Source organism: Oryctolagus cuniculus, chromosome 3 (assembly GCF_051225735.1).
Source record: "Oryctolagus cuniculus isolate XC-2025 breed Fujian yellow rabbit chromosome 3, ASM5122573v1, whole genome shotgun sequence".
NCBI lineage: Eukaryota > Metazoa > Chordata > Mammalia > Lagomorpha > Leporidae > Oryctolagus > Oryctolagus cuniculus.
Window position 1 is genome coordinate 95,232,850 of NC_142869.1, and position 144,179 is coordinate 95,377,028.

Sequence of the window (144,179 nt, forward strand, 5' to 3'; positions counted from 1 at the left end):
GGTCTTCAAAGAAGGAGGTACCTTTCTCTGAAGGGAGGAGAGAACCTCCACTTTGACTATGACCTTGTCTAAACAAGAAAAGAATCGGAGAACTCAGAGGGCTTCCATAGCCTTGGAAACTCATGACTGGAGCATAGGGAGATTACTGATGCCATAGACAGGAGTGTCAATTGGTAAAGTCAACAACAGGAGTCACTGTGCACTTACTCCTCATGTAGGATATCTGTCCTTAATGTGCTGTGCATTGAGATTTAATGCTATAACGAGTACTCAAACAATATATTTCACTTTGTGTTTCTATGGGGGTGCAAACTGTTGAAATCTTTACTTAATGCATACTAAACTGATCCTCTGTTAATTTCTTTTTTTTTTTTTTTATCAACTCCCAACTTGACTCTCACTGGGATTAAACATGACAATAGGTCTAATCTGATTTCATCATCATTTAAAAAAATCATCTATTATTTTTCACTTTATGTTTCTGTGTGGGAGCAAACTGTTGAAATCCTTACTTAATGTATACTAAGCTGATCTTCTGTATATTAAGATAATTGAAAATGAATCTTGATGTGAATGGAAGGGGATAGGGAGTGGGAAAGGGAAGGGTTGTGGGTGGGAGTGACGGTATGGGGGGGAAGCCATTGTAATCCATAATTCGTACTTTGGAAATTTATATTCATTAAATGAAAGTTAAAAAAAAAAGAAATAAAGACCTTCCATAAAAAACAGAAATTGAAAGAATCTGTCACCACTCATCCAGCCTTATCAATGATTCTTAAGGATGTGCTATAAACAGAAACACTGTCAGCATCATGAAAGAATGTGAAGGCAGAAAATCTAGTAAAACTACAAGGAAAAGCTAAAACAAATAATAGGAGTACTTATGGAAAAGTGGCAGGACCAAATAATTACTTATTAATAATAATCTTAAATGTAAATAGCCTAGGAGCCGGTGCTGTGGCGCAGTGAGTTAACACCCTGGCCTAAAGTGCCGGCATCTCATATGGGCACCAGTTCTAGTTCCAGCTGCTCCTCTTCCAATCCAGCTTTCTGTTATGGCCTGGGAAAATAGTAGAAGATGGCTCAAGTCCTTGGGCCCCTGCACCCAAGTGGGAGACCTGGAAGAAGCTCCTGGCTTTGGATTGGCACAGCTCTGGCCGTTGTGGGAGGAGAATCAGCGGCTGGAAGACCTCTCTCTCTGTCTCTACCTCTCTCTGTAACTCTGTCTTTCAAATAAATAAAATATTAATAATGTAAATGGCCTAAATTCTCCAATTAAAAGACCAAAGATTCACACAATTATTCTTAGGTGTTTAAATTTTAACTGAAAAATGATCCCTGTTAAATATAAGAGTAGGAATAAGAGAGGGAGGAGATGTACAATTTGGGACATGCTCAAGCTGACTTGCCCCAAATGGTGGAGTTAGAATCATGCCAGGGGATCCCAATTTAATCCCATCAAGGTGGCATGTACCAGAGCCATCTCACTAGTCCAAGTAATCAATTTCAGTTCACAATTGATCACACTGATAGGTCTAAGAGTCAAAGGGATCACACAAACAAGTCTAGTGTCTGCTAATACTAACTGATAGAATAAATAAAGGGAGAGAATGATCCAAGATGGGAAGCAGGATACACAGCAGACTCATAGAATGGCAGATGTCCTAAACAGCACTCTGGCCTCAGAATCAGCCCTTAAGTCATGCGGATCTGGCTGAAAAGCCCATGAGAGTATTTCAGGCTTGGAAAGCCAAGACACCCTGGGAGAAAAAAAAGGAAGACCTAAATGGAAGATCTCTGTGAGTGAGATCCCAGTGGAAAGAACAGGGCCAAAGAAGAAGGTACCTTTCTCTGAAGGGAGGAGAGAACCTCCACTTTGACTATGACCCTGTCGGAATAAGATCAAAGTCGGCGAACCCAAAAGGCTTCCATAGCCTTGGCAACTCATGACTAGAGCCTAGGGAGATTACTGACGCCATAAACAAGAGTGTCAAATTGTTAAGTCAACAACAGGAGTCACTGTGCACTTACTCCTCATGTAGGATCTCTGTCCTTAGTGTGTTGTCCAATGTGAAGTAATGCTATAACTAGTACTCAAACAGTATGTTACACTTTGTGTTTCTGTGTGGGTGCAAACTGATGAAATCTTTACTTAATATATACTGAATTGATCTTCGGTATATAAAGATAATTGAAAATGAATCTTGATGTGAATGGGGTAGGAGAGGGAGCGGTAGATGGGAGGGGTGTGAGTGGGAGGGAAATTATGGGGGGGGAAGCCATTGTAATCCATTAACTGTACTTTGAAAATTTATATTTACTAAATAAAAAATTTTAAAAAACAAAACAAAAAAAAATAAGAAAAATACACTGGGCTAACTTCTTTAATTAAATTGAAAGACAAGTACTAGTTTCTTGGTAACCAGTCATGAGATTTGCTTATAAGTGTGACATGTTTAGGTTACAAGCAGCATATTATCAAAACAGCTACATCTTGCTATCTTCTGTAAGGGTTGCTAAAGTTTGCAGACTGTGTAGAAAGAAAAGAGTGGGCATACAATTTGGAATGGTTGCAGTCTCACAGTTGTTCTACTGTATGACTTGAAATAAAACACTTCACCTTTCCAAATTCTACTTTCTCATCTACAAAATGGGTTTCTGGAACATCATGTAGCTACTAAGTTTCCAACAATGTAGTATAAAGCATAAATTTATGGTGAGTAGGAAGATGTAGAAAAATAGCATTTGGAATTAGACATGAACTACCAATCACCTTTAGATATGGTCTGATGAGCCTAAGTCCCTGGTTTTAAGCCACTCTACTGTTTGAAGAGGTTAAAGCCTTTAATATCCCTAGAGAGTGAGTAGAGTTTGCCTAGTCTTTGTTGTCACAGTAGAAAATATTCTGAAGATGTGAATGTGCCCATAGTGAGGTATAACAATGAACAGACAGGGTTCATATTCTGCAGCTCCCTCTGTACTGCCATACAGAGAGACACAGGCTGGTGAGTCTGTGAATAATCATTTTTAACCAATCAACTTAGTATCTAGCAATATTTTTTTCTGGTCATCATAAAGGCTTTTACTTCATTTAGTATAAAGACAAGGGAATAGTATTCCTTTAATATCACCTAGCCTTTATTAACATATTTTTTGAAAAAAAATTATTTACTTGAGAGAGCAAAGCAAGAGTGAGAGTAAAAGAGAGAGGGAGAGATCTTCTGCTCTGCTACTCAAATGACAGCAATAGCCAAGCTTGGTTGGGACTGTTGCCAGGAGCTAGGAAATCAAACCAGATTTCTTATGTGTATGGGTATGTGTGTGTGTTGTGGGTGGGTAGGGCTATTGAGGCCAGACTCCAGATTACTTGAGCCATCACTGCTGCCTACCAGGGTCCACATTAACAGCAAACTAGAGTCAGGAGTTGGAGGCAGGTATCAAACCCAGGCACTGATGTCAGATTCAGGTATCTTAACCACTAAGTCAAATGCTCACTCCTATTAAAAGTCTTTTTAAAAGTTACAAGACTATAATTTTTAAAGTAGGAGAGAAATTCTATGTTTTTTTACTAAATTTATATGATTACATTTCAATTAAAAATGATGCAGTTGAAATTATTTCAGAAATGATATAGTTAGATTTCAATGAGAATATTACAACTTTTCTTCTGCAAAATCAAATTAACAAAAATTGGCTGATCGATCTAAAGACCTTAAAAGCAATTGATTAAAAATTCCACTATTAGACTTGTTTAGGAACTAAAAAGTTCACTGTTTATTTCATTATTAATCTTCCAACCAATTGTTTTTACCTGTGAAGAAATGGAGGCACAGTCAAATCCCTAAGTGGTCATCAATGAGGAGGTGAAGGCCTAGGTTTCTAAGACCTTGGTTTCTTAGATTCCTGATACTGCTGTCTTTCCACCTACCACATTTGGTACATCCATCCTGAACTTGCTTTGGTTTGAAGAAACTTCTTTGGAGGATTTGTATGGTCAGAGTATCGGACCGACAGGGAATGTTCTGGGACAAATGTAGGGTAACAATCAGCAGCACAAGTTATTTATTCTGTCCAAATCTCAGTTTCCTGATTTGTACAACTTCTCAAACAAGAATCCTTACCTCCTGCAGTGTTTATGGGGCTTAAAAGAGAGAAGCTTTAAAGCACTGGGGTCTTAGTTGGACTAACATTCATCAGTTACTCCTTCCTAATGATATTAGCTCCCATTAGTTGCACACATTCTGTGTCATAATTTGTGCTTTAACTTGTTACATGAATCATCTCACTAATTACTCAAAATACGAGGAAGTTGAAGCTACTGGAAATTAAATTAAGTCTCAGGTCACCAGGACTGTGAGTGTCAGAGACAATTCTCTAAATTAGATGTCCCTGATGCTGAAGACCATGTTCTTGATCAGCATGTGTGTTTACATCCTGTTGCTTCTATAACTAATTACCACAGATTTGGTGGCTTCAACACCACATGTTTATTGTCTCACAATTTTAAATTTCAGAAATCTCAAATCAACTTCATGGAGTTCAAATCAAGATGTGGCAGAGCTGGTTCCCTATTGAAGGCTCCTTGGCAGAGTCCCTTCCTCGGCTCACCTGGTTTCCTTTGTTCATAGCCCCTGCCTGCATCCTGAGCCTGTAGTGCACCTCACCTCCAGCTTCACATCTTCTTCTCCAGTGAGAGAAGGTTGTGTCTCCATCTTTTAGGACATCTGTGACTTTAGTTAGGGCCCAACCTGATAATCCAGGTTAATCCCCCCAATTGCAGATCCATAGTTTAATCCCCCTTTTAATGACTGTTGTCATGGAAGGTGGCATCCGCAAGTCCCAGGAATAGGATCTGTATATCCCTAAAGACTATCACTCAGCCCATGACACCAAAACTCCCTTGTCCTCTCTGCTGTGCGGCAACTAAGCTTTAGCTTTATCCCCTAACTGGAATGTCTTATTTTGGTTAAAGTTGATCTGTTAAAAGATTGCCTTGGAGGAAAGTGTCAAGATCCACACGTTTGGAGATTTTAGGTAGGAGTTGTATGAAATTTCTAATTCTGGAGGCGGGCGCTGTGGCATAGCCAGTAAAGCCACCACCTGCAGTGCCGGCATCCCTAATGTGCGCCAGTTCGAGTCCTAGCTACTCTACTTCCGATCCAGCTCTCTGCTAGGGCTTGGGAAAACAGTGGAAGATGGTCCAAGTCCTTGGGCCCCTGCACCAGCATGGGAGACCCAGAAGAAGCTCCTTTCTTCAGATGGGTGCAGCTCCTGCCATTGCAGCCAATTGGGGAGTGAACCAGCAGATGGAAGACAACTCTCTCTCTCTCTCTCTCTCTCTCTCTCTCTGCCTCTCCTTTTCTCTGTGTGTAACTCTGACTTTCAATAAATAAATAAATCTTTTAAAAAAATTTCTAATACTTGAGGCATACAGAAGGCAACACAAATTACCTACATCATTGCTTAAAGTATTTCTCAATATATAATCATCTCACTATTATACTCTTGTCAGTTTTCATCATAAGTAACAACCTGAAAGATTGTTTTAGAACATTATTTTTAAATCACAATTAAAATATTAAAAAAAACATCTGTAGGCCAGGTAATCCAGGACAGAAAGTCCATTCTTCCTACTCTCTTGGCAATTCAGCTAGTGATATCCATTCTCATGTGTTTGTTGTTAAGATCATGTTTCTGTCTTCCAATTGTAGACATTATATAATTATTTTCTTCCAGGTAAGTTCTTCTGAGTAAAACCTTGCACTTTTTGTTGCTCAATTGTTTTCAGGAACTTAGCTGAAAGAAACAAATTTCATGGAGGGAATTCCAAGAGGATTACCAATTCATATATTCCTTCAGTTAGTTTAAAATCATTCCTAAGATTAAGCAGTTTAGTAGAGAGGATTGCACAAATGAACTTCCTTGACCCTTTGCTTTCCTGAAAAATTACTTGAACTGTGTTTTTTTGGATATAATGTCCCTGGCCTACATTGAAGGACAGTGGAAGAAACAGCCCAGGGAAAGTATCCTACATTGAGTGTTGGCATCAGGACCTAGTTAATGATGCATACACTTCTTTTCCTTTGGCCTCGGGGTGCATCAGATCTAAATTCATGTCTTCTCCTTGTTTTGAGAATCCAACCCTCTACTTTAAAGGTACTCTTTCAAGAGTCTCTCTTTGCCATAAAATGACAAAATCCTACTTTTGTTCTCCCCACAACACAGCAGCATGTGTTCTTACAGGTGGTCACGGCATATTCATCACATTTGCAGTCTTCATATCAGCTCTGTGTTATGTTGCCAGGATTGATTCTTGAATTCATTTTACTGGTTTCTTTAAGGCTTTTGGCACTTTGTCCATTTGGCTTAGCTGGTTTTGTCTCTACCACATCTGTTAGTGTGATTGCATTCATTTGCATAGCATCAAATACACATAGTACCTGAAGATCATTCTCAGTTTCAGTTGTTTATAATTTTCTGTCAGTTGGATCAAGAGATCATTGACATTTTCTGAGCCTTATTTTTCATTATTATTCAATTTTTTCTTGAGAGTTTGTCCTGTTTATTTGGAGAGAGAAAGCTACATTTGACTCAGAATGTGGAAATTAGATCTGTGGTTTTCTATTAAAGGATGATACTGAGAATCACCCTATTTTACTGTGTCTTCTGACCTTGTGGACCTCATAACTACTCTGAAGATTAATAATTGCAGATATTTTCTAGCATGCAGGGCTTTGGAAGTAGTGCACGGAATTAATAGTGATATACAAATCTGTACAGAGGTGATAAGTGGACTTTCCAATAAAAGCTATAGAGCCTGAGGTAATTTTAATTGGAAAAATACTCAAGAAAGATGACAAGGGGTTGAGGATTATCCATTCCTGAGAACAGTTACACTTTCTGGTCCAACTCCCTTGAGAAGGAGATAAAATGGGAGGAATTCAGAGTCAGATTGCATCCCAACAACGTTTCTGAGTCCTAGGGTGTGCTGCTGAGAGAGGTCGGTTGAAAACTACCTTTTTTCATAATGTGTTTGAGTCCTATCAGCCTGATACAACATATGCATCTGAAGAGAGGATGGAAATGTTCTGCATCAGTTTCCAAATTTACCAAGTCTAATGATCTTAATTCACTGATGAAAGGACTATATTTCAGCTTGATATCTTTTTTAACTTTTATTTAATAAATATAAATTTCTAAAGTACAGCTTTTGGATTACACTGGCTTTTTTCCCCCATAACCTCCTTCCCACTCGCAACCATCCCATCTTCCTTTCCCTCTCCCATCCCATTCACCTCAAGATTCATTTTCAATTATCTTTATATACAGAAGATGAACTTAGTATATACTAAGTAAAGATTTCAACAGTTTGCAGCCACACAGAAATACAAAGTGTAAAGTACTATTTGAGTACTAGTTACACCGTTAATTCATATAGTACAACACGTTAAGAACAGAGAGCCTACATGGGGAGTAAGTGCACAGTGACTTCTGTTGTTGATTTAACAATTGACACTGTTGTTTATGGCATCAGTAATCACCTGAGGCTCTTGTCTTGAGTTGCCAAGGTTATGGAAGCCTTTTGAGTTCACTGACTCTGATATTTAGACAAGGCCATAGTCAAAGTGGAAGTTCTCTCCTCCCTTCAGAGAAAGGTACCTCCTTCTTTGATGCCCCGTTCTTTCCACTGGGATCTCACTCACAGAGATCTTTTATTTAGGTGTTGTTTTCTTGTTTGTTTTTTGCCAGAGTGACTTGGTTTTCCATGCCTGAAATACTCTCATGGGCTTTTTAGCCGGATCCGAATGCCTTAAGGGCTGATTCTGAGGCCAGAGTTCAGCTTGATATCTTTAAAGCTATGAATAATAATGGCATGGCTATGTGAAAATGGATACTCTTTAAACAACTTGAAGTATGTTTGCTTGGAACAAAGTTCATCCACACTCAATATGATACTGAAATAATGACCTAGCAAGTAATATTTAGCTAGGTAGGTATCCATTTAGCTAACTCTAATGGAAGTTTTAGGGCATCTAAATTTTTTTTTTTTTTTTTTTTTTTTTTTTTTTTTTTTTTTACAGGCAGAGTTAGACAGTGAGAGAGAAAGAGACAGAGAGAAAGGTCTTCCTTCCGTTAGTTTACCCCCCCCCCCCCAAATGGCCGCTACGTCTGGCGCTATGCCAATCCAAAGCCAGAATCCAGTACCCCAACCGGGACTAGAACCCGGGGTACCGGCACTGCAGGCGGAGGCTTAGCCTAGTGAGCTGTGGTGCCGGCCAGGGCATCTAAATTTTCTAGGAGGCATTTATTATCATCTGTTGATTTTTTTCCTTTTTAATTTTAATTTTTATTTATTTGAAAGAGTTAGAGAGAGAGAGAGAGAGAAAGATTTTCCATCCATTGGTTTACTTCCCAATGGCTTCAACAGCCAGGGCTGTTCCAGGCTGAAGTTAGGATCCCAGAGCTTCTGGGTCTCCCATGTGGGTGCAAAAGCCCAAACACTTAGGCAATCTTCTGCTGCTTTCCCAGGTGCAGTAGCAGGAAACTGGTTGGGAAGTGGAACAGCCAAGTCTCTAACAGCTGCCATATGGGAAGCAGGCAATGTAGGCAACAGCTTAACTTACTATGCCACAGTGCCAGCCCCCTCAATTTTTTAATGAATGATGAAACATTTGGGTTTGCATCTTCTTTACAGGAAACAGAGGCAATGGTAGGAGAAGTATAAAAGAAGAAAATGTCTTAGTAATAGTGATCAACAAGATGCTGGCTTGAAGTTTTCTGGCTCAGTAAAACTCTTCCTAACTTGTTTAAACAGCCAGCTTTTAGCTTTTCATTTTTAGTAAAATGTAACATATAATCTGAAAGTTTCTGTCAATAGTGGACAACAACTTAGATTTCTAGTTTTAGACGTTTGCTTAAAGAGAAGCAAACTTGAGCAAAATGAAACATGAAAAAGTTAATAAAACTGGGATAGGGCTGTTTTAGAAAGTCCAGGTTGAAAGAGATGTTGTTAGAAGGGAAATAATCTATGGGGATATCAAAGAACTGAGATATTCTGGAAGAATAGCTAAAGTACTTAAGTTGTCAGGTGAATGAGTTTGTTAAAGAATGAGGAAAAACTATCATACTGAAGACTAATTTCCCAATATTGAAAATGTTTCATCACAGCTTTGGCTTCCCACCCTTCTGCTAATAAATGGATTCAGCTGTAGGACCTGAAAAGGAAAAGATGGTATTCTCAATGTCAAGACAATGGAGTTAGAAGAAGAGTTTTTATTTTTATTAAAGATATTTATTTTACTTGAAATACAGAGTGACAGAGAGGGTGAGGGAGAGACCAAGACAGAGACTTTCCATCTGCTGTTACACTCCTCAAATGACTGCAACAGCTGGAGCTGGGCACACATAGCCAGGAACCAGGAACTCCATCCAGGTCTCCCACATGGATGGCAGGAGACCACACAGTTGAGCCATCATCTGCTGCTTCCCAGGTGCATTCTCCAGAAGCTGGATTGGAAGCATAGAGTAGCTGAGACTTGAACCAGGCTCTCCAATATGGTGTGTGGGCATGTGGAACTGCAGATTAATTCACTGCATCACAACACCTAATCCTGGAGAAGAACTGTCAGAGTCAGAGAGTCCTGACTCTTCCACATTCCCTGAAAAATTGGTTTATGATCTTTGAAACATTTTATTCATCAGTGAAAAAATTTTAATAATATCCACACTATAATATATTTTAAAGGAAGTTTCTAAGGATTAAATTATCTAAAATGTGCAAGTTGCCTGATAGTAAATGCTCAAAATATTATAGTTGCTACTGCATTCATTGCTGTTGTTTCTGAGTATTCAAGTAAAATCATTATTCTGTGAAGTTTCCAAGTGGTATGTGATGATATGAAACACTAAGCGCATTAATAATGCTAAATATCATTAAAGATACAGAGTTTGAACAGAAAGTTCAGGAGAAAAGTGTTTCAGTGACAAGCCTTTTCAGAATGCCGACCAGACAGAAGCACATATTTGGCTGCAACCAGCAAAGTAAACATGCCCGAGATCAAGAGTCCTTCAACACATTTACAGAGCCAAAGATTTGGGAATCAACCATCTCCAGCCCAGGTCATCTAAACGGGTCCTGATTTGTGAGATGCCAGCAGAACAGGTGCTGTCAAAGTCAGGAAATGTGAATCAGAAAGAGGATGTGATCCTGACGGGGAGCATTTTCATTAAAATTATCATTTAGGGTGTTTGTTCTGAACAAGAAGAAGCCTGGTACATGCTTCTAGATGACAATGTATAATCCAAAGCTGTGAGAAAGAATGGTTCTGGACAGGTAGGCAGGAGATCCCAGATCTACCTTGGTTTGCCACTGATGTGACAGAAAAGCATGACAAAATAGGGAAACTCTCACAAACTCTTGGAGCCAGTTCCCTTAGCTGATCAAATGACCAAATAAGATTAGCTTTGAGGTTGCAACTTATTAGCCTCTCTCTCTGACTACCTATTTGCAATTCATACTTTTTAAATATTTATTTTATTTATTTGAAAGAGAGTTACAGGGAGAGGTAGAGACACAGAGAGAGGACTTCCATCCGCTGGTTCACTCCCCAGGTGGCCAAAATGGCCAGAGTTGTGCCGATCCGAAGCCAGGAGCCAGGAGCTTCTTCTGGGTCTCCCACGTGGCACGTGGGTGCAGGGGCCCAATAACTTGGGCCATCTTCTACTGCTATCCCAGGCCATAGCAGAGAACTGGATCAGAAGAGGAGCAGCCAGGACTTGAACCAGCACCCATATGGGATGCCAGCATTTCAGGCCAGGGCTTTAACCTGCTGTGCCATAGCACTGGCCCTTACAATTCATACATTTTTTACTGGAAATGTCTACTTTGCTAAAGGAAAAGAAATTATCCTCCCTCCCTTTTTCTGTTGGTCTTTTTTTCCCCCAAGATTTATTTATTTATTTGAAAGAGTTACACACAGAGGGAAGGAGAGGCAGAGAGAGAGAGAGAGGTCTTCCTTCTGCTGGTTCACTCCTCAATTAGCCACAATGGTCGGAGCCGTGCCAATCCGAAGCCAGGAGCCAGGAGCCAGGAGTTTCCTCTGGGTCTCCCATGAGGGTGCCGGGGCCCAAGGACTTGGGCCATCTTCTACTGCTTTCTCAGGCCATTGCAGAGAGCTGGATCAGAAGTGGAGCAGCCGGGTCTCGAACCAATGGCCATATGGGATACTGGCACTGCAGAAGGCATCTTAATCTGCTATGCCATAGAGTCGGCCCCATTCTGTTGGTCTTCTCCATTGGTTCATTCAGATGAGTGTTTAAAGTATGAATAGAAGAGTCACCATACAGTTTCCCAAATTAACTGAATGTTGCTTAAAAAGTTGATATGAATATAGAGAGTCAAAACCTATACATTTCATTATATTTATATTGGAGATATTTTCCAAGAAGGAAGATATTTGCAATGAGAGAGCCTGAGTGAAAATATCTGTACATGGCTATCTTTGGATAGCTGGAGAATGTTTAAAATTTAGAAACCAGAGGCCACAGTGATAAATTATTTTTGTCCTACATTATTTATTGAGGAAATGAGATTCTTTATTCTTTGATAGAAAATTTTTTTTAAATTGTTTTCATTGAGAGCTGAGAAAATATTTAGAGTGGAAATCTCTGTATATTCAGTCAACTGACTCAATTTAAAACAAAATATACACTGGAAAGTAGGCATAGATATGGCTTATGGGGTGTTCCCAGGTTGGTCCTAGCTGCATTTCTTAGCAAATTCCACCTCAACTAATTTGATAAGCAAAACTATGGAATAATTTACATTCCTACAACACCATTCACAAGTCCTGGGGAGCAAGTAAATGAGACATATATGTCCAGTACTTTATGTTTCATTTATTTCTTCTTTTAAGAATAACAAGTTTACAAAACCTCAAGATAGTTACATTTCTTATCTTCCTCAGTATTGAATGTAACACTTGAGGTTTTTCTTGTTCAAAAATGGGGGAAGCCATAGGTATATATGTACTATTTTGACCCATACCTAAAGGCAGTGACATAATGATAGTCTAGAGATAAAAGATTCTCCTAGATTATAGAAAATTCAGGTAGAAAGATTTTTTTTTTTTACTTATCTTACAGATATTTCATTCTCTCTTAATAAATAAAGCATGGCAATGGACTAATCTCTTGTTCAGATTCTCTTTGGTCATGTGCTATCTACAGAAATAAATAAAAATCTATGTTCTCATCCCCCTGTCTCCCCAATGTCCCCAGACTGTGGAATGTTGGGATTCATACTGTGAATGCTCTGAAAATCAATTATTGTCAGATTCTGTTTTCAGGGCTGCCAGACAATATTTTGGCTCAACTTCAGTCCATTTGGAACACAGCTGTTAAGTTGTTGACAAAAACTAAGGAAATATGAACATGTTCCACCCTTTTAAAAAAAACTCTGTTTGCTGGCAACCAACGAGATGGATTTGAAATTTCCTTATTGGAGAGCAAGTTAGTACCACTCTCTGGCATCCTTTAGAACTGAACTGGTCCTTGATGTGTTCCAACACAAATGGCACCCTTCATTCACCACTTGAGATATTCAGAATTTACTTTTGATCATGAACTTAAGCTTTAAGTTACTCTGTTAATAACAACTCTGTCACTGTATTTTTCTGGGATTTAGGGTCTCATTGGTCTTTCCACTTCTCCAGGTTCATTTTTTAAAAAAAGACTACTGTGAGAAGTCAGCAATTTATTTCTAAACATAATTGATATGCTACAGTTTAAGAAAATAGGGGAATATATATGTGATATGTGGCAAGTATATATTTAGTTATATTAAAAATAAAACCAGTGGGAAAATAAACCATAAAATTTTAAAAAGCTTACATATGGGGCACAGAGGACAGGATAAGAGGATAGAAACAGAAACTCAACTTCCAATGTGTCTTATTTATTGATTTCTTCTTGGAATTTTGTAAGTACTCACCTAACAAAGCAAAATGAAATGCTAATAAATGAAAATTTTTGAAAGATAAAAAAGAAAAGAGTTTATCCATATACCTAATAATCTGTCCTTCCTAGTAGAACTTTTTGTGATGATGAAAGTGTTTTAGTTTCCTGTGGTTGAATATATAGTAGCCGGTAGCCACATACAATTATTGAACCCTTTAAAGCACTGAATTGGGTGAGTTTTGGGGGTGGCAATTAAGATACTCCTTGGGATGCCCACATTCCATATTGGGATACCTAAGTTCCAGTCCTGGTTCAGCTTCTAATTCCAGCTTCTTGCTAATGTGCACCTAGGGAAGCAATAGATGATGGTTTGATTCTAGGGTCTCTGCCACCCACATGGGAGTCCTGGATTGAGTTTCAGTACTTCTAGTTTCAACTTGATCCAGCCCTGCCTGTTGTAGGCATTTGGGGAGTGAACCAGAGGATAGAAGATCTCTCTTTTTCTTTCTGCCTGTCCTTGTCTTGCTGTCTTTCAGATTTTTTTTTTAATTTAAGTGCTAAAAAATTTAAACAACCACTAAATGCAGTTAGAGGGACTGAGAAACTAAGTGTTAAATCATATTTAATTAATTTAAATTAAACTTTCAATAGCCAAATATGGTTAACAGTTGGCAAACCAGACATCATAGAAACAGAACAATCATGTAGAGAAAAAGATGACCACTTTGAAATTGAGCAGTTTGGTTGTATATTTCTAATGGAATAAAACCCTAAAGACAAATATATTATTAAATAACTTAAAATTAATATTATGTATATAATATTTTACTATTATTCTGAGCTATATATAGTGAAATAAATCAAATGAGTAATCATATTGGTATCGTTGAGAACCCAGATTTTTTGCATGATTGGAAGATGATTCAGATTAAGACGGGTAAGGTTAAGTTACAAAATTTTTAAGCATTTACATGAACTCTTCATGCATGTTTTCTTAAGAAAATTGCTCCCAACTCTGTCCACTGAAAAGGCCTAGAAACAATAACCCTCAGGTCATGGTCCCTAAATGCCTTTTCCCACTAAAAGGAACGAAGACTCTTTGGAGAAATGGGCAATTCAAAGGGATGGTTTCAAAATCTAATATGATTGTGTCACAAAGACTGAGCCAATCTGAAAAGATTTCAGTCACCAACAATGGAAATACATGTGCACCAGTGTGAATAGCAATTGAAATGTAGTGAAAAGTTCACATATGTTTCTATCATAGGTTTATATCAGTACCATAAAGGCTCATATTTTTGAAGAATGCTAGAGAATAAACTCAGTATTTTGAAAAGTTGAATAAGCTAGCATTTATTTTTTCTTTTCTGTATGTACTACACTTCAGTTAATAAAAAAAGCTTACCTTTTAACATTCTTTTAAATAATAAATTAAGAAGTCATGGTAAAATTATACCATCTCTAAATTTTAGCCCAAGATGTGGTAATGGATCTAGGCAATGATCATTAGTGGATAATAATATCTCAAAAAGATGACAGAAGTACACTATGTTTTTGGTCTTTTTTTTTTTAATGCAATACCTCCTGATGGAAATCATCTGTATGGATATAGACAAATAGATTCACACACACAGAAATGATACACACACACACGCACACACTCAAACAAGAATCTAATCAAATATCTAGGTCTCACAACAAATTTACAGAAACCAAGAGAACAGAAGAGCTGCTAAAGAATCCATTGGGTGTGCAGTTAATGAAATCAGGCTGTGGAATAACATGGAGGATTAACAAACAATGGCCTGTATGCCAAATTAGATTCCTCTCCTGTTTTTGCTAATGATGTTTGATTGAAACACAGCCTTGCCCATTTATTTGGCTGTAGGTTATGCTGCTTCTGTGTTTGAAGAGCAAAGTTGAATAGTTGCAACAGAGATGACACAGATCTCAAAGCATAAAATATTTACTATCTGGCCTTGTACAGAAAAAGTTTCATAATCTCTGTGTAACAGTGCAAAATTTCCCGATTTGTCAACAATCACAACAAAGAATACTTCAAGGAAAAGGAAAAAAAAAGAGATGTACAGGGTTACAAGGAAACCTATACACCAAATGCCACTCAAAGTCTTGCAAACCCATCTCAGTAAATGGAGTTTATTTGGATCAAAGATTGTAAATCCACTTTTAAGGAAATTAGAGAAGTCAAAATATTGCTTGGACATTAAAGATATTGGGAAATTGTTGTTTTCAAAAGGTATGTTACAACTGTGTCTTTAAAAGCTTTTATCTTTTAGAAGTGTATTATGAAGTGTTTAAAGAAATGACTTGATGTCTAGAATTTCCACTAAAACAATCCAGAGGATAGCAGGTGTAGGCGGAAGTAGAGATGAAATAAGATTGGCTATATATTTGTATTTATTGAACATAGTGACCAGTAAATTGGGTTTATTATACTAGTCTCTCCACTTTTGTGTAAGTTGGAAAATTTTTCATAGTAAGATAAATTTAAACATCTTTTTTTCCCAAGGGACTTAGTTTTAATGGAGGAGAAGGAAACAATAATTAAGTAGCTAGCTAGCTAGCTAGATTACAAAAAGTATAACAGAAGAAAAACAGTACGAGTTTGAGGATAATAGGATAAGAATTTGGAAAAAAGGAGTTAAAAATCCTGAGAGGGCGATATAGTCTATGTTGTATATAAACCATATTTCCTCAATCTGGTCTGGGGATTGAGTTGACTTACTGAACAGTGAGTGGGAAAACAGAAAAGCCTCAAGAGATGCTTGCAAGCAAGCACTCTGGAATGAGACTTCCTGGGTCTGAATCTTAAGTTTGGCATTTATTTGCTGTGTGAGAACTTGGGCATGTTACTTAGCCTCTCTGTGCTACACATTTCATGATATATAGGTATTTGACAAATCTTGGGAAAAAATGCAGACATAGAAACTGATGCAGAATGTTCATAAAAATTAACAGCCTTCTTATCAGGATAGTAAGTGAAGTTTCTTTTTTTTAAGATTTATTTTTATTTATATGAAAGACAGAATTACAGAGGGGGAGGAGAGAGAGAGAGAGAGAGAGAGAGAGAGAGAGAGAGAGAGAGATGGCCACAATGGTCGGAGCTGAGCTGATTCGAAGCCAGGAACCAGGAGCTTCTTCCGGGTTCCCATGTGGGTGCAGGGGCCCAAGGACTTGGGCCATCTTCTACTGCTTTCCCGGGCCACAGCAGAGAGCTGGATTGGAAGAGGAGCAGCAGGGACTAGAAACGGTGCCCATATGGGATGCATTGCTTCTGGCCAGGGATTTAACCCGCTGCACCACAGGGCTGGCATGAAGTTTCAAAATTCTATAGTGATTGTCAAATTTTAATATACTCCAGAATTGCCTAGAGGGCTTACTAAAATACATGCCACTGGGAACTTCCTGCCTACACATCCCAGACTTTTTAATTCAGTAGGCTTTGTTGGAGCCTGAAATTTGTGTCTCTATATGTTCCCAAGTAATGATGACGATGATGGTTTTCCAGCAACCTCACTTTGAGAACCCTTGAATATAAAATTCCCTTATTCTGCTGCTGTCCATTTTGAAGGACAAAAACTAAAACTAAGCACACGTGACTATTTCTAAGGAAATTACCTTCTAGTTCTGTTAGTGGTAGAGCTAGTTAAGCCACCACCTGCAAACAGGGGCATCCCTGTTTGAGTCCTGGCTGCTCTGCTCCAGTACCAGCTCCATGATAACGTGCCTGAGAAGGCAGTGGAGGATGGCCCAAGTTACTTGCATCCCTGCCACCCACAGGGGAGCTCAAATGGAATTCTAGGCTCCTGGCTTCTGAAGGCCCAGCCAAGGCGTGGCAGTCATTTGGGGAGTGAACCAACATATAGATTTGTCTCTTCTTCTCTCTGTCTCTCCCCCTCTCTTTCCCTGTCTCTCTCCTTTTCAAATAAATAAATATTGTTACAAAAAGAAATTACTTTCTATTCCTATAGTAATATAACAGAGCAAATGCATTCTTGGATTTGCCCCAAATTGAGAGTTTGGATTTTCTCCCCTTGGCTTTTGTAATTGAATGAAACAAAACGGTGCCTATGGGGTAAAAATGACATACCAGCTGCAGATTATTTTCCCATTCTTTTTTTTAATTAAAAAAATTCAACATAGCCAGACAATTTCTCACCTATTCATCTCCATCTAAAGCAGGACACCATCTGTTATGTATCCACTTAATCAGTGCCGTGACAAATTGGAGCACACTCAGGTCTCTGATACCATACACCACTCACGGGGAGTTTCTGATGGGATCTTTGGAAGGTCTTGATCAGGGGTTGAGAGGACAGCTGGCCATTAGGCTGCAGCTGCATTCAATCAGAGCAGAGGCTCCCTGAAGACTCCCACCAAATAAGCGGGGTCAAATAGCCTGGCCGGGATGAAGCTGGAAAAATGAGGTACCTGGTGCCTGGGAGGATTCTGAGTTTGATATACTTTTCAAGAAGGTTCAGTTACTTTCAAAAGTGAGTCTCTTTTCTCTTTGTGTCCATCATATCAGAAAAAGGGGATGTGGAGAGTTTTCAGCGTGTACCCAATCTGAGCTTGGGCTGTCACTGGGGTGCTGACTCACAGACAAAATGCCTTCATACGGGGAATGGAGAGTTTCATTTCTCTTCCTGCTGGTCTGAGGTGACCTGTAGACTGAAGGCAGACAATGCACGTCACTTCAGAACTCCTCTCCAGCAGCTAACAAGGTCTCTTATCTCTGTGCTTGCTAACAACCCATTTGATTTCAAGAGCAGAGAAAGCAGGTGGGCATTTGAAATGAGAAGGCAAAAAAATCAGCCAGAGAAAAGGAAACAGATAAAAAGCAATGCTTGAACAAAGGAAGATGGAGTTTGGAGTTGGAATTTGGAGACTGTAGTCAGGGGCAATGAGGTTAGTAACTGAAGTTTCAAGAATATCATATGGGACTTTTTTTGTATTGTTTTAATGTATAGTGGAGGGGACTTAGAATGAATAGAAAGATACAGAAAATGAAAGGCTATGCAGATGATACCCACAGCCCTAAAAATAATTTTATGGGTTAAAATCTCTAAATACTTATTCTTTAAAAAGTGAAAAACAGTATATATTAAATGGCTTTATGGAGGGAGGTTTCCACATTTCCCTTACCAATCTCATGTAATGTTAGAAAAAGAGAAAAATATGTTTAGTTTTGTTATGAGTACAGTACATGAGATAGTATAAATCCATAAAGATATATTTCTAGTATATCAAAGAAAAATTATTTATTTAAGGAATACATAGGAGATAAGATGTATTTGAAATATTTTTAGCTCTTTATTTTTTCATTCAGTCATTCATTTGGCCAATGCAAATATTCATGAAAACCTGCTATGTGTCAGGTATTCTTCAAGAAGCACAGGATTAAGCCATGAACATGAAATAAAAAAAATTTCTTCTGCCAAATTTGAGTAACTATAACAATACCTTTAAGATGTTGATATGTAGATTCTTGAGTACAAATGCAAGATCTGACCCAATAGATTTGTGAAAGAGCTTGGGAATAGGTTCTTTTAAAATATACATTTGAGTGATTCTGATACAAAGATATATTCCCTTCATGTGGTCTCACTCAGTCTCAAAGCATAACTATTCCTAGTAGAAACCCTGACTCTACCTTCCCAGCTTAGCACTTTCTTGGTAGTTCCAGACCTGTACATTCAAACTGTCTCCTGGAATTTTGCAACCGTGCCTTTAGGAAGTCAAATGCCACATGCTAAATAACTGAACTTACTGTGAGTACAAATTTACACCTCTTCTAACTTCCCACTTCCACGGGAGGCATCTCTGTCTAGTTAGCAAATAAGAAATTGGAAAGTCATCCTGAAGTCACCCCCTTTTCCCTCCTTCCTCCCTCCCATGAATCCAGTCAGTCTTACATGCTCGGGTACCACTATCTTACTATTTAGTAAATCCTTCTCTGTTTCTTCCACCTACAGTCAGCCCAATGAGCCACCATCTTGACTATTTCCAGAAGCTCTTCCTAAGTATCCTCCGAATCTCTACATTTTGCTTTTCTAGTCTATTCTTCATGCTGTTTCCAGTGTGGTCTTCCTAAAATGAAGCATCAGTCACGTAATTACCCATGCTTATAGCCCTTCAGTGACTCAAACTTGCCCACTGAGCAAACTCGAAGGGATTATTTAAAAACATTTATTTATATATTTGCAAAGGCTGGGGAGGCAGATAGCAAGCTTTCATCCACTGATTCAGTCACTCAAATGGCAGTAACAGCTGATACTGGGCCAGGCTGAAGGTAGGAGATAGGAATTCCATTCCACTCCGATATCCCAAATGGATAGCAAGATTTTCCAGTGCTTAGGTGCATTAGCAGGGATCTAGATTGGAAGCAGAACAAGAAACCAGGGTAAGCAGCAGCAGCTTAACCTACTATAGTACAATACTGGTCCCAAATCTAATTTGGTGGAAAGGTTCTGATGGTCTCTCAAGCATTTCCCTTTTGCAGAATCTCCTCCAAGCTTTCCACATCCTACAAGTCAGTCATTACTTCAGCATAATTTTCAGTCTGTGCTGACTTTGCTCTTGTTTTCACATGTGCCTGGAGTGGCTTTCTTTATATCCCCGTTAACCTGATGAAAGCCCACTTGTCTTTCAGCATTCACTGCATTACAAGATTTTTGAATACCTCTCCATACCTTGGCACTCCAACAGATTTGATTCTTCTTTGTGGGTCTATGTTTTCATATGCTTCTGATATAGCATATGCAATCTTATAGAACACAAATTTCTTCATTTGTGTGTCTCACTGGTGTCTGTGTACAACCCTCTAAAGCACAGGGAGCTAATCTTTTTTCTATATGGAACTGTTATGTGTATGCCCAGTCCTGAGTGAATGAACAAAAATAGTTATTTTTCAAAAAGTATAAAATCAAGTTTTGTGACATGATTTTTTCATGTCTTATATTTGCTCTAGCAAACTTTTTCTCTGCTTCTTGTGCCATGTCTTAATCCAAGGTAAGTAAAATGTGATGCTTCCTTTAGCTGGATAATAGCTGCACATCCATCTTCTGCAGTTAAGACTCAGACTGCATTCCTTACTAGATACTTGGTCTAAGCGCGGTAGAGCTAAGATTTTAGCTTTGGGGCAGAAAAACATTCTTTAAGCACCTTAGAGTCCCCTGACATATAATTTTGATTAAAATGGTTTTAAGCTTTGTTTATATGTAAGGAAAGAAACTGATTGTTAGCCATATTTTGTAATAGCAGAAACATAACTCAGTTGTATTGATTTTATCTAAACCATTTTCATAATATCTAGATTAAGAAGGAGTAGTGGCTGCTTTATTTTATAGGTGAAGAATTAGAGGGACAGAGACTTCAGATGCCTGAATGGGTCAGTTATTGCTCTCTACATCTCAGATATTATTTTTCGGTACTTCCTGATCCTTATCATGAATTCCAAGTCCTGTGAAATGCAGGGTGGGTCCACAACTGTTCTTGTTCACAAAGTACTATGGAGTTATGGCAATGTATTCCTTATTTGTTGCCATGATTTATTTTTTAAAGATTTATTTATTTATTTATTTGAAAGAGTTATAGAGAAAGAGAGAAAAAGAGGGAGGGAGGGATGGAGGGAGAGAGAAAGAGAGAGAGAATTTTCCATCCCAGATGGGTGCAGTGGCGAGCATTAGCCAGGCTGAAGCCATGAGCCAGGAACTTCTTCAGGGTTTCCCACATGGTTGGCCATGGGCCAAGCGTTTAGGTCATCTTCCACTGCTTTTCCCTGGCCATTAACAGGGAGCTGGATTGGAAGTGGAGCAGCCAGAACTCAAACTGGCTCCCATATGGGATGCTGGCATCACAGGTGGCAGCTTTACCTACTTGCCACAACGCAGGCCCCACCATGATTTATTTTTGAAACTAGAGTATCATTGCTTATTCAGCATCCTAATGCACTTTCAATTGTTCTTCAACCATCAGAGACAGGTTTGTATTTTCCCATCTGTACTCAACCAAACTTCCATAAGACAAATGTGGGGTATTTGGCAGATGATGATAAGTCCTCAAATCTCTGACATCATTTATATTAACAATGCATTTTGCCATGCATAATCATTCTTATTTGATGCCTGGCAGTTTTATGAGAATAGAATGAAAGTTACCAGCCATTAAATGCTAACAGATTTTCTTAGTGCCCTTGGAAGGAGCACTTCTTAACAAACATGGCTAAGTGATACCCTTATACACTCTGATCAAAGACAGTTCCAGAAAAGTATGCAAGAATATGTTTAAAAGAGAAAAAATGGGAATTATTTTCCTTTGCTCCTCTCCTCATACATACTGTCTGTTGTGCCTGAAAAAAATAATGAGAGAAGTAAAGCTTTACCTTCAAGTAAAAGAGTCTTTGAATTAATCTTTCAGAGATTTCAGATGCTTGAATACACTTTTACAGCAGTAGTTAAAAAAATTGGTTTTCAAATAGAACTGTTTGCCCTTGATTTACTGCTCAAAATAATTCTCACACTGAAAAAAAAATAAATTCTGAGCATCACCTGAATAATAAGAGAAATCTGCCTGTAGTTAATTGTCAGTTTAGAGAAATATAATGATATAAATTGCACTTGAAAAAAATATTTGTTTTTTATGTACCTTAAAGTTCAAAATGACTTCTGATTTTTGAAGCACCCATCTTGAGTTGTTTAAATTCAAGGACCTCATCTGTATAGACTGGGAATCAGCAAGTTATTAATACCTGCATTTTTATGACACATTCTAAAGTCAATAGGAAAGAGGTTTCTGAATAAAAGCCTTAAAATTACCTTATGAATTATTAATTGCAGGGCATATTACCTTTGAATTATAAAAGCCCAGAAAAATGGAAAGGAGAATTGAAAAACATCAATCTCAGGTTCTTTAAAAATGTAATACCAATCATTTGAGCAGTGTACAAATCTTTTATTAAAGATAAAAAGGAGGTGATACGTTTTTTATTAACTGGAGGATATGTTCAATCCACATGATTAAAAATCTCATTACTAACTCAAGTCAGGGAAGTGATTTATTACTGAAACAGAATGGGAGGCATTCAGTTGTCCATAGCAGCGTTTATCAGGAGGAGAACTATCAGTTTGTATCTATTTTAGCATGCTTAATATTTTTTAAAGGTGGCCTTGCCATCTGTTCAGAGAATTGGAGATATTTTTCTGAAGTTGGCAAACTACCTTAAAGCAAAAACAGTTGCTGTTTTTCATTTAGCGTAAAGTTTCAAGTTTTGTAAGTAGAGATTGTATCTGTGCTGTAAAAAAGGTAAAGATTATTACAAGGCCTATTATAGTTTTGACCCTCAAAAATTTTTAAAAAGGTTCTCATCCATAAACATTTATTACAGGAAGGCAACTTCTGCTTTTAAAGAGATTAAGTTATGTGTATTTTCAAAGGTAAAGAGTTTTATCCTTTAGATACGTTGGTTTTTGTGATTGTTGCTATTTTATTTTTAAGAATAATTTAATAATTACTTTCTAAATGATCTAATACACCTTCATTTCTTAATTGAGTATCTAAGTTATTATATGTAGGAAAAAATCTCTTGTTATTAACGTATTTGTTTTGTACCTATGCTTATTTTTCTTATCTATAAAACTTACATAGCAAAGTAACCTCTCGATGTCAGGAAGATTAGTAAAAGTTGGTGGTTCTAGGATGTGCCTCATGGACCTCTGCAGGAACTTGGAATTTTGGTGTGACTTGGCTGCATGGAGAGGAGACAGCATTCGGTAAAGGAAAATGGTCCTGTCTTCTGCACCTACTCAGCTGAGGCTATAACTAGTGTGATAGGAAGGTAGTCAGAATGTAGTCTGGAGAGAAACAGTGAGGAATCATCCTGGGTTGCTCATCAAGAGCTCAAAGAGGTGAGTCTGGGTAGCTAAACTGAACGCTGTTATGAATAATACAGTATGCCAAGCTGAAGTTAGAGAAACCAGTGCAAGTTTTAGAACAAAGGAGTGGTGCAAAGAGAAAACGAAAAGCCGTTCTATGGACTATGGAGAGGAGATCATCCAGAATGCATCATAGTTATTCCACGGGCTTTAGGAATTGAAAAGCAAGGTTGGTTAAAAAGAAATCTTGAGAGAAGAATTTACTGGATAATTCTAACTTATTTTCATGTTTTTGGAATTAGACCCTTACAAATGCTTATCATTTCTTACAAAGAATCCTCAGGCTCGTGTTTAAGACTGAGGATTCTTTATTTTTTCCTGCAAATCTCAGTCCTCTGCGCCCTGGAAGGGCATTTTTGGTTTCAGGTGGGTACGTCAGTGCCAGCGTTCAGGAAGCACCTAAGAGATTTCCTAGGGCCCCTTTCTTCAAGTATTCCTTCTTGCAGACTCAGACACCGAACTCATTAAGAGCCTCTGTTCTCCCAACAGAGATCATTTGACTCTTCCCATTCAAGCTAGGGACAGCTGAGGTTGCATCTGTGTGACAATTTACAAGTGATGGCTTCAGGGATTGCTTATTTTAACTATCACTAGGGGCACCCTGCTCCCTGGGCTGCTTTGGAATTTGGCTTTCTAACTGTAAGAAATAAAACTACCATGCTAAAGGTTGCCATTACAGTAGTGGATGAGGAAAATTAAAATTGTATCTCATATTTGTTAAAAATAAATATTTTCCTGATAATGTATGCCCTAGATATGGACACAAGTCTATATTGGCAAAGATATGTGTATATCTCTTCTCTGACTTATGTAGTGCTTTCTGAAAAAGAAAGGTCTGTAAAGTCTCATGTCCATCTATATATATATTTATACAAATCTGAGTGTTTAGACACACTTCAAAAAAGAAAACTATGCTTTGCATTCAAAATGCCTTCAACAATGCATCACAGTTCTTCAAGCTGTTTGCACCCCTTTGAGTATTTGAGTTTAGGCAAATGCCTTTTCCCTGTTCCTTTTTTTTTTTTTTTTTTTTTTTTTTGTAAAGCTGGCACATTCTTTTTCAGTGAAAACAAGGGAGCAAGGGATTATTCTAGCCATTGAAATAGAAATGATGTGTGAATCTGACAGCTGGAGCTTGGGTGTGAGATATTGCAATTTTTGCTGTAGGGAAAGGAGATAAAATGAGGGTTTGAATTTCATAGCATAAGGGGCTACCTAAATAGCAGCTGTTAGGTATGAAATCCCTGCTGGAGATTAGAAAATGGTAGGGGTTAGGTCTTCCTAAACCCAGAGAGTTGGAGGTGGCAATGAGGAATCGTGTTGCTTTATTTGAAGTGGATTTTATTTTTCCTTGTCTAACTAGTGGTGATTGCTTTCTGGGTGTAGAACTGCACATTCATAAATTCCCTTCACTTGCTTAGAATGAAAATACCTGAAGCCTTACAGTTTTCGTTTTCAAGGAGCTGAATAATATCCATCGATTGCAAGAGCAGGTACATATTTTGAAATTGCTGAAATTGTTAAAAACATTTCAGTGGGGTTGATTCTGCATGTCAAGAGGGAATGTTGTACCGAGTCTGACTTCCAGAGTACAAGAAAATGGTCGCTCACTGATTAGAACTTCGGTGATAATGTTTGCATGCACTTGTTACTCTCTCATGTGTCCTCTCTCCAACAACAGGTGTTCTTGGCATATATCTCTTTATTTCTCCTCTGCTACCCAGACATTCTTTTCATGCTCCATTCACATTGTACTCCATTCACTTTTTCAAACATAACTTATATCTCATTTCTGAGGCTTTAAAGCAGTATGAAATATTGGAAATGATTAAGTTTCTTTTCCCAAAGGGATCATTGCAAATAGTTGCTTGTATACATGTAGTTTAATGACAATTATGGAATACTCTCAAATATACCTATTGAATTATTGGCCAAAATCAGTGGTTCTCAAACTTCCTGTCAACAGAATCCTCTTTAAAATTATTGAATTTTCCCAAAGGACTTTTCTTTATCTGACTACATCAACCAATTTTTACCATAATAGGAAATAAAACTGAGAATAAAATGTTAATTAAATGATTTAAAACTAACAGAAATAAATCCATTACATATTAACACAAATAACATATTACGGCAAATAAGTATTCTAATACAAAAATGACCATTTTTTCTCAAATGACAACTTTCCAGATTTCATTCTGCTATTATAGATTGTATCACTCTATTCTCTTTAAGTGGCTTAAAGCACGTTTTACGGCCTTGTTTTTGGTCTATCCTCGAGAATGCTCTGTGTGTGCTTGAATAACTTTGCTGCTGCTGTTGAGTAGATTGTCTATATTACTTCATAGTCGGTTAAGTCTAGCTTGCTAATAGTATTGCTCAAGATTCACTTCCTTATTGATTTTTCTCCCAATATTTATATTAATTATTAAAAGTGAATAATGAATTTCCAGCTATCATCACTGAGTTATCTGTTATTCCCATAATTACTGGCAATTTTGCCTCCAGAATTTTTCTCTCTGTTTTTAAGAGCATATATTGTAGAAATTGTTCTCCTGCTGATGAATTGACCCTTCTATAAATATAAATGTCTCTGGTAATAGTATTTTAAAAGTCTATTTCATATGCTATCACTATAACCACTCTAACTCTGTTGAGTTAGACAATATGATGTATTGCCTTCATGTTTTTACTTTTAATGTGACTTTGTCACTGAATCTAAAGTTTGTCTGTTATAGACAACCTGGAATTATTGTCCTTCAGGTGAACCCATAGCCCATTCCCTCAATTCATTAGGGCTTCTGCACAAATGTCACTTTGCCATTTTGGCCATATCCCTAGTGCCTAGAACAGTGATTGATACAAGATAGTGAGTGGTTCAACACACATTTGTTGAATGAATAAAATTCAGTCTAATATATCAAGGAAAATTTAAATTTCATGGTTAAATGTTAAATAGAGTACAAAAATGTCTACTTCAATTTCTGCAACCACATTCAGCTAGTTATTAGCAAACTACCATTTATCAAGTTTTTGTGACTTTTAGAGAAGAATGTACAGAAAAGAATTTCCAGAATGATGAAGCAAGATATCTAATAAATTTCCTTTTAACAAAAGCAGCAAGAACCACGCATAAATAATCAAAACCAGCTTCTTTTGGAATTCTGGAAATTAATCAAATATACATAAAAATCTAAGGGTTGTTCACTCAAGGAAAGTGGCTGAATCCTGGAAACAGAGAGCTTTATATTTCGCTTGACCTTTTCCAATCTCCCTCTCCCTACATTCATGGCAGAATTGGCAACAAGACCGTGAGGTACGGAGGGAATGGAGTGAGGTGAGGATTCACTGAGACCAGAGTCAAAGCTAGAAGCTGACTTGTGTAGAGTTTCTGGGCCTTGGTAAAGTTAGATTTCATTCTCAGGATGATGGGAAACTTTCTGAAACTGTTTGAGCAAGCGAGTGGCATGATCTGACTTTTTGTATTAATGGGATTACTTTAATCTATGCTCCTTTTTTGAGTGGTTCAAAATCATTATCTTTACCATCTTCTCACCATTTTCTTTTCTGCAAAAAATTTCTTTGCATGTTAAGATACTAAGAGTTGCCAGCTAAGGATCTAACCTAAGTAGCCAGAAAGCCCACATCTGTGTGGGCCATAAAAGGGTTTTAGTTAAGACTTCATTGTGCTTTTCATATTCATTTATGGAAATCCTCCTTTCAAAAAAGAAAACACATAAAACAAACCAGAATACTTAGACTATTTTACAGCACAGAAATACTTATTTACCAAGTGGAAGTTTATTTATGAAAGAAAAGAAGGAAAAGACTAATTCTCCCTCCTGTGTTTATATTTGTAAGAGGAGAGGACCAAACCTAAGACTTTTTCTTGGCAATCAGTAAGTAAACTTAATGTCATTGCTTCTTTCAGTTATAATAATTATAAAAATTTCCTATATATTTTTGTTAAAAATGCATATTGAAAACCATTCTTTTTTTTTTTTTACTTTAAAGTCTCGCATTCTAAAGCAAAGAAACTTGAAAAACCAGAGTTGAACAAGGCTATAAAGAACTTGGCAAACAGACTCCATAATATTAATCCTTAGTGAATTGTGACAAGTACTGCATCTACTTATTCCAACTGAGGATTATTTCATCAGCAGTTTTTTTGGAATGCTTCTAATTAGTTTCTGGAAATATCCAAGTTTTATCTAATCTATAACTATTATCTATTTTCAGTAAAATGTTGGAGGGAAGCCATTGCTATATCTGGTAAGCCTACCTCTTATGGTAGCCCTGGATTTCATATTTGAATACAATTATATTAGAGAACACAGATTAATTTGTTTTACATATTCAGAGCTAGTTTTTTGGGGAAAATGTTATGCAAATTTATGTAAATTGGAATACATGTTTATGTAAAACAACGTGTGATTATGCATCCCTACATTTACAAGAAAAATTCTGCTAGTCTTCTCTTAAAGCAGGGAAAATACAAATATACTCACAATCCCAGTTTGGACCAGGATTCTTGCTAGCATGGTTTGTCTGGCATGTGGAAAGGCTCTCACGTGCCATGGCATTGGTTGAGGATTCTGTGTTAACTTTGCTGAAACTGAGTTTCAGGGGATGTTGCCAATTCTATCTTCCCTTCTATGCTTTTCTTCATTTCTGTGATGAAAGATCTTGATTTCCTCTAAGTAATGCAGAACGATTTTGTGGGTTGTTACCCAATTTTATAAATAAACATATCAGTTGAGGCCACTGCATTTGCCTTTTTGTCGTGAGCTGTCATAAAGGGAAAGGCATGTTCCTAGCTTTCTGACACACTACCTCTGTTTCTCTTTTTGAAATGCATAGGAATAAGATGGCTTCAATCTTTATAGCTAGAGTGACCACATATATAATGTTTTGTCCAAATACTCCTTTAAGAGTAACTGGGATGCAATTGTGCTCCTTTTGAAGTTTGAACCAGGACTGATCCAGGGCAACTATGACGTGTGATTATCCTAACTGTGATAATTCCAATCTTTTTTCCTTCCATTGATAAGTTTACATGACTCGTCCTGGGTTTCTTTTTTATATCAAAGGTTCACAATTTTCATCAGTCAGGTATTCTCTAGAATTTCCAAAAAGAATGTTATTTGTTTGTATCCATTGTTTAATTATTAGTTATCAAGTTGCTTTTTCCAAATAATACTTCTGGATTGTCTGAGTTGAGACAAGGACTGTTTTTGATTCTGATTTATGTGTCTGTTTCTCTGGGAACAAGAGATGGGAAGGAGGCAGGTGGGGGGAGAGAAAGAGAAGGAGGTGGGGGGAGAGAGAAAGAGGAATTGAGATATGCTTTCCCATCCTTAAGCAGCCCCGTGCATTGTTTCTTTTCTCTACTTCTGTCAGTTACTTTCTTTTATCATGTCTGCATGTTGCCAGCCTGGGAAAAAGAATCCTAACTTCCAGGAAAAGCTTAATGCTGCAATAGGCAAAAACACAGACTGCTGTAACAACTACATGGTGAGCTATTTTGCTTCCTGGAGATGATTCCATTCTACCAAATCTGGTGATAGTAGAAAGAGACATCTTGAAAAGGAAGGGGATCATGAGCAATTTATGAAAATGTTCTTGGCAGATGGCAGTGTCCTAGCAACCTGGAAGCGTAGGTGATGGAAAATTGAACACGTATGTAGTGTCTTATTCAATGATCTTTAAATGTTTTTCCACTGTTGATCAAGTATGATAGGATAAATATGTATTCTTATAAAGAAGTCTTACTGAAGAAAGCTAGCAGAGTGGAGTTAATTCCTGTACCTTAGAGAGCAGGTGACAGGGCAATGGGAAGATAACTAGACTGTCAGTCAGGGACTCTGATTTCATGATTTACTCAATGTTATTGAGGCTTGGTTTTTGCTAATGTTATAGAGTATGTATGACCATTTTCCTCAGGTATCCTACTCCATATTTAGAGGAGCAAATGAGATACTGAACGTTAAAATACATTAGGTATCATATTGATGTAAGAAGTATTATAAATTCACCTACTTACATAGCAGGAATTAAATAAATTAACTGGATTATTATTAAATGGTTATGGGAAAATATTAATGTGCAATTCCAATTCCTTCTCCTCATTTTAGCAGATGGACTTCAAAAAAATACTGATCTTCTAAAATACATATTTTTTAAAAATAGAAAAGCAAATTAATCTCAGGACCAGAACTTCCTCTAAGGTAGTTAGTCATGGTATGTTGTTGCCTCAGATCTTTTTAGAGTAAGGTAAATTGTGAATAAATGAATACATGAAAAATCATGGTTGTTGAAGAAACTTCCCATGAATCAATGATTGTATCAACCTAGAGCCAGAAAATTCACAAAAGCTGAACAGAAATTTGGGAACATCCAGATTTTCTAAGCTTTTCACACTGTGTTACCCAGAACTGGTTTTGATTCCTGAAATGTTTATGATGGTCACAAGTTAAAGGCAATGCTTAAAATCCAGTAGGCAATCATATAAGATAACTGTCACTAAATATTCTGGCTGTTTTAGCTTGATTGTCCCTAATTTCTATATATACTTTTTTTAAAAAAATGATGTATTTATTTATTTATGTGAAAGACTGAGTTATAGAGAGGCAGAGGCAGAGAGTGAGAGAGAGAAGTATTCCATCTGCTAGTTCATTTCCCAGATGGCCACAATGTCTGAAGCAAAGCCAGGAGCCAGGAGCTTCTTTCGGGTCTCTCATAGGTGCAGTGGCCTAAGGACATGGGCCAAGTTCTGCTGCTTTCCCAGGCCATAGCAGAGAGCTTGATCAGAAGTGGAGCAGCTGGAACTCGAACTGGCACCGATATGGGATGCCAGCACTGCAGGCAATGGCTTTACCTGCTACACCACAGCCCCGGCCCCTCTATATACTTTTAATATCAGGCACTGTTTAACATAAATTTTGTATGTGTGTGTATGTATGTGTAGTATTTTGTTCTCTTCAAAAAGTTATAGAATATGTATATTCAGAAAAAATATGGATTTTAAAAATTATTTGCACTTATAGAAACACTTCTTTTTATTTTTTATTCTTTTTACCTGGAAACATTTTATTTAAGGTATACAAACTTCATATAATTCATACACAAAGTTTCTTTCCATCTTACCCTCCCTCCCACCTATACTCTTACCCTTCTTCCTCCTCCCACTCCTATTCCCATTCTTACTTTTTACAAAGATCTATTTTCCATTAACTTTATGTATGTGTAGTATTTCTGCAAAGTCTTGCATTCTGTTCATTGTGAATTCGAATCTATCCCATCTCTCATCATATTTTGGAAGGCTTTCTAGACATCATCTGTGTTAAGGGATCATGGTGAACTTTTCCAGCCCCGCAATTTATCCCTTCTTTCTTCCAGAAATTTTTGTAAAGTTAATTCCATAGTCACAGGCTGGTGTTGTGGCTCACTTGGTTAATCCTCTCTGCCTGCGACGCCAGCATCCCATATGGCGCCGGGTTCTAGTCCCGGTTGCTCCTCTTCCAGTCCAGCTCTCTGCTGTGGCCCCGGGAGGGCAGTGAGGATGGTCCAAGTGTTTGGGCCCCTGCGCCCACATAGAAGACCAGGAAGAGGCACCCAGCTCCTGGCTTCGGATTGGCACAGTGCTGGACGTACTGGCCATTTGGGGAGTGAACCAACAGAAGGAAGACCTTTCTCTCTCTGTCTGTCTCTCTCACTGTCTACAACTCTACCTGTCAAATAATAAAAAAAAAAAAAATTCCATAGTCATATGGAAAACATACTAGTGCTTCAGTAATAGCTAGGGAAGTACTTCACCCACTTCCCTTACCCCAACCTTGCTTCCCTGAGAGCAAGACTTTCTGGACTATTTAACATAGTATAGCATGAATGATATTCCAATGGAGATTCTTCCTTACTCTGAGTTTTGGAATTCTATTTAAGAATGCCTATAAAAGAACAAACTATGATTGGGCCCTCTTGAATTCATTTACCCACCAGCTGAATGAAGAAAGAAGAAAACAGATTTCCTGCCTCTAGGACTGCCCACTTGTATGTACTTACTGCTGCCAGTGATACAGGAATTAGACAGAACAAGGGCTGTTACCACTGGGGCCTCAGAAGTCTTACTATAGTGTTAAAAATGTAGGCTGATGAATACCTCAAGTGTCTGCCAATCAGATTATCTGGTATTCCTGTGGTAGAAGCATTCCTGGATAGAAGCATGGCAGATTCTTTACTTAATATGGTTTTTAAATTAATAATAGATTTAGGGGAAAATCTTTGTCATTACTTGCTTTTGTAGATAACTAAGAGTCTTTGAAAATTCTGATGTAATATATAAGCAAAGCCATGGAAATGGGCTGTTCCCAGTGTGATGAACTTAAATTTTACATTGTCAAGCAAAATATTCAAGAAGAATTGACCCCGCTCTTTAGTCTCAAAAGAAGGGATGCCGCCGGCGCCGCGGCTCACTAGGCAATCCTCCGCCTTGCGGCGCTGACACACCGGGTTCTAGCCCAGGTCGGGGCACCGGATTCTGTCCCAGTTGCCCCTCCTCCAGGCCAGCTCTCTGCTGTGGCCCGGGAGTGCAGTGGAGGATGGCCCAAGTGCTTGGGCCCTGCACCCCATGGGAGACCAGGAGAAGCACCTGGCTCCTGCCATCGGATCAGCGCCGTGCGCCGGCCGCAGTGCGCCGGCTGCGGCAGCCATTGGAGGGTGAACCAATGGCAAAAGGAAGACCTTTCTCTTTGTCTCTCTCTCTCTCACTGTCCACTCTGCCTGTCAAAAAAAAAAAAAAAAAAAAAAAGAAAAAAAAAAGAAAAAAAAAAAAGAAAAAGAAAAAGAAAAGGGATGCCCAGGGAAGAGCAGCTGCTCTACTTTACCACTTCCCTTGGATAATAGCCATTTCTCCCACTCCAGTTTTTTTTTTTTTTTCAAAGATTTATTTATTTATTTGAAAATCAGAGTTACACAGAAAGAGAAGAGGCAGAGAGAGAGAGAGAGAAATACAGAGAGAGAGAGAGAGAGAGAGAGTTCTTCCATCCAATGGTTCACTTCCTAATTGGCTGCAACGGCTGGAGCTGTGCTGATCTGAAGCCAGGAGCCAGGAGCTTCTCTCCCCCAAGGGTGCAGGGGCCCAAGCACTTGGGCCATCTTCTGTTGCTTTCCCAGGCCATAGCAGAGAGCTGGATCAGAAGTGGAGCAGCTGGGTCTCGAACCGGTGCGCATATAGGATGCCGGCGCTTCAGGCCAGGGCGTTAACATGCTGCACCACAGTGCTGGCCTCAACCTTAGTCTTTTATATTATTTTTTTCTGCATCTTTTTTAGTACAAGAAACCAACTAAATGGTATGTAGTGCGTCATTAAATATATTAAGCCAATGCTAATTGCCAAACATCATTGCAGGATTCCAGCAGCACACCAAAATCTAAGCATGGGCCTGATTTCCTGTACACCGCCTTTTATATTATTTCTTGGGGTGCATATACATATGTATGTCTGCATGCTTACTCACATATACATGCTCACAAAGCAAAGAAAATAATTTCTATATAAGGCTATTTCTTTTATTCTGTGTGTATTGGGTATGCTAGAAAGCTATCTGAACTGTCAATGTTCATGAAAATTCTCTATCTGCTACCCATGAAACACAGCCTAAAAGAAAAGTAATATTACACTAAAATAGACTTAATAAATATTTATATCGAATAAATATCCCCGTGGTATTTTATGTTTTTATCTTTGACAAAGTGCTTAATTTAGCATTTTCAACAGCAAACCCAAATTGAGTTATAATATTTATTGGGACACTGCTAAAGCTAACATTTATTGAATATTTACTGGTAGTTAGTTCCTTGTTAAGCATTTTGAATTTCTTCATTTAATTTTTATAGTAGCAGTTGGAAGAACTTGCTAGTATCATCCCTATTTTACATCTAAAGAATCTATACAGAAAAGTTAAACACTTATTGTGCATGCCAGAGTTTTCAGAGCTGAAACGCTTAGCAATTATTATTCTTTTTTTAAAGATTTATTTATTTGAAAGGCAGAGTTACAGAGAGGCAGAGGCAGAGATAGAAAGAGAGAGAGAGAGGAGAGAGAGGTCTTTTATCCACTGATTTTCTCCCACAAAGGCCTCAATGGACAGAGCTACACCAATCCGAAGCTAGAAACCAGGAGGTTCTTCTGGGTCTCCCACACGGGTGCAGGGGCCCAAGCACTTGAGCCATCTTCCACTGCTTTCCCATGCCATAGCAGAGAGCTGGATTGGAAGTGGAGCAGCCAGGACTCGAACCCAGGCTCGCATGGGATGCTGGCACTCCAGGCCGCCAGTGGCTTTACCCATTATCTCACAGCGTCAGCCACAATTTGCTATTCTTTTTCCCCTTGTCTGTTTTTTGTTCTCTTGCATTGTTTTTGTTTTGTAAACTACTTGGAAGATATATGGAAACTGGGTATTTCAAAATTTGGTTATCTATCTGTGGGTTGGTCAGATGATTATAACTAAAAAGTAGCATTCATTTGTTCTCATATAATTTTTCACGTGTCTATATATATGTATTCCCAATTTACTCATACTTATTTCAAGATTTGTTTTTTAAGAAACAATGCTGAGGACTGAATGAAACAAATATTGCATTGTTAGATTCCAAGAGAGAACATAATGTTTAACAGTTGCTAGGCACAATGGGACAGTCTTATTCTTTCCCAACTTATTAAAGTAATGCCATTTATTGTTGGACTCTGCCAACTATTTCAGATGGCTTTGAATTCTGACTTGGTAAATGCTTTACTGAAACAGTCATTAAGTTCTCCCACACTTGAGGCAACCAAATTTCTATCTCTCAAGATAAAATGTAAGTGATCTGAATGTTGCACAAATCAGCATCTGAGAGGGAGGAGAAAGGTCACTCATGAATGGAATCAAGTTCTGACTGCTTTGCAAAAAAGGAAGCAAGTCAAATCGTAAGTCATGCACTGCTGATTTAACGTGTGGGAACAAGAAAGACAGGAAGACTCTTAGAATGCTGGAGAAAGCTATGTGTCTGCCAGTGTCATAAAATTCTCTTTGTAATCCAAGAAAAGAGTTATACTGTTGGAAATGATCCAAAAATGGTAGCAATAACTTTCTATTCACACATTTTGAAGAGTTATCTGTGGCTCTTTAAATTTGAATGACTTTACAGTAATTTTTTTTTCCTTTAGGAATCATAGATTAATCACCCCTGAACTAAGCCATTAGGTTAACTTGTTAGTGTGGGTGTCTTTAGCAAAGTAAGATGGGTGTTAGAATATGAGGGTGGTCTGGCCTGGAAGAAAAAATGGTGCCAAGGCAGTTGCCCACAGCTCCCTCCCTCTGTGTCGTTCCTTTTTTGCTCTTCACTGCTACACTTATTTTTAAACAGCTTTCACATAGCCCTAATGATGAAGGGAGATAAAAATCCCCACATAATATCTGAGCTGCTTAGTGTACTTAGAAAAGGCTTGAGTATCAGGCAATCATTCTTGTAAAGTAAGACTGAGGTGTACAGAGTCACTGTCGAAGGAGTGCAGTTCTGGGTTCTCCAAGAGAACTGGTGCCTGCATCCCTGGCCATCAGGAGCTCTCCCTCTGCTTCGCACGCCTCATCTCCAACTTCATGCCTACTAGCTCTGTGACTCTAAGACTATAAGCAATTGTGTGGCTCCAGCTACACTTTGTCATGGTTATTCTCTGACTCCTTATTCACTTGAACTGGTGGTGCTGACCTACTCTTTTTTTTTTTTTTTTTTTTAGTTTTAGCTCTCTTTAATTTTTTTATTTGTTTGTATCTCATAAATGCAATATTAGGAACAAAGTAATTCTTCCCACTGTACCTGCCCTCCCACCCACTCCCCCATCTTCCTCCTCCCTCTCCTGTTTAGTCCAAGAAAGAAAGAAAGAAAGAAAGAAAGAAAGAAAGAAAGAAAGAAGAAAGAAAGAAAGAAATAAAAAAATCTGACATATCTTTAACTTATAAGACATAACAATATCCTCCATTAATACATTAAAAGGAAGTGATTTTTGGGAACAAGTTTTACTATTAGGTCTCATGATTCAAATCTTTGGGGCCAGAGGTTCTGCATGGGAAGTTAGTGCATAGTGACTCTTGTTCATTTAACAAATACCACTCTCACGTATGATATCAGTGATCACACATGGCTTTTTTTTTTTTAAGATTTATTTATTTATTTGAAAGTCAGAGTTAGAGAGAGGTAGAGCCAGAGAGCAAGGTCTTCCATCTGCTGCTTCACTCCCCAGATGGCTACAATGGCTGGAGCTGCGTCAATCCAAAGCCAGGAACCAGATTCTTCCGGGTCTCCCACGTGGGCGCAGGGGCCCAAAGACTTGGGCCATCTTCCACTGCTTTCCTGGGCCACAGCAGAGAGCTGGATCTGAAGAGGAGCAGCTGGAACTAGAACCAGCACCCATATGAAATGCCGGCGCTTAAGGCCAAGGCTTTAACCTGCTGCACCACAGCGCTGGTCCCACCCATGGCTCTTGACATGAGCTGCCTCTTTTACCAGTGTAGCTGACCCCTTGCTCTATTCCTATTTTGGGTTTCTTGGTTATCTTTTACTGCAGAACACTTTTACCCGTTCTATATTTTTACACAGCTATGACAAAAAAAATGATTATATTTCTGGACTCCTTGGAGAATAGTTTACACCTTAATTACAATTTTGTTGGTTAATTAAAACAAAGGGCTTTAAAAATGAAGAAGTAGACAGGTGTTTGGCCTACCAGTTAAGACACCACTTGGGATGCCTACATCTCATAACCAGAGTGCCTGGGTTTCAGCTTTGGCTCCACTCCCAAATCCAGCTTCCTGCTGACACATATCCTTGGGGTGGCAGACATTGTTTTAATATTGGGTTCTTACAACCCATGGAGGAGACATAGATTGAATTTCTGGCTCCCCACTTTGGTGTGGTCCAGCCTCTGCTGCTAGGGGCATTTGGGGAGTGAACTAGTGGATGGGAGAGCTCTCTTTCTCTCTTCCTCTGCCTCCCTGAAGAAATAAAGAGGCAAACAAACAAACAAATTTCAAAATAAGAAAGAATGAATTAGCTTATTATGAAATAAGGTAATACAGGGGCTGGAGTTGTGGCACACAATTTAAACTGCCGTTTGTGACACTGGCATCCCATATTGGAGTGCTGGTTCCAATCACAGCTGTTCCGCTTCCAGTCCAGCTCCCTGTGAGTGTACCTACGAAAGCAGCAAAAGACTGTGCGTGGACCATCCACGTGCTTGGACCCCCGCCACCCACAAGGGAGATGTGGATGGAATTCCTGGCTCCTGGTTTTAACCTTAGCTTGGACCAGCCCAGGCCATTGCAACCACTTGCAGAGTGAACCAGTGGATCAAAGATCTCTTTCTCTGTCTCTCCCTTTCTCTCTGGCACTGACCTTTCAAATAAACAAAATTAATCTTTCGTAAAAATAAGGTAATACTAAAAATATTTTGTTTTCTTTTGTTATGTTTTATGTGGAGACAAAGCAAGAATAAATGGGCTTTTTGTTCATTCATCCATTCATGCATATCTTTACTGGTCATCCACTAGGCTTATGTTTTAGGCATTGTTTTAATAATATTTTTAATCTTTAAACAAGGAAAAATTTCAGCTGCTATCAATGTAATAAAACATTAGAATTAAGATGACAAAGGAAAAAGTACTGAATTTATAGGGATTTGCAAGAAAGGATGAAAAACTAGAAACAATGCATGAATTTAGTTGACTATATTTTGGGCAGCCCTATATTGGAATATTATATATTATCATTATACTAAAAAAGCACTATTACATGGGGATCAAGAGAAAGCCAGTTACCCCATTCCTTGGATGAAATCCAGGAGAGGTGCATGATTTCTCTGGTCACATTTGAATAATTAAAGCCCTCTTGTTAGTTTTAGTAGCAATCTAATTTTGATTACCAAGATGACCACTTACACAGTCAAAACTCAGTCTAGAAACGTCTGCTGGGAAACAGGCTTTGGTCCTTCCTGCCTCACCATTGGTATCCTTTTCTCCCAGCTACTTGGTCAAACTTCTTAGTTTCTTCCAGAAAAGTGGGGAGGTAAGACGCGAGTAGGAAGTTGTAAACTTATGGATATTTTTATGACTTGGCATTGGCATGTTCTGGAGTAAGTGTATATACAGAATAGCCTCTTTCTTGGAACTATTTGCTGCTCTTGGGATGTTCACCATGGGTATTGCTGGGCAGTGTAGAGTGACATTGGGCACAGCACTCTCCCCCATCTCTTGCCCTTAATGATCCAACCCCTAGCCTTTTTTTACTGAGGTGCCTTCAAGAGATCTCAAAGAGCAATGTCCACGTGGGCTACAGTGGCCCCCATGCATCCTCAACATATTAAATGGAGGAGTGCAGCTCTCCCACCACTATCCTATTGTCTGTTGCTGCTGACTTCTGCATTTAGTTTTCTCAGGTGAGTTTCAAGCCTCAATCCCTGTGTGCTCTTCCATTCCAGAAAAATGTGTATCAAATGCTACCTGGTCCTCTCAAAGACCCTTCGCTCGTTACAGAGGGAAGTATTTCTTTTGCTTTAACCCAAAAGGAAACTAGAATTCAGCATTCTTTCTTCCTTCCTTTCTTCCTTTCTTTCTTTCTTCCTTTCTTCCTTCCTTCCTTTCTTTCTTTCTTTGACAGGCAGAGTGGACAGTGAGAGAGAGAGAGAGAGAGAGAGAAAGGTCTTCCTTTGCCGTTGGTTCACTCTCCAATGGCCCCCGCAGCTGGCGCACCGCGCTGATCCGAAAGCAGGAACCAGGTGCTTCTCCTGGTCTCCCATGGGGTGCAGGGCCCAAGCACTTGGGCCATCCTCCACTGCACTCCCGGGCCACAGCAGAGAGCTGGCCTGGAAGAGGGGCAACCGGGACAGAATCCGGCGCCCCGACTGGGACTAGAACCCGGTGTGCTGGCGCCGCAAGGTGGAGGATTAGCCTATATATATATATATATTTTTTTTTTTTTTGACAGCAACTTTGTTTCATGAAATATTCTCCTCTGGTCTCTTTTACCTATTATTCTTTCATATTTGTGTAAACTGAATATCTGAATGCAGATTCTGAAGATAATTTATATTTTTCCTTCCTGTGACTTTCCATATTTTCCAAGTTTTCTCAAATAAATCACCTATTTTTAAATGTTCCCAAAATAAATATTGATTAAACATTCATCTGCACAAATGTAGATAACAGGAGCCTGCACTGTGGTGCACCGGTTAAACTCTGCCTGTGGTACTGGCATCCCAAATGGGCACCGGTTCAAGTCCTACCTACTCCACTTCTGATCCAGCTCTCTGCTATGGCCTGGGAAAGCAGTAGAAGATGGCACAAGTCCTTGGGCCCATGCACCCATGTGGGATATCCTAAGGAAGCTCCTGGCTCCTGGCTTTGGATCAGCATAGCTCCAGCAGTTTGCGGCCAGTTGGGAGTGAACCAGCAGGTAGAAGACCTCTCCCTCTCTCTGCTTCTCCTTCTCTCTCTCTGTAACTCTGACTTTCAAATAAATAAATGAATCTTAAAAAAAAAAGCAGATAACAGTAATTACTCATTTACATGATATGTGATCATCTCACCTGTTCATCCACCACAATTATGTGAATTTTGCAGTGCTGTTGTTTTGAATGTTTTAACATAATCCCAACTTGGTAAGTTATTTGATCAATGATATTTTAAAAAGTGTTAGTATTAGTAGCCAGGCAATAGAATAAGACTTCTCCTTCATTTATTTATGGCAGAATAAAAGGTATTATAGAAATCTTTGCAAGTGACTACTATCATCAGAGTTTAAAGTATTTGTAGTCTCATTCTATTTTTGGGTTTGAGGAAGGGAGGAGCCTTATGAGGTCTTAGGATTGCATTTGGGAGGCATGATATGAATACTGGTATAAACATTTTATAAACCATCAAGAAGGGATTCAATTGATAAGTATAAGGCAGAACTGTCTTTTGAGAGATGCATGACAGGGAAATGCCCAGGTTATACAGTTTCAGAGTAGGGTGGGGGTATGCATAGATGAGTAACCAGTTGCCCATTTGCCTTTGGTCTCTTTCCCTTTTAGGGGCCTGTGTTATCTTAAGAGTATTATAGCTGACAGCTAAGATGAAAACAAGTCATCATTTCCAAATGATTTCACAATCACCCTTACAACCAGAATCCTTTATAATGGAAAAGAGAGGCTTATGTTGGCAAATTCAAATAGAACACAAGGCATTTGAAACACACATTATTCACCTTACAGAGGGTACCCTATGAAGAAATATCCGGTGATTTACCTGTGAGATTGTGTACTTAGATCTAAGACTATCCAGAAAAATGTATAATTTCAGTTAGCAATGACATACAAATCTTTTATGTGGTTTATATTTGTCAGTCATTAAATTACTAAGCTTATGCAAAACTTAACATGGTTGATATTCGAATTTACACATACCAAGTAGACTATCAATTATTTAATTGTTCTCAATTGCTTTTAGCTTTTATTGGATCAGCATCATCCCTATCTGGGAGCTTGCTAAAATTATAAATTCTGGGATCCCACCTCAGACTTGCTGAAGCAGAAACTATGGAAATAAGCATCAGCAATCTAGGTTCTAGCAAGCTCTGTGGGTGATTCTGTTGGCCACTAAACCATTGAACTAAGGAAGCTAGAGTTTAAAGTACCTGTAGAAATTTAAAAGTCTTTGCTAAAAAATGATGTCTGAAATGAGTAAATTGTGTTTCAAATTTATTCTAATGGAACAATACAATAAGTAGTTATTCTTGCTACAAGATGGGAAAATTTTCTGGAAAACAATAAAAAAAAACTCCAATATGTGCCAGTTATATATTAGAGTAGTGAGTAGTAGATTCTTGTGTATTCCGGAGTCCTAAGAAGCAACTTAATCACACCTTTTTGTAGTGCTCTATCCATCTATAGTAGAAGTAACTGATTTGAAGTGATTATTTTAAAGACAACCTTTGTTGAGGTCTTTTTTGTTGTTGGAGACAGGTATATTTTAACTACATTAAGGCATTTTTAGGTGGGAAAAATATGTTGGAGGGATAAGTTGGTGTATTGACCTGGTGATCACAACATGAGAATGGAATATTATCAGTATCACAGGTAAATATTGAATGGAGCAGAGAAAAATCTAGAACATTTTTTGTCAGGTTCTCTTTCTGTTTCTGGAGAAGGACATCTATCTGACTGGTAGCTTAGTCATGAGCAATACAAGGAGACATAGAGGAGGTGACTATTCTGTAATGCATGATCCCTATGCTATTCTGTGTCTCTCCACCTAAATTGAAAACAGTATTAAACATCAGGAAAGGGGGAGAAAGGGAGAACTGAAACAATATCAAAGAAGGAATATAAAAGAACAGGAAGCCCATTAGGTAAACGTGCAACATTTTGGTTTTCCTGTGGCAGTGTGAAACTGCAAATTTACTAAACTCAGCACTTCAAAATGGACTATGAAGGCAATTTCATGGAGAAATCACATCAGGATAGCTCATATTCTGCCAGCATGTTCTTTTTTTCTCTATCTCTGCCAATGACTTCTGTCATTCCATGTTCAAACCTGTGACATGTGAAATGTGCAGTGCCTGATGGAGGCCGGTTCACATTACCCACAGTAGGCTGGGCAGCATGAGTGGGGGGAGGTGCTGAAGGATGCTGGGAACAGTGGATCATCTCTAGGCCCCTGGGCGCTTCTAAGTCAAAGATAAAGGGGTGCAGTTTTGAGGTGGTCTTAGGTTTTGTCCTTCCCATGGCCCTTTATGGTGCTATTTGACAAGGTAGAATTGTGGGAAATGATCAGATTGGCTCAAATCAAACTGGGTTTCTTAGTATCTTTCCAATGAGGGAACACATTTAGGACAAAGAACACAGATAATTTGGTAGGCTTCTCAAAAGACGGGTGCCTGGGGAAGTTATGGTTTTCATCCACAGTTCTGTAGCACCGTTTGTTAGATACTTTCCAGCTTATTTGTTCAACTTTAAAAGTTCTTGGCCTATGGGACAATATTGTATTGTTTTGCAATGAAAAGGAGAGGATTTGACAATACAGAAATTCTGCATATAAGACTGTTTGGAGCATAGCAGAACAGCATAAAGTTTATTTGTAAGCAATAGATCAGGTCAGAAGAAGCACTGGAGGGTATAAAGTTCATGGAAATGCATTTTATGAAAAAGTTACGCACAGATACTAGAAATTTTTGCACCAAAGCAAACACCATTTTTATTTTTAAAAAACCTTTTGAAAACCCCTCACATATAACAGCTCACAGAAAAAAGCCAGAAGCTGGGTAAGGAAATAAGGTATATTTAATCCATAGTGAACCATATTGTGGAATTTGAAACTCTAATCTGGTCTGGAGAAGGGGATACGTGTGCTCCAGTAACTGGGTGAATTCTGCCACCTGCACAAGTAGTGAGTTTTCCTCAGTGTATTCTAAAGCTGCTGCTTGGCACAGTTATCCTGTGGAGTCAGGAGGGAAAGAACCCAGAAAACAAAAATTAAAACTCTTTTCTTCATATGACTTTTGCTTTCCCACATAGAATCAACTTGTTGTGGATTGCATAAACCACAATATGCAATTCCACTATTTCATCCAGAAACTTTCCCATCTGACCAAAGACAATTGCAAATATGCTAAACTTGCTTTAATGAAAAGTCATTCTTTACATAGCTTACATCGACATAAGATGACAAGCCACTCACCAGATAAAGGGTTCTTTGTCTGAATTAAACAATAAGCCAGCTCTTCCACAGAACACGCCATTCTATTCTTAACTGAATGCATTTTCAACTAAGGCTGCATTCAGGACCAATCCTAAAGGAGGCCCATCTGGTAGGAAGGCCAAAAGTCCATTGTGTGGCCTATGGTCCAGGCTGTCATAAAAATGGTCACTTTAAAACTGTTGGCAATCTACAAGTGTATAGCGAGAATTATGTTAACCTCTATTGACTGACTTCTGTTAAATATGCTATTAAGAATCCAATTTACCTTAGTTTTCTCTCAGCTTGACTCTGGGCTCTCACATGGGCACATTATGATAGTCAACTGTCACAAGCTAAACACTGGTCTCTCATCAACACAAATACACTGAGCATTTGTTCCTAGTTTTAACAGGGGCTCTCTTGCCCTGGGATTAAGGGGGCACTGATGGAATATAACCTTATATGATGATTTGAGTGGTGTCAGGGTAGGTCCAGGGTAAATGCTGATTGAACAAGGCTGAGAAGCCCTAGAGTGTGAACTGTGACATCACTCTGCAAATCTGGCTGTGCCACTTCTGCTTAGAGTGAAAATTTACTGAGGTTAGGACCTGGGTGTCAAGTCAAAATGAGGTGATGAATTAGGTCAATTACTACATGGTAGACACGCAAGTCATGCTGATCCTTAGTAAATGTAGCACACTTTTAAATATGATTACTGACACACTCATTCTCTTTTTCCATTTAAATCACCAGAAGATTGTTCATAGGTATGCACTCATGGATTGACTAAAATTTGATTTTTCATCTTTATATATACTTTTTACCATATAATTGAAAAATTATCTAAAAGCACCTTTATCTACTGTTCTCGTGTCCTTTCCCCAGCTTTATCTTGTTCATGTTTATAGCAACAAGATGAAAGTTGCTTCTTGATGGTGTTCATTAGGCTAATTTCAATTAATTCACTTTAGAAAAAGGATATTTTAAAAACTCTTCAGTACAGATCTACATAAACCAAAATATATTATAGTAACTTACCATTTTCTGTGAATTCAAATTTTCAGTTGAACTGCTGAATTCAACTTAAGTCAAATATACTGATCGGATCCATCCTGCTGTGTAACCAGAACCACTGTGAAAACTTACCTCCTGATTTTCTTTCTTCTTGTTCAAAACAAAATTGGAAGGTGTTGATCATCACCTCAAGTGCTTCTCTTCCACAGAGGCAATTACAATTTATGTTACCATTTCTAATAGACCTTATTTTGGAAAAAAATTTCAACATTTTCGTTTCTTTTAAGTGGCAGTAATAATGTGAGAGCAAATGAGGCTCCTACAAATAGTACTAACTTGAAAATACACAATTTTGGTTTGAATTTTAACTCTGACTCTAATTAGCTTTGGCATTTCTAGAAGGCATTAAGTCTTGGTATTTCTATTTGGGAAGGTGGTACTAATAATGTTCTCATGTAAAAATATTTTGAATCCCCTAAACAGCAACTCAATTGGATATTGATTATCTGGTATTTGTAAACCTAGAAGAAGGCAGGCAAATAAACTTGATGGAACATCTCAGATCATGTAGATAGGGGAATTGAGCTCTGTCATGGGGTCCATTCTTTGGAAATTGGTTGCATATTGTGCCACACCAGGTAGCTCAGGCTACATTAATTCATCAAGTCCTAGCCATCAATGAGGAAAAAAGAAATCTCTGAAATAAAAAAAGATCACTTTTTATAGATTTGATCATTACACAGATAATAAAATTATTCCTGGTTTTGGTATGAAAGCATAGAAGGGAAACATCTGATTAGGATAGGGATATAAATATGCCAGATTTTAATATGCTGTCTCTTAATCTGAAACTCCCCTTCTTTGCCTGCTGTGTGATAATGGAAGTAGACTTTCTTAATATTTCTCTTTTGCCAGCTGGGATGATATTAAGGCTTGTCAATCTGAGGGACTTGGGAGGCACTGGAGGAGAAAGGCATCCTTTTCTTCCTGGTTTCAGTGTTCTTTGCTGGGCAGCATCCTGCAGTGTGTGACTTTATCCAATGTTCTGCCTTTTAGACCACAGTGGTTCTGGAAATGGAGTCCTGCAATGTGTGGTTTTCTCTAATATTCAGCCCATGTAGGGCACCGTGTCTGTGGTTCTGGTCCCTGCAATGTAATGTGATCCACAAAACCCAGAGGCCAGCAGCTAACTCCAGTACATCTTCCAGTGCCTTCTTGAAGGATGTTGCTGTACCTCCCTGGAGTGACCTCTCCTGGCACCTCTGATGTCCCTTACAAACAAGTTCTCACAATACCACCCCCCACCCTGTGTGCCCCCAAAGTGTGACTTTGACCATCACTCAGAGGGCAGATTCCCACCAGCAGGGCTCTTCATCAAGTTCCCCAGTATCCAGAGAGCCCTGGCTCTGCCCATTAAATGGGATCCCAATCTTAATTTGGTTGGATAAGCATGTGTGATTGACACTTGGGCGTTCTATCTCAGCTCTAAAGGGTAGAATCAATTCCCTATATCTGTGATTCCTCTGCTCCTTGATTTTCTTCCTAATTAATTCTTTATTTTTCTAGTCTCCTGTTAATAATTATTTACATTAAATTTTTCTGTCCAGGCTCAGACTTATGTAGTAAACCTCATGCTTTTCCTTGTTTTTTATTCTAACCAGTACTGGATACCAGCAGATTTCCTGAAATCTTAGGATGATCATGAAATACGAAAAAGAAGCCCATAAAATTTTAGGTTTTTGTTTACTGATAATTATTAAAACAGTTTAGAGCTAATTTGGGCACCCTTGCAGAAAAGGCGTCTAAATCTTAAGAGGTAGCATAGACATTAAAGTTATTATTTTCCAGAGCTTTTATATTACTCTACAGATCCTCTTTCAAAGTGCTTAGGGTGATTAAATGAATTAATCTGTTGTGTTTTTAAGAGCTGCAGTTTACCTATAATCATAAATCACCACTAATTGTAGAAAACAATTATATGGATTTAAAAAATCTGTGTCCTCTTACGTGAGTTTCAAAGTATGAGCTGCTTAGTAAACAAAATGAGTCATAAAATGTATCATGTTATTCACTTATTCTACTTTTCTAGAGAAAACTATTCTATGTTTGGTCCATACTTTTTCTTTTTTTAAAAGATTTATTTATTTATTTGAAAGTCAGATGCAGAGGCAGAATGAATCTGCTGGTTTACTCCTCAGGTGGCCATAACAGCCCGAGCTGAGCTGATCCGAAGCCAGGACCAGTAACTTCTGGGTCTCCCACATGGGTACAGGGGCCTAAGGACTTGGGCCATCTTCCACTGCTTTCCTAGGATATAGCAGAGAACTGGATCAGAAGTGGAGCAGCCGGGATCGAACCGGTGCCCATATGGGATGCCAGCACAGCAGGTGGTGGCTTTACCCACTACACCACAGCACCGGCCCCTGGTCCACACTTTTAACAAAGTAATTTTAGTTTATTAGTGTGTAGCTCCACAATATTGTGGCTAGATTTAATCACTTCTGTTGGTGCTTTAATTCATTTTTGTTTTTTATTTGTCTATTTACTTTTGGACTAGAGACAATTTCTTTGACCTTGTTACACTTCAATTTGTTTATCTTTGAAACATCAATAATGATGATAAATTGAAAGCATATGGTTAACTCATGAATAATACTGGCCAGTGAATATAGGAGTGAAAAATCTTTAAATGACAAAAGGAAAGAGGTAAATATTTGTCTATCTGAAATGTTGTTAACAGTAACAAAAATCATCTGTTCTAAATATTATCAATGTATACAATGAACCTACTGAGCCAGTGAAAGTTTTGACAATTTGACATTTTTAATATAGGCTTAGTACTTCTGTTCATTTTGCTTCTACTTTTTAAAGATAATCAACATGGTATATAGTAAACATTTGTTAAAATACCATTTGATTCCTGTAATTGCTTCCATAGCATTTCATTCTTTAGCTAAACAACTAGCCTAATCTTACTCCATGAGATATTTTAAACTAAATATTTTGTCTCTTGAAATAGCTCTTGTGTGCCATCATCTTCTGATACACACACAAAAAAGAAATGGTGGAATTATATATTTTCTGCTTAAATCACTAAATAGGACTTTCCTTATAGCACAAATAAAACCATCAGCTACAGTAATGTAAAGCTTAAATTTCTGATGATCTTATCTCCAATACCATTCTTTTTTTTAAAAACTTTTATTTAATGAATATAAATTTACAAAGTACAGCTTATGGATTAGAATGGCTTCCCCCCCATAACGTCCCTCCCACCCGCAACCCTCCCCTTTCCCACTCCCTCTCCCCTTCCATTCACATCAAGATTCATTTTCGTTTCTCTTTATACAGAAGATCAGTTTAGCATACATTAAGTAACGATTTCAACAGTTTGCTCCCACACAGAAACATAAAGTGAAAAATACTGTTTGAGTACTAGTTATAGCATTAAATCTCAATGTACAGCACACTAAGGACAAAGATCCTACATGAGGAGTAAGTGCACAGTGACACCTGTTGTTGACTTAACAAATTGACACTCTTGTTTATGGCATCAGCAATCACCCTAGGCTCTTGTCATGAGCTGCCAAGGCTATGGAAGCCCCCTGAGTTCACTGACTCTGATAATTTTTAGACAAGGCCATGGTCAAAGTGGAAGTTCCTTCCTCCCTTCAGAGAATGGTACCTCCTTCTTTGATGACCCGTTCTTTCCACTGGGATCTCACTCACAGAGATCTTTCATTTAGGTCCTTTTTTTTTTTTTTTCCAGAGTGTCTTGGCTTTCCATGCCTGAAATACTCTCATGGGCTTTTCAGCCAGATCCACATGCCTTGAGGGCTGATTCTGAGGCCAGAGTGCTGTTTAGGACATCTGCCATTCTATGGGTCTGCTGTGTATCTCACTTCCCATGTTGGATCGTTCTCTCCCTTTTTGATTCTATCAGCTAGTATTTGCAGACACTATTCTTGTTTATGTAATCCGTTTGGTTCTTAGTCCTATCATTATGATCAATTGTGAACAGAAATTGATCACCGGGACTAGTGAGATGGCATTGGTACATGCCACCTTGATGGGATTGAATTGGAATCCCCTGGTATGTTTCTAACTCTACCGTTTGAGGTAAGTCAGCTTGAGCATGTCCCGAATTGCACATCTCTTCCCTCTCTTATTCCCACTCCTATATTTAACAGTGATCACTTTTCAGTTAAGTTTCAGCACTTAAGAAGAATTGTGTATTGATTACAGTATTCAACCAAAAGTATTAAGTAGAACAAACAAACAAAAAATACTAAGAGGGATAACATATCAAGTTGCTCATCAACAGTCAGGGTGAGGGCTGATCAAGTCACCGTTTCTCATAGTGTTCATTTCACTTTAACAGGTTTCCTTTTTGGTGCTCAGTTAGTTGTCACCTATCAAGGAGAACAAGTGGTCAATACCATTCTTGTACAATGTGAATTCCTCCACAGTTGTTAGGCGGGGAAAATCCCAGGTCATTAACACAGTAATAAGAGACAATGAGAGGTACCTTTTCTATGCTACATATTTATGATATCACTCAATGTATAAAAGGAATTTTGTCTACTTTTTTTTTAATGAAATTGTTTTGGTAAAGTATCCCAAGGAATTACTTTGTCTAAGCATCGCTTTCCAACAACTGAGAAGTAAGATCAGTGTTTGTTGGAGCCTTGAGATAATGGAAGTCACACTTATGTGACAGTTGTGGCTGTTGCACTTAAGCAATATTCTGTGTGTGGCAAATCTTTACTTAATGTATACTAAACTGATCTTCTGTAAAAAAAAAAAAAAAAAGAAGAAGAAATTATCAATTCCCAACTTGACTCTCACTGGGATTAAACATGACAATAGGTCTGATCTGATTTCATCATCATTTAAAAAATCATCTATTATTTTTCACTTTATGTTTGTGTGGGAGCAAACTGTTGAAATCTTTACTTAATGTGTGCTAAACTGATCTTCTGTATATAAAGAGAATCGAAAATGAATCCTCATGTGAATGGAAGGGGAGAGGGAGTGGGAAAGGGGAGGGATGCGAGTGGGAGAGACGATATGGGGGGGGGAAGCCATTGTAATCCATAAGCCATACTTTGGAAATTTATATTCATTAAATAAAAGTTAAAAAAAAAAGAGGGATAACAAAAAAATATTCTGTGTGTGTAGGAAGTACACAGAACAGTGTGCTAAGGGAATCTCACACTTCTGTAATCTATTTTCTAAATCTTCGCTTGTTTTAACCTCTATTATGGTGCTTCTGCAATTCTGCTTTCACTTGCTGTTGTGTACATCATTTCAGAAACAATGCGATGCTCAATTCACTGTAACTCAGCTTCTTACTCCTACTGTGCCATGAAAATTTCTGTGATTAAAGCTTTGGAAGTCAATGATGTCAGCTTTAAAGGAAACATCTTATCCTTACCTCAATTATGCCTTTTCTCTCTTAAGATTAGCTGTCGATTATTTTAATCATTTTTCCTCGTATGTAATTTTCATGTTTTTAACACTGGATTTCAGAAATTGAAATATTATATACCTAGAAGATCTTCTTCAAATTTATCCAATTTGTCTTTAGAATATGTAAGTTTTACTTTTGCACAAAATTTGGGTAATGTATTGCTTTTATTTTTTTGAAATGCTTTTCTGCTTCATTTTCTTTCCCATCATTTTCAGGGTGCCAGTTATCTATAAGTCAGGTCTTTGATTTTGTACCATAGATTCCAAGCTCTTGTGCATTTTTTAAAATTTTATATTTTCCTCTTTCTTCAGGTCTGATATCTATTGATCTGTCTTCAAGTTTACTGACTACCCTCGATTATCGTCAATCTGTAATTGTCTGATTCTGTTTGGTGTTGCTATAACAGAATACTGGAGTTTGGATAATTTATAAAGAATGAAAATGTTTTCTTACAATTATGGGGACCGAAAATCCAAGTTCAAGGGACCTGCATCTCACAAGGGACTTCATGCTTGATCATCACATAGTAGAAAGCAGAGGGCAAAAGAACACATATGTGGGAGAAGAAGAGGTTAAACTCACAGCTGCAAACTATTTTATAACTGGCATTAATAGATTGATAACCTAATAACCTTTCAAATGTCTGACTGCTTAACACTGTTGAATTGTGAATAAGTTTCCAACCTAAACTTTTCATAGGAGGCATTCAAATAATAGCAATTACTAGGTCTATTGACTGAATTTTTTTTATTTCTGGTTTTGTATTTCTCAGCTCTACATTTTTTATTTGGCTCCTCTTTTTCATATTTTCTAGTTCTTTATGGAGATTTCCTATTTGTTTAACCATTACACAAATCTTTTTCTTCATTTCATTGAGTATCATTGTAATTGCTTCATAGTAGGGTTAACACAATTGTTTTAGTCTTCAGGAAGCATTCCTTAAGCCCAGATGGACTTGCTTAGGTTCCCCTTTGCTCTATAAGAGTTCAGGACATACCTCTTTTGTATTACTAATTGCATTCAATAAAAATAATCTACTTACACTTTTCAATGCGGTGAAGAACCAAATCTCTTTAGTCTAGGTTCCTTCCCATGCCCAGCATTGTAAATATTTTATAAAGTAATATACATTCAGTATAACTTGGTTAATTATCCTGAGTTCAGAAAGACATTCATTTTTTATACTATAGCTTACAGAAATACAAGAACGGGTGTTTGAGTCTTAGTCTTATAGGGCAGAAGCAAAATTTGGTTAGTAGAGCTTAAGTTGGTAGGTAAATTTTAGGAATTGATTTATGTTGTCCAAAAGAAAGTGAAATTGAGTATTCAGTTGTTATTGATTAAGTAACTGTTAAATATTCCTTTTTAATTATTAATACAGAGCCCATTTTCAGGACATAATATTTTTAGTGTTATAGGTTCTGGAAAATAAACTCAGTAATCAAAATATTGTTTAGTATTATAAAGTAAATGTGGTTTTATTAAAGAACAACCCATTTAAGTTGAAGAGCCTTGTAAACCATCCTTACTCCTTGATAGGATGTGGCTTGAACACAGTCTGCTCTCATTCCAAAAACTTTTCCTTTGACAATTCTGGATAAATGCAGATGTACTTTTTAATATGTACTCATATTTTCACCCTAAAACCCTTGGGGACCATCTTTCTCATGTATATTCATTCTTTCCTCAGATAGTTCACATATTTGAAAAAGGTCTACATTGTATTTTTAAAATATTTCTGTGTTTATACCATAGTTACTTTCTTGGCTCTACAGAGTTTCCCTTTCCCTAGATTTGTTTCAAGATAGTTAATTATCTAGATACATTTGTACTTAATTCATTACAATTAGTTTAGTCCTAAAATTGACATTATTTGATAGTTCTGGGAATATTTCCATTCAGCTCTCAAGTAACTACACACAAGTTCTTAACTAAGTGATAATAACATAAGGGTATGTTCATTCATCCATCTATCCATCCATTTGCCCAAAACAGTTTTGATTGAGATCCAGGCAAACTTTCAAGAAAATGGAAAACTGCAGTCCCTCCTGTCAAAGTTTATGTTCTACTTGAAAATTACACCATTAAACAGAGTAAGAAAGAAATGAGGTGACATAACAAGAAAAAAAGTTTTCAGGGACTTTGGAAACATATATTAGACAAACCATCTAAACTGGAAACATGGAGGGTATTTCTGCAACAATGGTGGTAAGTTGAAAATTAGAGGGTGAGTTGCAGAAAACTGAAGTAGGGATTGATAGGTGGTAGATACATTTTAGGAATTAAAAACGAGTACAAGTTTATTTTTTTGAAGTAGAATACACGAAAGAAAGTGGTAAGAAACAAAGTAGAGAGAACACCAAATGGAGAAGCAGAATACTACAGATTTTTTTCCCACTTTACCATCGAGTTTAAATAGTAATTATCAATTTTAATGCAGTTATGGGATATGTACTCTATAGAATACTATACAGCAGTAAAAAAAACAATGAAATCCGGTCATTTGCAACAAAATGGAGGAATCTGGAAAACATCATGCTGAGTGAAATAAGCCAGTCTCAAAGGGACAAATATCATATGTTCTCCCTGATAGGTGACAACTAACCAAGCACCTAAAAGGAAACCTGTTGAAGTGAAATGGACACTATGAGAAACAGTGACTTGATTAGCCCTTGTCCTGATTGTCTATGAACAACTTAATACTTTATCCCTTTTAGTATTTTTTTTTTGTTCCACTTAATACTATTGATTGAACTCTTTAATTAACACACAATTATTCTTAGGTGTTTAAATTTAACTGAAAAGTGATCCCTGTTAAATATAAGAGTGGGAAAAAGAGAGGGAGGAGATGTACAGTTTAGGACATGCTCAATCAGATTTGCCCTAATGGTAGAGCTACAAACGTGCCAGGGGATTCCAAATCAATCCCATCAAGGTGGCATGTACCAATACCATCCCACTAGTCAAAGTGATCAATTTCTGTTCACAATTGATCATAATGATAGGATTAAGAGTCAAAGGCATCACATAAATAAGACTAGTGTCTGATAATACTAACTGAAAGAATTAAAAAGGAGAGAGCAATCCAACATGGAAAGCGGGATACACAGCAGACTCATAGAATGGCAGATGTCCTAAACAGCACTCTGGCCTCAGAATCAGCCCTTAAGGCATTCAGATATGGCTGAAGAGCCCATGTGAGTATTTTAGGCATGGGAAGCCAAGGTACTCTGGCAAAAACAAAACAAAACAAAACAAAAACCAAACCAAACAAACAAAAACAACCTAAATGAAAGATCTCTGCTAGTGAGATCCCATTGGAAAGAACAGGTCATCAAAGAAGGAGGTACCTTTCTCTGAAGGGAGGAGAGAACTTCCACTTTGACTATGCCTTGTCTAAATAAGATCAAAGTCGGCGAACTCTAAAGGCTTCCATAGCCTTGGCAACTCATGACAAGAGCCTAGGGTGATTACTGACACCATAAGCAAGAATGTCAATTGCTAAGTTAACAACAGGAGTCACTGTGCACTTATTCTCCATGTAGGATCTCTGTCCTTAACATGTTGTACAATGTGAATTAATGCTATAACTAATACTCAAACAGTACTTTACACTTTGTGTTTCGGTGTGGTGCAAACTGTTGAAATCTTTACTTAATATATACTAAATCGATCTTCTGTATATAAAGATAATTTATTTATTTATTTATTTATTTTGACAAGCAGAGTGGACAGTGAGAGAGACAGAGAGAAAGCTCTTCCTTTGCCGTTGGTTCACCCTCCAATGGCCGCCGCAGCCGGCGTGCTGCGGCACGCACACCGCGCTGATCCGAAGGCAGGAGCCAGGTGCTTCTCCTGGTCTCCCATGGGGTGCAGGGCCCAAGCACTTGGGCCATCCTCCACTGCATTCCCTGGCCACAGCAGAGAGCTGGCCTGGAAGAGGGGCAACCGGGACAGGATCCGGCGCCCTGACTGGGACTAGAACCCGGTGTGCTGGCGCCGCAAGGTGGAGGATTAGCCTATTGAGCCGCGGCGCCGGCTATAAAGATAATTTAAAATGAGTCTTGATGTGAATGGGATGGGAGAGGGAGCAGGAGATGGGAGGGTTGTAGATGGGAGGGAAGTTATGGGAGTGGGGGAGAAGCCACTGTAATCCAAAAGCTGTACTTCGGAAATTTATATTTATTAAATAAAACTTATAAAAAAATAAGTGAAAAAAATTTTAATGCAGTTGATTAATCAAAAGGGATATAACTCAACAATCCAAATAACATATGTTGATAATAAAATATAAGAACAAAGCTACATGTAAAAATATAGAAATTTTTACCTGATGCTGGGAAGGATCAAATGGATTGAACGTTTCTATCAATCAATATAATCAAACTGCTTAAATTTAACCATCATTTTAAACTATGCTGTTTCTTCCAAAGTAGGATATTGGAATATTTACCAGTTTAAATTTTATTTATTTACTATTTATTTACTTCTAGGTATTATTCTACTCTATTAAAGAGTATTCTGCATCTAGATTTTATACATCATACTATAGTTTGGGTATTGTTTATATGAAAATATAGGAATCTTGTAACTTGACCAGTATCAGCCAAGAAGCTCCTCTTCAGAGCTTTGAGCCTCAACTTCATGGGCGCCCTTCTTTGAAATTGTTTTAGTAATTCAACCTCTGTTAGCAGGTGTGCTATTTTCTGAGGCTTCTCTTCTTGTATTACAGATAGTGACCTTCTTGCTGTGTCCTCAGATGGTCACCCCCTTCTGTTGTCTGAGTGCTAATTTCTGCTTTTTATGAGGACTCCAGTAATATTGCATTAGGGCTCATGCTAATTACTTCGTTTTAACCGAAGCACATTTTTGAAGGTAATACTCATACTGGTGAGTTAAAACTTTAATGTGTGAATTGGGGGTGAAGATGTGGAATACAATGAAGCCCCCAATCTAGAGGAATTGCCAACACTTATTTAGAATATTATAAATACATACTTTCAGCATTTTCACCTTAAACTTTTATAAACATGTTTTAATGAACATTTTTTAACATGTATGTGAATTCCTATATCTCAATGACACATTATTTATTAGGAGTGAGGTTTCAGGGTACCTTCATTTATAATTTATAATTTTCATTGGTTTTGCCTACTTGCACTCCTGAATGTTAACTTGTTATCCGCAGTCTCAGGTTAGAAATGATTCTAACATACATTCTTTTGAGATCATTCTCACCAAAAAGCTGGATCAACAACACTTGATTGCAGAGACCTTGTTTTTTTTTTGTTTTTTTTTTTTGTTTGTTTTTTTTAATTAAAGAAGCCCAGGTGATTAATTAAGTCTAACATTGAAAGGTACCCCATATAAGTTTTTAATTTGGCTACATGAATGAAGGAGGGAAAAAGAAAAGGTTTACAATGAATCATATGCCTTAAGGTTTTTGTGACAATTATTATTTATTTATTTTTTATTCATTTGAAAGTCAGAGACAGAAGCAGAGAAAGAGAAAGACAGATAACTCCCATTCAATGATTCACTTTTCAAATGTCTGCAACAACCAGGATCTGGAATTAAATCCTGGCAACAGGAATCAGGACATTAATCCAGGTCTCCCACCTGGGTTGCAGGTATCCAAGTATTTGAGCCATCCTCTGCCTCTGCTTCGTTGGCTGTGCAATAGGAGGAAGTTGGAATTGAGAATGGAGCCAGGACTCAAACCTATGCCCTTTAGTATGGGATGTGATCATCCAAACTGTTAAGCCAAATGCCCAACCCCCTTAAGGTTTTGAGTTTGAAAATCACTGATTAAAACATATTTGAAGATCTAATTGGTTAGCATACTTCATATGTATTTCTCTTAAGATTTGAATTTAGCTAATGAAATAAATACTGGCTTGAGCAAAATGTAGCATTTACCCTAACATCAGAGGTAGTTTTCATTTTTCAAATTTAAAAATTAATTTAGGTGGAGATCATCTACATTGCTCAGAGATGATTCATAATAGAAACTTGTGTACCTTTTCTTTCCAGCAGAGATAAATCTGTGTAGCCATTCGGAGTATGGCTTGGAAACTCCTGAATTTGAATCTTAGTTCTACCACTTCTAGCATTGTGACTTTCTCCACATTACTAAAATGACCTGATCCCTGTCTCTCCACGTGTAAAATAAGGGTGATGATAATATTACCTACCTCATAGTTGTTGAGAGGATTATAAGAGATAATGTCTGTTAAATACTTAGCACAGTGCAATTAGAACACCAAGCTGTCATCATGTTTAACACCATCCTCTTTTTTAAGTGTTTGAGCTTCTTTAGTATGGTAAATTGGAATAGTTTTGCTGACTTCTCACTTTCAGGGATGAGGAAGTGATATGTACTTATTAGATTGCTGTGGAAATTAAACTAACATTGACTACAACAGGCAGTGACAGTGTGAAAAAGAGGCTAGCCTGTCCACATGTTCCTGCACTTATAAATTTGCATGCATCCTTCTTTTTCAAAGATTTATTTTATTTATTTTAAAGGAAAAGTTGACAGAGAAAATGGGAGAGACAGAAGGAGAACTAGATCTTCCATTCACTGGTCCATTCCCCGAACGACCATAATGGTTGGGCCTGGGTCAGGTTGATGCTGAAGCCAGCAATTCAATCCGTGTTTCCCATGTGGGTTGCAGGGACACAAGTATTTGGACTTCTGCTGCCTTCCCCGGTACAGTAGGAGGGAACTAGAGTAGAAACAGAGCAGCTGGGACTAGAGCCTGTGCTCTGATAGGGGTACATGTGCCACATTGCCAGGCCCATCTGCAAGTACTTTTATATGCATACCTGCCACACTCCAGCTATAAACTTTCTCATTAGGAAATCATGATAGTTTGGATGATTGCTCACCTCCTAGGTACTACTATGCTATTTTTAAGAAACATCATTTTTTTTCCCCTTCTGGGATACCTCTGATATGCATCTCAATATTATTTAACCTATAAAAGAGATTTGTGAAATGCTTATACACTTAATTGTGCCTTGGGCCACCAAAGGGTTGATTCTGGGCATGTATAAAGAGGAATGCAGGATTCTTAATTGGTTCTAGTGATGCCAGATTATTCTGGGGCCTGTCTGGAATGGAATGCATGCTTTTGTGGGCAGTTTTGTGGTTGAAAGAAGATGCAACTGTTTAAATGATGAGATTTTAGAAGGTTCCAGAAACACCCTGTTTCTCAATAGCTCCTTATCACACCTGGAATTAGAAAACCATTTTGGATGAGTAGCCAGAAAACAGGAAGCTTCAGAAAGTCTTGAGCATAGCAGGGAAATTAGTTATAGCATTAGTTCATGGTTTGATAAATCCCTTCTGCCTGCACCTGTCCCTGAGTTTATTCTTGGGGCTTCTCCTCAGAAGTTGTCTCTACTCCCACATGACCCAGAAACAATCTCATGGATAAATAAAGAATTAATATGAGAGACTGTTAGACAACAAAAATGTGGAATTAAGAGAAAAATATTTTTGATATATCAAACCTGTTGTGATTTCCAAAAATCACTGAACTCTAGGTTGAACCACCCTGAGTGTCTTTCTATTCTCAGAAATTACTAAGTCCAATTTTTCTTATTCATAAATAAAGAATTTTCTCCTTTCTTAACTTGAGCACAAACTTGTCTTAGGGATCAGAAAGTTATGTTACTAAGTAGTCCAGGATTTTAGTCTGAAAAAGATCTTGAGAAAATGAGCCAAACTGATGAAATGAAAGAGCGTAACATCGTACTAAGGACTCTGTTTTCTACTTCTTTCCTGAGAATTTGTGTTTGTGTGTTTGATATATCCATCCCACAACATCGCACCAAATCTTGATTTTCTTCCCATCCAGTATTTCCCTGTTGTTACTCAGGTTTCCCAAGATGGAGATTTGCTTAGAGAAGCTTTGCTGCGCTGTGCTCTTGAATACAACCTCTGTAAGGAAATGACTGATCAGAAAGGAGGAGCAGACTGAAGGAGAAGTGCAGTGTAGTTGCAATAGAAGTCTAAGTTTATTTACAGTCTCTACAATCATTACTTGCCTGAGGCATTTGGAGTTTCTCACCAAGTAGTTCATCCACTTTGCACTGGTATTCCATCCTAATTCAGCAACTTGTGAAGGTTTTAACAATGGCACCAGTACAGTATGTCACCAGCTGCCTGTATTCCACAAAGCATCTGTGGTAGGGTTCTCATACTAGATGGCCAGAAGATTCTCTGGTGTCTAAATCTCATTTTAGTGTCCTCCTGTGGGCCACTACTGATATCAGTGCTGGGAAACAGATCATTTTAAACAAAGGTGGTTTGCAAAGAGTCTGCCTGAGAACAAAACCTGTAAGGTCGTCAATTTCCACTTCACACTGAATTGCTGTTGAATTATTTCAACTTTATATCTGGTGGTTTCTAAGAGACCCCAGACTCCTGGCTTTGACCTGAGCTGGAATCTGCTGTTGTGGGCTTTTGGGGAGTGAACCAGCAGATAAGAAACCTCTTTCTGTCTTTCTCTTTCTGTCTTTCAAGTAAATAAATATAATAATTTTTAAGCTTTTCAAGCATTGTGCTCCTCTTTTCATTATAAGAGATGCAGGAATTGTTTTTGGAGAAGGCATCTCAGCATACCTCAGATCACTAGACTCCTAAAATTTCAATCTTTCCGTAGTTAATTCCCTCTAGCTGAAGCTTATGTGTCTTAGAAAGGCTGCTGACATACTTGCTACTTCTTGTTCACCTAGTTCAATGAACATATCAGCAATATAGTATACTTAGTATATGCTGCAAATGAACCAGAATTCTACTTCCTCTCTGTCCCCCAGGTTTTTACTTTGGGAGTGAGGTGGAGAGCATGGTGATGCTGTGCAGTCCTAGGTGTTAATGTCAGTTTGCATTCTATATCCAAATATCCTTGAAATATCTAGGCACTCTCATTTTCCCACTGAAGAGTTACCAAAACAAACGAGCGTAATCCCTTCCGGTAGGGACTTGCTACTCGTAAATGTTGATTGGGGATCTATTTCTTATTCCTGGGTTCTGAGTCTGAGAAACTGGCCCAGGTCAGTTTCAATTGGACCTGGAAACATGACTCTATTATAGTGACCTTCTTATTATTCATCCTCGATGAATATTCTTGGCAGGTGCCCATCTATATAGTCAATAGGACATGTCTTGTTGATTATTTCTTTATCTCTTTGCACATTCCATTCCTGGCTTCTTGCTTATGACCCTCTATTATTTTATGCTGTCACCCCCAGTGCTATCACTGTTTCATGATAGTAGCTCCTTTTGTCAGTGCTGATTGAGAACAACCGTAAATGTGATTCTCAAAATTCTGAGCCCATGTTACCAACACATTCTGCATTACTTTGATATAGAAGATTCCTATTGGTCCTGTTACAGAATAAAGTCAGCTGGGATTTTTCAGTTTTATATAGCAAGAAAATACTTCAAAACATTTATGAGAAAAATGAATTAAAATATGTTTTTTGGTGTAAAAATTTTGAAATCCAGGTATAGTCTCCGGAAAGAGATATGCAAAACTATAGACCTGAATTTCAAACATTTGAGCTAATGGACCAAATAACTTATTTCCTTCTACTAATATTGTATCCTGGTTCACCAACAATGATAGTTTTAACAATGGACCCACCTATGGCATGCTGTCAGTGTCTGTGAAGGGGTTCCTATTACTAGCTTGCCAGCAGGTGATCCATTTATAAAAATCCCCTTTTAGATTCAGAGTGTGAGGGCCACAACTAACATTAGTTATCTAGGTTGGACACCATGAATAAAGATTACAATTTGTGTCAGTGAAGTTATTGGGAAGGCTTTTGAGAACAATCACAATATGCAAGTAGGAAATAAGAATGAATAGACACGGAACCTGAGCTCTGTTCTCCAACAAAGGCCTCAAATGCCTCTCTGAGGAATTCCAGGGCTGGGGCTGCATTTACAATGGTTCTGAATTCTGCCTACATTTTAATGGGCTGATCCTTTTAGTTCATTATTGACCAGTCTCTGTATAAAGGCTGTCTTGCAGGAAGATGTCCAACTTTGGACAAGGCAGTGACTTTCAGCCAAGAGTGATTGATAGGGGGAGACTTGCCAATGAGCCATCAGCAGCCAACCCTCCCAGAGGTTGGGGAATGAGTGCATCTTTCCTCAACAGGGGAAGAAACCATTTTCAACACTACACCAACTTCCCTCCAAATCCTCAGGTTCAAAATCCGGATTCTACTTTCTCTCACATCCCACATCCAGTTCAGCAAATTGTGCTTGATGAGCTCTCCAAAATATAACCTGCATTTGTTTATCTGTCATCACCTCCTCTGTAAAAAATCTCCATGCTTGCTATGTATTTCCTTCACCTGAAGAACAGTCTTCCAAAAATTTTCCCTGCATTAGCTTCACCCCTTTCAATACCTCATTTTCTTCATAACAGAATGATTGGAAAGCATCAAGCATGTATCAGATTTTAAAACCTTTCAATTGTTTCCCATTGCAGGCAGCATGAAATTGTTCTTCTTTATCATGACCTACTTTAATAATAACACTTCTACTTTTGAATGTAAGACCTGCTAAGAATATTGCATTCACTATCTCATATATTCCTTTCAATAACCTTCTCAAGATACTAATATTGTTATGATTTTTATGAAGAGACTTCAAAAAGTTCATGGAAATGGAATTAAAAGGCAAGCTTGTTTTGGTATAAAACATTTTTGAAATCCATGCATATATTTTTCATAATGCATGTTTACCATGAACTTTTTGAAAGTTTTGCATACATAAAGAAACTATGTCTTAGGGAGGTTAAGCAACTAGCACAAGGTCATGTTGCTGGGAAGTAGCGGAACCAGAATTTGAACCCAGCAGTATCTGATTCCAAAGACCTATACAGTGCTACCATGCCTGCTATTAAGAAGTATATTTATACAAAAATTCCAAAATGTTGTCCTCACTTTAGGCAAATATTGTCTTGACTTCTCAGACAATTTCTCACCTATAAAATCGTAATATTTATTAGCAACTCATATTTTTCTTGGTACATAAATTATTCAATAAATGTGCTTTCGTTTGCATTTTATCCTCATAGAATATTGGGGAAATGATTGGGTATAGAGGTGGAAAAAGAAAGATGCAAGGTGGTCAATGAATCACCAAGGCAAGTATGTTAGTTCGTTCTGGGACCAGGAAAGACATTGTCACCAGCTTACGGCCAAGGATATTTTCTACCAAGGTCTCCATGTATACATTGTGTAATGTCCAATCAGTGTAAATGTATCTATCATCTCAAATATTTAACATTCCTTCATGGCAAAAATATCCAAAATTCTAGCTTCTAGTTTTTTTTTAATAAAAAATACACAGTACCTTTAGCGTTACCCATAACCACCCCGCTGTGCAATGGAACCCCAGAATTTCTTGATCCTATAGAGCTATAACTTAATAGCCATTGATTGACCTTCTCCCTTGTAGCTTACCTCCCCAGACTGTGGTAACAATCAATATATTTTTAACTTCTATGAGATTACCTTATTTTGTAAGGACTTGATATATACATAGGAGTGATTTTTGTATTTTAGTATTTGGCTTATTTCACTTAACATGATGATGACCTTCAGATCAGTGTCAATTCACTGATGCTTGACAGTTCTTAATTCTAGTGCAGCTTTGAAGAGCTAGGCACCTAAGAGCACTAAAACTTGATGCTTCGTTGCAAAGGCTTGATCTGGGAGTGAGAATTCATTCACACATTTCACTGGGGGCTGATGTCTAAACTGGAGTCATTACAAGCACTGAGAGAAAGGAATTGATATCCGTCAGCATTTTTGCTTGTCTGCTCAGCAAAATTGTCCCAGTTTTGCATGTAAATAATTATAAATAAAACAGAAAGTCAGAAGAGTTCCTAGTTAATAATGAATGACTAGTTTCTTGTAGTGCACATCACGAAGTTTTCTCAACTGGTGTGTGATCACTGCTCTAAACTCCAGCAGGCCCGTTTTGTTCCAAGCTGAGGGTATACCCCAAGAGTTAAAATTTCCTTTCCCTGAGAGATTTGAATGTGATCTAAAAGAACATAGCCAGGAATGTATTAGCTCATGATTAATATTGTGGGTGGTGTCAGCCTAGAGAAATTAACAGCAAACACTACTACCTTCTTGTTTATTAATGAATAGATTATGGGGATAATCATTCTTGTGAGCTTCATCAAAGAAGATAAAATATTTCAAAAGAGGTCAAGTCATTTTTAAAACTGGATATGCAAACTTTTTGTTTCTGGAAAATTAGGAAAAAAACTTGATCTTAAAGGAAATGAGAAAGTTCAACAGAAAAAATTTCTAAAATATAACATCCTGACTTAATATTTCTGTTAAAAACAGGGATACATAAATATGTTAAATAAACAACAACCAACATTTTGTAGATGTTAGTATAAACATTCTCTGCATTAGCTATGTGATTTGGCTATGTTAAGTTTTAGATAATTCATAAGATACTCTAGTAACAAGAAGTACCACTCTGAGTGTAACAGGAAGTGTGAAGCGTTGGTTCTTGTATTGAGTAGTTAAACCACTGAATATTTTCAAAAAGAATTTCCTGGTATTGCATCCTTGGAGCAACGGAGCTCACTAAAGGATTTTTTCTTTTTAACTTCATCAAATTGAGTTTGGTCAGGGCTACCTATTTCTAAATGAACATATCAGATGTACATAAAAATACACAGTGTACTTTTGGTTAGTAGCTAGCGTAAGGAAATCTAAAAAATCTGGCTTCTGGGAAAAACATAGGGTCTCGAATCAAGAGAAGAGAGTGATACTGAGAGTCATAACAATAGCAGCCTGTAATTATTTAGTGTTTAGCTTGTATCCAGAGCTGTTGTAGGTGTTTCTCTATACACTATTTATTCCTTGTAACCATCCCATGGAGAAGATACTGTTGTTATTCCTGTTATACAGATGAGAATATGGACAGTAGAGAAGGTACACAAGGTACTCAAGAATGCTGAATTCCTAAGTGGAAGAGCTAGGACACCCGATCTAGAAAACGTGCCATGGTGCCCCTGCTGTTAATGGCTCTGCTGAACTATCTTCTGATTTTGCCACTCTCCCTTGCTAACTGAACATGGACAATGTCTTTATATTTTAAAGTCTATCCCAATGGTCTGATAACTGCCATGACTACTCCCATGAAGTTGTTACCAGGATTAACTGAAATAATATATTTAAAAGACTTTAAAAGATAATGTGCTCTCCAAATGTGAGGTGATACTATTACATTGGATATGATGGTTAGTTACTCAGTGCAATGGACCATTAAATGGTCAGCAATGAGTGTATTTGGTATTCTAATACACTGAGCCCAAGTAATAGGCTTCTTCTAGAGGTTCTCACATTAGTTCTTCCCAGCATTCACAAGGAAGTCAAGGCTCAGCCTGCCTCTGAATGCAGTTATTTGGAGACGCACAGGCATATTTTGGGAAACAGGGAGGAACTGCAGTAATTGTTTGCACATGCAGACATTGTCTCAAATATGATTTTGCTAATTCAGAGATTCCCTTGTCGTAACTATGAAAATGACACAAGCAGTACTTTTTTGTAATCTCCATATTTGACGCATGAAAGAAGACTTAATTCCTGTTTGAATAAACAACATAATAAGGTTATTGAGATTAGAGACCATTACTATATAAAATTATGTCTAAGTGGCAGATATAATTAACATTGGATTGTAATTACACTAATTACAAGTCACATTAAGACACTCCAGTAATGACAAAGTGAGAACCCTATAATTGAATGGAATAAGTAGGGAAACATGCTGCTCACACTAATTACCTAAATGAGCTAATATGTCTTCAGAATGACAGTCACGCTCAATGTTATTACGCAGACAAGGCAGTTGAGTGAGGTATTTAAAAAAATTTTTTTTGGCTAATTTTCTTTCTTTATCTGCTCTAGGACTTATTTCGAGTCATCAGCAGCTTCAGAACTTCTCTTCTGAGCCAAAGGGGAAAAAAACCTGCAATTAGAGCTTCCTGTAAGGAGAAAACATATAGCAATGACGAGTAAAACAGGTAAAATTCCAGTGTTGTGTGGAAGGTTCTGAACACCAGCTGGATCCTTGGGCTGGTGACTACTCTCCAGTCTTCCAGCTTACCGAATCAAGCGAACCCAGCTCACCGTGTAGTGGGCAGCCATGAGAATCATCACCTTTCCAGGCCTGAGGTTCCAAAGATGGCTTCCAGCAGCTTGGCTCCAAAAAGGAGTCTTTCTGTATGTGTTTTTTGTTTGTTTGATTATATTAATAGGCACAATTTATTTTAAAATCAGTACCAAAGAAAAAAAATACTTTGAGAAGCAGCCCTGTCCCTCAGACATCAAATTCTAGTGCTGATCAAATACCAGATTGGCTAAATGTGCGTGCGTGCTAGGCCCTTTTTGAAAATGAGATGTCAGTCATAGTTTCTGGACAGGAGAGCCCGTGAAAAGCTTGCAAGAAGACAGAGTCAGCTTTCCAGGCAGAGTGTGACACAGGAATTGGTTTCATATTAACCATGTATGTACTATATTCAATGGATTGGTTCATCAGAAGGTTGGGGGGCTATTTTTTTGTAAGCATATATTGAACTATCCTGTGAGGCTTTAATTCCTTCTGAGGGATCTGACATTTCTGAGGGTACAAATGCTATGAACATCATTGCAGGAACTACGTCAAGTTCAGATTGCTCAGGATAATTTCTATGGAATGAGAGTGATAAAGCCCGAATTATTCCAGGCAATTAGTATGAGCATTGTACTGGAACTCATATTTCATCCCAAGCTGTTAAGTGAGAATATAAACTAATAGCAAAATATGAATTCATCACAATGTGAAAATCGTTCATGTTTTGTTTCTTTCCCCTCTCACGTTACCTTTCTTTCCTATGCCTTCAACTGTCTGAAGCACTGCTTGAGTGAGAAGAGAAAGGAAAAAGAACAGAAAACAGCTTCTTAAAACCCTTTATTTGAAAAGAGATATGTCATGGCAGAGAAATTGCAAAATGGAGAAACCCAATTGATGAACTTAAATTGATAAACAACGCCCAGCCAGCTTAGCTTTTCTTTCTCTTGTATTGGTGAAGAAATTGTGACGGGCATGCCTTTGTTATCTCAGCTTTGGAATGATTTATGTACAGTCCAGTTTTCCTTGCATGAACATAAATGGGATTTCCTTATCTTTATCCAGAGATTATAATTTTGCCTCTAAGAAACCAGGCCTATGGGTTTTCAAAACAAAGCAGTAAATTAAATATGCAATATTTATTAGCAAATGGATGCTATATTACTCCAAAGGTGACAATTTGATTCTCCAACTCTGTTTTTATTTGGTATATAACTCAGAAATTACTGCTTCCTTGAAGTATTCCAGTTGGCAGGTTATGCAATTCTTGCAATCAATCACATTTTAGTTAAAAATAAACAATGTTGAGTTGGAGTTATACTTAATTAATTCTGTAGTGCACCAATTCCTATAATTCCTATAACCAAGCATTAAGAGTTTACATAAGAGAATATTGATTGAAACAAATAGTATTGGGGGCCAGATTTCTGCTAATGGCCATAAAAAATCAGACATAAATGGAGCCTGGCATGCTTAATCTATTATAAGGAATGGAGTAACTTAGATTTTGTCCTCAACATTATCCTGTTCTCACTGATGATTTTGCAAATTACTCAATATTTTTGTTCTGATATAGTAGCAATGTCAATGCTTACTAGTAACTTTTTAGTCTTTGAGGCTTAAGATAGCTCTGAAACTTATTTCATTTTTTATCATTACCTCCTGGGAATGAGTTGGTTAAGTTAGCAGAGCAGTCGGATACCCCCAAGCAAAGCTGTCAAACTTAGAGATGGATAGTAAAAACTCAAGTTGTTTTAAGTCATGATTTTTACAACTCTAAAAAATGTACAAATGATTTTTAGCTTGTATATACCAACAATTTCTCTTTCTCTCTCTCTCTCTCTCTCTCTCTCTCTGTGTGTGTGTGTGTGTGTGCATGTGTGTGAGTATAGTTAGTATTCAGATCTTTGTACTACCAATCCCCAGGCAGGTTTTGATCCACAAGTGGTTGCTTGTCAGGCATTACACTAGATAAATGTGATTGAACCATATCACAATGAAGATTTTTTTTATTAAAAAATGGAAAGAAAATTAAATTTTATTTCTAAAGATTTACCTACTCAAAAAGTAGAGTGGGGCAAAGGGGTGGGGGAGAGAGAGAGAGAGACTTTTATCTGCTTGTTTACTCACCAAACATCTGCAAAAGCCAGAGCTGGGCTAGGCTGAAGTCAGGAGCCTAGAACACCATCTGGTTCTCCCACATTTAGTGGCAGGGGCTCAAGGACTCGGGTCATCCATTGCTTTGCAAAACTCAATAGGAGGAAGCTGGTTTGGAAGCAGAGCAGCCAGATTTGATCCAGGGCTCCAATATGAGATATTGGTGTCACAAGCTGCAGCTTCACCCATTATGCCACAGCAGAGGCCTCAGTGACTTCCTAGTATTATTCCCCACTGAAGGAAACTAAGGCTCCTTAGAGAAATGGTTCACTCTGGAACTGTGGCAGGTAACATAGAACTTTTTTTTTTAAAGAAGCAAACAAAATAGTCACAGAATGATTGGACCATATGAAAAAGATCAAGAAACCAATTTGAAAGGTCACCCATTGAAAAAAAAATCAGGGATAATTTCAGCTGGTTGCCCTGAGTTGCTGTTGGATAATCATAAGTCTTTATGGAAAAGAAGTGGCAAACAAGAGGGTGGGGAGAGAACAGTGGTGTGGATGGAATACATCTTCCCCATCAAAGGTAATTTAATGCCTCTAAAGAATTCTTGATATTTCCTTCCTGGGCTTCTACTGTCTTTCTAAACATGATAGAAACAGATGGTTCCACTCCTGGCTCCCCAGCCCCACTCTGGAGCACACAGATATGTAATTTTTGCTGTTCTGTACGCGCTCCTATTTCCCATAGCTGGTTCTTCGTTTTAGAGTATTACAAATTTGAAAAGATGGATCAATGCTAAAGTCAATTGACTACTTTGGAGTTTCATAATAGGTTAGTGCAGGATTCTCTCTATTCTTGCCATTATTGATGTTCTAGTATAATTCTAATATCTAAATTATCAACACCAAAGATAGATTTCTATTCCTGAGAACTTCTTACCTAGGGTATCAGCACTAACATAGAGTATCTCATATTTTCTCTAAAGTATATTTTGTCGTGCCACAGGAGATTTACTTTCAGTCAATTGACTTGTGACTTGTGTATAGTATTAAGCCAAAAGACCTTTCAAGAAATCTTCTGCCTACTTAGTGCTAGATCAACTGAGAGACCGTGGAGTCCAGATGCCAGGTTGAAATTTCATTTGTAAGTGTCTATACCTAGGCTGAGTAGGTGGAGATCTAATTTAGGTCACATTTCCCCCATTGTCTGCATCACCCCTGAGTATTCTTAGCAACTTCTTTTGAAATGGCCTCAAGCTCCTACTATTCCTGAAATAATTTTGACTAAATCAGGAAATAAACCAAATGTCTCTGTCCCTCCATCTGATGGAGCTTGAAATTAAGACTCTCAGGCAAATGATTGATGTAGACATGACTGCTGAGCTTCTGCATTGCTTCCCCAACACCTTTGCTAGCAATAACCTTCTGACCAAAGCTGCAGGGACATTCCCTGGGGGGCTGTGCATCCTTGTTTCCCTTCTCTTCTGTTCTGTTCCAGCACTTATGTTGGCTCCACCCAAAGGCTTGAATTTTGGCTGAAGTTTTGGCACTTTGCTCCTGTTTGGATCTTAATCTCATAGTGTGAGCACTATAATTTTCTATCTAGTGCCATCCTTTCCACCCAAGAAAAGATTTCTGATCTATATTTAATCTAGATTGGTAGCTAGGGCAATGCCATCTCTGGACAAATCTTTTCAAATAAAACTTTGACATTATGAAAGAGTAAAATGTTTTGTTTTGCTTTTTGCATGAAGTTCCTGCACTGGTGTTTGGCACATACATGTACTCTTTGGGATCTTGTGTAGTAGATTCCTTTCAACAATCCTTAGTGTGCTGGGTTGCACTTTCCTTACTCTTTTTTGCTCTCCCACCATCCCTCAAACCTAGTCTTGCATTTGTAGACAAGTCAACACTCCCAATTCCACTCAGCCATGTTTCTGGATGTTTAGTCACATTCTGGCACCACTTAAGATTCCATCTGCCAAGTGCTACTTTAAATGGACTTGCACCTGAGTTGCTGCTCATGGGATTAGCATTTTAGGTTAATATTCTACATCAAATTCCCTTGTAGTGCTCCAAACGTGATTAAGAACAAAGTTTTGGAGTTAAAGCCTCGTCTTGATTCTAATTCAGCACAATTTATTTAACCTTCCTAAGCACAGTTGGCATAATATGCAGATAATGTATAGACAAAATGAGGATTATAATTCACATATCTGAAGGCTGCATGAACTAATAATAACTATTTATCATGTGCTACTGTATAAGGACACTGTGATAAGTGCTATGGATATTAAATATTTTAAAATTTTGTCTTATTATAAGACAACTTATAAGTATACATATTTATGGGGCAGAGAATGATGTCATGATTTATGTCTATGATTCTGAGCACTTAATTGACATATACTACATCTCAAATACCTAATTTTGTGTATAAATACTATCTCTAACTCTTAGAGATTATTGCAAGATATATTGCAATCATTTTATAGATAAGTAAATTAAAGCTCAATATAGTCAAATAATTTATTGTAGTCACCACAGTAAGCAAGGGGCAGAGCTGGAATTTAATTCCATGGTTTGGCTGACTCTTACACTCTGGAATATTTCACTGCATTCTGCTGGGCACCTCTGATTGGAAAGGTTTTCCTCCAAAGAAACAAAGAGGCACATTTCTCTGTGGCATTTCCTGTTTTCCTATTTCAAACATCTTTTTAGTGCTGAAGAGTTGCCAAGATCAAAGGCATAATTTATGTATTGAACTGCTGCAAGCTGGAAGAAAATACATTTTATCATGTTTAATTCTTTAACTCATTCAGTACGTGTTTTGAAGCAGTTTGGGTGAGGTGAATAGATATTTATTAAGTAGATATTGATGGGGTGAGGGGTGTGTCGGAGAGGGATGACAAAGACTTAGGGATTTTACTCTGTAAGGTATTATGTACTTCAGAAAATAGCGATAAGGCAAATGTAATTCTTTAAAGATTCTGGGAAAAGGAAATCTCCCTAATATGCAGAAAATTTCAGGGAAGCGTTTTCTGACTGTCCTCTTCATATTTGGTTCACCAAATATTATTTACCTCAACTTCTTTTTTTTCGATTCCTTAATAGAATGTTTTATATTTATAAATAATATATTTGTCTGTTTTATTACTAAATTTATCTCCTAAAGACTCCCTGAAAACTAGGATCATGTCACATAATGACCTGTGCATAACTGCCAATAAATAGTTTTTGAATGAATATGACAGAAGTCCAAAGAAGATCGCTACCCTATGTGAGGAGACTGACCTCAAACACTGCCATATTTAAATCCACATCCCCATATAGGTGTCGATAGGCAAGATAAAAACCTGCATGAACACTTTTCATCATGAAGATGGCTTGGAAGTAAGGTATGCTGGCATCCCACACACAAATGAGCAGGGAGGAAGGCTGGATTAGGTGTGGCTGTGGAAACAAAGGTGGAAGTTGACTTTCTGGCTCAATGGCCAGACATCCAAGGTGTATTTCAAAGGTCGTGGATAGTTCAGCAGATGTTTCTTTTTTTCTAGAGCTGTTGATGAGCATAACTGTGTGATGCTCAAAGTCTGATGGGTGGCGTTGTAATAGTGGTGACTCAGCCAAGCAAAGAGCCAAGACTGAGAGAGATCTAGCATTCAGTGGAGGGGCATGGTAAGAATCGGACAGTCTTACGGCTTTTGAGTTCCTCTGGGTTAACAGAATCAATAGGTAACATATCGTCCACTCTACTTGACCTCGTGTCCTTTGCATCACGGTACAGAATTTGGGTGACTCAGAAAACAGTCACAACCATCCAGCGAGTGATAAAAGGGTTACACAACCATACGCAGCATATGAGGCAAAAACAGCTCTCTATATTTTTATCTACAATGATATATGCAGAGGAAAAGACAGATTGGGAAGCAATATATGAAAATGTTATTAGTGATTATCTCCAGGTGGTAAAAATTTCAGGTGATGTATGGTTTCATCTGCATGTTTTCCAAGTCTTCTCTAGTTAGCATGAATTACTCACAAAAAGAAAAAGTAAATATTAAACACATGCACACACACACACACACAAAGAGAAAAAGACTCCACTGGGCAGAATAAATCAAAGTAGATCATGTTATTAACTTTTGTCACGTTTCTGTTTCTTGTCCACTGGAGTGAACTTCCTGGGTCTGTCTGTACTACAAACTGTGGTGCCTCTCCCAGCTGGCTCTTGTCATCTCATTTTCCTCTGCTCTGTCAAAACACTGACACTCCACTTGCAGGTCTAACCTCTTTCTTCTCAGAATATATGATGTTGACGATATTCCTCTCTTGTTTTCCTCTTTACTCACAATTAAGTTGCGGTGGAAATGACAGACCTGGGTTTCAATGAAAGAGCTCCAAGCAGGTCAGCCGAGGCAGGTACTACACTTTGGAAATGTCCTCTTAAGCTATGCCACTGCAAGTGTTAGAGACCTTATAGTAGAAACCCTAAAACTAATAGACCCTATGGCAGCTCCATTGGTCCTACATGTGTGGTAGAAAGGATGCTAGGACTTGGTAAAAATGTGAGAAACCAAATACTGACTCTGTTGATTTATTCCAAAAATTGCAATGACTACTATGTAAGGATGGGTTTATTCCTGCAGTTTTAGACAGAGTAGCCCATTTCTCCCATGGTTTAACCTCTTGGCTTTCACTCTCATTTTCCCGATTATACCTACTGTTCCTACCTCACTAGAAAATGTAACTGTAACACTTTCCCCTCCAATAAAATCTACAAATGTTCTCCACAGAGAAATAAACATTTGAAAGGATATAAATGCTTTCATAATACCATGTAAACATGGATTGAAGCATCACATGATGCTTCATAAGTATGCAACTTTTATGTTTTGATTAAACATTTTTAAATATTATAAAGATACAATTCCTACAGTTTATTTCCTGGCAGATAGCTGATTGGACTCTTTTGTTGTATGCATCCCAGTTGGGGTGTTGACATGTGAGAGGTGGAGGTGTTAATGTGTATGTAGGTAACATTGACATTCTTCAGCGACCTTCTGAATCTCAGGTTTAGTAGATATTAAATACACCACAGCGGGCAACAAGACAAAAAATAGTGAGAGCAAAAGGGGCTTTAGCATCCGCAGAAAACAGACAACTATCTAATAGAGCTTACCATTTGGCCAGTTCTTTTAAGAGTAAATACTCTAGAATCAATATTGTTTGCCTCTAATTCTTGTGAAATAACTAATATTCAAAATTTAAATTAAAATGTAACTAGGTATTTCAGAGGATATTTGATGTTGAATTTCAAAAAATGGCAATTTGAATTTTTTGAATACTTCCATTAAGATGAATATCACATGCTCTTTTGCTCAAAGGACGACGGAAGTATAAATGGTGTTTGTAACAAGGGATATTTTATGCTGTTTCCTTCTGCAGGTTAGGATAGCAAATTTAAGTTGGATGGAAATAAAATAACCATAATACTCAGTGACAAAACCTCTGGTAATTTCTAAAAGGTCAATTGAAATGGGCTGATTATAGTTTGTGATTAAGTGGTACTTAACCTATACTGTACTGCTCTTAACTTCTTTGTGTGGATTTGTTTTGGTGAAATTCACATTTAGAGTTCTGATTAGATTTTTCTATTTTTACATATTAGGAAGACAGAAAGACAGTCATTTCTTTTCCCAATTATGCTTTTGTTTGTCTTTGCTTTGCCTTTACTTCAACTGATTGCCTGTGTTGTTTTAATGTACATATCTGTTTTTGCTTTTTTGTCTTCATAAGCTCTATTACAGCTAAGAGTTTTGCTTTTTATTTCACTCTCTGTAATTCAAAGGACACATGTGTTTATGTTTTTCTGTGAGTTTGAAAAATTAGGAAATAAAAGGCCAGGATCAATTTTAATGCTGATAATCAATTAACTTTTACATATATCTTCTTATCTAAGTATTAAGAAAAACAATATATGTCTTTTGGAATCTCAAAACAAAGTTGTAAATTTCACAATAAGATGATACAAGTGAAAGTGTTTTGAAAAGTATAAAACCCTCTTTATTTATTTGAGAGAGAAAGAAAGAGGTAGAATGAATCTTCCATCTACTGATTTGCTTTCAACTAGGACTCCAACCAGCTTTCTGATATGAGCCATCAATGACCTGCTGTATCCCAGGGTGTACATTAATAGGAAGCTGGATCAGAAGCAGAGCCAGGACTGGAGCCCAAGTGTTCTCATACAGAATGCAAACATCCCAAATATCATCCTTTTAAAAAAAAAAAAAAAGATTTTTATTTCTTTATTTGAGAGGTAGAGTTACAGACAGTAAGAGGGAGAGACCGAGAGAAAAAGGTAGTCCATCTGTGGTTCACTCACCAAATGGCCACAACAGCTGGAGCAGGGCCCATCTGAAGCCAGGAGCCAGGAGCTTCTTTGTGTCTCCCATGTGGGTGCAGGGACCCCAGAACTTGGGCCATCTTCTACTGCTTTCCCAGGCCATAGTAGAGAACTAGATCAGAAGAGCAGCTGGAATTCGAACCAGCGCCTGCTGAAAGATTGCTGAAAGTAAATGTTTGAATGAGATGCCAGCACCATAGGTGGAGGATTAACCTATTGCACCACAGCGTCAGCCCTCCAAGTATCATAACTTCCAAGCCAAACATTAGCTCACAGAATTTATTTAAATCAAGAAATGTTTACTTATGTTGCTTGATTTTTCAAATTTCTACTTTTTAATTGCACATTTTAAAAGTAGGTATGTTATTCAAAATGTCCACTCTCCTTTATTTTCATTGACACAATATATAAAGATTAATTATCTACCTATAGTGATACACACATACAGATATTTTTCCTTAGTATTTTTTCACTTACTATAAGATTTTCATTTTGCTTCTCAGTGGATAATAATTCCAAATTTAGCAATCTGATTAGCATACATGCACTCTGTGTTTATAAAATTATGGCAAAGAATTTAAGTTGTAGCTTATTAAAATGAAATAATACTAGCAACTATTCTGTTTTACCATATGGTTAGACGATGACAGAACTTATACTTTAGGGAGCTAAATTAGTAAAACAAATTATTCTGCCTCTAGACAAAAGTCTCTGTTAAAACCTGACCTTTCTTGAAAATACTGGGAAAATATGCAACATGAATGTGCAGTCAACAATTGTAAGAGATATTTTGCTTGTGACTTTCTGCTTCAGTTGATCTATTATGCTAGTCAGGTTGGCATCTGGTTTCCTTAAGTATAACATCCTGGGATAGATAATCTCTATGCAGTTTTTAGGCCATTTAAAATGAATGAATAGGTAAAGAATTTGCAATCTATGGAATTCTAGAAAGTGTCTGAGCAATTTTATGCCACAACAATAGAAGAATGCATGTGGCAGATACTACATTAATGTAAAAAGGCATTCATATTTTTCAAGATACTTAAAGTAATTAAATGATCTCTTTGGCTAATGCTTGTCCCTATAATAAATCTTTTATTTTCCCCTGGAACTATGCAGTCACATGGAATTTTTACAGTCTCTGCAAACGCAACCTCATTTGGACAGATACTTTTAATGTTTGCCAGAAAGTAAACAGGAAGCAAGTCTGAAAGTAATTTGGAAAAGTCAGAAAGATACTCTCCTTCCAAGAATCTGACTCATTTACTGCCATTCTCTCTGCCCCTGTTTAATGCTCACACAGGATTTTGTTTGTAGAACCAACCAGGTGACAGCTATAAATTATATGGATTTCAGCACCTGCTGGATACCTCAAAACAGAACTACCCAGATCTTTGTCTTCCTCCTGCCACGTGCCCCTGTTCCTGTTAAGTGGAGAGCTGTATATGTTGCAAGAGACTATTTGATCATTGAAGGGAGACAAAATGTTCTGCTTTTCAGCACATTTTAATCCACAGCTGGTGCACAGATTGGCAGAGAGTATATGTTAGTTTTAGCTGTGAATTCTTTCAAGTTGAGATTGCCTATATTTAGATCTCTGGAGTTTTAGGACTGCTGAAAGTAAATGTTTGAATGAGAAAAATATTGACTAGAGGAAAATACTGTTTAATAGAGGTGTTGATTTTGACCAACCTACAATATGCTCATGTTGGATGAGCATTTGTAATAGAAGAGATAAAATTGTGGTGATTACTGGGAAGGAATGTTTATTAGATTATCATGCATTAAAAATAAACCATGATATTTAATTTGGTGTTTAGATTCCTTTGGAGAAAAACTGCTTATACAGGTTCGATTTAGAAAATGAGGTGTAGCACTTTAAAATAGAGAAGTCAAAGAATAACCTAAATTAGACTTCTAAATTTTGTTTTCAAATTCATCAGAAATCATAAAGTAATATGTTACTGTTGATTCCTGGACTGCCTCACAGAATAGGTTCTCCATCCACAGAAGAAAATGTGATGTTGCTATATGTTATCTCCTCCTGAATTGAGTTTTAATTCATTCCAAAATATTTACTGAGAGTCCACCAATTGCCAGGCAATGTGTTAAGCAACAAGAGTACTTCAATAAATGATTTTATTGTTCTATGAGGTTTAAATATAAATGATAGATATTTTACCCAGATTATATTCCATATTATATGCTTTCTAGCCATAATGTTATTTGAATAGCTTTAATCGTATGTTTACCTAGAGCTCAGTAATGCAGAATATATACACTTTATTTGGAGTTCACCTTCATTCAGCAAGGTGTGCATAGACTATGGATTCAATTAAAGTGATGGAAACAAAGGGATTTAAATGGTTATTTTTCTCCCAAACTGAACAGACCTGGTTCTATTCCAGTATATGCAAGGATAAATGTACTGTTAAGATTTTTTATTTGAAAGGCATATATATATATATATACATACATACATGCATATATATGTGTATATATATGAATACATACAGAGAGAGAGAATATCTTCCATCTGCTGGTTCACTCCCCAGATGGCTGCAGTGGTCAGGGTTAGGAGAGGCTGAATTCAGGAGGAGCCAGGAACTTCTTGCAGTACTTGGGCCATCTTCTGCTGCTTTCCCAGGCACATTGGTAGGGAGCTGGATAGGAAGTGGAGCAGCTGATGCTCGAACTGGAATCCATATGTGATGCCTATGTCGAAGGCGATGGCTTTACATTCTGTGGCACAGTGCTGGCCTCATGGATAAATGTTTTAAATAGGAATTATGGCCTCAGTATAAGAGTAGAGAAATGAGTTAGGTTGGTTAGATGTTGGAGACCTTTCCTTTAACTTAAAATTAAAGATACATATTTTTTGTTCATTCATATATTATCTCTAAATCAATAACTAGAATACACTCTAAATTAACCTGCAGGAAGAGGAAATTTAGAAGTAAATATTCAAAATATTTACAGTGTTTATGATCTGTAATTTAAAAATATCTCAACTAGTATCATGGTTATAACCTTACATGCACAAGGAGGTTGACAATGATGTTATTTGTACTTGTGAAAAGATGGGTTTGAATTAGATACATACTGCAAAGTATTTCTTAAATAAAATGACATAACATAGATTGAACATCATGGCAAGCTAAGCGACTGTCAAAATATTTTTTAGCTATATATCTTGGTATTTTTTTTGAAGATTTATTTTATTTATTTGAAAGAGTTACAGAGAGAGGTAGAGACAGAGAGAGACATCTTCCATCCATTGGTTCATTCCCCAGATGGCCGTAATGGCCGGAGCTGTGCTGATCCGAAGCCAGGAGCCAGGAGCTTCTTCCGGGTCTCCCATGCAGGTGCCGGGGCCCAAGCACTTGGGCCATCTTGTACTGATTTCTCAGGCCATAGCAGAGAGCTGGATTGGAAGTGGAGCAGCTGGGACTCCAACCGGCGCCCATATGGGATGCCAGTGCTTTAGGCCAGGGTGTTAACCTGCTGCGCCACAGTGCCAGCCTCATCTTGGTATGTTTTTATTGAGGTCCATTGAGATGGCCTATATCAATATCACCCTTGAGCTTCACAGCTAAATGCAGGGATCTCAATTTTCCATATATCTCTTACTTGATCTTTGTGTAGTAACTTTGTATATAACTGGCTGACCCTGCTTTCTTTTGAAATGCCTTGTTGGGCTTGTGACCCCACATTTTTCTCTCCTATGTGTTTTGGAGTGCTTTAGACCTCTCTCTTTTTCACCCAGTCCTTTGACCTAAGTAACTAAATACAGCCATTGATATTATATGGTAATTATATGTCAGTGAGTCACAAATATGAATTTTTAGAGTTGACCTTTGCTTAAAAATTCACTCATATTAAACATCCTATTTTTTTTACCTCTACCTAGATATCTGAAAGGAATTTCAAACCTGACTTTGATTTGATTTTTCTACCTTTCCAACTTATTATCCCTGAAATTTCTGAAAGCTCATACATTCTGATATTATCCACTAATTTCACTAATTTTCTCAAGTCAAGGCCTAAGGAATATCCTTAACTCTTCTCTTTCCTTCCATCTTCTCCTGTCATTGTCTACTCCATCAGTAGTCTTGCTCACATATTATACAAAATCACAAAAAGAAACTAGAAATACTGCCCATCCAGCTATCCAGTGAACATGTGTTTTTAGGATCTTCCTAAAATCTAGACTATGCCTTTTTCTTTTCTAAAAAAATTCTACTGATTATTACAAATGCAAAAAGTTTCCATCAGACAAATATCAGTTAGTGGATTTTTCTCTTTTTTTAGATTTATTTATTTATTTGAAAGGCAGAGTTACAGAGAGGCAGAGGAAGAGAGAGAGGTCGGTCTTCCATCTGCTGGTTCACTCCCCAGATAACCACAACAGCTGGAGCTGCACAGATTGGAAGCCAGGAGCCAGGAGTTTCCTCCCAGTCTCCCAAGTGGGTGCAGGGGCCCAAGGGCTTGGGCCATCTTCCACTGCTTTCCCAGGCCACAGCAGACAGCTGGATTGGAAATAGAGCAGCTGGAACATGAACAGGTGCCTATATGGGATTCCAGCACTGCAGGCAGTGGCTTTACCCGCTGTACCACAGCGCCAACCCCAGTTAGTGGATTTTTGTGCTATCATTATATTCTCTTCATTATACACTACTTAACATGTTTTGATATATCTAAAATGCTTTTCAGTTCTTTCGTGATGGGTCTTCAGGTGCCTCCCACCTCCAAAAAGAAAAGATTCTAGTATCCTGAATCCCTCAAGATAAAGTGTGGAAAATAAAGCATTCTGATTTATATTGGAGACATTTTGTTAGGGGAAAGGATTTCCTTCTATTTTCTTTTTTTTAATGCTGAATACTTCTTTTATTCTTTTTGTTAGTTTTTGAGATAATTTATTTTAAATTTACATTATGGTAAAAAGGCTAAGAATAAGAAATTTAACAAGTAAAAAGCAAAAAGATCCGAGTTCTAATAGACACACTTAACAGAAAGCAAGCACATTTTCTGCATGAGGATAATGTTCTCATAAAAATTTTGGAAACTACATCATTGACCATTATGTGACCCTACACATACACACAATCACAATACCATCTTTTAAAATTCCATGAAAATTGTTATTATGGAAAAATGATGGTGTATTACAAAGGACTTTTTTGCACTGAATAAACTAAATATTAATTAATTGCTCCACAAAATTTTTGAGTTCCTGCGCGTGTGTGTGTGCGTATTTTATTTTGATAAACAAAAGTCTTTGTTGAACCTCAGTAATTCTAACTTATTGTTACATTTTTTCCCAGGACAGACAGAGATTTAAAGAATTATTAAAGAAGGCAAACGTTTGAAAGATTTTAGTGGTCTACTGGAAATATATATCTTTCGTTCTTTCTGTCTCATCTTTCCTCTTTTTTATATACACATGGTCATGAGCTTTCACTCTCAATGCTTCTCATTTGCTCATTTTCTCTTGCTTTCTAGTCTTCCCTCCCTGCCATTCCTTATTTTTTTCTTTCATTCTGTCTCTCTGAAATTCCCTCTGTCGTCTTTGCTGTTCTTGCCCTCATTGTCCTTTGTCTAAGTCTTTCTCACCTCTCTCATTCATCTAAATTAATGGAGACAATTAATAGAGACATTTTCCTTTGTCAGTGTTGACATGAAGCAGGCAGGGGTGTGTGTGGGTGTTTTGTGTGTGTGTGTGTGTGTGTGTGTGTGTGGGTGGACCAGGGAGCAGGAGTGGTATTGGAGATAAAGGAAGATGAAGAAGATTGGTATCTGGAATTTGGGGGAGAGAAAGAAATGAGAAAGTAATAGAGATTATTACAACTTAAATTATCACTTTTCTCAAGAGATCATTTTTAAAACATTAAAAAAGAGGGGGGGGGTAAGTAGAAACCAACTGGGCATATTGAATCTAGGGTATTCTGATTCTTGAGGGACATATGGATCTTTACTGGGCCATGGAACAATGTTTTAGCAGAGATGAGCAATTGACAATTTTCTCAACTCTGCAACAGATCAGTGGGAATTTCTGGCGAATTGAAGGCACAAGAAAGACACTGATAGAAGAACTCTGTACTTCACAAGAATCACAGGGTTTGCTATAGCAAAATAAAGCAAAGTAGAAAGCTAGCTACCAACTAGTTTTAATGTATCCCAGCAGCCACTGAAGACAATATGAAGCTTAAATCTTGCATGGAGAAGGTAAGGACCATCAGAATTCAAATATCGTATTTACGTAATCTTAATTGTGCCTAGAAGGCTTTTGTCTGGAAAACTACAGATAATCATTTTTTATACATTTTTGTATTTTCCAAATTTTATGTAGTAGACATGTAATGCCTTTATGATCAGATTAAGATTATTGGTTTTAGTGTGTGTGTGTGTGCGTGTGTGTGTGTGCATTTGCTTTATGTGAAATTATTTGATCTTAATTTTCCAATTCTATTTTGGGAAATTTACTTTACCTCTTCTTTCCTTTTTTCAACATCACCAAAATCGAGACAAGAGTGAAACTTTAAAAATTGAGTGTCTGTAAAGCATTTGATACTGTGTATGATACATGATGCTATGTGTTTGTCAATATTAATATTTGTTCCAACTCACAATGTGAATTCCTTAGTTTTGCTAAGAATACAATTAGTTAGACTAAAAACAATGTTCTTCACTTTATTCCTGTTTAAATCTACATTGCTTTGATTAGAGTTTCCAGAGACAAGTTAATCATGTTAATTATAGACATCCTTAACTTTAATTAAAATGATTTTTCTTTATGTCTATTAGGTATGAAGTTGACTTGTGACTTTTTAATCATTTTAAGAATGTATTTTTCCATTTATTTATTTGATTTTTCTTATGAAATAGTTTTCTCAACACAGAGAATTGGCTGGTGTATGGCAGCAACTTTAGGTAACTGAACAACATAAGATGAAACCTGTGATTATCCAGGTTAATTTCTTGAAAGAGTTTCTCAGCAGTGGTGCAGAAAGGGGGAACCTATATAAGGCACTTGTGAAACTCCCAGAGTTGATGAGATGCAGAAAAAAGTCTGGGGAGATCAAGATAGTTAGCCAGCAGGGTGAAATATCTCAGTGGGGAGATATGCTTAGAAAAATAACCCTGCATTCTGTATAGTACCTCTCGTGATTATTCAACAGTGTGCTGATGAATGCATGAGTGTAAAGAAACTCCTCAAGATCAGAGAAACACACACACACACACACACACACACACACTAGAAGCAGTAATGTCCAATGTTCCTATGAGCAAGGAAAGATTCCCATACTACCATCTAGACTGGAGAATCTCAAAACTTCTGGGCATTGGTGATACTATATAATGGATCAGTTTTGCCTCAGTAGTGAAATAATTATACCTGACATAAATCCTGCCCTGGTTTTCCCTGACAAATCTCAAAGGCATGATCAAAAAGAATCAAAATTATTTCTAGTAACTTAACTGTTTCAGAACAAAGTCAAAGAACATTTTTAGGAATACGAAATATCCAGCACACAGTAGGATTGGTACCCAGCACAAAAATACAAAAATGTAAGCCTACCTATAGAAGAGATTAAATGTATTAAAATGAACCCAGCACTGACATAGTTATTAGAAAGAGCAAATAAGGACATTAAATATTTGTTTTAATTATATTCTGTATATTTAAAAAGTGGGATACAAATAAAGAAGGTATAAAGAAAGTTTCAAATAAGACCTCTACCAATGGAATAATATAACATATAAGATGTAAGATATGTTGAACAATATTAACAGTTGATTAGACTTTGCAGAAGAATGGATGAGTGAAGTTGGAGTCATGGTAACAGAAACCATCCAAAAAGGAATACAGAGACTTAAAGAATATGACAACAGTAAAAACATGAATACAGTATCAGTGAGTGCTGGACAACTTCAAGTGGCCTAATACACATGTGATCAGAGTCTCTGAAGAAGGAGAATAAAATAGGAGAGGGTTTCAAGAGTTCATAGCAAATAGAATTAAAATGTAAATTTCGCAAAAAAATTTTAAAATCCACACATAATTGTTTCATTTTCCATGAACATTTTGAAGTCTCTTTTTTTTTTAAGATTTATTTATTTGTTTGAGAGGTAGAGTTACAGACAGAGAAGGAGAAACAGAGAGAGAGGTCTTCCATCTGATGGCTCACTCCCCAAATGGTTGCAATAGCCAGAACTGGGCCTATCTGAAGCCAGGAGCCAGGAGCTTCCTCCAGGTCTTCCAAGCAGGTGCAGAGGCCTAAGGACTTGGACCATCTTCTATTGATTTTCCAGGCCATAGCAGAGAGCTGGATAGAAAGTAGAGCAGCGAGGTCTCGAACTGGCGCCTGTATCAGATGACAACACTACAGGCAGCAACTTTACCTGCTACACTATAGTGCTGGCCTCTCCAGTGTTTTCAACACATTTGTTGAAGAGATTTTCCTTTGTCCACTGCATATTAATGTGTCCTTATCAAATATTATTTAAGCATATATACATAGGTTTATTCCTGGATTGTGTATTCTATTCCATTTATCTTTGTGTCTGTTTAATGTCAGACCATATTGTTTTTATTACTATAGATTTGTAATGTAGTTTGAAATTAAGGAATGTGATACTTCCAGCTTTATGCTTTATCAAAAGGAATTTTATTATTTCATGTATATCAACATAATGAGTAACAGATTGGTATGTCTTCATGAGGACAGTTAACCTATTGGTTACTGCATCAAAGACAATCATCTAGGTATTTATATATAATTAAGCCTGTTATTAACCAGAAAAGATACACTGAGACCTAAGCAATGAAAGTTAAGATAAAATTACAGCAGCTCAGCACTTCCTATGTTAAAGGATGTAAAGAACAGTTAAAAGAAAAAATTTTAATCTAATAGCAAATGCTATTTTAAGTTAAAAAAGTAGAACACCTAACTTTTTAGTGTGATAATAGTCACTGACCTCAGTTCTTTGTCAACAGACATATTATAATAATTACATCAAAAAGGATTGACTATGGGAGATGGTACTTAGGATTTAGGAAGATGACAAATGTGTTTAAGCTTTGTTTAGAACACTTGGTTTTTCCAGTAAAGTAACTCCAACAGATTTATTTTAATTTTTGTAATTTAGACTCTGTTGTTTAGTTTTACAACAATGTGACTTTTTAAATATAAGTAAGTAGTCATTGAAAGTAATTAATGACTAATTTATGGACTACTGGCATAAATTTTTATTGTTTTTTATGTGCCATTATTTAAAAATCAAAGCAAATCACATATCCATCTCATCCAAAAATCATATGTGAGGGAGCCTGAAGCTAAGAAACACATCTAAATTAGGTTTTTCTTGGATTCCTGGGGAAACAACACCATTATATCAAGCTCTATAGTTGCTGAATTATGTAACTTTATGACTCACTTTTCTCTCCAGACTCTGGAATGTTTATAATTATATCCAGATACTCTTATTCAGGCTTTCTTCTACCTGGTAGATCATGATTCTTTCTTCAAGATACAAAGTTAGCTCCTCAGTGAAGATTATCCTTTCAACTCAAACAGAGTTAACAGATGTCCCTTGTGAATTCTGCAGCACTGTGTGCATTCTGCAGTTTCCATTACAGTTCCCACCCCATGGAATGGTAGCATTGTTAACAAGGCAGGATTATACCCAAGTTTCCCCATAATAATTAACATAATCTCCAGCATAACAGTAAATAATTTAAAAATACTTTTTGAGTAGTCATTTTTGAAAAATATTTATTGGGGCAGGCATTTTGGTTTAGTGGGTTGAGTTACTCCTGAGGATGCTGCTTCCCACATCTGAGCACCAATTGGAGAGTGCTACTCTGTTTCTTGCTAATGTGCCTGGAAGGACAATAGATGATGGTTGAAGTACTTATCTCTGCCTTCCACATGGGAAACCCCTATCAGCCTATAGCTCCTGGCTTCTGTCTGGCCCAGCCTATTTGGAGAGTGAACCAGCCAATAGAAAATTCCTTCTCTATCTCCATGCCACCCCTACACCTCTATTTTTTCCCGAAGAAACACTTTATTTAAGGAATACAAACTTTATGCATTTCATAAGTTCAACTTTAGGGATACAGTGATTATTTCAACTATACCCACCCTCCTACTTATACTCCCACTCCTCCTCCTCCTCCCTCTCCATTCTCATTCCCATTCTCCACTAAGATCATTTTTAATTAACTTTATACATAGAAGACCAACTCTATACTAAGTAGGGAGCTCAACAATTTGCATTAAAAAATGTTTCTCAACATTTGAGATGGGCTGTTCAAAGTCATTGCATTTTGAAGTTAATGCCACTTTTTTTTTTTTTTTTTTTTAGAAACAATTAACTTTAAAGAAGCATCCACAAATGATAACATCTTTTGGGAGCACTTTGACATAACTACAACTTATGAGACATAAGAATATCCTCCACTTAATACATTAAAAGAAAGTAAGTCCTTGAGAATGAGTTTTATCATTAATTAAGGAAGCACCTAAGAAAACAAGCAATGGAATTGTACTCTTAGGTATAACTAAAACTTATGAAACTTAAGAATATCCTCCACTTAATGCACTAAAAGAAAATAAATCTTTGATAACAAGTTTTACTGTTAACTCTCATAATAAAACTCTTTGAATACAGAGGTCCTGCATGGGAAGTTAGTGCACAGTGACTCCTATTATTAATTTAACAATTAACACTCTTATGTATGACATCAATGATCACCTGAGGCTCTTGACATGAGCTGCTTAGGCTATGGAAGCCTTGTCAATCCACAGACTCTATCAGTATTTAGACAAGGCCATAATTGAAGTAGAAGTTCTCCCCTCCCTTCAGAGAAAAGTACCTCTTTCTCTGATGACCACTTTTTTTCACTTGGACCTCACTCACAGAGATCTTTCATGTAGGACATTTTTTGCCACAGTGCCTTGGCTTTCCATACCTGAAATGCTCTCGTGGGCTTTTAAGGGCTGATTCTGAGGTCAGAGTGCTAATTGCAGTGATTTTCATTCTATAAGTCTGCTGTGTGGACTGCTTCCTATGTTGGAGCATTCACCCCTTTTTAATTCTATTATTTTTAATTCTATTATTTTAAATAGATAATTATATTATTTTTAATTCTATTATTTTTAATTTTATTATTACCAAACACTTAATCTGATTAAATGATAACTTTAACACTTAATCCTATCTATATTATCCCCACACCTCTTAGAGAGCTGAAAAAACAATCCTGGTTTTCCATGTCACTGGCGGGGTCCTGACTACCTGAACTATGACCTGCTGCCCCCAAGGGTGCACATTAGCAGAAAGAGGAATGGAGAACAGAGCCAGGACATGAGTCCAGACTCTCCAATATGGGATGTGGCCATCCCAAGCAAAATCTTAATTGCTACACTAAACATTTCCCCAATAGTCATTTTTAAAGAAATCAACATGAGACTAACATAACCTTAATTATCATGAAGTTTTAAAATAACTAAACCTACCTCATTCTTCATTACTAGCATTCTTCTCATTCTTTCAATAAGGATGCAGAGGAACAGACAATGATTTTCTTTCAAAAATATTTTATGACTAGAATACAAGAATTATATATTTATTAGTTTTTCTATAATAGTTAAAATTAGCTGGTTTCTTTTTTCCCTCAAAATATATTTTTTCACAGTTCAAATCATATTTGTAGATGAATATCAATTTAGGTAATAACAATGAAAGTACTTTAAATCATAGGATGTTATGCAGAGATGAGGCATTAATAGAAATAATCAAATCATATTCTCATTATTTACATTATTTTGAGAGGGGAGTCCTATAAGGTAAGAACTGTAAGCATGATATCATTGTTGACTTTCATGCATCAGTTTTATAAAGGCTTGCTATGTAAGAAAAATGGGCCAATAGAATATTGAATTTCATCAGATGGTTATTGAAAACAAAATAGGAAATGTTAGCAAAAGATGTCCCCATTGACAAAGACACACTGAGACACAGAATATGTTTATTGGTTAAATTATGGGTTTTCATGGAAGAGATAGGGATGTGTCAGTGAGAAGGCCGAAGGGCTTAGATCAGGAAACTCAGCCTCTGGGTCTCACTTCAATCATACACTGAAACCAATGAAGTACCCAAAGCATAAAGCACCAGAGTCAAAGGGATAGTTATTATTTAATCAAGTTTCTTTCACTTTATTAGGTATTTCTTTTTTATATCATACTATATAGATTTTGTTTTGCTGACATACAGTTAGTTTGCAGCTCCCTTTTTCAGTATGAGTTTTCCAGTGCAGTCTTTCAAGTGTGATAAATTGTAATTATAGTGAGTATGATTTTTCCCATTCAATCTTGCATGCAATTTGCTCACATACTCTGAGAGGGAAATGACTGAGAGTATGGAATATCAACAAACCCAATTAGAAGAGAGAAGCCCCGTGTTTGGATTTGTTAAAACTTCTGTATGGAAGTCCTGCATTGTTTATTATTTTTCTCCTGTGCTCAGCTATTTGTTTTAATACTAACTTTAGAAAAGTCATGTTTACATTAGCTTACATGTCAGAGTCATCAACCACCAATTATAATTGCCAATTTGAGTCCTAGTTATATTTTTGTCATGAATGATATTCTTTTATAGACTGAATTGTAAACTTTACCTTTACATCGTTGGAATGTGAAGGGTTTATTTCTGTTTTATAACACCATAAGGTTGTTAGGAAGAACTGGGGAGAAAGTGATTTGTAATTTTTAAGAAACAATCCAACTGCTAGATATTAATTTTATTTATTAGAGTACAGAGTGTGTGCTGGGTACTGATAAACCTTCCAATCAGCGTGATTTAAACTGACACTAGAAGAATCTTAAATGACATTACAGGTTTATTGTTTTATGCATTCAACTCTGTGCACTTTAGAAATGGAAAAGCTGTTTTTATTCACTGAGAAAAATTCATTAATTTGGTGAAGGAAAAACAATTTAAGTTCAACATATTTTATCATTTACTATTACCCAATAGAGGCATTAGTCTCTCTTTAGTCTTTAGCCACAGTGCTTTTTTAATGTTATTCTTTAATTTAGCTCATGTGACTGTGAGAATAAGTAATAATAATAAAATTTTGTGTCGGTAACATACGTCATTTTAACATTAATTGTGAATGCTTACAGTTTACTTTTATGGCCAGGCTCCATATTATTACACTAATATGCAGACAAGCACATTTCTTCATAGATACCTTGCTTTGCTACTACCTTTCTTTGTTCATACCTTTCTTTGTCAGTCCTTCCTTTGTCAGCAATACATTATGAGTACATTGAATAATTTTCTGATAATATCATTACATTACAAGTCGAAGAGTTTCCCTTGAGCACTTTGTAACCAAAGGATAGTTTTTACAAGCGGTGGTTCTGCTTGCCTGATTTTCAGACTAGATATACTCTGATTCCAATTGCCAAAACTATCTCCAACTATGCACCACGATTTTTATGAAAATTTTCACATGAATTTTTGCATGCCTTCTTTTTCTTTTTTACTTTCCACAGGCAAAATACCAGTAAGTTAAGAACCCTTCAGTCTTTTCACACAACCACAAATAGGATTACTCCAATACAACATCTGCCTGTTAGAGAAGAACTATGTGGATCAAGAAGGAAATTGTTCCTGTAAGTGCTTTTGTTCCTAGGAATCCCAGATTTTTAAAAGGAATTTTCTTCTGTGTGAATTTTTGTAGGCATGAATGTTGGCAGCCCTTAGTGAAGCAATTCCTGCTGAAGGCTAAGGAGAGTCAACGCTGTCCTTTAGGCTCCGACAGTGTCCCAATACCAAGGCCTGACTGAGTGGATGGATGGCTTCAGCTCACACTGCTGCTGAGTACTCTCCTTGGCCTGTGTCTCCCCCTTCTGGTTATAGCTTGGGTGGTATTTCAACATCCACTCGCTCATCCTGCCCACTGTGTAAGTGACCTGTTTGGTGGGATCCTCAAGCCCGCGTGTGAGTTCTTATACTACATAGAAACCAAGGGCAGCTCAGCAGAGCTAAATCTCGGGAGCATCCTGATCCCACAGGCCCACCCAGCAGATGATGATGTACTTGTGCCGGGCTACTACAGGACAACCTGCAATTAGGCCTCTTCCCAGGGTGGAAAGGCCAAAAAACAATGGAGTAGGAGGCTCCACTTGTTGCTAATACTCATCTCTAGTCTGGACCAAAGCCAGGAAATGAAAATGTTAACAGAAGAGTGCTTTAACTTGTTTTTCTTTTTAAAAAGATTTATTTATTTATTTGAAAGGCAGAATTACAGACAGGCAGAGGCAGAGAGAGAGAGAGGTCCTCCGTCCTCTGGTCCAATCTCCAAATGGCCGCAATGGCCGTAGCTGGGCTGATTCGAAGCCAGGAGCCAGGAGCTTCCTCTGGTGTCCCATGCGGGTGCAGGGACCCAAACCCAGGCCATAGCAGAGAGCTGGATCAGAAGTGGAGCAGCTGGAACCAAACTGGCGCCCATATGGGGTGCCGGCACTGCAGGTGAGGGCTTCACCAGCCATGCCATAGCGCCACCCAGGGTGCCTTTATTTTGACCCTGATTTCTTTTTCTTGATTGGAGACTGCATAGCTGTTTTTTTTCCTCTAATTCAATTTTTCTGATTCAAACAAAACCTTAATTATATAGAGAAAGAAATTCTATTGTTTTGGGTGAATCCTATCAACTAATTTTTCCAAACTCAATTGTTAAATTTTGAAGAACTCAAAACCTTTATTAGAATCAAGGAAGATACAATGAAATGATGCATGCTCTTGACAATTCATGCTCTTGTCTGTCTTGCCTGTTATTAATCTCTTTCTGCTTGTTTGATTGAAGATTGAAATACATTAGGCCGCTATTATTGCTGTAATTGTTAACTGCTTTGACTCTTGCTTTGCTTGTTTCCTTCCTATTCATCTTTTCCTTCTTCTCCTTCCATTTCTTCTTTTGCCCCCTTTCCTTTTGATTTCTTTCCTCTTCCTTGTTCTCTCCATTCACTTTTTTTTTTTTTTTTTTGACAGGCAGAGTGGACAGTGAGAGAGAGAGACAGAGAGAAGGGTTTTCCTTTGCCGTTGGTTCACCCTCCAATGGCCGCCGCAGCCGGCGCACCGGACTGATCCGATGGCAGGAGCCAGGTACTTATCCTGGTCTCCCATGGGGTGCAGGGCCCAAGCACTTGGGCCGTCCTCCACTGCACTCCCTGGCCACAGCAGAGAGCTGGCCTGGAAGAGGGGCAACCGGGACAGAATCCGGCATCCTGACCGGGACTAGAACCTGGTGTGCCGGCGCCACAGGCGGAGGATTAGCCTAGTGAGCCGTGGCGCCGGCCTCCATTCACTTTTTGTGTTATTCTTCTTTTATTTTGTATGCTTTCACAGTCTGTTTTTTTTTTTTTTTTTTTTTTTTTTGCTATTTGCACATAACACTGTTACTACTTTCTTTGCATTTGATGACAATTTTTTCCTGTATTTATATACTTGTTTCCATTCATTAATTGAATTATGCCTTTATATGTACTTTTATACTTTGTTTTCTTTTTGTTTGGATATCTTTGGCTTTTTTAGATAATCTGAACTAGATATTAGTATATCATATATGGATAAAATTTAGTTGAATTTTTAAAGTCACTGTGAAATTTTGCTTTGTGTTGAGATTACTCTCCATATCACACACACACACATATTTGATTTCTGCTTTTTAGTTTATGTGTTCATTTTTAAGTTTTTAATTGGCATATTAAATTATATATATTTATGGTATACAACATGAAGTTTTGAGATATATATATATACAATACATTATGGAATGGCTAAATCAAGCTAATTAACACATGTATTGCTTCATTTATCACTTTTGTGATGAGAACATTTAAAAACTACTCTGTTAGCAATTTTTAAGTATATAATAATTGTTAACTGTAGTCACTATGGTATATAATACATCTCTTGAACTTATTTTTCTTGTCTAACTGAAATTTTGTGTGCTTTGACCAACATCTCCCCAGCCACTGTTAGCTACCATTTTACTTTTTCTATGAGACCAATTGTTAAAAACTCCTATATATATGTGAGATCATGCAGGGCTTATATGTTGGAACATGCTTTGCTTTACTTACCATACACTTTCATGGCTTTTATGTTTTCTTCCTAGTATTCTAGTTTCTAGTTTCCATTTCTAGTTTTCTACCCTATATTATTCATGCATTCTTTGATTTTTCTTTTTCTCTGTATAAAAACTGTGAGAGCTTTATTGTAATTGCATTCACACTTATATTTTCTAAGAACACACTTGAAACAGTGCTTATTTTTAGACATAAAATTTAAAAATCAAACTCTCATGGTCAGTTGTTTTTGTAGGATACCCTCAACCAAGATTTTAATGCCTTCTTTTTCTAATTAGATGGGGTTCTTTGGGAAATGAGAGAGACTGTCAGTTATCTTTTGAAGAGATATACACCACAAGGTACAAATTGCATCTGTTGATTCAAGAAGATGCTGTGTCTATTGCTCCTGCTTCCTTTGCAGAAATCCTTTTTCCCATGTGCATCATTTTATTTATGCCCAGAGATTTCCTGTAGCATTTCTTGTAGTGCAGGACTACTGGTGATGAATTCTTCCAGCTTCTGTATACGGGTAAGTCCCTATTTTACCTTTTGGTGGGAAAGATCCTTTCTCTGGTTATATTCATAGAATGAATCCAGTCTTTTTTTTTTTTTTTCTTCTTTTTTTCCCCACTTTGCTTTCTGCCTTTAAAAATACTGCTCCACATCTCCTCACTTGTATTATTTCTGACATTAAAATCTCCCTCACTCTTTTTTTAATGATTTATTCATTTACCTGAAAGTCAGAGTCACAGAGAGAGAAGGGGGAGGGGGAGGGAGAGAGAGGGAGAGAGAGAGAGAAATCTTTTATCCAATGGTTTACTCCCCAAATGCTCACAATGACTGGGGCTGAGCCAGGCAGAAGACAAGAACCAGGAGCTCCTTCTGGGTCTCCCACATGGGTGCAGGGGCCCAAGGATTTTGCTCATCTTCCTCTGCCTTCCCAGGCACATCAGCAGGGAGCTGGTATCAGAAGAGGAGCAGCCAGGACAGGAACTGGCACCCACATGGGATGCCAGAGCTGCAGAAATTTGCCTGACCTGCTGTGCTGCAGTGCCAGCTCCAATCTTCCTTGCTCTTTCTTCATTCATTTGTCTTTTTCTCCAGCTGCTTTTAAGATTTTTTAATTACTGTTTTTGAGTATTTTGACTATTGATGCACCTAGGTGTCTTTATCATCATGTTTCTCATTTAGGGATATTTTTGAGCTTCTTGGTTCTGAGGGTTTATATTTTATTATCACATTTGGAAATTTGGAGGCATTAATACCTCAAATATTGCTTTCTGTCCCTCTCCTCATATTTTTTGAAGTAAACTATATGTGTGTGTGCATCTGTCTGTATCTAAATCTAGTTACATATGTACATGAAGCCATTTGTATTTTCTTACAGGTAACTTACTCTGTTATTTTTCTTAATGTTATTTTTCTCTATGTTTCATTTGGGCTCATTTCTATTTCTATCTACATTCATAAATCTTTCCTTTGGTAAAATCTTCTCCACTGTTAGTCTATCCAGTATATTTTTGATTTCTCATTTTATAGTTTTTAAGCTTCAAACTTGCATTTTTGGTGTGTGTGTGTGTGTGTGTGTGTGTGACTTCTAGGCCTCTGTTTCATTTTTGATTATACAAAATATAATTATAATAGCTTTACAAATATCTTTGCTAATTTTAATAACTATGCCACTTCTGGTTGCTCTCAGTTGATGTTTTTTCTTCACGTGAACTTTGTTTTCCTACTACTTGTTTTGTGTCAAAATATTTTTTAGGGGTAGACATTGTGAATTTATTCTTTTGTATTGCCATAAATATTTATTTTTAAATATACTTTTTTATTTATTTGAGAAACAGAGTGTCACAGAGGGGGAGACAGAGAGAGAGAGCAAGAGCTGTCATCTATGAGTTCACTCCACAAATGTGGATTGGAGTGAAGAAAGTAACAAACAGCTCAGTTCAGGTCTCCCACTGGGTGACAGGAACCCAACTGCTTGAGTCGTGGTCTACTGCCTCCCAGGGTACATATTAACATGATCCTGGAGTCAGTAGCTTGAGCTGGGATCAAGCCACTCAAGTACAGCATGTGGGCATTTTAATCAGTATCTTAACTGCTAAGCCAAATACCCACACCACCCCTATGAATATTTCCAAACTCTGGTTTGTAGACACAGTTAAACTACATAAGAGATTTTAATCCTTTTGAAACGTCTTTTGCTATATTTTAGGTAGCATGAGACCAATATTATTTCAGGGCTGGTCCTCACTATTGAGATAAGACCCTTCTGAGCACACCATCAAATATCCCACAGATTATGAACATTTTTTATTTTTTTGTTTTATTTGACAGGCAGAGTTAGTGAGAGAGAGAGAGAGAGAGAGAGAGAGAGAGAGAGAGGTCTTCCTTCCATTGGTTCACCCCCTTAATGGCCGCTACTGCCAGTGCGCTGCGCTGATCTGAAGCCAGGAGCCAGGTGCTTCCTCCTGGTCTCCCATGCAGGTGCAGGGCCCAAGCACTTGGGCCATCCTCCACTGCACTCCAGGGCCACAGCAGAGAGCTGGCCTGGAAGAGGAGCAACTGGGACAGAATCTGGCGCCCCCAGCCTGGACTAGAACCCGGGGTGCTGGCGCTGCAGGCGGAGAATTAGCCTAGTGAGCCACATGGCGCCGACCATAGATCATGAACTTTTACACATCAATTGGTACTAGGTTAAATTCCCTGCCAGGTACTTCTAATTATTTCAAAAGGTTCCCTCCCAACCTTTGGGTAGTTTTCTCATATGCTTGTAGGACTAAATACTTGAGGCAAGTATTTCACAGGTCTCCAGAGTTTTCTCTATCAGTGTTTTCCTTTTTTCAATTCTCTGCCTCATGAACCCAACCTATCTTGGATTCTCAGGTTCCATCTCCTCAATTTAGGAAATCAGTGGGCTCTGCTTAATTTTCCCTTCCTTGTGCTATTGTCTGAATGCTTTCTGAGGACAATAAGCTAAGTAATTGTGGGTAATACAGCCATTCCTTGGTAGCCAGGGAGTACTGGTCCCAAATCCCCTACCAATACCAAAATTGGTAGATGCTCAAGTCTTATAAAATGACATGATATTTGCATATAATCTGTTCACACTCTGGTATGCTTTAATCAGGTCTAAATTGCTTATAATAGCTAATATACAGTAAACACTATGCAAATAGCTATGATGTTGTATTGTTTAAGGAATAATGGAAATATTCTGTACATGTTAGCTACAGAAAATAAATCTGTACATGTTCACTACAGACATACAAAAAGGTAAATCTGTTTCTTTTTGTTCCATCTTACCCAGAAACATAACTCATCTCTATTATTTTTTAAATTTCTAGTGCCTTTGCATTTTGTGAAAGTCTTCAAATGGATTTGATTTAGTCCTGATAAAATAAAATTTTATGCAAGTTTGTGCTTCAGTTTAGTGTACTTTAGAGGGACTTTATCCCTTCATCTAATTTCTGTGTTTGGATGTCTGTGCTCAGGTTTGAGTTTCTAAGTTCAATCATATTGTTCTTATCTTTACTCACCTGAAGAATTTTTCTTTTTCTTTTTTTTTTTTTTTAAGATTTATTCATTTATTTGTAAGGCAGAGTTGGGAGAGAGAGAGAGACAGAGAGAGAGAGAGAGAACCTCATTGGCTGGTTTACTTCTCAGATGGCTGCAAAGGCTGGAGCTGGGCCAAAACAAGGAGCCAGGGGCTTCTTCAGGGTCTTCATGTGGGTGCACGCCCTAAGGACCTGGGCTATCCTCAGCTGCTTTCCCAGGTGCATTACTAGGGAACTGCATCTGAAGTGGAGCAGTTGGGTCTCAAGCCAGTTGCCATGTGGCATACCGGCTCCACAGGAGGCAGCTTTACCACTAAGCCACAGCCTCGACTCCTGAGCAGCTCTTCTGACGCTACAGACCAATGGGTTCCCATCATACTCGAGATAAGTCCCTAGGCATTGGCACCGTTCTGCATATGGAATTTAAAATGCTTCATTGTACATCTTTTTGTATTGATTCCTAGGAAACATGACTACTTGCCAAGACTTATGGACATGTTTAAAACATATTTTCCAATTGCTTGCTTTCTGGGAATCCTGGACCCTTTTTGCTCCTGCTATTTATTGTATGAGAGAGCTAGTTCATCCCTATATCACTTTTTTAGGTAAAGTGTATTTTCTCCTTATTTTAATTTTGCCTTTCTGTGTTTACTAGTGAGGATAAATTTTTCTCTGTGTCATTGTGCATTCCTGCCATGTAGAGTACATTATATGTTCAGATCTTTCATTTAGTTTTCTCTAGGAATTTTAATTATTCTGTCAAAATTTCTGTTATGTCATATACATATAATTTATTAACATTTTCATATATTTACTAACATTTTCTCATTCATAATTTATGAATAAATTAGTATTAAATTTTATGTAGATAGCTATATATATATACATCAATATGCTTTAATAATTTTAATTTGACCCAATTAATTGATATTTTATTTTAAATTGTTTCCATTTCTCTCACTTGGAAAACTTTCTCCGGGGCTGGTGCTGTGGTATACCAGGTAAAGGTGCCACTTTTGATGCTGGCATCCCTATAGGAGCCAGTTCGAGACCCAGCTACTCCACTTTTGATCCAGCTGATATGCCTGAGAAAGCAGTGGAGGATGTCCTACACCTTGGGCCCCAGCACCCATGTGGGATATCTGGAAGAAGCTCCTGAGTCTTGGCTTTGTCTGTACACGTTCTGAATCACTGCTGCCATTTGGGGAGTGAACCAACGGATGGAAGATATCACTTTCTCTTTCAGTAACTTTGACTTTCAAATAAATAAATCTTTAAAAAACACTATTTCATATGAAGTAATCAGATTTAAAAAGATAACTAAGTTTATTTTCTTGCTTCTCTTAGTTGAATGCTTTTTAAGTGAATGAACAGATAAATACAGATAAAATTATAGTTTCCTCCCACCTCTCCACCCACTCTGCATTACTTGCACTGTTTCCAAGATCTCATTTTGTTAACATTATTATATTTTATAACTCAAGAGGCAATCTCACTCTTTCTAATGCCCAACATCACACCATTTTGCAAATTTAGTCACCCCCATCTCTGGTATCTCCGGAGATGGAGAAGAGTTAGCCAAAGGGTTGATGGACTAGAACAGAATGAAATTAAATGTTGTTCAAATTGAGGTACTGTGTCCTACCAAAACTTTACCTTTATTATACCTATGGATCCTCTGGTTCAGGACTATGGACAAGACAGAACCAAGAAGTCTTGTCTGTTCTCTTGTGTCTGGGTTGTCGATGGTTTCCCTGTGTAGGGCTGGCACTATCTGCAGACTTGTCTACACACATGGCTGGAGGTTGATGCTGGTTGTCAACTAAGTCCTGAGATGGAGATATCAGCTGAAACCTTTATCCACTGCCTCTATGCATAGTCTGGACTTCCACTTACTGGAATGGCTGGATTCTTTTAAGAAGAGTTTTAAAAGAAAACTGCATTGCCCCTTTAATGATCTACTCTTGAGGGTGAGATTAAATCATTTTGCCACATTATATTTGCTTGAAATTAATCATAAGTTTGGCCCATGATAAAATAAAAGGGATAGAGGCCTATGAGAAATGCCAATGTCACACTGTAAAAAGAACATTTGAGATAGGATATGTTGGTGCAGCCATCTTTGGAAAACACAATATGACAGATTGTTTTTTTTTTTTTTTTTTTTGACAGGCAGAGTGGACAGTGAGAGAGAGAGACAGAGAGAAAGGTCTTCCTTTGCCGTTGGTTCACCCTCCAATGGCCGCCGCGGCCGGCGCGCTGCGGCCGGCGCACCGCGCTGATCCGATGGCAGGAGCCAGGAGCCAGGTGCTTCTCCTGGTCTCCCATGGGGTGCAGGGCCCAAGCACCTGGGCCATCCTCCACTGCACTCCCTGGCCACAGCAGAGGGCTGGCCTGGAAGAGGGGCAACCGGGACAGAATCCGGCGCCCCGACCGGGACTAGAACCCGGTGTGCCGGCGCCGCTAGGCGGAGGATTAGCCTAGTGAGCCGCGGCGCCGGCCAGATTGTTTTTGAGACTGAGGAAAAGATACCTTTATGAAGACTTCTAATTTCTAAGTTGCATATAATTTTACAACCAAATCTATTAGAACTTTCTTGTCCTGTTAAATTTTTAATCTTACTTCCTGTTTGCTTCCAGTGCCAGCTCTTTTCTTCATGCCAATTAATATGTGAAATATTGATGCTTTCCCTTAATTTTTTTCAAAGATTTTCCATACAAGATATTTCTACACATGGTAACTTTTACTGGAAGTGCAATATGTATGTCAACGGGGGATAAGAATGGCAGAGTTAGAAGGAATCATAGCCACCATGGAGAAAACAATTTAAAATTTAAATATCAACAAACCTTATATTAAAGACCTCCCTGGATATCTCTAAGAAACTCTGATCTTTATATATTTATCAGGCATACATCTCTTGCATATGACATGGTTTTCTTCTACTCTATTGCTACTTTCTTTTTGTTTCTCTGCTTTTTCATATGCCCACTTTCTTTTCTTTTCCCATAGAAATCTTTTATTTATTGAGTACAAATTTCATAGGTACAACTTTAGGAATATAGTGATTCTTACCAACATACTTGCCCTCCTACCCTCACTCCCACTCCACCTCCTACTCTCTCTCCCATTCCCAGTCTCATCTCCATTATGATTCATTTTCAATTGACTTTATACACAGAAGACCAACTCTATACTAAGTAAAGGTTTCAATAATTTGCAAACACACACACACACACACACACATTGTTTGAGAACAAGTTTTACAGTTAATTCTCATAGTACAACTCATTGAGAATAGAAGTCCTACATGGGAAGTAAGTGCATAGTGACTCTTGTTGTTAATTCAACAATTAACACTCTTGTGTATGATGTCAGTGATCACTCGAGGCTCTTGACGTGAGCTACCTAGGCTATAGAAACCTTCTGATTCCACAAAATCTGTCAGTATTTATACAAGGCCATAAGCAAAGTGGAAGGTCTCTCCTCCCTTTAGAGAAAAGTACCTCCTTCTTTGATGGCCACTTCTTTTCACTTGGACCTCACTCACAGAGATCTTTCATGTAGGACATTTTTATCCACAGTGGCTTCGCTTTCCATGCCTGAAATGCTCTCATGGGCTTTTCAGCCAGACCAGAATCATATGCCTATTTTCTACATATGCCATACCTAGAGATGTTTAGGTATACCAGTATTTCCCCATATTTTCTGAATGCCTCAATTTTCATACCAAGACAGGAGGAGCAGTATGATGGATTGTAAGCTGCAGGTCAATGATGCCAGTGCTAGTTTTCTTCAAAAAGTTTGTAAGAAATGCACATTACCTTTTCATTCCATTTTCCACTTATTTGTTGACATACTCTCAGAGTTTAAGATAAGCATCTGTACTTACTAGTAATTTTTAAAACAAATTTGCCTCACTAGCACAGAAATCAAATGAATAAACATATAAGTAAAAACAAAATTTCTTCAAGCAGTTTGATAATACAGTTTCTAGTATTGTAAATACCCTTTATAAAAGTGATCATCAGAAGAAAAGCTTGATATTTATCTTCTTTTTATATTTCTCCTTAGTCCCTAGATCTTGACAATTTCCCCATAAAATCATATTAATTAAAAAATGAATGCACAACATTTGGAAAAGTTTACATGAGGGGTGAGTTAATTGCTTTATGTGTAAATGAGATTTATAACAGGGCTGAGATAGAATATTTGAAACAACTTTTCTCCAAGTAATGTTCTTCAAAGGAAATGTTTCTTTAGGACTTAAAAATACCTCTGTTCATTACAGTATAAGATAAAATACTCCCAGTTCCTTACCAAGCTTCTAATTTTCTATAACTTGAGTCCAAGATAACATTTTGCATGTTTTGCCTTCATAGAAATAAGAAGTTAAATTTACAAAAACAATATTGAGTTAGGAAGATGATATTTAGCACTAAGTATTCTGTATCAACAGTACATGAGAGGTTTTCTTTTAGTTGAGAAATCAATCAGCTAGATTTCAAAACAATATGCTTGGAAATAAAGACCACCTTGGCTATCATGGAATAGAATCAGAAAATTAATGCCCTAAGTTTCGGTACACTGGAAAAGCAGTATACGAAACAACAGTGAACAATGTAAGACTGTTTCTCAAGCTCATACACGATAAATCAGGTCATGCAGGCTGAGTGCCATGGGTTTTGAGGAGGGTCAGTCAAGGAGAAATACCGGCCTAGAGTAAGCTCATGGAGCAGTAGTCGACTTCTACAGGTAGAATTTGGATAAAACCTTTCTGAATAATAATATGTAGTAAGGATTTCTAGTTATTTGGAAGCAGTGGCAGGTTTCTTATTAAGGATAGTGAGGATGGAGCTTCAGGGCCCCACTTACCATGGCCCTTTATGTGCAAGCATTTGTAGTATATTCCAGATGCATACCAAAATGTAGCTATGTAAGCATTTCTGATGTTTTACCTAGAGACAGTGAAAAACCTCCAGTTAATCACTGTGCTTTCTCTTCTTCATTCAGTATAAACTTTCACTCTCACACCTTTCTATATGTATAATTTTATATTCTTTGTCTTAAAAAGCACTCCAACTTAAATAAAGCAGACCCCTCCAAATTTTGGCCCAACTCTGGGAGCTAATCATCGGATCTACAAACTAGAGATGGATTCTGTGTAATTCCCTTGGATCACAAAGAGGCAACTGACACATAGCTTGTTAGTAGCCTAGCTGAAAAAAAAATGGATCTCTTGATTTCTAACTGCATGCACTTTTCTTTGAAGAATAGATCTTGTCCAGGAATCACCTTCAAGCGTTCTTCATTTGGCTTATCAAAGTTTTCCACCTATGATCTAATAAAATGTGAAAATGAATTATGTCATTGGTAAAGCACAATGCTTAAATTCTGCTATAGAAAATGGCTCTGGCAGCATCTACCTTTCCTCTGTAGATATTATAGTTTCTTAATTACTACACAGCTGAAATGCCTAGTGTTTAGAAATTGGAATGAGTTCATATAAGTACTTACATTATCCGGAAATATAAATAGCTCGTTTATTCATAGTACCATTACTGTGTTCCTAATATAGTTTTTATTGATGGACACTTGAACTGTATCAATCCACTTAAAATTCAGAATGGTTCTTTTGTGCATAGCTTTATGACAAGAGCAGTATAATTTAATTTAATATAATCTTTTAAAAACAATGATGTTTGTTTCATAAATGAATATTTTATATGTTGTGTTTAATTAAAATAAAACTATGCTGCTGATGTAGAAAACACCAAACAGACTTGAGTTCATATTTACGAAGTGTGGCAATTTTGGCAAGGCACAACTTATCTTGTTTATGAGACATGCTTGCTATTACTTGTACAGATTGCAGTCATTTTATTGCTGAGCTTTACATGGTTTACAACCCAACAAATGCAATGAAACTGTCATGAGGAAAATAAGCCTATAAAAATTTTTTTAAAGAAGGTGGCACTCACAGATCAAAATGCAGTTTTGCTGAAGCATTTGTAGGTTTTGAACTGTTGCATGCTTTTAGGCTGTAGGTTTTCTAGATATATGGCTAAATGAAAGGAAGAAGGCTGAGATAAGACACCAGGTTATTTTTAGCGCCTCTGCTTTGAGTACAATTCCTCAGAGACCTTGTTTCTGCTTTTACCCTATTGATAGGTCCCAGAATCCCAGGTAAACACAGAAATGTTTCTGACAAAGGAACTGTTTTCGAAGCCAGGAAATAGCATTTATATGTGAGAGGAAAGGAGGTGTGCATGAAAAGGATCACATCTCTTTTTTTAAAGTGTTCAAACTAAACAGTGACTTGATTCATATTTTTGTAAATTATTGATGTTTAACTGGAACGAGAAAGTATGGCATGGTAAAAATGTTTGCAAGCTGTGGTGGTCAATGTGCATCTCACATCCCATCTGTTCTCATCTGCAGATTCATTTCATGGGGTTTTGTCTCCTCTAATCCCCTTTGCAGGAATTATGAATGCCGTCTACTACTCTGGATACAGGCCCACTGCAATTTTTCTTGTCTGTGTGGCTGTTCATTGTATACTTCTCTGGGAAACAATCTTAACAGAAGGTAGCAAGGGACCTGCAATGCTGCTTGTTGCCATTAGAGGGCAGCTCTGGTGGATCCAGGTGCCTGTGTTGCCTCAGCTACTTTGACAAGCTTCACTGTCATTGGTAGCTGTTATGTTAATATCCAGACAGAAGGTCACTGTGCTTGATTCTGGAACCCTGTTCTCTACTTTGTACGTGTCACCCTTCTTACTCCGGGGAAACCTTTTTTGTTATAACTGTCCACTCTCACACTTGTTCTACACCCCTGAACTGTCTAAAGTCTGCTACCAACTGGTGTCCTATCTCAGATGGATGGTTTTTCTTGGACTATGCTATAGCTACCATCTTCCACACTTGATATATCTATTCCAATGTCCCTCTTTACTTATCTTACCTCTGACTACTACATGACAATACTGACACATTGAGCTCTACTTGAAACAGAATAAGGCACAGGTGAAAAATGTGCATTTTACCACCAAGGTCTGCTCAAAATGGTCTGGTTGACGAGTAGATTCATTTATATGGTCTCATGACCAGTTGTCAACTTCAGCCTCCTTATCCAGAAGCTTGTATTTCTGAGGCCTGCATTTCTCTTATTAAAACTTTGTGAATTAAAATTGATCATGACTTCATTTGATCCCTTTTTTCTTTCACTATGTACTTAAAAATAAATCCACATATAGACCCTGCAGTTAAAACTCAATTTTAGTTATTTTGTTAATAGATAACACCTTTACATATAACAAAATTTAGAGTTTCCAAAATAAAGTTAGTCATTGTTCACTGATGACACCTCCCACCTCAGCCCAGCTACTCAGTTTACTGCACAGATATAACCATGGTAAATAGTCTGTTTATCGCCCTTTCTGAGCTAACATGTGCATGTGTAGTATAGACAAAAAAAGTGCCTATAGTGAATTGGTGGATGTGTATATCTATTTATATGTGTATAATAAATACAAAATCACCATGCATATACATTACACAAATGGAACCATATTAGTACAGTCTTCTAAACTTTTCTTTCTTTTAAAAATACTTTTAAATTTATTTTATTTACTGAGAGGCAGAGAGACAAAGAGAAAGATAACTAGACAGACAAAGCTCTCATCTGCTGGTTCATTCCACAAATGCCTGCAATGGACACAAGGTGTTGGCTTACATGATTATGGAGGATAAGGTGATTCCTGATCTTCTGTGTGTAGATGGAGGTCTGAGAAAGCTGCTTGTGTAGTTCAAGTATTACCGTGGATTCAAACCCTGGGAACTTGTTCCATCAATGACAAAGAATGTGGCTGATGAACAAGCAGAAGAGAAGGCAATTTCAGCATAGTTTGCTGGAAAGGGTGAAGACAGAAATTCCTACACCCAGACGAGGTGATTTAGGTAGACCAAGTGGATGCTTCAGTAAGGACTGACAACCCAGCCTGCATTCAGACTGGGGTTCTTATGGACATGAGTATGGTACTTTGTTTCCTCTCCCCTCTTCCCTCTTCTGGGAAAGTCTGGGTGGGGAATTTTTGGATGTGGAATTCCCCTAAACAAGCCATTCTGGACAATACTGGCCATCAGGGTTCTTATCTATTGGAGAAGCAAATGACTCCTTCAGCCTAGTACGGCCAGCTGTCTCACTCCCTCAGTTCACTGAATTCCTTTTGATAACAGACAGACGAGGACTCCTGGAGCTTGAGGAGACAGACAAGAGACTGGGACCCACTTTCAGGACTTGTTTCCTCATTTTATTGCATGTAAATATATTTTTTTAAAAAATTTTTATTTTATTCAGCCCTTCTTATACACATAGGCTCACATCTATCCAGCTGTCTTAACACAAGGCCTCAAGAACAAGAGGATCAATGGTTAGCTTTCAATCCGAGTGTAAAGGGCTGAGCTATGGGAGCACCAAGAACAGTGATGAACACCCAGCTCAAGCTGTCAGACAAAGGAAGAGTAAATCCAAATTTTTGCCATCATTTTCTTTTTTCCTGGTCCTTGATAGTTAGGATGGTTCCTACTCGCATGGGGAAATGCTATCTGTTTACTCCAACGATGTGGATACTAATTACTGATGATGATAATAATCAAAGCAGTAACATTACAGAAAATGTGAAATGTCGTTGCGTGAGTGACATAGTTTTCTCTAGATTTCTCCATTGTAAGGCTTTTTAATAAGGTTTTGTGCTCATTAATTAATAAACAAGTAAATATCTTATGGGGAAATACCCGGAGTGTCTCACTGAGGCAGTTCTTCCTGCCTTCTTTTTACCTTTCCTTCATGTACTTGCATCAGTTGAGGTTTGAACACAGAAGTAAGACTAAGAAACACATTGAGTATACAATGAATTATTTACTAAGGGATATTACCTAATGCAACAGTGGAAACTGATTACACATTCCTCTGAACCTTTTGTTTTTGTGTCTCGAGCTAGACTCTATATCCCACAGTACAGGCAGTCAGGAAGGGCCAAGGGGAAAAAGGTGAGGGAAACAAAGATAGGCTAGGACCCATGACTGAGTGTAGAATGGAGCCTACTTGGTATTTCATCACCTCCAGGTGTCTGACTTAGATTGTAAGTGTCCTGCAGAAGTTGGTGCCCTTTATGATGGAGATACATATGTACTTGCCCAGGCACTAGAGAGACTGAAGCCAAAGAGATCTTTGTAGGGATCTAGTAGGGATTGGTGACTTGCAGCCCTGGCTCTTGCCCTCCTGACAACAAGATGAATCACAGTAATTGGGCAGCTATAGCATCTTCTTCCTTGCACTAACCTTCTCAGCATTAAGGAATACTATTGCCTATTCAATTCTGTTTCCAAATCTTGTGAAAAATATCAATTCTGGGCCATGCTAACTGTATTAGTCAGCTTTTTGTCAACACAACTAAAATATCTGAGAGGAACTATGTAGGAAGGAATAAAGTTTATTTTGACTTATGGTTTTTGAGGTTCATAATCTAAGATTAAGCTGCCTCACTAGTTTTGCATTTGAGAAGGGTGATTGGTAGAATATGTATGGAGGGAGGATCAGATAGTATGCTAGAAGAGGGAGAGGGAGAGGGAGAGGGAGAGGGAGAGGGAGAGGGAGAGGGAGAGGGAGAGGGAGAGGGAGAGGGAGAGGGAGAGGGAGAGGGAGAGGGAGAGGGAGAGGGAGAGGGAGAGGAGCTGGGCCAACTGAGCTTTTATAGCCAACCTTTTCTTGAGAATTGCCTTTCAGGTGCACATCCATAAATGATGGAAAGACAGCAGGACCATCTCCTAGAAGCCATAATTAGATAAAGTCACCACTTTTATTCTATTAGCCACTGACATAAGACTTTGAGGACCAAGTTCCCAAAACATGGGCTCATTGGCTTAACCAAACTATCAAACAAACTGTAAGACTGACAGAGAATTGTATGTTCTGGGAAAAGTAGTTATAGATTAGCCAAGTTGGAATACTACAAATCCCCTTTGTATTTATTATAGAATGAATTAATGAATTTTTATTTTCTTGAAAGTGATCTATTACAATTAGTATTTCTTTTGATACTCAAATTATTCCATACTTGCCCAGTAGAAGCCTCTCGTACTGACTACTGTATTCTTTTGACTTTTGTCATCAATCTTAGTAATTTACCTATTTTCTGGCACAAAAAGATGCTATGTACTCAGTGTCATAACCCCAGAATCAGGTCTTTGTCCAATGTTTTGAAGCACAGAATGGCACTTAGAAACAAAGATGTAGAAGTTACCCATTCTCATTAAAAACATACTTTTTTTTTCAGTTGATTGTCATGAAGGATCAACTGAAGATGTTTAGAGTTATTTTTAGTGGCTATTCTGCTAACTATTCAGAAAAGTGTTCCATTTTTTTCCCTTAATTTGGATATTAATTTCTGTCCATGAATCTCTTGGTTCATTAATTTGCTCTATTGATAGTTACTTCTTAATTTTAAATTCATTCATTCTTTTGTCAACTAGATTCCTATCATAGATACAGAACTCATCTAGCTTTTGGAAATACTACAAAAGTGACTGAAACTATGGTTTTGTCTTCAAGACTTCTTATTGACTTTGGACAACCAAAATAATATCATACAGATAACGAGGAAGTAATAGTCTAGCATCATAAACAAGCATAAAATATCTAAGGCAGACTGAATTCCCACTTGATATGAAATACTACATTTATTAATTCAAGAAAATCTCTTTTTTTAGTATATCTAAGGCCTATTTACAAATATTTTTAATGTGAAGTTTGTGATGTTTGTGCCTCAAAATTTAGGATAGAAAAAAGAAAGTAAATATAATGTTTAGTAATAGTTTGAGAACTGAAACCAGAAGCTACAGAAAGTTAGATGTTGAGTAAATGAAAGATTCTTTGAATTTTGTTCCTTATTTTTGTTTTGTATCTCCTGACATTTGCTGTCATGGCTTGCTCCATATCATCCAAAGACTGAGCACTCCTCCCTTGTCAAGACTCAACAGGAAATCTATGCAAATCCTATCACTAGCCCATTATTAATAATCATTCTCTCCATTATGCAAATCTCTCCTTTTTCCCCATAAAATCCTTTCTGTGGGACTATATTTCACTTAGGCATTTTTGTATTAGTATCCTTTACAAGACTAATTTACTAGAGAACAGGGATTGCGTTTTATTCATGTTTATGCGTTCAGAGCCAAGCAAATACTAAGTTCTCAATGAATGTTTGTAAAGCGAATAAACATGCTGGTTAACCATCTTCATTTCATTGACCTTGAATAGTAAAAGGGAACACTCTTCCAGTTTAACCCCTTAATCTAAATTCATCTCCTCTTCCTAGCTATTAATATAGTGATGGGACTGATCATTTTGGTCTTGTCAATTTATTTCATCTGCTGGCATGGAAAAGATCGAGAGATGAGTTTCAGATGCTGTGTTCATGCTGTCCATCCGACTTCTCCTCTCCTATGCCGTGTACAGACACATTCTGCTCACCAGCTGCTGATTTCTGTTTGTTCTCATCATGTTTCTTGGGCCAATGGTTGTGGTGCTCCTACTGGTTTCTTTTTTTGCTAGAATATTCCCTAATCACATTATACAGATACAAATTGTGTTGATTATACTATTTTCTATCCTTCTAGGTTTTTATTTTCTGTAAGAGATAACTGGAAAGAGAAATATGCTTGCCAATGTATGTTTTGCAAGCATTCCCAAACCTTGTGATCTAAGCCCTACCCCTCTTTTGAGGGGATTAGCTGCACCTCAAAGATGCCACCAGAATTTGGAATTGTAGCTAGCCCTTGCAGTAGATCAAAAAGGCACTCTGGGATTTCATTTGCATAAATTTGAATTCTAGGGTCACAAGATTGTACCTCTAGGCCTGTAAAGTTGAAAGCACTTAATATTTAATTATTACAGCTACTATATTCACATTCAAAGTTGCTACAAAGAGGCAAAAATAGTATGAAGCTTAGAAATTTCACCTGTCACTTCTGCTATGTTCTCCTTAATTCTCTCCAGAAACAGCCATGGTAGGCAAAATCATCTACTATACCTATTTTTCAAGATTGGAAATGCATCTCAGAGTAGTTTAGCAACTTATGAAAATTTAAGTATTTGGAAAAACCAGGATTTGCATCTAGAACTTTGATATGATAATTAATTTTTAAAAGTTAAATTTGTGTATTTGTGAGGCAAAGAGACACGGGGTAGGGGGAGTAGAGGAAGAGAGGAAGAAGAGTGTGGGAAGACAGAGAGAGACTCCCACTGGTTCACTCCCAAAGGCTTGCAATGGCTTGGGAACTGAAGCCAGGAGCCAGGAACTCAATCCAGGCTTCCCACATTGTGGCAGGAAGCCAATTACTTGAGACATCACTATTTCCTTTCCGTGTCTGCATTAGCAGGAATCTGGAGTCAGAGAGCTAGAATTGGGTATTGAACCTAGGCACTACAGTGTGGACTGTGATCATGACCACTGGGCTATATGCCCACTCCAAATAACAGATTTTTCAGTATGACAGATATGTTAGGCAAAAGTGAGGGCTAGAGATGTAGAGAGACGAAGTAAACAAGGAAGGCAGTTACCTTATCATGAAGTGTTTTGTGAGCCAGATTTACTTAGTATATACTAAGTTGATCTTCTATATATAAAGATAATTGAAAATGAATCTTGATGAAGAATGGGATGGGAGAGGGAGTGGGAGATAGTATGGTTGCAGGTGGGAGGGAGGTTATGCGGTAAAAGCCGTTATAATCCAAAAGTTGTACTTTGGAAATTTATATTTATTAAATAAAAGTTAAAAAAAAGAATTTTGGCTTCTACACTGACAGTGATAAAGTGCCTCTGGAAGGCTTTAAGGCAGACAGTGGTATGATCAAATTTGCATTTAGAAAGATGTCTCTGGCTACAAGGTTTAGGAGGGCCATGATTATGGCAAGAAGACCTGTTGTTGAATAGTTGACTTGATCCAGTTGAGACTCGACAGATGAGTTTACACAGCTCATTAGTAGCAGATGAGCAACACCAAAAAGTCATCTGCTTTTATAATCATCTCAGTCTTACTTCCTCTTCAGGGCTTTGGTATCAGCTGGTTCCTCTAATTCCACCCCAAGCTGTTCCTCTCCGTTTTTAATTGATTTCCTTCCAACTTGCTGAACAGATCTTGGTTCTGGAGCCTTGCATTGAACTTCCTGTTAATTTGGCATTGCCAAAAGAGCAGTTGTCATTTTGCTAATTTAATATTCACCTGACTTAAGTGACCTAACATTTGTGATCTGGTTTAAATTTATTACTTAGAGTTTAAAATACATATTGGTAATAGCTTTGAAAACCATGCTTGCATAATTCATCTTGTAAAGAGACACACTGCTTATCTTTATCTATTTGGAGATGCATACCTGCTTAGTCCAGAGAATTTTTACATATGATCAACTTATTATTTTCAAGAGAATGATAACTCTCATTTTGAACATTTGAAGTAAAGGAAGTTGTCACACAGCATAGTGTATTAAATATAAGATCTAGAAGTGTGAGTGGAAGGAGCCTGGTAGTCAGTGAATGAGTCAGGCTTCATTCACTCAGCTCTGTGAAGGACATGGTGGTTATAGGAGACTGGGCAGGAAATAAATCCAACCCAAGAATCATGTGGTGGTTGTTATGTTTGGGAACAATTTGTTATATTATCCAATCAGGTCAGCTGTCAAAAGTAGACCTAGACCTTCAAACGAAGAGGACAGGTGACTTTATTTCCTCATCAGTGTTGCCTGTTAGGTATGAGTTGCTCAGAGCCCATTGCTATGTTCTCTGGCCAGGACACTGAGTTTTCTCAGAGTAATCAGATCCTCATTGAATAAGTTGAGCTCTTGCGTGGTTGGTCAGGAGCCGCCTGTCTCTCTTCCCATTGAGAAGACTGCTAAGCTTATTTCCATGTGCAAGGCCAAAATGAATGTCCTGTTCTGAATGCAAGCCACAGTCAGGCAGAAAACTGTACAAGAGGTCAAGGCCTTGTCATGGAAATTTGCGCTTTGCAAAACTCTTTGTAGACATGATCTCATTTGATTCTTATATCGCACCTGTGAAAAGTATCTTTAATATTAATGCCATTGTTTCAAAGACATGGACTAAGATCCTTTAAGTGCAAATTATGCCTTTCCTTGATTAAGCCCATGGTGGTAGGGGAGGTGTGGAAAAGTTGGTGATTATCCCTGTATCCATGGAATGAGTATTTGGGGACGCATTCCATCTGACTCTTTATTTTACCTATCTCTGTCTATCCCATCACTTACTGCAGCTAAGAGAGGCTTATTTCATGTATTAACTACTATACATGACCTAACAAACTTCTGTCTAGGAGTGACTACTCTCTTCTTTGGCCTTCATAGTATATGTCTTTATATGTTTCTGTAGCAGTTATCCTGTTATATATCATTGATTTTGTATGACATGTCTACCCACAAAATCCCCTTTCCCCATATACCAGACTTAGTAACATGTTTAATATAATGAACATACACTATATGTAATAAAAATAAATATATGTATCAGAAAATTTCAGCTGTTCTTGATTCTTCTAGTATTGAATTTGGGGATTGAAATGCCAACAATCATTAAAAAAAGTGAAAATTTATTTACCAAGATAGAATTAAAGATGTGTTGATAAAAAGTGTCTATCTTTTCAGTTCCCATGCTTGAGGAGTTTGATACATTGTCGTGCAAAATTTAATATGCTTAGAGCATGCCAGCACATGTAGACTTCATTTACACTTAGGAGGATTTTTAATGAAAGTCTCATAACATCAATAGTGTTGTAATTTTATTTAGGTTGGCAAAGGGGAAGTCAAGAGAAATGGGTATAAAAAGAGAGACAAAAGTAGTGTTTAGTGACAAATGAGAAAGGTTCACAGGAGAAATCAGCACTGAGAAGTGGGCCTGGGCACTGCAGGAGAAAAGCTACACCCCTGAACATGGCCTTTCTACCTGCGACCCTGTGCTGTTTGTAGGAAGTGATCGCATTGGCCAAGGTTGCAAAAAAACAGCAGATTCCGTGCTCCAGTTGCCAACATGGAAGCCTCAGGAATTGCTTCACTGTTAAGTCAGGAATTTCTGTCCTGTCTGTGAGCTTGATAGTATTTATCAATAATTATCAAACTGTGGTATCTGAACTAACTGCTTTGGCATCACCTATGACTTGTTAGAAATATAAATTCTCAGGCCTTATCCTAGATATTTTAAATTAAAAATATAGGTTGGGCCTTAGCAATCTGTGTTTATCCTTCAGTGATGATGCTAAGATTGACTGAAATTTGAAAACTACTAAACAAACAAAAAAAAAAGAATTAGATGAATAGATTGGGGGTGATGTTGGGAGAGGAGAGGGGAATTTAATTACAGATTCACTGGGAAAGAATTTAAAACTGGAGAGAATGTATTAATTCGAAGCAGATAGCTATGCCACTTGAACCTCTTGGAAAATTTGATAATGAGAAAGCAAGAATTAAATACTTCTGTATATTGCCTCACCCTGCTTCAAGAATCAAAAATCTTGAGGCTTCTTAATGAAGCCAATATGGAAACCCTGGTTAGATTAATTTTCTTACTCCTGGTCCTGGTGTTACCATAGGCCAGCAGGTCATTTTGCATTTACACTGATATAATTAAAATTAAATTTTTGATGAGTAAACTTTTTCATAATATGATCCAATACTGATACATATAAAAGGCATCCTTCTTGGCATGGACTTCTAGAGACCAGATCTGCTCACTCACTGGATAAGGCTGTCATAAAGAAGTGACTTTCCCTGGGTACTAGGGAAAAATTTGATGTACAGAGAAAATCCTCTCTCTCTTCATATGGAAATAGAACAGTGACAAAAATGTTGGAAGTGCTTTTAAATTTTATTCTGATGGACTGTCAGGCAGAGCTGCATAGGTTCACAAATGTTTGCATTTGAGAACCAGAAAGTGATTGGAACAGAAACACCTCTGCCCCCCTCCCACCTTTTCCGCCAGCTGCTCAGTCATTTCCAAGTGGTCTGAAATTTCTGTACAGACAATCATCTTGCTAATGACTGTAATTCATCAAAAGAGGTGTTTAGTTTTGAAAATGAAATATGGCTATATATTTTGGAGATTGATAGTGAGTGCTTGTTTATTGATTACACTTCTAGGATAAAAAAATAAAAAAGAAATACAGCAGAGAAAAATGCATTTTTCAAGGTCCATCATGATTGTTAAACTAACTTGATATATAAAACTTCTTAAAAAATCCTACTGATAACTGTATGCAAAAGATAAAAGTGACTTTTGACTTTATGTATGCATTTTTTTTAAAATAATTTTGAGAAGACTTAAAAATATATTTGGTGGTGCCAGTGCTATGGTACAGCAGGTTAAGTCACTTCCTGTGACACCAGCAACCATTTGAGCTCGGGGTCCAGTCCCAGCCACATCACTTCCAATCCAGCTCTCTATGAATGCACTTGGAAAAGATGGTCCAGGTTCTTGGGGCCCTGCTGCCCATGTGGGAGACCTGATGGAATTTCAAGCTCCTGAGAGGCCTGGCTTAGTCCTGGCCATAGCAGCAATTTGGAGAATGAACCAATAGATCTTTCTTCATCTCTCGAATTGTCTCTGCAAATATATATATATATTTGCAAAGGTAAGTAAACTCTAGGGATAGCATACATTCATACGTTTTCCTCAAGAAAAGTTTGGATTTTATAAAGGACTTTATGGGACTGGTATTTAGCAGAATAGATTAAGCCACGTTTTGCAGCATCAGCATCCCATCACATATCAGAGTGCCAGTTCTGCTCTGCTTTCCAAATAAGTAAATGAGTAAGGAAATAAAGAAATAAACAAATCATTTTTAAAAAGTACTTTAACCATGAAGTATACAAAATGAAACTTTATCCAAAATAACTTTCTAAGCAATGCTTCCCACTTCTCAATAGAAAAATCAAGAGTTTAGGGGTCAGGCGTTGTGGCGCAATGAGTTAACCTGCCACTTGTGACAACTCTATCCAATACTGGTTTGCCTAAGAATGACTCCTGCCTCTGCTTTTGGTCCAACTCCATGCTATTGTGTCTGGGAGCAGCAGATTTTGGCTCAGGTATTTGGGTCCCTGATTCCCTATGAGAGACCTTCCTGGAGTACATGGCTCCTGGCACTGGCCTGGCCCAGCCTTGGTGTTTGGGGTGTGAACTAGCAGATAGTAGATTTTCTCTCTGTTTCTCTGTCTGCCCCTATCTCTTTCTTTTTCTGTGTCTTTCTCTGTCATTCTGCCTTTGAAATAAATAAATCAATCTTAAATCAAAAGTTGATTTTCACATAAATGACACCATGCAATTTATTAGAGTTTTTGCTAAGTCAGTGTCACTCACTTGGGAAAGTAAGAGAAACAAACATAAATGGATGAATTTGGGGACTTCCTGAGAAACTGAATCTTAGGTTAGTCAAAACTAATTCAACTCCTCTTTGACTTTTAAATTCTTTAAGAATTTCACATTCCCTTCATAAGAGCAGCTTCTCCACCAAAGCCTTTCTCTTCCCCAGGCATTGAAAAGCAAGAGAATGTACTAGGCCATTTAAGGAATTGTCAGCAGAATTCTTAACTTACTAATTAATGATACTTAAAAAAAAACTGACTGAAATGTTTTGTCCTGATGATTGGAATGTTCACATTTAGTTTGCCAAAAAAACTTTAAAAATATATAGTTAAAAATGCTGCAGGCTTTGTGATGTGGCTTTCCACTGGCTGAATGTTAGAGCAGAACCAAATGTTTATTAATATTCTGCCACAAAGCTAATAGAACTGTTCTTTTAATTCAACAAACAGAAGCCTGTGTTCTTTGGATGGTTATTTTATTTCCCATGGAGTCTGCATGGTGTTGGCTGACAATCACAATGGCGATGTATCTATTTGGCTCCAGATCACTCTACTGATATAAAAAGCAATCTTTTAATTTGTTTTTGTAAAAGTTCTGAAAATATATATTCAAACATTCTTGAAAAAGTTTCTGGAATAGTTGTTTCCTTGGAATATTTTTTGAATTATAGAATTGCTAAACTCATAAGATAAAGACCAATTGATTGATAAATGAGTTTTCACATAATCCAAAGGCTCTTATAGTTGAAATTTAAGGTACCTCACTGCTCTTTAAAAACTGTTCTTTTAAAAAACCAGAGAGGGGATGTGGGTATTTGATGAAGCAGTTAAGACCCCAATTGGGACACCCTCATCCCATACTGGAGTGCCTGGGTTCATGTGTGAACTCCACTATCAATTGTGTCTTTGTGCTAATGAACACCCTGGAATATCAGGTGATGGCTCAAGTTCTTAGGTCTCTGCTGCCCAAGTGGGAGACCTGGATGGAGTTCCCAGCTCTTAGTTCCCAACTCCCAGGGTGCTGTGACCATTCCCAGCTTTGGCCTGGCCTAGTCTGGGCCAACAAGGGCATTTCAGATGTGAAGAGGATTGGAAATCTCTGTCTTTCTCTGTCTACCTCCCAATCACGTAAAAAGAAATACATTTAAACAAAGAAAAAAATAGGAAAATACTAACCTATTCCTTCCCACTCCTACTCCCCTCCAATTAGCACCCTAGGAAGATGAGAGTAGCTAATAGGAAATCTAGCAGAAAGAACAGGTATCCAAATGGTCCAGTACATAGACTGCAGATCAAGGTTCAAATATCCTCTTTTCTCTTTTAGCCAAGTAATCTTAGGCAAGTTGCATAATCTCTCCATGCTTTATTTTCCTAATCTATAAAATGAGCAGAAAGATAATTGCTGCTTTTCTGTAGGAGTAATATGAGCATTAAATTAAGCTAGTTCATGGAAGAGTGCCAGAACAGTGCCTGACAGATAGTAAATGAGTCCAATGAGTTGTGGTTATCGTCCTCGCCCTGGAGCAACTCTCATCGTCATGCATTTCCATCCTGCTGCTTAACCTCACCTCCATGCACCTGTTTTTATTAGCGACTCGGTGTTACTTCGGGGTAGTCAAATGTAAGTGTAAAGTTCTTCACCTTTTAAATTCTCTTTGCTTCTTATCATTTTTTTTCTCTCTACCTGTAAACTACAAGCTGTCACTTATTGCTTTCTTTACCAGTTGCTTATTCTGCAGTTTTCAAATGAGCTATCAATTGAGAAATCCGATTATCAACCTCTTAGAATTGTAAATAAATTAAGAGTCATTTGACTCAGAACACGAATGTACAGTGTGTTGTCATCTGAGGAAAGCAAACTCTCTTGACGGCATGAATTTCGTACTTGGAATTAAGTGTTTTGCTTTCCAGGAAGCTTTTGCTTTAAAAATGAAGGTGTTAGGCCGGCGCCGCCGCTCACTAGGCTAATCCTCCGCCTTGTGGCGCCAGCACACCGGGTTCTAGTCCCGGTCAGGGCGCTGGATTCTGTCCTGGTTGCCCCTCTTCCAGGCCAGCTATATGCTGTGGCCAGGGAAGTGCAGTGGAGGATTGCCCAAATCCTTGGGCCCTGCGCCCCATGGGAGACCAAGATAAGCACCTGGCTCCTGCCATCGGATCAGCGTGGTGTGCCGGCCGCAGCACGCTGGCCGCGGCGGCCATTGGAGGGTGACCCAAGGGCAAAGGAAGACCTTTCTCTCTGTCTCTCTCTCTCACTGTCCACTCTGCCTGTCCAAAAAAAAAAATAAAAAATAAATTAAAAAAATGAAGGTTTTAGATAAGTCACCTTGGAGATAGTTAGGTGTAATGAAAGTAAATCAAATTCGCTTTTGATGTCATAGTTTGCCATGTTCATAGAAAGCCTAGCTAAACAGTCAGACATAGCAGAGGTAATGAAGCATAGGTAACAAGGTTTTCTGGGGAGTGAAGGAGGAACCTATCACATGAATGAACTTAAATACCACCTCAACTGCATTTCCAATCCTCTGAAAATAGGTTCACTCCCTCCTGCTGTGCTTCAAGGGAATAGAATTGATACCTGTTTCCAAATCAGCAGCAAGGAAAAATTTAGATGATCTGCCCCAACCTACACCTGTTAATTAACAAAGTCTGTGAACAGGCCTGTGTAGCAACAGTCCCTGCTGTTGACAAATGAAACAGGCTGAGGTTTCTAGCCCACTGACCAAGGAGCCGTACACAAGCCTGATTATATTATTAGAATCACCTGAAGAACTCCCAGTCCCCAAATTTCAGTTACTTCATAGTAAAAACTCCTCGGGTGGTTGCAGTATGAACAATGGCTGAGACCTATCTCTCTAGACTTTGCTTACAAGCAATAAAGTAAAGCACATCACTGTTTTCTTGAATGCTGTCATTTGAAAAGGCTTCTGCTATAGACTGAATGTTTGTGCCCCACCTCCCAAAACTGAATCAATGAAATCCCAATCCCCAGTATGATAGGAATAAGAGGTGGAGACTTCAGGAGGTCTTTAGAATATAAGGGTGGCACCCTTTTAAATAGAATTATTTCCCTTATAAAAGAGACCCCAGGGAACTTGATGGGTCCCTTTTGCCAAGTGAAGCTAGACTGTAAAGAAAGCCATCTGAAAGCCAGGAAGGGATCAGTCACCAGACAGGGAATCTGCCTGTGCCTCATCTCTGACTTTCAACTTCCAGAACCTTGAAAAATAAATTTTTGTTGTTCATAAGCTAATACATGGTATTTCTGTTAAAGCAGCCTGCAGTAACTCAGACTGGTTCCATGAGGCAACATAGCTTCTTGCAAGCATCTGTGTTCTCTAAACTCCTCACGCTCTATTTTATGGTGTTTGTTCCAGCATCTATTAAAATACAAATATTACCTGTGACAACTGATATCCGAACCTAATGCATATTAATGTATTTCCTCCTCCTAATTTATCAGTGTTTCCCAAGTACCACTGTGCTTCAGAATGCTTTGAAGGGCTCCTTTAAGCACAGCTTGCAGTGCCCTGCCTCCGCAATTTCTCATTTAGAAGGTCTGGAGAGGGGCTCCAGAATTTGCATTTTTAGCAAGTTCCAGGTGTGATAGTCGTCGGTGGTCCTGGGGCTACAAAACCAATCCATTGAGGAAAGAAGGACTTCGAGGAATGGAATTCAGAACAAATAAGGTTTGCGGGGAGAGGAAAATGTCATCATGCTCTTCACCCTCTGAGAGACCTGGGCAACTGGAAGGCCTCCCTAAGTAAAGAAACAGGACAACTATCACAGAAAATCCTAGTGAATGTAAGATCATGTGACAATGACTAAAATAGTTTAGTGGATAGCATTGCTTTCTGGCTTGCAAAACTGTATTCAATTTTCTAGAGTACACTGTGCATCCAGATGGCAAAGGGAGCTTGTTAAAAATGAGGATACCTGGGCCTCATCTTAGAACCTCTGTTCAGTAAATCAGAGATAAAACCCCAAATGAGCAGTCCAAGTGATGTTTCTGCCCGTGTTTTTTCCCTCTCCTTTCTATTTTGGTGGAATGCTTTATGGAGGGAAATTCATGGCCATCATTATTACACTTATTAGTATTGTTAAACATCTCTAGAGATTTAAGAGTAGAATAGAAATACTTTTCTTTCAGAGAGTAGTTGAAGTACATATTTGCATTTTCACAAGATGGTCTCTTGAAACCCCTTCTCATAATTGAGGTTTCTATTTGAAAGTTGTTTAATCTGCTACTTGAAAATCTGAAGATCAAATTTTTATATTGGGCATTTTTTAATAATGTAATTATCAAGCCCATCAAAATTTAAAAAAAAAACACAAGATAGCTTTCAATGGTCCACTACTCCCAGATGCAAACATTATTTTCTATGTGGAGGAGAATGCATGGGAGCAGTGCCTGGAGCTCTGAAGCTTTGGCTTTCCATGTGATGATGGCAACCACGTCCTGCTGTATTGGCAGTCTGATCCACAGAGAGGGCCATTGTCAACAGACTATTTTCATCTTAAAACATACAGCACTTCTGAAATAAAAACCAATGAATAGTCAGGCTACTTTTATTTCTTTATCCTTTTGTAAACCCCAGCTTAGGACACAGGGAATTTTTAATCATGTTGTCTGCAAATAGGGATAGTTTGATTTTTTTCCTTCCCAATTTGTGTTCCCTTGATTCCCTCTTCTTGCCTAATGGCTCTGGCCAAAACCTCCAGGACTATATTGAATAGCAATGGTGATAATGGGCATCCCTGTCTGGTACTGGATCTTAGTGGAAATGCTTCCTTCTTTTCTCCATTCAGTAGGATGCTGGCCGTGGGTTTGTCATAAATTGCCTTGATTGTGTGGAGGAAGGTTCCTCTTTCCTAGCTATCTTCAACTAATAGCTTGGTGCAGTTATTCTGAATGTCACGAACAAGGAATGGTCCCCCAAGAATTGTAGCTGGCATTTTGAAGTCTTTAAGTAAGTTATGAAATCCCTTGTAGAATGCATCCATTGGGAAGGAAGGAAGGATTCTAGTCCTTTGAGAACATTTTGCTCTGCTAAAAATGAATATATCTATTACAAAAGAACACAGCCAGAGAAAGTCCTTCTTTCTAGAATTTAATGTTGCTCATCAAAGAATCATGGGTGCATAATCTGAGAATATTTAAGCAAGAATGGGAAGGAAAATTTGAAGTTTTAAAATACATTCACCCAGTGTTAAACTCAGAATTTTTATCTACAAAAGATATTGTTTCACCAATGTATATTAATATGCCTACAGAATGACCTTTCTTGTTCTGACAGGTGTTCTGGAAGATTTTTCTTTAAAATTTTCTTCATTCAATCTGTCTGTGAATTGTATTAAAAGTCAGTGTACTGGGGCTGGAGCTGTGGTGTAGCAGGTAAAGCCGCCACCTACAGTGCCGACATCCTACATGGGCACCGGTTGGTGTCCTGGCTGCTCCACTTCCTATCCAGCTCTCTGTTACGGCCTGAGAAAGCAGTGGAATATGGTCCAAGTCCTGGAGCCCCTACACCCACATGGGAGATCCAGAAGGAGCTCTTGGCTCCCATCTTCAAATGGGCACAGCTCTGGCCTTTGCAGCCAATTGGGGAGTGAACCAGTGGAGGGAAGACCTCTCTCTCTCTCTCTCTCTTTGCTTCTCCTTCTCTCTCTCTGTGTAGCTCTGACTTTCAAATAAATAAATAAATCTTTTTTTAGCCAATTTTCTACTAAAATAGATGTGTCATAGGTTTCCTGCAAAAGACTTTTGTTACAGTAGCTTTTTAGACTATACATCAGTCTGAACAAGGCTGGCTCATGTGGTTCTTGGCAATACGGGAATAGTTTTTTTTTTCTTTTTCTGATAAACAAATGAGCCATTTACTCAGTATTCAACCTTGTCCTCATGCTTGATTCCTGTCTTCAGCATAGAGGCAGCATGGGAAAAGAAGTAGCTGCCTATCAGAGAAAGTTGCCAAGTTTCAAGGTCCCCAGGGAAATGTCTTGTGTGGCACACTCTAGAATATTTCCTAATTTTGATGCTGTAAAACAGTTAGTATTCAGCTCAGGCTGAGAGGCAATTCCTGTATTCACGCCATACTAGGTGTTATACTATAGAAGGCATAAAAATGTTTCAAGCTGTATGTTTTCCTTCCTGGCATTTAAGAGAAACTAAATGTGGGGAATTGCGAATGTCACCCAGGATTTGCTTATTTTCTGTAGTGGAGGGTTATTTGTTAAGATCATAGAGATACTTTGTGAATGGCATCTTATAAGACAAAAGAATACTACCTCTTAATTCTGTTACTGTTCTTCTCTTTCAGCAATAATGTACTTCTGATCTTGGTGTAAATGTCATATTGTGTGAATATGCAAACATCGCATCCGCCTACATATGTTCTGTTGCTTAGTAATTCTTGGCACTAGAGCACAGTGAATCTGTGCTTAATAAATGAGATATCCATCAGAATGAAAAATGAACTATGTTAGTATCTTGAATAAAATAGTGTGATTTCAGATTATGGTTTTGAAAGTAGGTTGCATTCTTGTGCATGGTAGTAAAGAAATTTGGAAGGGTTCTGAATTTAGAGCTAATATTTATTTACTTAGCATTGAGTAAGGCACACCATTTTACAAAACATGGGCCAATGTTTCAAAGTGTTCACTTAAAGATATACAGATTTTTAGATATATACAATTTTGTTTGAAAAAAACAAACCAGTTTACCTTTTAAGAATCTATAAACATGGGCCAACGCTGTGTTCAGCAGGCTGAGTCTCTGCCCGAGGTGATGGAATCTCATATGGGCACTGGTTCAAGCCTCAGCTGTTCCTCCTCTTCTGATCCAGTCTTCTGCTGTGGCCTGGGAAAGCAGTTGAAGATGGCCCAAGTCTTTGGGCCGCTGCACCCACATGTGGGAGACCTGAAAGAAGCTCCTGGCTCCTGGCTTCGGATCAGCACAGCTCTGGCTGTTGTGGCTATCTGGGGACTGAACAAGGGGAGGGAAAACCTTTCTCTCTCTCTCTCTCTCTCTCTCTCTCTCCCTCTCCTCTGTCTGTAACTCTGCCTCTCAAATAAATAAATCTTTTGAAAATAGAATCTATAAACATTTCTTCATAGTAAAACTATATTGATGAATGCATTCTGGATTTATGCCTTGGAGATAAATTAACTATCTTCATTTTTAAAGTATCATTGCCTTCATTTAATATCACCCCTCTGAAAACTGAGTTCACATTCCTTTTTGGAAAGCCCATTTACAAACCTCTTCTCTATGATATTTTTTTAACAGAAATCTATTATCAATTTCAAAACACTGAGTTAAAATATGCATCTCTATTAACAATTCCTTCCTTGAATTACAGAGACACTGTCTCTGCCAAAGTTAAGTGAACATACCTTTCTTCAACTGTGACTTCAATTCACCTAGCAGGGTACCAGATGTCATATTCTACAGTGCCCGCCTTACCTCCTAATTTTTACCTGGTGCTAAGACTGCAGACAAAAAGATAATCAAAAATATTACCCCTGTCATTAAGAAATTTATAGTCTTGCAAAAGTGATAAACATACCCTTTGATGTTATAGTGGCAATTTTGCAGAAGAACCAGGAAACAATAGATATCACATAACAAAGGGAATACAGGGGGCCGGCAGCATGGCTCACTTGGTTAATGCTCTGCCTGTGGTACCATCATCCCATATGAGCGCTGGGTCCTAGTCCCGGTTGCTCCTCTTCCAGTCCAGCTCTCGCTGTGGCCTGGGAAGGCAGTGGAGGATGGCCCAGGTGCTTGGGCCCCTGCACCAGCATGGGAGACCAGGAAGAAGCACCTGGCTCTTGGCTTTGGATTGGTGCAGCACCAGCCGTAGCAGCCATTTGGAGGGTGAACCAACGGAAGGAAGACCTTTCTCTCTGTCTGTCTCTCTCTCTCTCTCACTATCTATATCTTTACCTGTCAAATAAAAAAGGGGGGGATACAGAATCATTTCCAAAGGAAGACAAGAATCAATTAGATGACATGAAAAGCTCTTACCCATCTATAAAAGAAGCTTTAAGCCTGCGCTGCGGCTTACTAGGCTAATCCTCTGCCTTGCGGCGCCAGCACACCAGGTTCTAGTCCCTGTCGGGGCACCGGGTTCTGTCCTGGTTGCCCCTCTTCCAGGCCAGCTCTCTGCTGTGGCCAGGGAGTGCAGTGGAGGATGGCCCAAGTGCTTGGGCCCTGCACCCCATGGGAGACCAGGAGAAGCACCTGGCTCCTGCCATCAGATCAGCTCGGTGCACCAGCCGTGGCGGCCATTGGAGGGTGAACCAACGGCAAAGGAAGACCTTTCTCTCTGTCTCTCTCTCTCTCACTGTCCACTTTGCCTGTTAAAAAATAAAAAAATAAAAAAGAAGCTTTAAAAACGTTAACTGAGATAATATTTAATAAATGTTTTGAGAGAGTTATTAAAATGCTTTCAGTCACAAACTCTCCCAAGGGAAAGAAGATAAGGTACTCCCCACTCTTCCTCAAATCGGGGAGGGGGCATTATGAGATCATTTAGAACTCAAGATATAGATTTTGCAATTTTACAGATGGATATACAGTACCCAGCCTGGAAAACTGAACGAATAAGAGACAGACCTCAACTTCCTGAGTTTGCAAAGTCACCAGTAGATTAGCCATCTATCACCTCATGAGGTAAAACCGACATAGAGTCAGTTAAGTACATAGTTTATATCCTTTACCTCAAGACAGTATAGAATAAAAATATGATGCTTTAAAGCCAAGTGATTTTTATTCCAGCAGAATCGTTGTATTTCTGTGCACTTGCTGGAGATCTAAATGCTAATATCATACTGTTTCTCTTCATATATTTTCTCTTGTTTATTTTTTTATCCCATCTCACAGTTTCAGCTGCCTACTAGGGGTTAGTGGTTTTCAAGTTTCATCAATTATGTCTATGTCTTTATCTAATGACATGTGGCTGTTGAATTGCTGTTCTACGATAATTTCAGATTTGCAGATAAGCAATTCTGAATTAATAGCATGCTAACCACCATTCAATTTGTTTTTTCCTTTTATCTTCTTTGTCTTAAATAAATGATACAGTTATAAACATATTTGCCACAAAATCTTGAATAGTAGTAACATTCCTTAACACTTGTTACCCTTCCTCTCGCTCTGCAATTATTACATAGCGTTGTTTACAGTCATTCCCTGCCCTCTATATTACAATTAGCCTTGTTCACTTTTAATTACTTGCTGAGATTCTTATGTCACTTTCCTGTCCCCATTCTTGTTCCACTAAACTTTGTCTTCAGTAGCATATGTATAAGTAAGATTTTCCAAAACAAAAGTATAAGCATGACATTCCAGTGATTAAAATCCATTCAGTAACTAGTTAAAATCCAGACTCTAACGTGTAGGGAACCATTGCATCCTTGAACTTTCCTGTACTTGCTCTGTGGCCAGATATCCTATTACCTGCTACTTTTTGCTTTATGATTGTGTATTACAATGTCTGCAGCTCCCATTGGTATCATACTTATGTCCCTTCTCTGTCCTTTTTCTTATGCTATTTTCTCTGAATGCCACTTCCATGGCTACTGAAGATTAAGCATAGTTGTTAGTGCTATGACACTTTCATTGGATGCCCAGTCTATAGTGGTAAACTCGAATTCTTTTTTGTCTGTACACAATCATAATTTTTGTATTTTCTTGTTTGGATCTCCTGCCAGACTGTGTTACTTTTAGAGCTCCAATAAATAACAATGAACTTGGTACATTGGAAGTATAGTCTGAAAGGGTAAGTGAATAAGAGAATGGCCATTAGCCCTCCTTGGTATTTTATGTTCCACATGTACACTCTCAGTGAAGGGACAGACAGGTGGTATTTGAACTAGTAAGTTGCAAAGACACTCTGAATTGTTGGTCAGGTTGAATGTGCCAGTGCCATGATGGAAGTGGTATTTGAAGAATTATATTTTTGCAGTTATTTGTGATATGGAGGAACAGAAAGAGATCTGAAATAAGAGCAACAGTTATGAGGTCTTGGCAGTTGTCCAAGATGAGTATATTTAAACTGAGAATGGAAAAGGAAATGAGTAGGTTTGGAAAATGCCATCAAGAAATAATCAGCCAGAAAAATAAATTTTATTATCTGTAGTGATAGTGAGGAAACAAAGTCTTAAATGCTGACATAGCTTAGCCATATAATTTGTGACTTCTAAGGCAGGAAGAGTAATTGAGTAAAGATGTATAATCTCCCAGAACTGAAAGGATCCTAATTTACATAGAATTAATGTTATTATACATACTGAAATGTATATAGTTCTACATCTGCCATGTTGTAGTAACTAGTAGGACTTCCATCCAATTGCTGCAGACAATTAGAAAAATGGACCCAAGCCAAATCAACCGATTACAGATATCGGACATCAGATGACACAGAACTCTGAACCCTAAGAAAGAAAGAGACCAACTGAGGTGAGCTCCATGATACCACTGACTTTCTTTGTGGAGTCACTTAGCATAAAGGAAACCCAGCAGAGGGAAATCAGAATTTTGGGCATAGGACTTGGAGTGAGGCAGTTTGAATTTGCAAGACAGAGTAACAGAGAGAGCATACTCTGGTTTCTCTTCAGATGCTATAAATCCGCCTTTTACAAAGAGCAAGAAAGCAGGAAGAAAAAGAATTTCTGAAATATGCACAGGGCTTGCCTTCAACCTGTTACTGAACCATAATGAATGCATGTGCAAGATTAAAATTCATGAAGGTAGACAAGGAATAGCTATTAAGGATCGCTAAATGGAACAATTCCCAGAGCTTAGACAAAGCCGGGCATTTCCGACCTGCAGAATGAGAGACCTCATTGGTGGCTGAGACATTCTGTAGTATACCAGAAAGATGCAGCCAACCACACTTGAGTAAAGGTTGCTCTAAAGGCTAAATAAATGTTAAAATCATGACTTAAATATATCAGCTGATCCATGAGGAATAAAATGAAAAATACATAGGAAATGAGAAACTCTTTAAAAGGCAAAACTGACTCCAAGAAATAAAAACAAATGAACAAGAAAATCCAAAAATCAGCAAATACTAAAAAAGAAAATAAAACAAATTTAAAATTTGTTTAATAAATTCAAAATAGAGACCAATGTTGTCGTATAGTAGGTTAAGCCACCTCTTTGAATGCTGGCATCACATACCTGAGTGCTGATTTGCCTCGTGGATCTTCTGCTTCTGATGCAGCTTCTTTGTAATGCACCTGAGCAGAAAGTGGAGGATGGCTTAAGTACTTGAGTACCTGCCACCCAGGTGGGAGAATAATATGGAGTTTGAGGATCCTGCCTTTGTCCTGGCCCAGCCATGGCTGTTGCAGGCATTCGAGGAATGACTCAGTGGAAAACTGAAATTAAATATTTAAAAATTAAAATGTAGCAAATAAAGCAAAAGACAAAACTGACTCAAAGAGAAACATATAAAAATGAATGGCTTTATGTCTAATCATGTATTTAAATTTGTAATTGTGAGCACTTTCAGGAAGAAATTCAGTTTAAAATGGCAGCATTGACAAATTCTATTAAGGGTTTAAGGAAGAGGTAATAACAGCCTTATATATTTATTTTTCTAAAAATAATAAAGAAATAAATACTCTCCAAATTATTTTATGAAGGCAGAATCAATCTCATGCCAAAATTTGGCAAAGATGTTACACAAAGCAAAGAAAGTTAGAAAATTTAGAAACTTAAAGTCACAGATATTCCCATGAACTTAGATTAGATGCAAAAATGTTTAAACATTAGAAAATCAGATGCAATATTATATTCAAAAGATAATAAAACATAGTCAACTGGGATTTATCATAGTAAGGCAAATTTGGGTCAATCATTGAAGATCTAATAATGTAGCATACTATATTAACAGAATAAAAGATGAAAACACACAGGATCACAGGGCAAGGGTCAGGAAACTCCTTGCAGTCCAGTTACTCAGTTTTATAAATCACACTTAATTAGAATCATTCACATCAAGTTTTTTTTTTATTATTTAATGTTGTTTTTGATTTACAGTGATGGTGTTGACTCCTTGCAACAGATATCACAAAACTTGTTAGCTTAAAATACAATCTGTCCTCTTAAAACAAGTTTAATAACATTCAAAGTGAGTAGTTCGGAGAGAGGAAGAGAGTAAGAGATTATACAGAGATTGAAAAGACAAATTAACTGTGTCTATTTCAGACAACATAATTATGCACAAAGAAAATCTTAGTTACTCTATAAAAAGCTTCTGAAGATAGTAAGTGCAAGCATAAGTCACAAGGTATAATTTTAAAACTCATTTTCTTTTCAATATATCAGCCACAACACTTACACAAAAGACTTAGATATATATTATTTAACAAAATATTTGCAATAGTAAAAGTAACTAGACAATGATAGCATAAATTAAATAAAATATAAACAAATGAAGAGATATACAATCTTCATGGATTGGAAGACTCAGAATTCTTTATTTTTTAAACTTTTATTTAGTAAATATAAATTTCCAAAGTATAGTTTATGGAGTACAATGACTTTTCCCCCCCATAACTTCCCTCCCACTCAAAACCCTCCTATCTCCCACTCCCTCTCCCATTCCATTCACTTCAAGATACATTTTCTTTTCTTTTCTTTTCTTTTTTGACAGGCAGAGTGGACAGTGAGAGAGAGAGACAGAAAGAAAGGTCTTCCTTTGCTGTGGTTCACCCTCCAATGGCCACTGCGGCCAGTGCACTGCGGCCGGCGCACTGCGCTGATCCAATGGCAGGAGCCAGGTACTTATCCTGGTCTCCCATGGGGTGCAGGGCCCAAGCACTTGGGCCATCCTCCACTGCACTCCCTGGCCACAGCAGAGAGCTGGCCTGGAAGAAGGGCAACCGGGACAGAATCCGGTGCCCCAACTGGGACTAGAACCTGGTGTGCTGGCGCCGCAAGGCAGAGGATTAGCCTTGAGCCGCAGCGCCAGCCTTCAAGATACATTTTCAATTCTCTTTATATACAGAAGATCAATTTAGTATATATTAAGTAAAGATTTCAACTGTTTGCACCCACACCAAAACACAAAGTGTAAAATACTGTTTCAGTACTAGTTATAGCATTAATTCACATTGTATAACACGTAAGGACAGAGATCCCACGTGAGGAGTAAGTACACAGTGACTCCTGTTGTTGACTTAACAATTTGACACTCTTGTTTATGGCATTAGTAATTTCCCTTGGCTCTTGTCATGAGTTGCCAAGGGTATGGAAGCCTTTTGAGTTTGCCGACTTCGACCTTATTCAGACAAGTTAATAGTCAAAGTGGAAGTTCTCTCCTCCCTTCAGAGAAAGGTACCTCCTTCTTTGATGACCTATTGTTTCCACTGGGATTTCACTCACAGAGATCTTTCATTTAGGTGTTTGTTTGTTTGTTTGTTTGTTTGTTTTTCAGAGTGTCTTGGCTTTCCATGCCTGAAACACTCTCATGGGCTTTTTAGCCAGATCCGAATGCCTTAAGGGCTGATTCTGAGGCCAGAGTGCTGTTTAGGACATCTGCTACTCTATGAGTCTGCTGTGTATACCACTTATCATGTTGGATTATTCTCTTCCTTCTCTTCCTTTTTAATTCTATCAGTTAGTGTTAGCAGGTACTAGACTTGTTTATGTGCTCCCTTTGACTCTTAGTCCTTTCATTATGATCAATTGTGAACTGAAATTGATCACTTGGACTAGAGAGATGGCATTGGTACATGCCACCTTGATGGGATTGTATTGGAATCCCCGGGTATGTTTCTAGCTCCACCATTTGGGGCAAGTCCGATTGAGTATGTCCCAAATTGTACATCTCCTCCCTCTCTTATTCTTACTCTTATATTTAACAGGGATCAATTTTCAGTTAAATTTAAACACCTAAGAATAATTGTGCACTAACTACAGAATTCAAGCAATAGTATTAACTAGAACAAAAAATTATAAAATGGATAAAGCATTAAATTGTACATTAACAGTTAGGACAGGGGCTGATCGAGTCATTGTTTCTCATAGTGTCCCTTTCACTTCAATATGTTTCCTTTTTTGTGCTTGGTTAGTTGTCACCGATCAAGGAGAACATATGATATTTGTCTTTCTGGGACTGGATTAATTCACTCAGCATGATGTTTTCCAGATTCCTCCATTGTGTTACAAATGACCGGATTTCATTGTTTTTGACTGCTGTGCAGTATTCTATAGAGTACATGTCCCATAATTTCTTTATCCAGTCTACTGTTGATGGGCATTTGGCTTGATTCCAGGTCTTAGCTATTGTGAATTGAGCTACAGTAAACATTAAGGTGCAGACAGCTTGTTTGTTTGCCAAATTAATTTCCTTTGGGTAAATTCCAAAGAGTGGGATGGCTGGGTTGAATGGTAGGGTTATATTCAGGTTTCTGAGGAATCTCCAAACTGACTTCCATAGTAGCTTGACCAGTTTGCATTCCCACCAACAGTGGGTTAGTGTCCCTTTTTCCCCACATCCTCTCCAGCATCTATTGTTGATAGATTTCTGCATGTGAGCCATTCTAACCGGGGTGAGGTGAAACCTCATTGTGGTTTTGATTTGCATTTCCCTGATGGCTAGTGATCTTGAACATTTTTTCATGTGACTGTTGGCGCTTTGGATTTCCTCTTTTGAAAAATGTCTATTGAGGTCCTTGGCCCATCTCTTAAGTGGGTTGTTTGTTTTGATGTTGTGGAGTTTCTTGATCTCTTTGTTGATTCTGGTTATTAACCCTTTATGTGTAGCATAGTTTGAAATATTTTTTCCCATTCTGTCAGTGCCTCTTCACTTTCCTTACTGTTTCTTTTGCAGTACAGAAACTTCTCAATTTGATACAATCTCAATAGTTAATTTTGGCTTTGACTGCCTGTGCTTCTGGGGTCTTTTCCAAGAAGTCTTTGCCAGTACCTATATCTTGCAGGGTTTCTTCAATGTTCTCTAATAATTTGATGGTGTCGGGTTGTAGATTTATGTCTTTAATCCATGTTGAGTGGATTTTTGTGTAAGATGAAAGGTAGGGGTCTTGCTTCATGCTTCTGCACGTGGAAATCCAGTTTTCCCAGCACCATTTATTGAATAGACTGTCCTTGCTCCAGTGATTGGTTTTGGATCCTTGATCAAATATAAGCTGGCTTAGATGTTTGGATTGATTTCTGGTATTTCTATTCTGTTCCATTGGTCTATCCATTTGTTTCTCTAACAGTACCATGCTGTTTTGATAACAACTGCCCTGTAGTATGTCCTGAAATCTGGTATTGTGATACCTCCAGCTTTGTTTTTGTTGTATGAGATTGCTTTAGCTATTCGAGGTCTCCTGTGTCTCCATATGAATTTCAGCATCATTTTTTCCAGATCTGAGAAGAATGTCTTTGGTATTTTAATTTGTATCGCATTGAATCTGTAAATTGCTTTTGGGAGAATGGGCATTTTGATTATATTGATTCTTCCAATCCATGAGCATGGAAGATTTTTTCCATTTTTTGGTATCCTCTTCTATTTCTTTCTTTAAGATTTTGTAATTTTCATCATAGAGATCTTTAACATCCTTGGTTAAGTTTATTCCAAGGTATTTGACTGTTTTTGTAGCTATTGTGAATGGGATTGATCTTAGAAGTTCTTTCTCAGCCGTGGCATTGCCTGTGTATACAAAGGGTGTTGATTTTTGTGCATTGATATTATATCCTGCTACTTTGCCAAACGCTTCTATGAGTTCCCAGAGTCTCTTAGTAGAGTTCTTTGGATCCCCTAAATAAAGAATCATATCATCTGCAAAGAGGGATAGTTTGACTTCTTCCTTCCCAATTTGTATCCCTTTAACTTCTTTTTCTTGCCTAATAGACCTCCAAAAATGTTGAATAACATTTTTATTAAGACTGAGTTTGATTTTATCAAACATATTTTCTTCATGTATTGAAATGACAGTATGATTTTCCACTTATTTCACAATTACTGTGTTGAATCATGTGGGTTGGTTTACAAATATTAAGCCAACCTAGAATTAACAGATGGAAAGCACCAAATATGGTTTATTGAAACTACCTAAATCTAGTTACTTAGATTTCATTTACTATTTTATTAACGATTTTTACATTTTGTTCCTGAGAGAGATTGGAATCTAGTTTTTTCCTTTCTAAAACGTCCTTGTCAGTTTTGATATCTAAGTTGTCTTTGCTTCATAAAACAGAAGGGGGTTCTCTTTTTTTTTCTGTTATCAGAGGTATTTAGATAATATTAAGTGTTTTCCCACTAAAGTTGGAATAATTCACTGTTGAAACTATTTCACCTAAGGTGTTTACTTATAAGTATTTAATAATTGACTCCATTTATTTGATTGACATAGAATAATCAGTGTTACTGTTGAACATTTACAAGTCACTGAAATAGTTCAACTTTTTTGCATGTTTTATCATAAAATATTTATTTTAAAGTATAAAAAGAACAGATTTCATGTAGTTCATACATACAATGTCTGTAGGATCTCTAGAGATGTCCAGTTTTTCATTCCTTATAATGATTTGTTTTGTCACTCTTTTTTCCTTATTATTCATGCTAGATAGTTATCAATTTTATTAATGTATGGAAAGAAACAACTTTTTTGATTTTTCTCTACTGGAGATTTGTTTTGCAAATGTTAATTTATTATTTCTTCCCTTCTTTGTTGTGTTTAATTTACTGCTTTTAGATTTTAGTCACTTTTATTCTTCTCTGGTTCTTTCATTGAAAACTCTATTTTCTTCTGTTTATTCACATGTCTTGGTATTTGTAAAGATTGCTTAATTTTCACTTATTGAAAATATTTTTAATCATCAATGCAATTTTACTGTTATACAAGTAGTAATTTAGAAGCACATTATTTAATTTCTAGACTTAATTTCCAATTTGGCAGTGACAGAAAGTTTATATCTGAGCTCTGCACTACAGTAGCTGTTAGACACTTGTGACTATTGAACTTGTGATATATGGCTCATGCAATAGAAGGACTGAGTTTTTAATGTTTAAAAAAAGTTTTAATTAGTTTAAATATAAATCGTCCCAAAGCAAATGATCAATGTGTTTGGCAGCATATCCTGGTCCTTCAACAATCTAATTTCTACACTGATATATCAAAGTGTACATTATTATATGAATAAAAAAAGAATAATTCCGGTGTTTTGAAATTTCTTATTCTGGAGTAAAATGCACAATTTCCCCTGGGGGAAAATACCCAGGGACTAAGAGGTGACCTTAATTTTGGAACCTCACTGGTTAAGCTTGACTATTCTCTTGAGTATGAATTTCATGATCTTATAACCATTAATAATATATTAAAATTATATTCATTGTATTAGAGAGCTCTGATTACCTGATTTATAAAACATAAGTATGACAATTTGGATAAATAGAAGAATGTGAGTCAAGTCTAGTATGGCTCCAAACTGACCACTGAAAAATACTTCAAACCTTTTCTTGCATTTGTGCCTTTCCTTCTTATGTTTTAAACCCAACATTTAGGACAGATCTTATTTCTGTCTACTCCAGGGTAGAAATTTCCATAGTAATATCTAGAGGGAAAAATGGAATGTAAAGAGACAGAGCGGGGCAAAGGAGAATGAAAGACTGAATTCAGTAAATAATCTAATAAATAATATACTTAGAAACAATGATGTCAGGATTACATAAAATTAGAATTAAATTATTTCATTGAGGAAAATATGATTACAATCTTCACACTTTATAATTATCATCATATGTTTCCTTATTCTTTGTTAAATATTTAAGTGACTTATCTCAAAGTTTCTGTAAAGTTGAGTAAATAAAAAGCATGCACTGATGTGGACTTTAACTGAGAATATATTATCTCTCACAGAATCAAAGGTGATTTTAATTGTTTCCAAGGAAAACTCAAATTACCACCTTCTTGAAAAGGAACTCTAGCAAGGCTTGAGTTTTACAGAATAGAATCATATCCCCCAGTTATAAAAAATAAAATGCTCAAGGGTGCTGTGAACAATACCTTCCAAAAATAAAGCTGGTCTTTTGGTAACACATCAAAATTGCACTATAGAGTTGGTAACACAGTGTAGAGAAAAGAATGAAATAGCTTGAAGAATATGTTAGAGCTTGGAGAACTTTCAGGATAAAAGTCCTTTAGGATATTGTCACATTGGTAAAATACCAACAGTACAGTTTCTTTATGAAAGGTCACCATCAGAGAGATTAATTTTAGAAGTAAAGGATCAGAGATATTTCCATTGATGTAGGCTACTTTGTTGAACTCCAAAAATGTGTCAAGAGTAACAAATCGATCTGACATGTCCAGTCAGGATCTCTTTTAAGCAAAAACCATGGCTTGTAGGACACCATTACATTTTAATTTTGTTTTCCAACCACAAAAAGGAGTCTTTGTTGGCAGTCGGGATGAACACCTGTGTAATCCTTAAACGTTTACAGACATGCCTTTAAAAGCTCTATGGTAGAGTTAAGATTTAATCTATCAAAGCAATATAAATAATGTAGACATAGCCTTAGGTGCCAATCTTTTCCACAGCAGATAGAAGAAAGCAAAATACTAAGAACTTTATTGCTCATTCTGATGCAGCTCAAACAGCACTGCCAAGAAGGACAGAGGGGAGCAGTATAATTCTGGAGATGCAGCCTTGGCATTATTAATAATGTGCTGAATTCTAGAAATTGCAAATAGAGTTCCAGAAACTCTAAAATTATACAGAAGAAATAAAATTCAGATGGTTATGTGCTTGAAACCATGGAACTTATTTTGAAAATAAAATGGTGATGAGAATGGTCAAGTAATTCTGTGCCTAATCATTGACCTTCCATAGCATAGCCTTTTAATCTAATCTGAGTGTGTTTCAACATTTATGCAAGACATAAAAGCATCTCTGTTTTATGAATGTGGAGATTCAGCTTAAATTCAAACCAACCAGTTATTAAATGTGACATAGGATGTGCGAAGTACCGAAACAATTACAATCACCTTTGATTCTGTGAGAGATAATATATTCGCAGCTATGATAATGGACAGTGGGAAGTGTAATATGTAGCTCAAATCCTAACAGTGACTAAGAAGTGGTAGGAAAGGGGCTAACATTGATGTGTAATGGGAAAATTTGCCAACTGTGATGCCAGCATTTCATACGGGTGCTGGGTCTGGGTTGTGCTCTGGCCACTCCCCTTCCCATCCAGTTACCTTTTATAATGGTCTGAGAAAGGCAGTCAAGAGTGGCCCAAGTGTTTGAACCCCTTCCACCCACGTATAAGATTTGGATGGAGCTCCTGGTTCCTAGATTTGGCCTGGCCATTATGTCCATCTGGAGAGTAGACCAGTGGATGGATGATCTCTCTCTCTCTCTCTCTCCTCCCCTGCTTCTATCTATAACTCTTTAAAAATAAATATATATTAACAAAAAGAACTAGTAGGAAATATAATGAAAAAATATTTGAACAGTAACTTATATTCAGGCATTATATTTGGAAGGAAAATTTGTTTGGAGTTTGTTTTGGAAAAATCTCATTGATGGAAGAGAAGGTGAGATTTGGTGCAGAAAAAGCTTGATGCAGTAGGTGAAAGAATAAAACACATTCTTGACAAAGGATTGAGATACCCCTGGAGAAATTAAATGGCAAAAAGTCACTAGTTCTAGCTTGAAGAATAAATTTATTAGAGAAATAAAGAATTTACCTGGCACTTCCACTCTTCACCCTCCAAGAGTGTAGAAGGATTAGGAATTCTAAAGAATTGTGGCTGGTTTTGAGGAAAACTGATCTTCGTAAAGATTGCCTTTATGAATAAAAAAGTGTAGTTGTTCAATAAATATTTGCTGAATGGATGAACTGGAAGATTCATTATTTTATATTACCCTTACAGATAAAAATAGACAATCCAAATAGATACCTTAGTGAAGAGGTATTAGGACAGATTCAGAGTTAAGATGAGACAGCAAATGTGGTTGTTCTTTATGTGGCTGCCCGCAGGAGAAAGAGAACAACCCGGTAATTTATTTCTCTTCTCAAAATATGAAAAATTTGAGTTTTTTCCTTCTCCCAGTGCCTCTCTGCCCTGGCACATGATCTCCTCTTCTGGAAGAAAGCTTACATTTCCTCCTTTCTTCTCTTTCTGGTCAGATACCTATGTTACAGGTTACCTTCCAGGAAAGCATCCTTTGATGCCTCTCAGAGAGTGGTTGTTATCTCCTCTTTTGTACAATGAGAGTAAGCCCTACTTTTATTGTATTATGTTTACATACTTTTATATATTATATTATGCATTGCAAAGAACAATTCATTTCTCCAGATGTTTATGTCCCATGCTTAACTCTTTGTTTATTTAATGCTCTAAATACCTGGCATGGTGTATGCTCACTGAGTATCTGTTGAATTCAATATTTTCCAGTATATGGTGCCAACAATATAATGGAAAAAATTGATAAAACAGATTATTCCTAAAATTTTTTTAAAAAATGGTTGGTGGGGGGAGGTTTCCAAGTTGGTGGAATAGTGACAAGTGGTCTGATTTATTCTGGGCAAAAATTAATATTTAAAAAGTGGGGAAAGTACACTCTTAGGGTAAAGCTGCTGGGAGCTATGGTGGGAGATCCTGTGAAAGCAGTAGAAATGGCCTGGACCTGTGCAGAAAGAGCAGACACTCAACTACAGACCCAGCAGCTTGGATCTGGGAAGGAAAGCACCTGCACTGGCCTAACAGGTGAGATCTGACTTCAGGAGCCCATGACGCTGTCGATACAGTGGGAGGGAGAGTAGTGAACTGCACCTTTTGAATCCAATGGGGATCCCTCAGAACAGTGGGTGACTGCTTACTCAGAGCAGTGCATCTCTCTCCTTCCCCTCTTCTGCTACAATGGAGACCTGCAGCCAATAGTGGGAGGGCTGGTGCCATTTTTGGACATAAGCAGTTAGTGGCCACCCCAGCTTGTGTGTGTACCCAGAAATTATTGGGGTTACCCTTCACCCAACTGGCAGGTGCAACCACAGAAATTCAAGTACAACTGAAGGAGATGGTCTCCACAGTGCCAGCTGAATCTGCCCAGCAATGGGAGGGGAGGGAGATCCATCCCAATGGAAGGTAAGTACCACCTGCATGACTCCCCTATACACCAAGCACAATTGTGAAGCAAGCAGGGTTGCAGCTTGTAGGTATTTTTCCCGCTTGTAAACCACAGATCTTACCAGAGAGGAAAAACACGTGTTCCCCACTGACATTGAATCTGGTTGGGAGGACTGGACTCCAGTGGGTTAGAACACACATGACAAGCAGCTTTGGGAACACTTTAGTTTCCTTGTGGGCAGGATAGGCTAGCAGGGTGGAGTGGTCCCACTGGCCCTCCTTGACACTGACAGCCCTGGGAGCTGAGACAGAAAATACTGTAACTGCATGAGAGGAGTCAGGGTGTAGCTGGGTTCTGGGCAAGCACAGAGTGCTTCTTCACACTCTCAGAGCTCTTTGGTTGCTTAGAGCAGCTCATAGCAGAGGGAACCATGCTCATAGGAAATACTCTGCAGATCATATGTGCATATGTACAGTTCATATGGTGGTGCAGAGAAGTGTTGAACCACTGGTGCTAACACCTAGGGATTCCTCAGCTTGGAGGAGAAGGGGTGGTCACACCAACAGAGGTGTCCATTCCTCTCCACCCAGTTAACCAGAGGAGAGCTACCATGCTCAACTTGGATGTTACCCTGGATACTCACCACATCCTGGAGCACTGAACAGAACTCTGTCCACACTCACTATACCTCTTGGTATTCACTAAAAGTGTAGAAGTTTCATTAAGCCACAGAGACAGATGAAAGATAAAAGCCATCAGACCCCCTCCCCCCCAATCTACAAATTCCTAAAAATAAGTGCAGAAATTCAAGAAATAAGAATATGAGAGACATTATGAGCTCCTCAAAGGAACACTACAACATTTCAATATTAGAATGTGAAGGGGAAGAGATTAAGGAAATGCTGGAAATTGAATTAAAAAAATTAATCATAGGATTTCTCAAAAGCAATCAGAAGCAAAACTATAAGCTAAAGAAAACCATATATGATGTGAATGATTATTTTGCCCATGAAATTGAGATCTTAAAGAGAAATAAAATTGAAATACTAGAAATGAAGAATTCAATAGATCAAATAAAAATGCAGTGGAAAGCTTAAACAACAGAGTAGGTAAGGCAGAGGAAAGAATATCTGAACTAGAAGACAAATCTCAAAATTTTACAGTCAGACAAAAAATAAGAACGGTGTTGGAGATATATGGGATACTATCAAATGACCAAACATATGTATCTGAGGAGTTCCTGAATATATGGAAAGAGAGAAGGCACTAGAAGGCCTACTTGGTGAAATAATTACAGAAAATTTCCCTAATTTGGAGAAAGAAAAGAATGTCCAAGTACTGGAAGCACATACAACAAAGCCCTCATTTATAAATGAAGGTGGAATAAAGACTTTCCAAAACAAACAGAAATTGTAAGAATTTGCCACCACTTGTCCAGCCTTATAAAAGATGCTTAAGGATGTGCTATACACAGAAACACAGAAAGAAAGCTATCATCGTGAAAGAATGCAAAGACAGAAAATTCCCTAGTAAAATTTCAAAAGAGATATGTAGCAAATGATACAAACATTCACAGAAAAAAATGTTATTTTTCATTAGTTAGCTTGAATGTAAATGGCCTCAACTCTCCAGTTAAAAGATACAGACTAGCCAAAAATATGAAGAAACAAAACCCATCTTTTTGCTGCCTACAAGTAATATACCTCACCAACAAAGATACATGCAGACTGAAAGTAAAAGGATAGGAAATGATATTCCATGCTAATGGAAAAAAAAAGAGCTGGTGTAGTCATCCTAATACCAGACAAAATAGACATTAACACAAAAACTGTTAAAAGAGACAAAGAAGTGGCTGGCGCTGCGGCTCACTAGGCTAATCCTCTGCCTTATGGCGCTGACACACCAGGTTCTAGTCCTGGTCGGGGCGCTGGATTCTGTCCCGGTTGCCCCTCTTCCAGGCCAGCTCTCTGCTGTGGCCAGGGAGTGCAGTGGAGGATATCCCAAGTACTTGGGCCCTGCACCCCATGGGAGACCAGGATAAGTACTTGGCTCCTGCCATCAGATCAGCGCAGTGCACTGGCCGCAGCGCGCCAGCCGCGGCGGCCAGTGGAAGGTGAACCAACGGCAAAGGAAGACCTTTCTCTCTGTCTCTCTCTCTCACTGTCCACTCTGCCTGTTAAATAAATAAATAAATAAATAAATAAATAAATAAGACAAAGAAGGACACTATGTAATGATTAAGAGATCAATTCAACAGGAAGACACAACTATAATAAATGCATATGCACCCAACTACAGGGTGCCTGGCTATGTAAAAGTACTGTTAATAGATCTAAAGTGAGGCATAGACTCCAGTACAATAGTAATGGGGAATTTCAACACCCCACGTTCATCACTGGATAGATCAATGAGACAGCAAATCAAAATTTAACAGAGCTAATTGACATTATAGTCCAAATGGTCCTAACTGATATCTACAGAACTTTTCACCAGACAGTAACAGAGTACACATTCTTTTCAGCAGTGCACAAAAGTCTCTTTAGGGTAGACCACATACTAGGCCATAAAGCAACTCTCAGCAAATTCAAAATCACACCATGCACCTTCTCTGATTACAATAGCTTTAACCTTGAAACCAACAACCGAAGAATCTGAAGGATATATACAAAAACATGGAGACGGAACAATATGCTCATAAATGAACAGTGGGTCTTGGTATTTTGTTAAGTATCAGATGAGGATATTGATTCTTGTAATCCATGAACATGAAAGATTTTTCCATTTTTTGTGTCTTCTTCTATTTCTTTCTTTAATGTTTTATAATTGTAATCATAGAGATCTTTGATTTCCTTGGTTAAATTTATTCCTAGGTATTTGATTTTTTTGTAGGTATTGTGAATGGAATTGATCTTAGAATTTCTTTCTCAGCCATGGCATTGTCCGTGCATACAAAGGCTATAGATTTTTGTGTGTTAATTTGATATTCTGCCACTTTACCAAACTTTTATGAGTTCCAGTAGTTTCTTAGTGGAGTCTTTTTGATCCCCTATGTTTAGAATCATGCCATTGGCAAATAGGGATAGTTTGACTTCCTCCCTCCCAATTTGTATCACTTTGGTTTCTTTTTCTTGCCTAATTGTCTTTTTAAAACTTCCAGGTCTATATTGAACTTCAGTGTTGAGAGTTGGCCTCCTTGTCTGGTTCCAGATCTTAGTGGGAATGTTTCCAAACTTTCGCCATTCAATAGGAGCCTGGACGTGGGTTTGTCATAAATTACCTTGATTGTGTTGAGGAATGCTTCTTGTATACCCAATTTGCTTAAAGTTTTCAAATACTTTCTCTGTATCTATTGAGATAATCATGGTTTTTGTTCCCCAGTTTGTTAATGTGATGTATCACATTGATTGATTTGGAAATGATGAATCATTCCTGCATGAGAGGGATAAATCACATTTGGTATTGATGAATGAACTTTCTGATGTGTTGCTGGATGCAATTGGCTAGTTTTTTCTTGGGGATTTTTGCTTCTATGTTCAACAGGGAAATCAGTCTGTAGTTTTCTTTCTCTGTTGTATTATTTTTAGGTTTAGGAGTTAAGGTGATACTGGCTTCATAGAAGTAGTTTGGGAGGATTCCCTCCCTTTCTATTTTTTTTTTTTTTTGACAGGCAGAGTGGACAGTGAGAGAGAAAGACAGAGAGAAAGGTCTTCCTTTGCCGTTGGTTCACCCTCCAATGGCTGCCGTGGCTGACGCATTGCGGCCGGTGCACTGTGCTGATCTGATGGCAGGAGCCAGGTACTTATCCTGGTCTCCCATGGGGTGCAGGGCCCAAGTACTTGGGATATCCTCCACTGCACTCCCTGGCCACAGCAGAGAGCTGGCCTGGAAGAGGGGCAACTGGAACAGAATCCGGTGCCCCAACTGGGACTAGAACCTGGTGTGCTGACGCCGCAAGGCGGAGGATTAGCCTAGTGAGCCGCAAGGTGGAGGATTAGCCTAGTGAGCCGCGGCGCTGGCCCTCAATTGTTTTGAATAGCTTGAGAAGAATTGGAGTTAGTTCTTCTTTCAATGTCTGGTAGAATTCAGCAGTGAAGCCATGTAGCCCTGTGCTTTTCTTTGTGGGGAGGGTCTTTATTACTGACTCAGTTTCCATCTTGATTATCGGTCTGTTTAGGTTTTTTCTGTCTTCATGGCTGAATTTAGGTAGCTTGTATGTGTCCAAGAATCTATACTTTTCTTCTAGATTTCCTGATCTGTTGGCATAGAGCTCTTTGTAGTAATTCCTGATGATTTTTGTTATTTCTGGTGTATCTGTTGTTTTATTTGATTTTTTTTCATCTCCAATTTATCCCCTTTTTTTTTTGGTTATTGGGCCAATGGTGTGTCTATTTTTGTTTTTTTTTTTTTCACAAAAACAGATCTTCATTTCATTGAATTTTTGTATTTTTAATTTAAATTTTGTTTATTTCTTCCTTAATTTTAAGTATTTCTTTTCTCCTATTTTGGGTTTGATTTCCACTATGACCCACTGTTCAATTCAGGAGCATGTTGTTCAGTCTCCATGTGTTTGCATAAGTTCTGGAGATTCTTGAGTTGTTGATGACCAGCTTTATTCCATTGTGGTCAGAGAGATGGATGGTATGATTTTGATTTTTGTGAATTTGCTGAGACTTGCTTTATGTCCTACCGTGTGGTTTAACCTAGAGAGAGTTCCATGAATTTGTGAGGAGATGTGTATTCTGCAACTGTATGATGAAAAGTTTGATAGATATCCATTCAATCCATTTGGTCCATAGTGTCAATTAACTCTGTTGTTTCTTTGCTGATTATCTGTCTGTTGATTTGTCCATTGCTGAATGTGGGATATTGAAGTCCTTATTACTATTGTAGTGAAGACTATATGTCTCCCTTTCTCCCTTAAGACACATCAACATTGCTTTTAAATAACCAGGTTCCTTGCTATTGGGTGCATATACATTTACTATAGTCACATCTTCCTGTTGAGTTTATCTCTTAGTCATTACATAGTGCCCTTCTTTTTCTCTTTTAACAGTTTTTTGTGTTAAAGTCTATTTTGTCTGATATTAGGATGGCTATACCAGCTCTTTATTGGTTTCTGATTATATGGAATATCTTTTTTCCATCCTTCCAAGTTCAGGCTCTGAGTATCTTGGTGGGAGATATGTTTCCTGTATGCAGCAGATAGTTGGGTCTTGTTTTTTTTTAATCCATTGAGGCAGTCTGCATCTTTCAATTGGAGGGTTGAAGCCATTTATATTCAAGGTGAGTACTGATAAGTAACAGCTTCACTCTGCTAATTTTTCATTAATATTCTTATTATTTACTTTCAATTTCCTTTGTACCTTTACTGAGAGATTTTCTGCCTTCACCTTCCTTCATAGTGATGACCACGTTTCTGTGTTTCTGTATGTATTACATCCTTAAGCATTGTTTATAAGGCTGGATGAGTGGTGACAAATTCTTTCAATTTCTATTTGTTACGGAAGGTCTTTATTTCATTTTCATTCATAAATGAGAGCTTTTCAGGGTACAATATTCCAGGTTGACAGTTCTTTTCTCTTGAAACTTGGAATATATCTTGCCATTTTTGCCTACATTGTAGGGTTTCTTTCTTTCTTTTTTTTTTTTTTTTTTTTTTGACAGGCAGAGTGGACAGTGAGAGAGAGAGACAGAGAGAAAGGTCTTCCTTTGCCGTTGGTTCACCCTCCAATGGCCGCCGCGGCCGGCGCGCTGCGGCCGGCGCACCGCGCTGATCCGATGGCAGGAGCCAGGAGCCAGGTGCTTCTCCTGGTCTCCCATGGGGTGCAGGGCCCAAGCACCTGGGCCATCCTCCACTGCACTCCCTGGCCACAGCAGAGGGCTGGCCTGGAAGAGGGGCAACCGGGACAGAATCTGGCGCCCTGACCGGGACTAGAACCCGGTGTGCCGGCGCCGCAAGGCAGAGGATTAGCCTAGTGAGCCGCGGCGCCGGCATGTAGGGTTTCTGATAAGAAGTCTGCTCTAATTGGAGATTCTCTGAAAGTAATCTGGCATTTCTCTTGTGCACATTTTAGAATCTTTTCTTTATGTTTTACTGTGGAAGGTTTGACTAAATATTTTGTGGTGAAGATCTTTTCTGGTCATGTCTACTAGGAGTTCTGTGTGCTTCTGTACTTAGTTGTCCCTTTCTTTATCCTAATTAGAGAGTTTTTCTATAATTATTTCAGTAAAAAGGCCTTCTAATCTATTCTCTTTTCATGCCTAGTGAAACCCCTAAAACACATGTGTTGCGTCATTTGATAGTGTCCCTTAAATTTCCAACAGTGTTTTTTTAATTTTTCTAATTTCTTATACTTTATTTTTGATCTGACTGAAAAATTTCCAGACATTTGCTTTCTTTCTTTTTTTTTTCTTTTTTCTTTTCTTTTTCTTTCTTTTTTTTTTTTTTTTTTTGACAGGCAGAGTGGATAGTGAGAGAGAGAGAGACAGAGAGAAAGGTCTTCCTTTTGCTGTTGGTTCACCCTCCAATGGCCACCGCGCGCTGTGGCCAGCCCACTGTGCTGATCCAAAGGCAGGAGCCAGGTGCTTCTCCTGGTCTCCCATGGGGTGCAGGGTCCAAGCACTTTGGCCATCCTCCACTGCCTTTCCGGGCCACAGCAAAGAGCTGGCCTGGAAGAGGGGCAACTGGGAAAGAATCCAGCGCCCTGACCGGGACTAGAAGTCGGTGTGCTGGCGGCGCTAGGCAGAGGATTAGCCTATTGGGCCACGGCACCGGCCAACATTTGTTTTCTAACTAGGATATTCTTTCTTCTACCTAACCGAGTTCATTGTTAAAACTCTCTAGCGCCTTTTTTATTTGTTCTATTGAATTCTTTATTTCTATTTCACTTTGATTTCTATTTAAAATCTCAATTTCATGGAAAAAATTTCATTCATATCATGGATGGATTTTTTTAATTCATGTATTTGGTTTTGATTACTTCTAAATAATTCTATGATCAATTTTTTGAATTCCATTTCCGACATTTCTTCAATCTGTTCATCTTTACATTCTAGTATTGAAATGTTGTTGTCTTCCTTAATCTTGTTTCTTGAATTTCTGCATTTATTTTTAGGCATTTGTGTAGACATTTTTTCCCTTCTGACAGCTTTTATATTTGGACTATGCCTCTTTCCTTAGTGGAACATCTGCTCTTTCTGTGAATACCCAGAGCATTGTTCAGGGAGTGGCGAGGGAGCTCTGTTTAGTGGTCTAGGGTGAGGGAAGTATCCAAGTATCCTAGTTAGGCATGGCGAATCTCATTTTTTTTAAATCAAAGGGGAAGTTTTGATCAGCTCTGTTGGTGTAGTTTCATGCTTGCCTTCTCTTCTCCAAGAGATCAATGCCTGGGTACTAGCCACAGTGGGTGCAGTATTCATTCACTCTTTATTAGAACCACACAAAGGATCTGTGCAGTCCTCACTGTGAGCATGGATCCTTAAGCAATGACCCTCACCATGCAATCAAGAAGCCCCAAACATGTGGAGTCATCCACAGTGACTGCCCAAAGACCCAGCCACACCATGTACCCTCCCACACAGACACAGTGTTGTCATGGTCCCAGCACACAAACCTCCCACATTCCTGAGTAATGAGCCCCCTGTCAATTCTCCTAGCCAGAATCAGGCATCGCCTCTCAGTTGGTTGTTGGGCCCCCACAAACATGCTGGTACAGTTGTTATATATTTCTAAAATTGTGCCCGCCTCTCTCAGCTGGTTGCAGGATAGTGGTGATGGGTGGACAGGGAGAGAGAAACTTACTCCCTATTTTTCCCTCTGGCTTGGCAGATACACTGTCGCCCAGAGGGCTCCAGGCCAAACTCACACCAGGCTCTTCCTGCAGCTTTATCCCTAGTGTCTTGGGCTGCTATTCTGGTCTCGCCTCACTCTCCAAAGCTGGTGCTGAGGCTCTTCACTGATTGGGTTGTGTGTGTCCATGTTGGTGCTGCACAGCCACACACTCCATGTAGTTCCATAGTGTCCCTTGAACTTGCATGGAGTTTCCTCTGCAATTTTCTCCCTTACCCTTCCCTGAGATTGTGCTCTCTCTACTTCTTTTTTTTTTTTAAATTATCTTCCCCTAAACTAGAGCCATAATTTCCCTCCCTTTTCTGCCATCTCCAAATCTCAAGAACTAAAGTCAGACTGTCAATGTGGCTTGCCTTCAAAATGTTCTATTTTAATGTGTTAGATAATATTAATATAATAAATTATAACAGTAATACAGATAATCTGGATAATTTCCTATTTATTTGTTTATTTATTGATTTTTAAAGGTACACAATTTCATATATTTCATAGGTACAGATTTAGGATCCTAGTGTTACTTTCCACCTTTCCTACCCTCCAGACTATGCTCCCACCCTTCTTCCTCCTCCCTCTTCTATTTCCACTCTTATTTTTTACAAAGATCTATTTTTAGTTTACTTTATACTCATAAAATTAACCCTACAGGGGCCGATGCTGTGGTGCAGTGGGTTAAAGCTCTGGCCTTAAGCACCGGCATCCCATATGGGTGCTGGTTCTAGTTCCTGCTGCTACTCTTCCAATCCAGCTCTCTCTGATGGCCTGGGAAAGCAGTAAAAGACGGTCAAAGCCCTTGGGCCCCTGCACCCATGTGAGAGACCTGGAAGAAGCTCCTGGTTCCTGGCTCCGGATTTGTACAGCTCTGGCCATTGCGGCCATCTTGGGGGGTGAACCAGCAGATGGAAGACCTCTTTCTCTATCTCTACCTCTCTCTGTAACTGTCTTTCAAATAAATAAAATAAATCCTTAAAAATTAACCTTACAGTAAATAAAATGTTCAACAAATAGTACGAAGAAAAAGACACTTTTCTTCAACAGTAAAGACAAGGTTGTTCAAAATCAGTACATCTCAAAGTGTCAGTTTCACTCCAATACATAACTACTCTGTTAGTTACCACAGATCAGGAAAGACCTGTGGTATCTGTCTTTTTGGGACTGACTTATTTCACTAAGTATAATGTTTTCCAGTTACATCCATTTTGCTGCAAAAGACAGAATTTCATTTTTTTTTTATCACTGAGTGGTATTCCATAGTGTATATATACGACACTTTTCTTTATCCAGTCATCAGTTCATGGACACCTAGGTTGATTCTATACCTTAGCTATTGTGAATTGAGCTACAGTGAATATCGGGGTACAGAGGACTCTTTCATCTGCTGATTTCATTCTGTTTGGGTAAATTCCCAGGAGTGGGATTGCTGGGTCATTAGGTAGATCTATTTTCAGATTGCAGAGTTATTTCCATACTGTCTTCCACAATGATAATTTCCAATTTACTATATTTTTAAATTTTATTGACAACTCAAAGAAGTGTGTTTTTAATCTTCATTTTGCTGATAATGGAATTGAAATATCAAGCACCTTGCATAAGCTAAGCAAGTTATTTCATTGCAGGCATTGGAACCTCGGTTCTCCTCTCCAAAGCTCTGACTCATTTTGGTAGTCTTGTTTCTTACCCTATTAGTCATATGCCCTTCAGGAATCTCTTTTTCCATCTGCTTTCTTATATAGACAAGCACCATGAGTCCTCAGACAGCTTGTTCAAGTGCTGTCAGCCTCATTTACCCAGCCTCACTTCAGCCATGGTTCTAGGCATTCTGAGCATGAAAGGAAGAACTCAGGGCAGGGATTACTGGTTAGCAGAATTAATACTTAGAGTTGACCATCAGGAAGTCAGGATGGCCACCCTTCTTTGCAGGGGTCAGAATGGTGCCACTGTGGAATACAGATTAGTCCAATCGAGCTTTGCCTTGGATATTTGGAGACAGAGATCACAAGAAAAGTATGAACTTAGGATAAAGCTAGGAGAGGAAAAATAATGACAAAGGAGCCAACTGATGCCAGGGATCTAGGCTTAAGCAGAAAGGTTCCCTAACTCAGAACTGACAGAACTTTCAGCAGTGCCAAGAGAGCCTGTTCTCAGTGGCCCCCAGTGACTCAGCCTCAATCTCTAATCATCTTCTCTGGACAAAAAGAAGAACATCAAGGAAAGGAACGAAGGAAGCAGAGGCCTAGACCATCCATCTGACCCACTCAGTCAGTAAATATTTGAATTCAGTAATGCTATCTTTAAACTGCACAGATTCTTTGCCATATAAAACCATCTTGGTTTTTTTCTCTCACAAATTTGACATCCTATATCAGAGTAGGACCGGCTGTTTCTCCCTTTGTCCTTCCTTATTCTTTTCTTGGAGGTGCTTGCATTCAGCTTAAGTCTGAGGAGGAAACAATGCTGGGTTTGAGCTCCTGAGGAGGTCAGACACATCTCCTCCATTCTTACTATTTGCACCAAGAAATCAGACCCATAAATGTCACCTACTTAACTGAAGGCTCTGATTCTGGCTCAGAACCACTCCCTTTGTATTGTGAGATGTTCAGTACACATGTTCTCAATGTTAATGTTAACTGGCTTACCAGAAGGGAAGTTGGTCACTGCTGTTTATTTTTCTTGGTATTAAGTTCAATGAATATTTCATTTTGCCAACAATTTATTACTGCATGAATCCATAATGCACTGGTACTTGGTTAATCAATCAGAACATGCACCAAACTAATCAGATTAATGTTTGTTCCTACTATAGACCATATAGTTATCTCTTTTACTATACTTGACTCAAGCTAGACATAGCATTGGGCATATGCTAAGGCACAAACATTCTCCATGAATCTATGCATGTTTTCTACTGCTTTGCCAGTGAATGCTATTGATATCTAAGTAGCCAACCAGACCACTATGTTATAGCTAATCAGAATATTTTAACGCTCCCTGCCTGTTAAGTTTCACAATTACAGGCATAATGGTGAAGTAAAGTTGAGGATAAGGAAGCCCATTTGATGTAGTTAAGTGACAACTGAATTGACCTCCAAGGCCAGAGAGCAGATTTCAAAGCAAAATTGCAAAGCAAGTTAAGTTTTTTTCTCAGAAAGTTTCCACTTGGAGATCTCTATCAATAAGAGAACACTGATTCCTTATTTACTGAACTGCCATAATTCCGAATGGGCTACCCAAACCTCACTTTTTCTGACATAGAACATTGAAGATGAAGGAGGTGAAATTTACAGTCCACTATTTTCTCTGTCAAGACGACCAACATCATACTATTTAGAACTGGCCCTCTCTGCCTCCCTCCTGTGATGGACTCATACATAATTTCTAACTCTAAGACACTGAAAGTTTGGTTTGGGTTGATAGAAAATCCTAGATGTTCTAATACAATTCTCCCTTTTCTCTCCTGATTTAAAAGTTAATGGACTTCTGCTTTTGGTAGAGGGGATCGAAAAATTACCCCTTGTCTTAGTCAGGTTGGGCTACTATTAAAAATTGGGACAGATGAGTGTCTTAAACAACAGATATTTATTTCTCACAGTTCTGGATATTGGAAGTCCAAGATCAAGGTGCCAGAATATTCAGTTCATGGAGACAGATTTTTTTTTTTCCTGTGTGTATGCCAGAGGAAGAATGGAGAGCATCGAGAAATTCTGTATCTTTAGTTTTCTTCCAATGGAACTAATCCCATCATGAGGATTAAGCCAGTGCTATGACCTAATGTAAATGTAAATGCAAATGTAATCACCTAGAAAGGGCCTTGGTTCCAAATACTGCCATGTTGGGAGTTAGAGCTAAAATTCAGTGATTTTTTTAAGGAACTCTATGAATGTTCAGGGACATAAACATTCAGCCATAACAGCCATATGCTACAACCAAACTTGTAGGAAGAATTACCACTGATATTATGAGACTACTTTAGTTGAAGTTAAGACAGCACATTCAATTAAGAGCAAACCCTGTGAGAAGCAGGTGTTGAGTCTCCATGAGTTAAGCCATTGCTTGGGATGCTCACATTACCATATCAGAATACTGGTTTGAGTTTTTTGCACCTCCAATTCTGATCTAGTTTCCTACTGTTGCAGCCTGGGAGGCTAATGCATCTTGGGAGGAGCAGATGATGAATTGAACATTTGGGGCCCTCCCACACACATGGGAAACATGGATGGAGTTCTGGGATCCTGGCTTCAGTCTGGTGCAGATCCAGCTGTTGCAGACATTTTGAGGAGTCATCTAATGGATGAAAGATCCTCTCTCTCTCTCTTTCTCTCTCTGTTTGTATGTGTGTGTGTGTGTGTGTGTATGTGTGTGAATCTGCCTTTCAAGTAGGACATAAATAAACAATAAAATTTTTTTAAAAAAGGAAAAAGCTAGAGAAAGAAAAGAATGAATGAATGAATGAATGGTTCTCCCATTTATAGGTAACTGAGGTGCACAACTCTTCAAGAGGACGCACTAAAAGTGAGACTTTCTGGGTTGGTGTTTCATTTCAAAGACTATTTCATGAGCAAGCTTGGGAATTTTTATTAACTTCTCCAAGTCTCAGTTTCCCTATCTGTAAAAAAGGGATTGTTAATAACTTTCTTACATGCTCTTTGAGGGATTAAATGAGATAGTTCATATAAAACAGCAAGCAAAATGCTTAGAGATTATGCTTAGAGATTAAATGTAACAATTATTTTTATTCCAACATTCTTTCCTATCCCAATTCAATTCCCATTTGATTATAGTCATGCTTACTTCAGCAGTGTAAAAATAATTATTTTCATTCGTATGAATGGCTTACTATTTATGCCTAATGATGTGTAGCACAATAGCTGTTATTCATATCATTAAATATGTATCTGATTAACTTTGTTGTAATTTTAATTGCAACACAAAATCCTCTGGCGCATATTCAGCCATTAAAGACTGCAGTTCATGAAACATGGCTGGGTGTTTTCAACCTGAAAAATTACAGGAAACATTGATCATGCAGAGTACAAATTACAGACCCGAAAGCAACATGGCACAAAGATAACCGTGCAGACCAAGTCTGAAAATTTTAACTCCATCACTACAATTTTCTGAATCTTCTAAGAGTTTTTCTATATAAAAATGAATAGTGATATCTAATATGTAGCATTGTCTGATGAGTAGAAATACTATACTAAGATGATCAACAAGAATCTTGGGACTCAATTGATACCTGATTTTTTTTTTTGCTTTACTGTTTTTATAATTTTGGACTTCAACAAAGAAGGGACTTCTAGGAGCCTGTGTTTTTAGTTACCTCTGCTTTATAAGTACGATTTTATCACCTCTTCCTTTCTTCTTTTCTACAAACGGGACCCTCACATGGTTTTTCCATGGTTATGCAACTTGAAAGTGAAGGGGATAGATGCTGAGCCAGCTGTGAGCACTCCACCTCTTCCTTTACCTCCCTCTTTCATTCAGCCCATGCCCACTGTTGGCAAAAAATCCAAAGCACACATTCTTCTGGCATTGAGTCAGTAGCATCCTGTGCCTTCCTAGTGAAAGGAAGGATATTTCAGTCAGGAGGAAATGAAATTGCCAAGCAGGAAAAGATATCAAAGAAAAAAGGACAGCCGAACTGTTCTGTGCTGTAAATATGGCAAAGGCCACATTAGAATGGTTCTGCAGACTCAAGAATTTTGAGGAAATGAAAATCTGTCAGTATCAGAGTTCATATTGCTCCTCCAGGAAGGATGTTGTACTGTTAATCAGTACCTGTCTTCATGAGGCATGGACCCCAAATACCTTAGGAGTGTTGTCCCTTCCTTTCACTACCATTCCTGAATATTTTCTTCCTTGTTTGTCCAGTGTATAGACAGACTGAGCTGTCCCAGGGCTTCCTGCACAGTCAGTGTAGGGGTAGCTGCTCGTCAGGGACCCCACCCCCTGTGTTCTAGCCTGTCTCAGAACGGGCAGCTGATGTACAAACCTTGCATCAGAGGCCCGTGAGAACTGAACAGAAGTTAGACTTGACTATTCTGTACTTTTCCTGTCTGTTTTTATTTTGACTGAATCTTCTCACTGAAGCTCTGGGGACAGTGAATTATGACACCTTAAACCTTCGCACGCGGGAGATGAATTCCTTTACTTCTCTGTTATTCCTGTGAAAAGGTCATTGCAAGGACAGGGCAAAATAAGAGAATGGGTGAATGCACTAGAGATTTATTAAGTATAAAGGAAATGATATTGTTCTGTTCTTTCTTAAAAACTATAAATTAGACCCAGGGAAGAAGAACTATGAGAAATACAAGCATAACTGATTATTTCAAACTGGAAAGGTAAAGATGATGAAAGGTGCTAATTTCTCAGCATATTCAGAGGACTTCAGAAATTTCATAGAAATGAAATTGAAGGCTTTATTTATTTATTTAATGATAGAGACAGAGAGAAAGGTCTTCCTTCCATTGATTCACTCCCCAAATGGCCGCTATGTCTAGCACTGTGCCAATCTGAAGCCAGGAGCCAGGTGCCTCTCCTGGTCTCCCATGCGGGTGCAGAGACCCAAGCACTTGGGTCATCCTCCACTGCCCTGCCGGGTCACAGCAGAGAGCTGCACTGGAAGTGGAGCTACTGGGACTAGAACCTGGCGCCCATATGGGATGCCGGTGCCTCAGGCAGAGGATTAACCAAGTGAGCCACGGCGTCGGCCCCAGGATAAATTTATTTTGGTGCAAAAACTTGTGAAATCTATTCATACATGAGGTCTTTAAAAAATTCATGCAAAATGCATATAATAGAAAGACTGCATGGATTTCAAAAGTTTTGAATAAAAATAAACTTATCTTTTAATTCTATTTTTCCACAAATGTTTTGAGATACCCTCACATTAAGTATATAATTCATTTTAATATTAATTAAAAATACTTTTGTGTGTCAGAAAAGCCAATAATAAAGGAAGCAAAATTAGAAATTTGGCATACCCTATTAATGAATTCATAGTATTAATGAAGTATTTTGAGGGTAAATATTTTTCTCATTATGATAAATCTAGTTATGATTTTTCTGATTATGAGCTTGTGGTGTAGAAGATTGGAGGCATTGCCGGAGGAGTTGTTTTTCATCAATTTAGGTGCTTTTGTTTCAACCATATTGAAACCAGAGCAGGCATAGTTCAGCTATCGAAATTAAGGGTCTTACTGAGCAGAGAATATAAGAATGGTATTGATGATGATGATGATGAAGAGACTATTAAAGTTTTCTGGGAACTTGCTAAGTTCTTT

The 144,179-nt window shown here is 37.9% G+C and overlaps 1 long non-coding RNA gene across 2 annotated transcripts; it reads left to right on the top strand.

Moving 5' to 3' along the window:
• The first annotated feature begins 17,284 nt into the window (after positions 1–17,284).
• On the top strand, positions 17,285–91,128 carry LOC149127435 (uncharacterized). 2 transcript variants are annotated; one of them, XR_016231560.1, is made up of 5 exons: positions 17,285–17,471; positions 62,115–62,230; positions 84,578–84,800; positions 87,391–87,498; positions 90,994–91,128. It is a non-coding gene; the product is annotated as an uncharacterized LOC149127435 (long non-coding RNA). The 2 variants fall into 2 exon arrangements; XR_016231561.1 differs by lacking the exons at positions 84,578–84,800; positions 87,391–87,498; positions 90,994–91,128 and adding an exon at positions 84,390–84,509.
• The last annotated feature ends 53,051 nt before the right edge of the window (positions 91,129–144,179 follow it).